General features: G+C 34.8%; 2 long non-coding RNA genes and 2 pseudogenes across 2 annotated transcripts; 2 read left to right on the top strand and 2 right to left on the bottom strand.

Annotated features, from left to right (window-relative positions):
* The first annotated feature begins 30,124 nt into the window (after positions 1 to 30,124).
* On the top strand, positions 30,125 to 102,361 carry LOC140596428 (uncharacterized). The gene is made up of 3 exons (XR_011998408.1): positions 30,125 to 30,237; positions 63,786 to 63,936; positions 102,200 to 102,361. It is a non-coding gene; the product is annotated as an uncharacterized lncRNA (long non-coding RNA).
* On the bottom strand, positions 39,160 to 142,035 carry LOC140596425 (uncharacterized). Its single transcript, XR_011998405.1, has 6 exons — positions 138,836 to 142,035; positions 135,864 to 135,957; positions 132,414 to 132,500; positions 43,694 to 44,066; positions 40,347 to 40,464; positions 39,160 to 39,366 (listed from the first exon to the last, which is right to left on the bottom strand). It is a non-coding gene; the product is annotated as an uncharacterized lncRNA (long non-coding RNA).
* Positions 115,088 to 119,682, top strand: LOC140596414 (GRB2-associated-binding protein 1 pseudogene; annotated as a pseudogene).
* Positions 126,091 to 128,886, bottom strand: LOC140596432 (mothers against decapentaplegic homolog 2 pseudogene; annotated as a pseudogene).
* Positions 142,036 to 144,179: the final 2,144 nt, after the last annotated feature.

The following is a 144,179-nucleotide window of genomic DNA, read 5'->3' as shown; positions in this document are numbered from 1 at the left end:
TAAGAAGATCGCACTGAAAAAGAGGGGGCAATTTAAAGACCAGAGAAATAATAACACAATTAATTTAAAATATTAAATATATATTTTATACTCATAGTGTTAAAAATGCTTTTCAAGAAGCTAAGAAGCCAAAACAAGAAAAAACACCTTTTTCATTATTGAGTATATTGAGTGCATCAATAATTTTTCTAAAAATCAGTAAAAATAAAGAAAAAATATTTTCCTTTCTTTAGAGAATGCACTTGATATTACTAAATAATCTTAAGTGATAAGAAAAATATTTACATATGAATTCTAGTTAATAGAATATATTATTAAAATAGTTATTAGAATAGTTATATATATATATATATATATATATATATATATAAAGGATAGATAGAATTAGAATTCATCACTTTGCAACCACTACTCTAATACTCTAATGATTATATCAAGCAAGAATTATCAATGTATTTAAAAAACATCTTGTGAGAGCTTGATAGGTGTATTTATTCCTAAAGTTATTCCTAAAGTTAAAATCATCACCCCACGTGTTATTTGTTGATTTCAAGATGAAAAAAAAATCATAAATTTGCAAAGGAGAGAACAAATTGTCACTTCCTGAAGCAATTTATCAACCACTAATAATGGCTGACCAGACATTATGTTTGTCTAGATAGGATGCAGTAGACACCCTGACAAAATGCTGAATGTAAATTTAATATACCTTCAGATTCCATTTCTAGTTTTCAGGAGATATAGGAGTTGGAGCAATAAAATTAAGTGACACCACAAAGAAGTAAGGTAGGTAATTTTATAAAATAATTGATCTGGTCTTGTCAAGTCAACACTATAAAAAAAGAGCCTTTTTTAAAAAAATAAAAGATGTTAAAGAAAATAATAACCAAATGTGATACAGATATAAGCAGCCTGATTTGAACATTGAGTGTAAAAGGACACTTTTTAGACAAATGAGAAAATTTGAAATATGGAACTAGTGTTATATATAATACTAAAGACTATTGTGGTTTCAAAACATGTCGTCAAGTTTATTGGAAATTCTTCCCATTGAGAATTAGGGTGTATGTCCCTTCCCCTGATATGGGTAGGCTTAGCGCTGAGTAATCACATGGAGCAAAAGAATCACTTAGCTAAGCACTGCTCAATTTCTTGATCCAGAAATGCATGAACATAATGACTTGGTTGTTGTTTTCTACCAATAATACATCAAAGAAAGGATTTTTTAACAAAGAGTATATGACGGGAATGATTAACAATTGTTAACTTTTTAGGTGGGTAATGGGACTAGGGTTTTGAAAATATACTTTTTATTGGAAAAACCAAAAAATTTACTTAAAGGTAAACTGTTTTTATATTTAGGATATGGATTAATGAAGCATATCTAACTTATTATAAATACTAGATTTGTTTTGTGCATATATGAGAGTTTTTGAATCATACTCTGCATATCTTTTTTTGAAAAGTTTATAGTACTTTTAAAGATCATCTACTGGGTAAAAAGTAAAGATTTCTGTTATAAATTAAAGCAGAGCAGGGGAGGAGAAAATTAAGGCTCCTTTTAATTTTAATACAATCTTAGAAAAAAGTAAAAACATCAGATTTGAAAAGGAGTTAAAAGATAGACTTGAGAAGAACTAAAGTAGAATGAAAAGTAGGAGATCAAAGAGATTCTCAAAAAATACAATAAAATCACTTTGTACTGTAATGATGTGTTTCACGTGGGTGTACCCTTCCACTGGTTTATGAAATCATTTGAATAAGGATATTATCTTCAACTTTGTATTCCCCAGGGTTAGCATATTGCCTGCTATGCTTAGGGCACTCAGTAAATGTCACATAGAAGAAGAAAAAAGTTGTGGAAATTGGAATTTAAAAAAAATCTGTATATATTAGTCCAAAAATTCAACATCGCATTTATGAAGGTGGATGCATAGAAGGTTAAGCGTCTCTATTCAGGGTTCTGTGCCCTGGTCTGTCCATGTTGAAGTGGATATTACAAATATACCAGACATGACCTTCAAACTGTGGAATGTATGATTGGAAATGAGGAATGGAGAGAGAAAAATAAACATTATAAATTAAAGTAACTTTACCTCCCATTTGAAACAAATACAAATATTTTTAAGCCACATTATTATTAACTCACCATGTTAAAAAAAGAACTGATACTCGGAGATAATTTTACCTATCTTAGAAAATAATGTTATAGGGACAGATAAACTTTAAAAAGTGAATTATGATAATAGCAATGGTGATCATTACTAGCAATTATTGAGTATCAGGTACTTTACAATCATTATTGCTAATATATAACCCATTTCTGCAAATGATGCATTATTTTCATTTTCAAGATAAGGAAATTAAAGGTCAGGGGTTTAAGTATCATGCCAAGAATTTCACATGTAAAAATACTTCAGTACAAGTCACAACAGTAAATAAAAACTACACTTAATAAAATCACCATTTCTCCAAGATAAAATTGAGTCATGGAATCATGCAGTTCAAAAGGGGCTAGTGTTTGAGGTTTTTCTGACTCCAAAATACTTGGCAATAAAATCAAAGTGTAAGCCAATCTTCAATATGAGATCAAATGATGCTAACTTACATACACACACTTATAGTTGTATTACCAAAAAGACCCCTTGAAAAATGAGAGGAGCTGATAGATTTTTTTAAATATATATGTATACACACACACACAAGGGAAAATAGAGGTTCTATAATGCAATGTGAAAGATGTTAGTTTTTCTGATCCTACTATGGTAATAGCTGAAATAAACACTTTGGAAAATTATTTGGCATTATCAAAATAAACTCATGACATTATATATGTACAATGACTAGAAATTCTATTCTGCAATATTTATCTGGAAGACCCTCCTGTATACATACTCCAAGAGGCATATATACCTTCGTAGGAGATGAAATGTCTATCAACAGTTGAATACATAAATAAGTCATGTTATTCCATAAAGTGCAATATTATACACCCATATACATAAATGAACTCCAATTACCTGCAATAACATAGAGGGGAAAACCAAAAATTCAAGGGCCTCCAGTTGTGCTAAAAAAGCAAGTTTCAGGTAAATATATGCAATTTAATTATTTCTTAATAAAGTTTAAAAGTATGTGAAATAAACCATAAATTATTTAAAAATTCAAAATGAATGACTTTTTACAAATTAATTAATTTATTTATTTTTGGTATTTTTTTATTGGAGTTCGAATTGCCAACATATAGCATAACATCCAGTGCTCATCCCATCAAGTGCCCCCCTCAGTGCCTGTCACCCAGTCACCCCAACCCCCACACACACCTCCCTTTCCACTGCCCCTTGTTCATTTCCCAGAGTTAAGAGTCTCTCATGTTCGTCATCACCTTCACTGATATTTCCCACTCATTTTCTCCCCTTTCCCCTTTATTCCCTTTCACTATTTTTTATATTCCCCCCCAAAATGAGACCATATGATGTTTGTCCTTCTCTGATTGACTTACTTCACTCAACACAATACCCTCCAGTTCCATCCACGTTGAAGCAAATGGTGGGTATTTGTCGTTTCTAATGGCTGAGGAATATTCCATTGTATACATAAACCACATCTTCTTTATCCATTCATTTTTCGATGGACACCGAGGCTCCTTCCACAGTTTGTCTATTGTGGACATTGCTGCTAGAAACATTGGGGTGCAGGTGTCCTGCCCTTTCACTGCATCTGTATCTTTGGGGTAAATCCCCAGCAGGGCAATTGCTGGGTCATAGGGAAGTTCTATTTTTAACTCTTTGAGGAACCTCCACACAGTTCTCCAGAGTGGCTGCGCTAGTTCACATTCTCACCAAGAGTGCAAGAGGGTTCCCCTTTCTCCAATCCTCTCCAACATTTGTTTCCCATCTTGTTAATTTTCCCCATTCTCACAGGTGTGAGGTGGGATCTCATTGTGCTTTTGATTTGTATTTCCCGGATGGCAAGTGATGCGGAGTATTTTCTTTTTTTTTTTTTTTTTTTTTTTTTGCGGAGTATTTTCTAATGTGCCTTTTGGCCATGTCTATGTATTATATGGTAAAATTTCTGCTCATGTCTTTTGCCCATTTCATGATTGGATTGTTTGTTTCTTGAGTGTTGAGTTTAATAAGTTCTTTATAGATCTTGGATACTAGCCCTTTATCTAATATGTCATTTGCAAATCTCTTCTCCCAATCTGTAGGTTGACTTTTAGTTTTGTTGACTGTTTCTTTTGCTGTGCAGAAGCTTTTGGTCTTGATTAAGTCCCAATAGTTCATTATTGCTTTCGTTTCCCTTGTATTCATAGATATATCTTGCAAGAAGTTGCTGTGGCCAAGTTCACCAGGGTATTGTCTGTTTTCTACTCTAGGATTTTGATGGATTCTTGTATCTTTCTGTATGGTGGAAGAGAATAGTCTAGTTTCATTCTTCTGCACATGGCTGTGCAATTTTCCCAGCACCATTTATTGAAGAGACTGTCTTTTTCCAGTGGATAGTCTTTCCTGCTTTGTCGAATATTAGTTGACCATAGAGTGGAGAGCCCATTTCTGGATTCTCTATTCTGTTCCATTGATCTATGTGTCTGTTTTTGTGCCAGTACCACACTGTCTTGAGGATCACAGGTTTGTAGTACAGCTTGAAATCCGGCATTGTGATGCCCTCAGCTCTGGTTTTCTTTTTCAATATTCCTCCGGATATGTGTGGTCTTTTCTGATTCCACACAAATCTTAAGATGATTTGTTCCAACTCACTGAAGAAAGACCATGGTATTTTGATAGGGATTGCATTAAATGTGTAAAGTGCCCTGGGTAGCATGGATATTTTCACACTATTAATTCTTCCAATCCATGAGCATGGAATATTTTTCCATCTCTTTGTGTCTTCCTCAATTTCTTTCAGAAGTGTTCTGTAGTTTTAGGGTATAAATCCTTTATCTCTTTGGTTAGGTTTATTCTTAGGTATCTTTTGGGTGCAATTGTAAATGGGATTAACTCCTTAATTTCTCTTTCTTAAGTTTCATTGTTAGTGTAGAGAAATGGCATTGATTATGTATTTCTGGGCATTGATTATGTATCCTGCCACACTGCCGAATTGCTGAATGAGTTCTAGAAATCTTGGGGTGGAGTCTTTTGGATTTTCTATGTACAGTATCATGTCATTTGCAAAGAGAGAGTGTTTGACTTCTTCTTTGCCAATTTGAATGCCTTTTATTTCTTTCTGTTGCCTGATTGCTGAGGCGAGGACTTCCAGTACTATGTTGAATAGCAGTGGTGAGAGTGGACATCCCTGTCGTGTTCCTGATCTTAGGGGAAAAGCTCTCAGTGTTTCCCTATTGAGAATGATATTTGCTGTGGGCTTTTCGTAAATGGCTTTTAAGATGCGGAGGAATGTTCCCTCTATCCCTACACTCTGAGGAGTTTTGATCAGGAATGGATGCTGTATTTTTCAAATGCTTTCTCTGCATCTATTGAAAGGATCATATGGTTCTCGTTTTTTCTCTTGTTGATATGATTTATCACATTGATTGTTTTACGAGTGTTGAAACAGCATTGAACCCCAGGCATAAATCCCACTTGGTCATGGTGAATAATCTTCTTAGTGTAGTGTTAGATCCTATTGGCTAGTATCTTGTTGAGAATTTTTGCATCTGTGTTCATCAGGGATATTAGTCTATAGTTCTGCTTTTTGATGGTATTTTCTTGTTTTGGAATTAAGGTGATGCTGGCCTCATAGAACGAGTTTGGAAGTATTCCATCCCTTTCTTTCAGAACAACTTCAGCAGAATAGGTATTGTTTCTTCTCGAAACATTTGATAGAATTCCCCTGGGAAGCCATCTGGCCCTGGACTTTTCTGTCTTGAGAGGTTGTTGATGACTGCTTCAATTTCCTCCCTGGTTATTGGCCTGTGCAGGTTTTCTATTTCTTCCCATTCCAGTTTTGGGAATTTGTGGTTTTCCAGAAATGCTTCCATTTATTCTAGATTGCCTAAAATATTGGTGTATAGCTGCTCATAATATATTTTTTTAAATCGTTTGTATTTCTTTGGTATTGGTTGTGATCTCTCCTTTTTCATCCGTGATTTTATTAATTAGAGTCTTTTCTTTTTAATAAGGCTGGCTAATGGCTTATCTATCTTATTAATTCTTTCAAAGTACCAACTCCTGGTTTTGTTGATCTGTTGTGCAGTTCTTTTGGTCTTTATTTAATTGAGTTCTGCTGGAAAATTTATTAACTCTCTTCTTCTACTTGGTGTAGGTTTTATTTGCTATTCTTTCTCCAGTTCCTTTAGGTGCAAGTTTATCTTGTGTATTTGATTTTTTTTTCTAATTTTTTGAGGGATGCTTGTATTTCCCTCTCAGGACTGCTTTTGCTGTATCCCAAAGATTTTGAATGGTTGTATCTTTATTCTCATTAGTTTCCACAAATCTTTTTGATTCTTTTCTAATTTACTCGTTGATCCATTCATCTTTAGCAGGATGCTCTTTAACCTCCACGTGTTTGAATTTATTCCAGATTTCTTCTTTTGATTGAGTTCAAGTTTTAAAGCATTATGATCTGAAAATATGCAGGGGACAATCCCAGTCTTTGGGTATCTGTTGAGACTTCATTTGTGACCCAGTATTTGGTCTGTTCTGGAGACAGTTCCATGTGCACTTGAGAAGAATGTGTATTCAGTTGCATTGGGATGGAAAGATCTGTAAATATCTGTGAAATAGTATCTTAAAGCTCTTTTTTCTTTGGAGATGTGCTTAGAAAAATCTGTCATTTGCAGAAAGCACTGTGTTGAAGTCTCCCAGTATTAGTGTATTATTATCTAACTATGTCTTTACTTTGGTTATTAATTAATTGATATACTTGGCAGCTCCCACATTAAGGGCATAAATATTAATGATTGTTAGGTCCTCTTGCTGGATGGATCCTTTAAGTATGATATAGTGTCCCTCTTCATCTCTTATACAGTCTTTAGGATACACTCTAATTTATCTGATATAAGGATGGCTATTCCTGCTTTCTTTTGAGGACCATTTGAATGATAAATAATTCTCCAACCTTTCATTTTCAGGCTGTAGGTGTCCTTAGGTCTAAAATGAGTCTCATATAGACAGCAAATATATAGGTCTTGCTTTTTTACCCAGTCTGAAACCCTGCATCTTTTGATGGGATCATTAAGCCCATTCATGTTCAGAGTTACTATTGAAAGATGTGAATTTAGTGTCATCATAATACCTATTCAGTCCCTGTTTTTGTGGATTATTTCTTTGGACTTCCTCTTTCTTTTACAGAGTCCCCCTTCATATTTCTTGCAAAACTGGTTTGGTGGTCACATATTCTTTCAGTTTCTGCATGTCTTGGAAGCTCTTTATCTCCCCTTCTATTCTGAATGAGAGCCTTGATGGATAAAGTATTCTTGGCTGCAATTTCTTCTCATTTAGGACCCTGAATATATATCCTGCCAGCCCTTTCTGGCCTGCCAGGTCTCTGTGGAGAGGTCTGCTGTTAATCTAATATTTCTTCCCATATAAGTTAGTGATCTCTTTTCTCTTGCTGCTTTAAGGATTTTCTCTTTATCTTTGGAATTTGCAAGTTTCACACTTAAATGTTGAGCTGTTGTACAGTTTTTATTGATTTTAGGGGGGGGATCTCTCTATCTCCCGGATCTGAATGCCTCTTTCCCTCCACAGGTTAGGGAAGTTCTCAGCTATGATTTGTTCAAATACACTTTCTGGTCCTCTGTCCCATTTGGCATCTTCTGGAACCCCTGTTAAATGTAGATTTTTCCTTCTGAGGCTGTCATTTATTTCCCTTAATCTTTCCTCATGGTCTTTTAATTGTTTTTCTCTTTTTTCCTCTGCTTCCTTCCTTGCCATCAACTTGTCTTCTATGTCACTCACTCTTTCTTCTACTTCATTAGTCCTCACTGTTAGGACCTCCAGTTTGGATTGCATCTCATTTAATTGATTTTAAATTTTGGCTGGATTAGATCTAAATTATGCAGTCATGAAGTCTCTTGAATCCTTTATGGTTTTTTCTAAAGCCACCAGTAGCTTTATAATTGTGCTTCTGAATTGGCTTTCTGACACTGAATTGTAATCCAAATTCTGTAACTCTGTGGCAGAGGGTACTGTTTCTGACTCTTTCTTTTGTGGTGAGTTCTTCTTTCTAGTCATTTCACTCAACGCAGAGTGGCTAAAAATGAGTTTTACTTGTTAGAAGTGCAAACTCTTCTCTCTATAGCATTGCAGCTGTCCTCTCTTTAAATCTCAGGTTGAATTCATAGGTATTCAGGATGATTTGTAAGTTATCTAGTTAAGTTGGTGGGGACAGGTGACTTGGGGCCCTCTTGCTCTGCCATCTTGCCCCACCCACCACAACTTTCTAAAGGAAATAAAAAATACATGCAAAATTCACTGTAGCGATTCTCCCTGAAATAGAAGGGAAGGGATAGGGAAATCGGATTACAAAGATGATATTAAAGACAATGAGACTGTCTTATCCCTTAAACAAGGTACATTTACAGCCAATTTGATACTTTATGAAGAAATATGACAAACTTTCCTTTGAAACTGGCAATGAGACAAGGGTGCCTACAATTACTGCTTCTATTTATACTATATTTTGAGCAAAACAGCAAGAAAAGCAAGAGTTTAGATAAAATATAACTGCCTCTATTTTCAGATGACATGAGAAAATCCTAGGAAATTCAATTTAATCTAAAGGCTAATTATCAGATTTTAAAAGAAAATTTTACAAAATTGATTGATTCAATGTCTATATAAATATTTAATTAGCTTTCTATATACTAAGGACCACAAAGAATTTTTTTTTAAAAAAATGAAAAGATACAATTCTTCCTTGCAGCAAGATTATCACTTATGACATAATCTAATGAATAACATACATGAATTCTATGTATCAGAAAATATATGTAATATTACTAAAAAACATTAAAGAAGATCTAAATAAATGGAGGGACTTATTATTAGATTTATGGACTGGAAGATTCCATTTTCAAAAGATACTAATATTCTCCATATTTAACTTCTGACCCAGTGCAACTCCTGTTAAAATATGACAGGTTTGTTTTTCCCTTTTCACTCTTTCCCTTCCCTTTCTTTCCTTTTCCTTCCCTTCCCTTCCTTTAATCTTCCCTCACCCCTTTCCTTCCCTTGTGCTTCCCTTTTCCCCTTCCTTTCCTTTCCCTACCTTTCCACTTTCTTTTCCCTTTCCCTCCCTTTCCCTTTCCATTTCCTTTCCTTTCCTTTCTTTTCTTTGTCTTTCTGTTATTTTTTGGGAACTAACGGGCCAGTTCTCAATTTTATGTAGAAAATCAAAGGGAAAGTGTAGCCAAGACAATTTCAAGGAAGAACAACAAAATGGAGGCTTAAAATATAAAACCTTATTATCAAGCGAGTGTTTAAGACCATGTGATACTGGTACATGGAAATACAATTTTAGAAACACATTTATATAGCCCTTTGATTATGAAAATGCTTATTCTTTCGTGTAGAAAAGAAGTGAGGAACTTTTCAAAATGATGTTGGATCAACTAAATAACGCTATTTTTAAAAATGAATTTTTATCTGCCATTATACACAAAAATTGATTACTGATGGATTGTATATCTACAAGTCAAAGGTAAATAGTAAAATTCTAGATGTAAATGTATACATGCCATAAGAGTAGGCAAAGATTCATTTAATCAGGGAGACATCAGGAACAAAGCATAAGGAAAATATTGATAATTTGACTTCATTAAAATTAGAATTCTGTTTATTAAAAGGCACCATATTGAGAGCAAAACTCGAGCCACAGTGGGAAAAGATTTTTGAAATATATTTATCTGAAAAATTATTCCCATATAAAACATATGAAGAATTTTTTTAAATCAGTAAGATAAATGAAAGGCCAAAAGAAAAAAAGCACAAATTACTTGAATAAGCACTTCATAAAAGCGGTAATACTTATTATTAATAAACTTACAATAAAGTGCTCAACTTCATTAGAATCATGAACAAATTAAAATCAAAATTAGATGTCACTGTTCCTCTAGAATGACTGATTATAAAAAATGCAAAAAATATCGAGTATTGGTGAAGATAAAAACAACTGAAACTCACATATTACTATTGTTTTGCATCAGTGAGAGCATAATTTACTTCAATCACTTTGGGAAACTTAGTTTACAAATGTACATACATTACCCTATAAAGATTGTATACATATGTGTACATAAGTACACCAAACAAAAATGTGCACATAGGTGTGTCAATAAAGGATATATTTAGCAACATTATCCTTGGCCAAAAAATTGGAAACAATCCAAGTACTCATCAACTATAGAATGATAGATACTGATATTATCATATGATGAAATATTAAACAATAAGAAAAAAAGAAGTGTTTCTAAATACAACATGGATAAAATTTGCAAAGGTAACGCTGAATAAAAGAAGCCAGACATGCAAAAATCAATCAATCCCACACATATAATGTCGGATTTCAAAAAAGATGATACTAATTTATTAGACAAAATTAATAGAAACCAAGATAGTAGTAGTTAACATTACAAAGTGGTATCCCTGAAAATTCTGGTAAGATTCTAATTTTTTTATTCTGGTGCTGATTATTTAAAAATTCATCAAATTGCAGAAGTTAGGGCCTCTGCACTCTTCTTTGTTAGCTATGTATTAATTTCCTAGTCTGCTGTAACAACCAGAAATTGGGAATCTTAAAACAACAGAAATTTATTCTTTCACAGTTTAGAAATCTACAATTCCAAAATCATGGTGTTGCCAGGATTAGTTCCTTTTGGAAGTTCTATAGGAGAATCTATTTCATACCTGTCTCCTGGCTTTGGGCAGCTATCAGCAATATTTGACCTTTCTTGGTTTGTAGGTCCATTACTCCAATCTTTGGCTCTATCTTCACATTGTCCTCTTCTCTTTTTCTGTGTCCTTCTCTGTCTCTTGTAAGAAAAGTCATTGAACCTAAAGCCCACCTTAATTCAGTACAAACTCATCTTGATCCTTAATTTAAATAGTGAAGACCCTATTTCCAAATAAGGTCACATTCTGATGTTCTGGGTCTATATAGATTTTAGGGAGACAGTATTCAACCCGTTATAGTTGTGCTTCAATAAATCACTTTTTAAGAATATACTGTCGGGACGCCTGGGTGGCTCAGCTTCGTTCAATGATGGTTGAACGTCTGCCTTCGGCTCAGGACGTGATCCTGGAGTCCTGGGATCAAGTTCCCCATCGGGCTCCTGCATGGAGCCTGCTTCTCCCTCTTCCTATGTCTCTGCTTCTCTGTCTTTCATGAATAAATAAATAAAATCTTTTTCAAAAAGAATATACTGTCAAAATAATATTTATTATTTAAGTTAATTAAGTTTTTAATACTCATGGGGGTGCAGTAGTTTTAAGCTAAATCTATTTAATGGGACAATGGAATTGTGTTTTGGGTCCTTTTTTATCATCTATAAGAATCATGTAAATAAGCATATGTATATATTTTTCTAATAAAAATGTTTCTACCATATTTGGAGGATATAAATATTTTCCAACATTTGTACTAGATTTTGCTTATCTTCTTTTGACTATGATACAATAGATTTATAATTTTAAATTTGTCAAAATGGAAAAACAAAACAAAACTGATTTCAGGATATTAACTTTTAGTACTACATTTATAAACTTAACATTAGCGATCATAAGAATGAATGTACTGATATTATACTGTTCATAATGCTATACCTTATTGTTCTACAAAACTGAATGTGATCTTTAAAGTTAAATTTGAAAACCAAAAAGGCTTTATTTCTAATATTGGCACACAATTTTAAAAACTATCTCAAACATACATCAAATTAAAGATACTTATCATATAAATATATAATTATAGCTATCTTACTGATAAAAACTGTTTTTTTTATTTTTTATGTTTTATTTATTTTTTTACCCTATGAGTTTCTTTTTTTTATTATTTATGATAGTCACAGAGAGAGAGATAGAGAGGCAGAGACATAGGCAGAGGGAGAAGCAGGCTCCAGGCACCGGGAGCCTGATGTGGGATTCGATCCCGGGTCTTCAGGATCGCGCCCCGGGCCAAAGGCAGGCACCAAACCGCTGCGCCACCCAGGGATCCCTGTTTGTTTTTTTTTTAATTCTAGAGACAGTTTTAGATTTAGGTCTTACTTTTTCACAAACTAATTCCTTTCTCATTTTACATGCTATATGTTCATCATGATTTTCTATGTGCTATATTAGAATAAAGAATTGTCTTTACTTAATTCATATAGCTTTTAAACTAAATCTCAATTTCCAAATTAAGAAAGGAGTGTCTTAGCATTGATTGTTTATATGCATGCCAAAATGCCTTATCTTGGTTTTATGATGTTGTTTGTAAACTCTGGAGACAATAATGCTAATTTCATCTTTGTTACATCTTGGATAATCTGTTCTGAGGCTTTGTGTATTGCTGACATACAATGTTCAGATTTATTTTTCCTTAGTGAATCCTGTTTAGTCCTGCTATCACTAAAGCTTGTTATTGTTTATCCTATTCACACAGCTGCAAGGTTCAATCTCTGTCCATCATGTTCTTTGATGCCCAATGCTTGTACTTCCTTTTTGTTTTTCTTCATTGACATAAGCTTTTTCCTCTTTGAAAACATCATAGCTGCTCTAATGGTAAGAATAACTTAAAGATATTCTTTCATTTTTAAAATATAGGCTAGTCTTTATATAGAGAAAGAGGGAGGGAGGGAGAAGGTAATGGTATTTTTCAATAATAATACATTTAAAATAGTAATTAATTAGAGATAGCTCCTGGAAAACAAATTTAGTCAGTATAGAGTTATAGCATTAGGCCACCAATATATAAAAAAACGAACATGAAACCCCCCCCATAACACTGGCCTTTCAAATCATCTGGGAAAATAACTATTAAACAACAGAATTGTATTGGAAAAACTATGCCACTGGTTGTATGAAGACTAGTTAATAAAGTTATGAAATAGGATGGTAAACTTTGTCATCCCCAAATGCATGGATTAACAAAAATATTTGATAAAGCATCATACTTCAGATGGGGAAAATTTTTTCTATTCTATACCATTTGTATATAATTGAATTGATAAAAGACAGTTGTAAGGTGTGTGGCAGATGTTACAGGTGTCCCATTCCATATTATCTTGGCACAAAACATGCCAGGCATTCAGAAGTCTTGCTAATGCAAACTTCCGCAACTCTTCGCCTGATGACTTTCCCAAAAGTATTTAGCTCAAAAGCAAACTGAAAAAGCCAGGCAAGATGCCCAAGGAGCAGCCCTCATCCATTGACAGACAATGGTAGGAAAAATTTTTGGCATCTTCTCTGCCATGGGTAGGAAAACATATACATATAACTCTAATCCAGTTATCTTAGGTCTTTATACCATCAGCATCAGCGAGGAGGCTGTTGGAAATTCTAGGGCTCCAACCAAGCACTACTATGTCAGAATCTTTGGGGACAAGCTTCAAAATCTGCTTTAACTGGATTTTTAGGTAGTACTTATATCTGTTAAAATTTAAGAAGAGTTATTTTACACCAGGAATAAGAAAACAGTTTTTCCTGTAAAGGGTCATGTATTAGTTTCTTATGTTACCTCGCCAATTTATCACAAACTAAAGTGGTTTAAAATGATTAAATTTTATTATCTTATGGTTCTAGAGGTCAGAAGCTCAACATCAGTCTCACTGGGCTAAAGTCAAGGTGTTGGTAGGACTAGTTCCTTTTGGAGGCTCTACAAGAGAACCTGTTTCCTTGGCTTTGTTAGTCTTAGAGGCTATACGATTTTTCTTGAAATGTGGTCCCCTTCTCTATTTTCAAATACCATATGATTTCACTCATGTGGAATTTAAGAAACAAAAGAGATGAACATAGGGAAAGGGAAGGAAAAATAAAATAAGATAAAAACAGAGAGGAAGGCAAACTATGAGATGCCTAACTATAGGAAACAAACTGAGAGATACATAAGGAGAGGTATATGGGGAATGGGGTAACTAGGTGATGGGCATTAAGGAGGGCATGTGATGCAATGAGCACAAGATGTTATAAGCAATTGATGAATCACTAAATTTTACTTCTGAAACTAATAATACACCATCTGTTAAATAAATCGAATTTAATTTTTAAAAAGTGCAGTGACATTATATTTCCTTCACTGACAATTTCTTTTGTTACATTGCCATCTTTTATTTGACTTTCCTGCATCTCTCTTATAAGGACCCTTGTAATTACATTGGGTACACAGGATAATCAGGATAATCTCAAGATCCTTAAATTAGTTACATCTATAAGGCCCCTTTTGCCAGGTAAGGTAACATATTCATAATTTCTGGGGATTAGGACATATGCATCTTTGGGGAGGATATTATTCAGCCCATCATAGGCCAGGTGATGATTATTTTTAGCATTTTCTGCCAAGAGGCAAGTTTGAGTATATTATGTAGATACTTATATAACAAGATAGAAAACACTTGTGTTGCCTCATTTTCCTGGGATGAGCCATCCCAGATGGTGGGCCTGTTTTGGCTCAAGTGGAAAAATTCTCCGGAAAAAGAACTGGGCAAGAGGGGTACCTGGTAGTGGGAAATGCTGGCTATCTCCTCATCAGTTTCATTCTCTATCCAAGGAATCCCTGAATTTCCTTCTCTTCTCCTAAAGAGTTTTCCAAACCCAATTTGGGCAGTTGGACAGAGATGAGGTGACATTCAGAGCTCCTGATACTCAGCCTGAGATTCCAAAGCTAGGTGTCCAAAAGTTGTCAACATGGAGAATTGCCAAATGTGAAGGTGGCCACTGGCACAGACCCCATGCAGGACTATGGTGCAGCCATTGGCCAGGGTGACAGGTGCTGGGAGCATAGGGAGGGCATCTAAACTTGGCTTCTGTGGCTCACACTGCCAGACTGCTGGAATGGTGCCCCTGACTGCAGGGGGTACCAAAATAGGTGATGTAGCAGGTTTTACCTGAGGGCTATAATTTCCTAATTTGTGTTGTACACCACATTTCAGAAGTTACTGTTGCAATTGAGCTCCAGTTGCCTATAGCAATGACCTGCTCATATCTGCATGGTCTATTTACTTCCTTCCCTTCCCTATCTCATTTTCTGCCCACCCCCAACCCCTGCAATGCTTCCTGAAATAACTTCCCAAATAAACTACTTGCACTTAAACCTTTCCTTCAGGAGCACTGCTGGGATAACACAACTAGAATATGCTATGACCAGAAATGGTAACGACAATGGTTTTAAAAGTCACTTCTTTTTGTCAAATATATACCAATTATAAACTTAATTTTTCATGTAATATCAGGTTTTTAGTAGCTAGAAAAACATGCGCTTTCCCTCCAAACACCTTTGTTTTACCCACTTTTTCCCAGTGTGTTTGTTTGCTTATTGTCTTTGTACTGTATATAGATGAGAGAATACAGTAATATTAATAATGCAAAAATCTATGGAGGATTGCTAAATGAAGTAAACAATAGAGGGAGAAATTCTCTAGAAATACCAGAAAATTAATGATGACTAAAAGACCACTCTGCATTGCAATTTGTTGATTGACCTCTAATACTTGAAAATAATTCCAGAAGAATGAAGACCTAGTTGTGTTTTGCCCACTTGGCAAGATATTTTCTAAGTTCACTAGTACTGCTCTCCTGAAAGCCTGAATAATGTTTCTCCAGTACAAAGGCAAAATGCAAACTGGAGGTCAGAAAAAATGTTTGTTTCAATCAGATGAAAGGAGGTACTATTTTAAAACCACCTTCTTATTTATAAAGAAGGTATTTTCCTGTCCTAAGGCAAAAAAAAAAAAAAAAAAAAAAAGAGGCCAGGGATGGAATATTCAGGAAAATAATTTATATATTTCAGGTATGATTTAACCTGTTTTGGTGAAAAAAAAATCTAGATTTTTATCCAATGCCAAGGAACACTATATATACTTTTTTTTTTCAAAAATATGTAGCTAAGTGCAAGAATAACATACATTTTACAAGTTTTAACTAGTCAAGCTAACAGTTTTCACAACATATCTTCTAATATCACAATTAGAAGGAAACATTTCATGTAGTGTGATTGTCACTAGGAAGATTCCAATTTAACTATAATAGCATTAGTGAGTAACAGGGCATGGAAATGAGCTGTACAAACTAGCACCATAAGGAAAAGATTTTATATCCACACTCTATTTAGAATGTGATCACTACTATCTTTGTGTCTCTGTGATTCCTAAGTTTCTCAGGTAAAAATAAACATAGTTAAACAATTAACATTTAAAATGAAAAATTCAAATTTATGATGAGTCAGAATTTGAGGCAAAGATACAATTAATGTTTCCTTTACCTGCACTCTCCCCCATAAACACATAACTAAATTCAATTAAGACCTATCGTCTCAATTAATAGTAAATTTCATATGGACTAAAATATGCTCATCCATTTTAAGCTATTCTTTTGTCTCAGATTTCCAGCACACTTGGTTACATACAGGTATAGATATAGATTAAGACTACATAAGGTATCTGCAATATAGGGACTTATGCAAATATGAACAAAGTGATGGAGGTAAATATTAATTGATTAATATTAATATTAATAATTAATTCTAATAACTTTTTGACATATGACAAGGAGGTAATTCCCAAACTGTGAAACATTTTCATTATCTTTCCAACCCATGCATTCTGAACGGTAGTTTCAATAACATATACCACTAATATAATACATTTGACTGTTTATTGATTGATTGATTTTTGTTTTATTTTATTTCTTTTTAAGTAGGCTCCACACCCAGCATGGAGCCCAACACAGGGCTGGAACTCACAATCCTGAGATCAAAACCTAAACTGAGATCAAGTGTAGGTCGCTTAACTGACTGAGCCACCCAGGTGCCCATAAGTTTGACTATAAAAAAAAAATGAAGTATTCTTTCTCTAAATCAAACCATAATAATTGAAGGGTACTACATTTCACTCTGTAGTGAGCTATTAATTAAAGATGAACATATCTGTGTATTTCAACAGAGCAGAAGGTGTTGAATTTCAGGAAATTTTCAGGCCTAGGAGATATTTGCATTTTTAAAAGGAATCACAATAAACACTATTCTATGAATTTTACACCCACGGATCTCCTAAATTTTAAAATGAAACCAATAATGTGTCTTGTTCCAAAAGTATGATTGACTTAATGTGTTGAAGTTTTCTGTTTTTAATATATATAGTTTTTCCATGACCAATTAGTTGATATACAATGGCCTGTGTCTTCTCCTACAGTATGTGATACATTTTTGGTGAACATGCACTATATTTGCTGCTTCCAAAATAAATCTTCAAGTTATCTAACAGAAAGATGTTTATACAATGGGTACAGATGGTACAGACTGACAAATTTTTAGACATTACTTCTTAACACAGTGTCTTTTAACACAGCTTCTCTGGAATTTTGCATATAGGAATTCTAGTTAGAGAAAACATATGTAAACTATGTCTTATATTAAAATCTTTATATTTGTTTATCTTATAATCTTTATATTTGTTGTTTAAAATGGGATTGCTAATGTCTCTGTTTTAGCCTTTATGCTAGTTTTATTTTTTGAGATGTAATTAACTACAATATAGTCTAATTTATAGTTAGAATTTGGTAAGTTGTGACAATATATAAACCTGTGAAACAATTAATACAATCAGGATATTGAACCCATCTCCATAACCTACAAAAATTTGTGTCTTCCCTTGGTAATCACAGTTCCCAACCAAGCTACCCCCAACCTTTCCTAGGCAATAACTGATTTTATTTCTGACATCTTTTATTGGTTTGAATTTTCTAAAATTTTCTTTAGTTAGATCCTATAGTATATGCTTTTTTGTGTCTGTCTTATTTTTTTTATGTTTTTATTTATTCATGAGAGACATACACAGAGAGAGAGAGAGGCAGAGACATGAGCAGAGGGAGAAGCAGATTCCCTGGGGGCACCCTGATGTGGGACTTGATCCCAAGAACCCAGGATCACGACCTCACCCAAAGGCAGATGCTCAACCACTGAGCCACCCAAGTGCCCCTCAGTTTTAAGATATTATGAATAATAATATTATGAATATTATGAATAAAACTACGAACAATTTGCATATAAATCTTTGTATAGGTTTTTTTTTTTTTTTCCTCTCAGGTACATGTCTCAGATAATACAGTAGTGTTATGTTTAACCATTCAAGGTTTAAATCTTACTACTTTTGTTTCCATTTTTCCATGTGTTCTTTGTTGCCTTTTTCTTCTCTTTAATTTATATTAATTGGATATTTTTATGAATTCACATATCACTTTTGTTCACCAATTAACTATAAATACTTATTTTAGTGATTGCAGGTTGATGGTAATATGTTTAACTTTTCAACACTTCAAGGAATATTAAACCATTTCATGTAAAGTGTGAGAACCTTATAATAGTATACTTCCATTTCTATCCTCATGGCCATTTGTTTTGTTGTCATACATTTATTTCCCCATATGTTATAAACTCCACACCACATTGTTATTATTTTTGCTTTAACGGTAAATAAGCATTTTTTCCAGTATTTAAAATTGTCGTAAAATATACATGATATATTAAAATTGACCATCTTGAGGGGATCCCTGAGTGGCTCAGTGGTTTAGTGCCTGCCTTCGGTCCAGGGCAAGATCTCGGAGTCCTGGGATCTAGTCCTGCATCGGGCTCCCTGCATGGAGCCTGCGTCTCCCTCTGCCTGTGTCTCTGCCTCTCTCTCTCTCTCACTCTCTCTCTCTCTGTGTCTGTCATGAATAAATAAAATCTTCAAACACACACACATACACACAAACACACACACACACCTCCCTGTTTATCTACAAGGGCTGTGCAAATTTGCATTCTGATCAACAGTGCACAAGGGTTCCAATTTCCTGGAAAATATCCCATGTACACTTGAAAAGAATGATTGTTATTGGGTAGAGAACTCTATATATATGTTTGTTAGATGTAACTGGTTTAGTTGTGTGGTTGAAGGCCTCTGTTTCCTTCTTCCCTCTCCAAAGAAATCTCTTCTGATTTTTCTAATCATCATTGAGAGTGAAGTATTAAAGCATCAAACTATTATTGCAAAACTATTTCTCTAAGGTTTCTTCCAAGAAGAAAGATTAGATTACCAAGGGAAGACAACCTTGGTTTATATATTTTCATTGTTATTAGGTATATAAATGTTTATAATTTTGTATCATGATGTATGAACATTAATATATAATGTCCCTTAACTTTTATTACATTTGATTTAAAGTTTATTTTTTCTAGTGTTACTATAGCCACCCTCTCCTCTTTTGGTTACTATTTGCAAGGGTTTTTTCCATCTTTTCACTTTCCACACATTCGTGTCTTGGATCTAAAGTGAGTCTCTTATAGACAGCAGATAGTTTAACCATGTTTTAACCCATTCAGCCATTCTCTATGTTTGGATTGGAGAATTTAATCAATTTCTATTTAATGTAATTACTAATAAAGACTTCTGTCATTTTGCTATTTGATTTACATCAAATATGTCTTATAGCTTTTTTGTCCCTCATTTCTTGCATTACCATATTCTTTCATGTTTAGTTGATTCTTTTAGTGAAACATTTAAAGTCCTGTCTAACCCCCTTTTGTGTGTATTCTAAAGCTATTTTATTTGTGAATACTATGAGGATTATATTTAAAATTATACCTGAAACTATAATATGCTAATTTGAATTTGTCAATACTATATGAAAGCTCTGCTCCTTTATAGCTCTATCCCTATTCCTTTCAGGTGCTGATGTCACAAAATTACATCTTTATATGCTGTATATCCAAAACCGTAAGTTGATATTTTTTGGAATTCACCAGATTTTTAAATTATGTAGCAAACAAAATGTGGAATTACAAACCAAACTTCCAATGATACTTTTAGACTAATAATTGTATTTTAAAAAGTTTTCATTTCTTAATCATATAAAAAACAGAAAGTAAAGTTACCAACTATTGTTACAGTAGTAATAGCTTTTGTAATTGCTTATATATTTATGTTTCCTGAAATCCTTGTTTCTTCATACATCTTTCAGTTACCATCTATTATATTTTCCTTTTGACATTCAAGACTCTAGTATTTCTTGCAGAGCATGTGTACTGGTAACAAATTCCCTCAGATTTTTATAAGACAAAAATCCTAATTTATGACATTTTTGAAGTACAATTTTGCTGGATATATTATTCTTGGTTTATACTTTTTCTTCCTTTAGAACTTGGAATATATCAGCTCAGTTTCTTATGGCCTCCAAAATTTCTGGTGAGAAATCTGCTTATAATTTTAGTGAAGATCCCTTATATGTGATAAGTCATTTCTCTTTTGTTACCTACAAGATTCTCTGGTTTTGGCTTTTGGCAGTTTGATTAAAATGGGTCTTGATATGGGTCTTTGAGTTTATCCTGCATAGATTTGGTTGAGCCTCCTATACTGGCTTGAATAGTAATCTCCCAAAATATATATCCACTCAGAACCCATGCAGGTGACTTTATTTGAAAGTGGTGTCTTTGTAGATACAATCAAGTTAAGATGAAAACATAGTGGATTAAGGTGGAGCTTAAATCCAATATGACTGGTGTTCTCATAAGAAGAAAGAGATTTAGAAACAAATCCAAAAGGAGAGCACCATGTAAAGACAAAGGCAGAGAGTGGAGTGATCTATCTACAAGTCAAGTAATTTCAAGAATGGCCAGCAACCACCAGGAAAAAGGAGAGAACCTCCAGTCACCACCAATCTTGTCAACACTTTAATTTGAACTTCCAATCTTCTGAATTATGAGAAAATAAATTTTTGTTGTTTTAAGCTACCCAATTTTTAGTAGTTTGTTACAGTGGCCCTAAGAAACTAATAAAAATCCCCTTAGTCTTTAGATGCATAAGGTTGCAGCTGAATTTGGAACTTCAGTTGCAGACCTGTTGGAATATGTTTCTTTCACAAATTAGAATAGCAAATTAATGGAATCCTTATTTCCTAGTGATGAAGTTTAGGTAATGTGAGATTATATAGTGTCATGGTGTTTGAAAAATGTATGAAGAGTTTTAGGTTTATGTAGATGTAAACTCGGGGTCCTTGCTTTCTGTTGCCCTTTTAAGATGCGTCTAGGGTTACTGTACAAAAAGAAGGACTTTCCAGAGAGTGGAGACAAGGATAAAGAAGAAAAGATCTGAGAGCTATTTCTAAGGAGGAAAAAATGGCCTACCCCAATATTGAGTCCCTCCCTTATGTTTTCCAGAAATATTTCAGGATTTCTATGAGCCATTGTCTGCTATAAGCTTATCACTCTTACTCTTCCTTAAAATACTTACTTATTATGACTATCTGATATAAATTCACCATAATATTTTAGTTTAAGGAAATAAGTTCATTTTTATTGTATTATTGTCACTGTTACTATTTTCAATAACAAGCTGGCAATTTAATCGGGAGTAGGCAGATATGACTTAACCCACCTGAGTAGAAAAGATAACTCTAAGTTTCTACCAGCTATCTTGCTTTGTCTTTTTGCCAATAGAGATGTCCCAAGCAGAGATTGTTCCTTTAATCACAGTCCATATTGGAAAGGCATATAAAGCATATACACATATAGCTCCTGATTAAAAGTAAATGTACTTAAAATTACTAAAAGTAATGTTTTATGCCACTGACGTTTGGGGCTATTTGTTACCAAAGCAAATCTATCTAAAAACAGTCTTTAAAACTAAAAATGTAACAACTTTTACAAGACTAAGTTTAATGGTTGGCAGATGATTAATGGGTAAAATGAAATTTTGTAAATTTCTTCATCTTTCACAGCTTAGATGGAATATATATTGTTGTAATTGAAGTATCACAAAAAAATAAAAACTAGAACTATTACCATTTAATATTTCTTTCTTAATTCTCTCTCTTATTAGTAGCCTTAAGTAACATTTATTAGATTTAGCAAATGTGTATGCATTGTAATAGGACTTTATGGAAACTCGTATCATGGTTTGGAATCACTTTCCATATTTATGATTTGGAATCATTTTCCACATTCATGATTTTTCACATCCTTGTGATGTGCTCTGCGCAATAAAATATAAGGGAAATCACAGTGGATCAGTTATGCATTTAGGCCTCAAGTGTTATTGAATACCTCTGCATATTTTCTGGAACTCCTTCTATGACTATGAGAGAAAGCCAAAGATAGCTTATTGGAAGATGAGAGACAGGGGGGGGGGGATGCTAGAGCCAGCTCTTATTGACTTGGAGGAGCCAATCATGTGTTATCTTTTACAAACTTCACATTCAGCTAAATCACATCGTCGTTGCTAGACCAAAATTACCAAGGCTGAACACTGATCTGCCTTTCTGAGTCAAAATGTTTTCTCAATGTTATCTCTTTGTATTGGGGTCTTAATTCGGTAAATTTTTTCAACATTTGAAATCACTGAGTTTCTGAAATCTCTATTTTATCTTTTATTCCTACCTGCAAACTGGCCACTTTTTTTCAGTTTGCCTCTTTTTTTTTTAAATGCGTTTCTTAAAGAAATCACCCCAAACTGAAACATACTACCAATGCCAATCTTTAGATCTAAACATTTCTTAGTTATCCAGTCTTCCTTGTAAATTACTTCAAAAAAACAATTTTATCAAATATTTCACCAATGCAGTCTTTAACTTCTGATTAAAGTTGTCTTTTACAATCTGGAGAATTTATAAGCCAATGCCACATACTTTATTTTTTAAGGCAGCACTTTACTTTTGATACTATGAACTGGGAGGTTTGGCTCAACATTATACTCCATCAAGAATATAATTTGGTGACGATTCTACTGTCTGCAGTGATGTAGATTGCTGTGGTAGTGAAAGGGGACATTGCAAACTATGTCCTACTTCTTAGAGGTTTCTATTCTAAGAAGCACATGACTTTATATAATGTGAGGAGTGGCGAAGAATAATACTATCATTTTCTCAAAAAGAGGGAAAGCAAAAATCTACAATAACATTAATGATTACTACGGTAGCTATTAAAAGAAGAAATAATAGAATATCACATATACCAGATCTAAAGAATGACATGATTTGAGGAAGAAAGACATGTGGCTATTTGTTTTGGAGTACAATGATATAATCACATGCAGAGTGCAGAGTGCAATATTGGATGTGAAAAGAGAGCCAGCATCTGGATGCTGCACAGAAACAGTATCAATGACCAGTTAGTCTTAACAAGAGCAGCAGGGTGAAGAAAAGAAAACTACAGCAATATTCATATGAGTAACTACATGTCCTATTCCATTTTGGCACGGAAGGGGGCTCAGAATATCAAGATAACAAAAAGTAAAAGATGTATGCCTCAGTTTCATTCTTGGGATAGCTATCTGGCTAGTTTTGTGGGAAAGAAGGAGGCAAGCATTAAAATGAAAATGAAACTGAAGCTTTAAAGTTGGCCAAATTTTTGTTTATAATTGAAATGACCATAAAATTGGAAATGTGCACAAGACAGGTACTACTGTGGAGTTAGAAGGGAGATTTTAAAATATTGCCGAAGGCAGTGTTTGTACACAAACAAAATAGGTACAGCCATTTCTTATTATTGGTGGGTAGTTATATTCTATAAAGTGACCACACATGCCAAAATAGCAAATACAGAACCACTTTTCCTAAGGATAATGCAGGGATATATTCCTGAGAACTGATCACAACATCTTTATCAACTGATCAATATATAACTTTGTTTTATGTTTCTGTTTAAAAATACTTTCTTTAATATTAATATATATTGTTGATTGATTAACTTTGAATTAATGGCAAATAGCACTATCACTCTTGTCTGAATGGAGCTTACCACATGTATTTTCTTTGTAAGACACATTGTACACTTTTGCACATAGAAACACTAGACAGCACTTCAGCATGATATGGGAGACCGAAAGAAGCTTAAATATGTAAAAACAAAACAAAGAATAAAAACCAAAGTATGACACCAAATAGACTAAGGGATATGGCAGGAAGAAGGATTATTAGGTTGAGACTATTTCACTTACACGTGAGAAATGTTGACCGTACCTTGATTCTAAGGTTTTGTAAAAATGCAAAAGTCTAAGACTCTAAGAAGTGTTGTGAGAACAGAGCAAATAAGATATTTCTGTGGTTGGAGTAGTGAGTTCTAGTTTGGAGTTCAAGAAGAACTTTTCAAAGTTCTTTTCAAGAATATTTTTGAATAAATAATAAATGTATACATATATATTTGTATGCAAATGTATTTATAATTGTAAGAAATCATGAAACGTCAGGAATATAAAAAATGAGCTATCTCTCTTACTCAAGTCCTCCTACTATTCAGAACTCCTTATTGGATGACACATAGTGTTACAAAGAGGGAAGGAATCTAGAAGGACATGGCATTTGAACAGGGCTTTAATAGGTCTTCTGGATTTGGAGAGATGAAGGTGCATTAACAGTGCATTTATAGAGACAGTATGAGAAAATCTCGATTGAGGGGATCCCTGGGTGGCTCATTGGTTTAGGACCTGCCTTTGGCCCAGGGCGTGATCCTGGAGTCCCGGGATCGAGTCCCACCTTGGGCTCCCTGCAGGGAGCCTGCTTCTCCCTCTGCCTGTGTCTCTGCCTCTCTCTCTCTCTCTCTGTGTCTCTCATGAATAAATAAATAAAATATTAAAAAAAAGAAAATTGCCAATTATAGATTTAGTGAGAAGTTCCAAGTTACATGATCATATTACAATTCTCTTTTGAATCATGAGTTAAATATGCCAAGGAGTAGAAGTTATATCAGTGGATCTCAGAAGTGTATTCTTAATTTCCCTTCACTGTTAAAATTGTTCCTTAATATCCCATGAAAATCTTTACCTATTAATTTCATCCTAGTGACTTATTTTAGTAAGAAAAGGATTATATAAGACTACAAGAAAGCCAAATCAAACAGTAAAAAGAAATTAATAAAATACAACCTTGTTTGAATTTAACTGTTATTTCTGATAGTTTCAAAAACCTTTGGGGTTTTAAACAAACTCAACTGAAATAGTTCTACAGTCCCATGAAGTAGGTGCAGGCATTATAATCTCTATATTACAGCTGGGAACCTTGAGGCACAAAGCCATTTAAGCGATATGTCCGAGGTCACTGAGCAAGTAAGTCACTGGTGAGGCCAAAAATAGACTCCCAATTCTTCAGCTAGTTCTTTGTTCAGAAGACCATATTGGTTTTTTTTATTACCCCAAGGATAAAATTTAGCTTTATATCAGAGGATATTTCTTCTTACATGCCAACCAAAAAATCAACATTTAAAAAAATCATTAAATGGGGATCCCTGGGTGGCACAGTGGTTTGGTGCCTGCCTTTGGCCCAGGGTGCGATCCTGGAGACCTGGGATCGAATCCCACATCAGGCTCCCGGTGCATGGAGCCTGCTTCTCCCTCTGCCTGTGTCTCTGCCTCTCTCTCTCTCTCTCTCTCTGTGACTATCATAAATAAATAAAAATTTAAAAAAATTAAAAAAAATAAAATAAAAAAATAAAAAAATCATTAAATGGATATTAAATCAAATCATATTTCATGCTTGAGATTTTCAAGCTACTCTCAGAAAAGTGTTTTCTTGTTGTTTAAGAGGAAAATACCCATACATAGTTTTTTGCTGTCATCATCTCAATTCATAAAACTTTTCTCCCTCCCCTAAATATTTAATGACTCTATTTAACTATGAGTATGTTCTGGTTTCTGCACAATGAAATGCAAGCCATAGTAACTGGCTTTGCCTCCAGACAGCTGAGTCAGCAAGAAATCAGAGAGCCTATAGAAACCTTTTTATTTCCTATCAGTTTTTCAGAGTTTTAAGCCACTGAAATATATTGAAAAAATCTGGGAGGGAACTAAACCATGCAAATTAACCTTACATCTGCTTTATACAACTCTTGAACCTCCAGATTTGTAATTCCTTATCTGTGGCTGCTCAAACAATTTTCTGGTTCATAATGCTTTCAGTGCCATGGTAGGAAAGGAAAGTGGATTATAGTCTGAAGCACATGTTTGTCTAAAAGTGCTTCTATTTTTCCAGTCATGAAAAGAATATTTTCCCCCTCTTGTGGGAATCCTCGAGAGCTAGAAATTCTATGTTTTAAGTTTCATATCTACGCATATGGATTTTGTGGAAATGATTTTATAAAGTTCAAAGTTGTTAAATATTTTAAAAGAAATGTATGCTCATACACTCTAAAAAAGGACTATAGATATATTTATCTCTCTTTATACAGTATGCGCCTATCACATATAAACTCATATAGACATACATTTACACAAATGTAACATATGCCATTTTAGAATTACAAGCAATTATAATAATAGATAGCATTTACTAAGAAATCACCTTTTACCAGACACTCTGTGAAAGTTTTTGTATATAATATTTTATTTGTCCTCATTACATTATAGAGTGACTATTATTATTACTTTGACTTACTTAACAAGGAAACTGAGACACTAAGAGCATATGTCAATTGTCCAAAGTTACACAGCTTTTACGTGGGACAACAGTGTTGGAAACACAGGTGGTTTATTTTTCCTACACTGCGTGTGAATAGAAATTATTTGTGGACATGTGAGTAAAATAAAAATGTGTAAAGTCTAGAGCTTTAGTCAAAATTGACTAGATTCATAAACTAAGATCTAGAAAAGAGAAATGTCTTCCATAGGTTGTACAGTCAGTCACCCAGGTCCCAAATCTGGAAAATGGCTCCGATAGCATTGCATTATTGCTCTCACAGTTGTCATAATGAAATGATGTCATAAATTGCAAAACAGGTAGGAACTATCTTTTATATAGATAGCCATTTTTTTTTTACATTTTTTCAGCTGAGATAATTTTTAAAATTAGGTAGATGAAATATTTTCCACTTGTTTAGTTTTCTGTTAATGTTTATAAGACAATTGCAAAGGATATATATATATATATAGGGATTTCCACTTTCCTATGGCTAGTGTTCAACAACTTTTCTCCACAGCCATTTATTATTCAAACTCCTTCTCCATAAATGTCACAGAAATAGCTTAAGACACTCGGATATCTGAAATGCTACCATCAGTGCAACATCTTAGTATTTATCTTAGGGTAATCTTTTTTGGTAGGTTTTACACTCTTTACTCTTCCCTTTCTCCTCTGAGTTTGTCTCCATGTTATTCTGGTCACACCTGCAACTTTTAAATGTGCTTCCTCTCACTTCTGTGTGAACAGTTCTTTAACAAATATTGATGTTCTTAATTTTTATTCTATAGCCTACTATTCTTAGTATAAACCACCCCATGGTGGAGGGTGATCATATTTCCCATAATAAACATATTTGGATAATTCTGTATGTGAATGACATGCACACACATACACAACAGAGGACAGTGACCTTCAAATTCCACTTGTTTACTGTACTTTCTCAACCATCCACAAAGAAGGGTACAAAACACATACCAATGATGGTCAGAGGTAGCCCCACAGGGATAGAACACCTATACAGAGGTCGAAAGCTCCAGAATGATTCAGTTATGTGACTGTATCTGGAATAATTTCTTGAAGTTCTATTTTTTAGTAACTATCTTCATGTGGTACTATGTTGATAAAATTTCCTGCTAAAGGTTAATTAAAACAAAACAAAACAAAACAAAACAAAATGAGAAACCAGTTTCAAAAGCTTCTCTGATCTCCCTTGGTTTCTGGACTTACCTCACTTTCCCATTTAAGGCTGACTTGCTACAATTTAAAAGTTTACTCTCAAACTCAACAGTAACATTTCCTCTCTCACCTTCCCAACTGTGTAGCACAGATTAGTCTTACCTTGAGCTAATGAAAGATGGAGTTAAGCAGAGAAAATTATGGTCTGTCTTTCCCAAACTTCCCTTCCCTCCTTTTGTGTACTGAGGCTTGAGTTAGGAAAGGGAACTCCAATATTTTCTTACTCCCTAGCGTGGGATTGCAGTCTTTTCTTTGCTTGATATAATTATTATATTCCTTGTCTATGAGCTCCAAAAAACCATGACAAAGTATTTGTGTGCAGCTCCCCTAGGCATTTTTACATTTGTGGGTTTGGCCCCATCTCTCAGCTGACCCTTAGCTGATGAATTCCTTTAATGTTTAATGTCCCTTTTGTCCCTTCACTCCTCAAATCTGTAGGTGTCATGGCAAGGCTATATCCCCCAATTGTATTTGCCCTTCAAGGTCCCGAGGGACCCTGCAGAATGCTTCCCCTGCATACTTGGAGAAGGTGTTTCTGCTCCTTCTCGTGTCTGCAGCTTACCCATACGCACACATACACACATTCTCTCCCCCCTCTCTTTCTTTTCTCTTTCCCATTCTCCTTCCTTCTGTTCATTTAGCACAGGAGGATTTCAGCAATCCTTGTTCCAAGCACATGTATAAACAAAGAATGAAAACTGTTTCCTCTTCTTGAAGCCTTTACCAAACTTTCAAAATAAAATTCATAGAGCCCCCTTCCATGTCCCCAAAGTGGGGAGGCTTTCCATGAACAGCAATCTCTGCAACATGTCAACCATAGTATTATTTTCCAATGTTCATTCTATAGTAATTGGTAGGGATGAATGAGCAGGGTTAACGTGTGTCCTTTCTCTAACCGGCACCTCTCAACAATTCCAATTTCTGGTGGGTCTCTGAATTTAGAATGTTAAGTACTTAAAACAAGGTCCCGTCAGCTTACACCATAAGTCCAGAATACAAGAAACCACCCACATTTTGTTACACTGGATCAAAGATGATTCACCAGAGAGAAAGCAGTGGTTGCAAAGGCCCTTAAGTGCCATTGTCTTCTGGCATCTTAACAAACTCTGACTTCATCTTTGACATTTAACTGCTGAAAGTTTTTAAGCCCTGTGTCTTCTGCCCCACAACTGGCTAAGCTGATAAGAAAGGCTGGGTGCTCCCTCCTTTGGCACGAGTAGGAAGTTCCAACCATGCAAGTCCCAGGAACATTCAAGGGAACATTCACTCAAGCAGATCCCTTAATTTCAGGAAAAGCCTAACTGGTCTCTTTTATCTGTTATCTCCAGGCTCTGCTTTTGGACCTGCTCGTGAGATAACAGTTTTTTTTTTTTTTTTTTTTTTTTTTTTTTTTTTTAAGAAGGCTTCATTATGTGAGTAATAAACCTTTCTGTATCCTCTCTCTCTGTTTTGTGGGGTTTTTTTTGTTTGTTTGTAAAAAATCACTTTTTGTTTAGGTATCCATGACATGTAACGTCATGTTGCTTTCAGGTGCACACATAATGATTCAATATTTGTATATATCATGAAATGATCATGATGCAGACTCCTGACCACACTCCTGCCAAGGAAGAGAACCTGCCCCTGAAGCAAGCCCGGGAATCATCCTTATGATGATCCTTTGAGAACGTACCTTGCAGAAACGTAGTAGGCCTGGAGGGAGCTGACTAGTTCCCGATGAAGACGGCCGCCTTGGAGCACTCCCATCCCCAGCTGAGGAAGCTCGACGGGGCGTCAGTTGTGCAACGTGTCGTGGAGGCCAAGCATCTGGGCAGGCAGCCCCAACTGGTCGAGGGTCTGACTAGGGGCCCAGTCACCCCACAGTGCAGCGCATCCCTGGACAATGGAGGGAGCCGGTCCTGTCACGGCAGGGAGGTGCCCCTGGAGATCTGGCTGGAAGCCCTGGAGGAGGCTCCCCACATCCAGGACCCGCCCCGTCATCCTGTGCCATGGAGCCGGCCGGCAGGTGCATGTGCTCTGCCTGCCCAGGCCTCCCCACGCAAGCAGCGCGGCCTCCCTGAGGAGAACGCACACGCCGCGAGGACCCGCCAGATCTGGCGTCTTCGGCCCACGGCCCAGACCCGGGCGCTCTCCCCCGGACCGCCAGGAGCGTCTCGTGTGTGGACGAGACCCAGGACAGGCGGCGGCTCACGTCTAGGACACCGCCGAGGAGGGGCGCTGCGTGCAGCCAGCGTGCGTGACGTGCGTGCGTGACGTGCGCCTGTCGTCCCTGTACGCCGTGCGCGCTGACGTCACGCAGCGCGCCCTCCACGCCGTCACACACGTGGCGCTGCCCCTGTCGGGTGTGGGCCGGGTCCGTGCCAGCCGCTGTGCAGCGCTCAAGCTCGACGTCCTGCCCTGGATCCTGATTCCAGGACGTCAGAGGCCACAAAGGCCTTCACAGCAGGTACTGATTGGGCCCATGGGGGAGGGGACGGCGCACCACACCCTTCTCCTTCGTTTTCTTTTTTCCTTTTCATTTCTTCAGAGGGAAACTCAAACACCTTTTCTTTTCTTTTCTTCTCTTTTCTTTTCTTCTCTTCTCTTTTCTTTTCTTTTCTTTTTTCCACCTTTTCTTTTTTAAATGCACCAAGAGGTTTATCTGTGTGAACAGCTCATATGCATTTCTCATACGGGAAGAGGATGAAGCAGGTGCACATGTTCTTTGAACAGAGGTTAGAAGGTAGGAACTCCTGTGTGGGGTCCCATAAGCACCCCCAGCTACAGTAGTACCATGGGAATAATAAGTTGGATGTGGTGAAGACTGTGAGGAAAATAAAAAAATAAAAAACCACTTGAATTGAATGTGGCATAATCGGGCTTAATATCCTACCCAAAGTTGAGGTGGCACCAGTGTGGGGGTACATCCCACTCCCACGGGGTGAGTGAAACTGGCTCTGCACGGAGGCTGGCGAGGGACCACTACCACAGGCTCTGGCGGCGGCCGGTTCCTTCTTCTAATGCCTTTTTTGGTAACTTGGTTCTGCTGCCTACTGGCAGGCTTTCACGTGAGCTGCTGAAGGACGGTTTGTGCTTTGAACTGTGTCGCATCGTGCTACATTGGCCGAGCACTGCAGCATCTCCCTGACAGATTCAGCTGACGAACACGGGCAGGTTCTGTTAATTGACATTTAAGGACAGGAGTATGCAATTAGGGGCCTCCTTAACGCGGCTGTAGTTCACGTGTGTTGTCTGGGAACTATCCTGGTGTCTCAGGCACGATCCTCTGTCTTAATTCTAACATAAGCCGTAACTGCCTCTAACTCAAAGGAATGACTTTCATCCTGTGACCATGGATTGTGCGTCTCAACCTGGCACTGGTTGCCATTATAGGATGCACTTAAAGGAAAGACTGTAAATGAATGTGGACCCATCAGTGGTTGCTGATGGGGAGCAAGAGTAGTCACTGTGTAGCATACTGAAGACCACACTCCTAAAACAAATAACACACTGTAACTTTTAAAAGTGCCTTTGTCTGTGTTGCAAAAAAAATCCATATAGTCTGGAATATAGGGAATAATACCCATAGTGCCCTCATGACACAGCTAAGGGGCTATTCAAAACCAATCTCAGTCGAGGGTTCTTAAACCCAATAAAGTTAATATTGCCATGGAAAAGCCTCTAACTCTATGACACTGATTTGTTACTCTCTGGATGAAGAAACTTAATGTGAGCAGGTATAGATTCTGGATTCCCTCAAAGTATATCCAGAAACTACAAAACAAAACATAAACCCAAAAACCAAACCAGAGGTCCACAGTTTACTAAATTGGAGATCCAGACTTCACTGGAAATTCAAAATTTACTGAAAGAATTTCTACAACAAACAGATAAAAGAGTGCTAATTAAATTTTATGTCTTTACAACACAGGTACTGAATTAATTTTAACATCTGCTCACATACATCAATTGAAACATTTCATACCCTTTATCTGTACTGAAGCTCAAATTTCAGTTATCCTTGGGGATCCTACTAAATTTCAGTAAGGTATCCCTTTAAGGGAAGTTACAAAATGTAAATTGGGGGGGGGGAGTAGTATGCTTCACTGTAACTGTCAGAGCTATTACTTTGCTTAATTCCCCATTGTCAGAATACCCATTCACCTAAAATATCCCGGAGTGGCGTGGGCTCCAAGCCAAACAGTAATAAATTAAAATTAAGCTAAGTATTTGGCATTCACAATTAGATTTTTAAACTGGGCTCCGCATCAACCTTTCTACTCAATTTCTGACATTTTCTGGTTTGAGAAACAGAGGTTTCTGGTTCATTTGGTTGAGCAATGGCTTCAACAGTGTGCTTCTTTTTAATCCACACTGCCCATTCAGTGCCACTGACAAACTCAGAGTGGCAAGAGAGGAAGCCCCAAAACAGGCCATGAATGGAAGGTCTCACATGGATGAGGTGAAAAAGGATCAGGTCCGTCGTGCCTTTGGTTATTCTCCATCACCTCATTTCAACCATGGAGGATCTTACTCCTTTAGTTATAGCTACTGGTAGTCCAGATTTTGATGCGGCATCGATTTGGTGAGAATATTTGAGGTGGCAAGTAGGATGTGCTGTAGAGTGGAGGAAGAAGGAAGATGAGGATTCCCAGGAATACCATGCAAGTAAAGGATACTCAGTTTGAATTTATCTGTACAGAGAGTAATTCCTGAATCAGGACACTTAGGCTACTTTAAACTTTCTCTACCTAAAGGCAGAGTGTAGCTTTTCGCAAAGGTTGTGTTTGTGTTCAATTCTCCTCTCTGAGTAGCTTTTAGAGAAGGTTGTGTTTTTGTTCAGATGTCTGTGATCAACCTCTCTTTATTCAAAACCACTTGAGACTCAGTTTGATGAATTTAAAGTAAGGAAGATTTATTTAAAAAAAAGAAAATACAGTGCTAAAAAACTAGGTACAAAAGAAATCACTACCAGGTGTAAGATTGAGGTGAGTTGTCGACTTGAAATAAAACAGCACATTTTCATGCAACTGTTTATTGGTTATTTCAAGATTCTAAATTTAAGATAGTAAATGATCCTTCTTGGGTCACTGTTTTTTATTAAATAGGTAATACAGCAAATAAAGATCATTTTTAACAGCATGCTTTTAATTTTACAAATAATGATTCTCAAATAGATAATCTTATTAATTTTATTTTTCTATTCTTAATAGAACATATGGACATGATTTGCTTTTCAGTTACTCAGGAAGTGTTTATTGAGTCTCTACTATATTTCTATACCAGAAAAAAAAATAAAAAAGGTAACACGAGGCAGAAAAATACTGAGGAAAATAATAAAACACAAGCGATGGACTATGATCTATATTAAAATACTTTTAAACTATTTCTGTTTCCCCAGAGATGTTAGATATACACAAATAGTAGCTTGTGAACCTTTCTCAGAGCCATCATATTTAAATAAAATGAGTGACTTTTTATCTGTCATAAGTCTGACAGAGACACATACTATTGATTTCTTCTCTCTGTATCTCTAATGCCAACCTTGTCTGCTAAATGATGGGATCTGTAAAGATTTGATAAACTGGTGTTTAGTTAATGTGAGCCAATAAGGAAATAACTCTTATAAAATGGAAACACATAGAAACATTTCTATGTATTAAAAAAAGTAATTAAAAACAGTATATGTAGCTCTTTATTTTTTTATATTAATTTTTATTGGTGTTCAATTTACCGACATACAGAAAAACACCCAGTGCTCATCCCATCAAGTGTCCGCCTCAGTGCCCGTCACCCATTCCCCTCCACCCACCGCCCTCCTCCCCATCAACCAACCCTAATTCGTTTCCCAGAGTTGGGAGTCTATTTTCTGTCTCCCTTCCTGATATGTCCCAACATTTCTTTTCCCTTATTTTATATTCCCTTTCACTATTTTTTATATTCCCCAAATGAATGAGAACATACAATGTTTGTCCTTCTCCGATTGACTTATTTCACTCAGCATAATACCCTCCAGTTCCATCCACGTTGAAGCAAATGGTGGGTATTTGTCGTTTCTAATGGCTGAGGAATATTCCATTGTATTCATAAACCACATCTTCTTTATCCATCATCTTTCGATGGACAAAGAGGCTCCTTCCACAGTTTGGCTATTGTGGACATTGCTGCTAGAAACATTGGGGTGCAGGTGTCCCGGCGTTTCATTGCATCTGAATCTTTGGGGTAAATCAGTGCAATTGCTGGGTCGTAGGGCAGGTCTATTTTTAACTCTTTGAGGAACCTCCACACAGTTTTCCAGAGTGGCTGCACCAGTTCACATTCCTGCCAACAGTGTAAGAGGGTTCCCTTTTCTCCGCATCCTCTCCAACATTTGTGGTTTCCTGCCTTGTTAATTTTCCCCATTCTCACTGGTGTGAGGTGGTATCTCATTGTGGTTTTGATTTGTATTTCCCTGATGGCCAGTGATGCAGAGCATTTTCTCATGTGCATGTTGGCCATGTCCATGTCTTCCTCTGTGAGATTTCTCTTCATGTCTTTTGCCCATTTCATGATTGGGTTGTTTGTTTCTTTGGTGTTGAGTTTAATAAGTTCTTTATAGATTTTGGAAACTAGCCCTTTATCTGATACGTCATTTGCAAATATATTCTCCCATTCTGTAGGTTGTCTTTTAGTTTTGTTGACTGTATCTTTTGCTGTGCAAAAGCTTCTTATCTTGAAGAAGTCCCAATAGTTCATTTTTGCTTTTGTTTCTTTTGCCTTTGTGGATGTATCTTGCAAGAAGTTACTGTGGCCAAGTTCAAAAAGGGTGTTGCCTGTGTTCTCCTCTAGGATTTTGATGGACTCTTGTCTCACATTTAGATCTCTCATCCATTTTGAGTTTATCTTTGTGTATGGTGAAAGAGAGTGGTCTAGTTTCATTCTTCTGCATGCGGATGTCCAATTTTCCCAACACCGTTTATTGAAGAGACTGTCTTTCTTCCAATGGATATTCTTTCCTCCTTTATCGAATATTAGTTGACCATACATTTCAGGGTCCATTTCTGGGTTCTCTATTCTGTTCCATTGATCTATGTGTCTGTTTTTGTGCCAGTCCCACACTGTCTTGATGACCACAGCTTTGTAGTACAACCTGAAATCTGGCATTGTGATGCCCCCAGCTATGGTTTTCTTTTTTAAAATACCCCTGGCTATTAGGGGTCTTTTCTGATTCCACACAAATCTTAAAATAATTTGTTCTAACTCTCTGAAGAAAGTCCATGGTATTTTGATAGGGATTGCATTAAACGTGTAAATTGCCCTGGGTAACATTGACATTTTCACAATATTCTGCCAATCCATGAGCATGGAATATTTTTCCATCTCTTTGTGTCTTCCTCAATTACTTTCAGAAGTGTTCTATAGTTTTTAGGGTATAGATCCTTTACCTCTTTGGTTAGGTTTATTCCTAGGTATCTTATGCTGTTGGATGCAATTGTAAATGGGATTGACTCCTTAATTTCTCTTTCTTCAGTCTCATTGTTAGTGTATAGAAATGCCATTGATATCTGGGCATTGATTTTGTATTCTGCCACGCTACCAAATTGCTGTATGAGTTCTAGCAATCTTGGGGTGGAGACTTTTGGTTTTTTTATGTAGAGTATCATGTCATCGGCAAAGAGGGAGAGTTTGACTTCTTCTTTGCCAATTTGAATGCCTTTAATGTTTTTTGTTGTCTGATTGCTGAGGCGAGGACTTCCAGGATTATGTTGAATAGCAGTGGTGAGAGTGGGCATCCCTGTTTTGTTCCTGATCTTAGGGGAAAGGCTCCCAGTGCTTCCCCATTGAGAATGATATTTGCTGTGGGCTTTTCGTAGATGGCTTTTAAGATGTCGAGGAATGTTCCCTCTATCCCAACACTCTGAAGGGCGTTGATCAGGAATGGATGCTGTATTTTGTCAAATGCTTTCTCTGCATCTAATGAGAGGATCATATGGTTCTTGGTTTTTCTCTTGCTGATATGATGAATCACATTGATGGTTTTACGAGTGTTGAACCAGCCTTGTGTCCCGGGGATAAATCCTACTTGGTCATGGTGAATAATTTTCTTAATGTGTTGTTGGATCCTATTGGCTAGTATCTTGTTGAGAATTTTTGCATCCATGTTCATCAGGGATATTGGTCTGTAATTCTCCTTTTTGGTGGGGTCTTTGTCTGGTTTTGGAATTAAGGTGATGCTGGCCTCATAGAATGAATTTGGAAGTACTCCATCTCTTTCTATCTTTCCAAACAGCTTTAGTAGAATAGGTATGATTTCTTCTTTAAACATTTGATAGAATTCCCCTGGGAATCCATCTGGCACTGGACTCTTGTGTCTTGGGAGGTTTTTGATGACTGCTTCAATTTCCTCCCTGGTTATTGGCCTGTTCAGGTTTTCTTTTCTTCCTGTTCCAGTTTTGGTAGTTTGTGGCTTTCCAGGAATGCGTTCATTTCTTCTAGATTGCCTAATTTATTGGCGTTTATAAACAACTGTTTATAATATGTTTTCAAAATCGTTTGTATTTCCTTGGTGTTGGTAGTGATCTCTCTGTTCTCATTCATGATTTTATTAATTTGAGTCTTCTCTCTCTTCCTTTTAATAAGGCTGGCTAATGGTTTATCTATCTTATTAATTCTTTCAAAGAACCAACTCCTAGTTCTGTTGATCTGTTCCACAGTTCTTCTGGTCTCCATTTTGTTGAGTTCTGCTCGAATTGTAATTAACTCTCTTCTTCTGCTGGGTGTAGGATCTATTTGCTGCTTTTTCTCTAGCTCCTTCATGTGTAAGGTGAGCTTTTGTATTTGAGTCCTGTCCAGCTTTTGAATGGATGCTTGTATTGCGATGTCTTTCCCCCTCAGGCCTGCTTTTGCTGCATCCCAAAGATTTTGAATGGTTGTATCTTCATTCTCATTAGTTTCCATGAATCTTTTTAATTCTTCCTTAATTTCCTGGCTGACCTTTTCATCTTTTAGCAGGATGGTCCTTAACCTCCACGTGTTTGAGGTCCTTCCAAACTTCTTGTTGTGATTTAGTTCTAATTTCAAGGCATTATGGTCTGAGAATATGCAGGGGACAATCCCAATGTTTTGGTATCAGTTCAGACCCGATTTGTGACCCAGTGTGTGGTCTATTCTGGAGAAAGTTCCATGTGCACTTGAGAAGAATGTGTATTCAGTTGAGTTTGGATGTAAAGTTCTGTAGATATCTGTGAAATCCATCTGGTCCAGTGTATCATTTAAAGCTCCCGTTTTTTTGGAGATGTTGTGCTTAGAAGACCTATGGAGGGTAGAAAGAGCTAGATTGAAGTCACCAAGTATAAGTGTATTATTATCTAAGTATTTCTTCACTTTGGTTATTAATTGGTTTAAATATTTGGCAGCTCCCACATTTGGGGCATATATATTGAGGATTGTTAAGTCCTCTTGTTGGATAGATCCTTTAAGTATGATAGATTGTCACTCTTCATCTCTCACTGTAGTCTTCGGGGTAAATTTTAGTTTATCTGATATGAGGATGGCTACCCCTGCTTTCTTTTCAGGACCATTTGAATGGTAAAAAGTTCTCCAACCTTTTATTTTCAGGTTGCAGGTGTCCTTCTGTCTAAAATGAGTCTCTTGTAGACAGCAAATAGATGGGTCCTGCTTTTTTATCCAGTCTGAAACCTTGCACCTTTTGATGGGGTCATTAAGCTGTTCACGTTCAGAGTTACTATTGACAGATATGAGTTTAGTGTCATCATGATATCTATTCAGCCCTTGTTTTTGTGAATTGTTCCACTGAATTTCTTCTTAAAGGGGTATTTTCAGAGTCCCCCTTAATATCTCTTGCAGAACTGGTTTGGAGGTCACATATTCTTTCAGTTCCTCCCTGTCTTGGAATCTCTTTATCTCTCCTTCCATTTTGAATGAAAGCCTTGCTGGATAAAGTATTCTTGGTTGCATGTTCTTCTCATTTAGGACCCTGAATATATCCTGCCAGCTCTTTCTGGCCTGCCAGGTCTCTGTGGAGAGGTCTGCTTTTACCCTAATACTCCTCCCCATAAAGGCCAGGGATTTCTTGTCTCTTGCTGCTTTTAGGATCTTCTCTTTATCTTTGGAATTTGCAAGCTTCACTTTAAATGTCGAGGTGTTGAACGGTTTTTGTTGATTTTAGGGGGAGATCTCTCTATTTCCTTGATCTGAATGCCTGTTTCCCTTCCCAGATTCGGAAAGTTTTCAGCTAGGGTTTGTTCAAAACATATCCTGGCCCTCTGTCCCTTTCTGCGCCCTCAGGAACCCCAATTAAACGTAGGTTTTTCTTCCTCAGGCTGTCGTTTATTTCCCTTAATCTGTCTTCATGGTCTTTTTATTGCCTGTCTCTTTTTTCCTCAGTTTCCCTCTTTGCCATCAACTTGTCTTCTATGTCACTCACTCGTTCTTCCACCTCGTTAAGCCTCGTCATTAGGACTTCTAGCCTGGATTGCATCTCATTTAATTGATTTTTAATTTCTGCCTGATTGGATCTAAATTCTGCAGTCATGAGGTCTCTTCAGTCCTTTATGCTTTTTTTAGAGCCACCAGTAGCTGTATAATAGTGCTTCTGAATTTGCCTTCTGACATTGAATTGTAATCCAGATTTTGTCACTCTGTGGGAGAGAGGACTGTTTCTGATTCTTTCTTTTGAGGTGAGGTTTTCCTTCTAGTCATTTTGTTTAGTGCAGAGTGGCCAAAAACAAGTTGTATTTGGAAAAGGAGAAAAAGAGAGAGAGAGAAGGAAAGAAAAGAGAAAAAGAAAAAAGAGAAAGAAGAAAAAACAGGAAAAAAGAGAAGAAGAAGAGAAAGAAAAAGAAAGGCAAAAAAAAGGGGGTGGGGGAAGCAATCAGAAATCAAAAAGAAAGAAAAAAAACCACAAAACAAAACAAAACAAAAAAACAAGAACCACGTGGGAGTATCTTCTGATTCTGTATACTTTAAGTCCCTTGACTTCCCCTGGAACTGGTCGGTCTTGCTGGTCTTCTGGGGGAGGGGCCTGTTGTGCTGATTTTCAGGTGTTAGCACTTTGGTGAGCTGCTCTGCCCCTGCCTGGTGCAGGGCTCAGTGGGGGGTGTTCATCCCGTGAGGCCCCAGGAGGAACAACCGCAGTGGCGGGGCCAGCTCTGCAGCCCTAGAGTCAGCTCTTGCAGTAGCTCCGGGGCTCTCTGTCTGCAGGGCCTTGAGGCTCCGGGGCGGGGCCGCTGATCTGCTCAGCTCGGGGCAGGAGCATCCTAGCTGTCCTGGGCCCTCCCAGCCTCTCCCTGTCCCCTGGGCGCAGGTGCCTGTTAGTGTCCCCGGGTGCCTGAGGACATCTCCGCTCTCCTGGGGTCCTGCTCCAGCTCGCTGCAAGACTTTCCCCCCGGGTGCATCTCCTGCTTCTCCGGGACGGGGCTCTCCTGTCCTGGGGACACTCGCCCCGGCCTCAGCCCGGCTCCTTGCGGGGCCCCTCCCCCTTGGAGGCCTTTTGTTTCTTTATTTCTTTTTCCCCGTCTTCCTACCTTGATAGAAGTGTGAACTCTTCTCACTGTAGCATTCCAGCTGGTCTCTCTTTAACTCTCAGGCCGAATTCCTAGATTTTCAGGATGATTTGAAGGTTATCTAGGTAATTTGGTGGGGACAGGTGACCTGGGGACCCTCCTCTCCTGCCAACTTGCCCCTCCTCCCAAGATCCCTTTAACATAACGTAAGAGTCTTCATAGAGTATGCCATATACTCAACAACTGATATTCTCAAATCACTGGTGTTTATAAAAGGACATCATAGAATTCACTTTAGGTAAAATCCACAACAGAAAATTTATGTCTCAAGGAAAAAAATTATCTTGTGGCAATTTCTTTTAAGCAGCCTAGAAATCCTGCTCCAAAGAAATCATGACTACATGTTCTTACTACTAATTTTATTTGAGTTATGGGTATAATATAATAATTGTATTACATATATTGTATGCATTATATATAATATACATACATTTTAATTGTATAATTATTAATTCTAATTATATATAATTATGGGTTATAATTAAGATCAAATTAAATTTTTCATTAGGAAATTATTGTTTAAATGCGTAATTGCATTTTTATTTTTATTTTTATTTTTTTTTCATAATTGCATTTTTAATGTTGATTTATAGAAACTCTGGGTATCTCCTCTCTACATTTAATATTGAAATATTTTACATCGATGGTAGGTTTAGCATTAAATGGAAATGAAGCTAAGCAGCTGTTGCTAAGATTAGCAGTCACCAGTTCCTAATGTTTTTGTAGCTATAGATGCTTCTATGTGTATGCTGATATATATTCATACATATTATGTCATACAATTTCAGAGGTTATTTTGGGGGGGTGCAGAACACATTAGTTAAAATGAATCCAAACACATGGATACTTCTTTTTGATACTTTACTTTTTAATAAAATTGACAATCATTGAAGATATATGACATGTAAACCACAGTATTTTCTATTAAAAATACCAATATGAATAAAATATGGTCCCTGAGCTCTAGGGCATCAAAATTAGGGGAATAATCAATGTATGTAACTAACCATACCTCATAGTTATTAGGCCAGTGACAGTGATGGTGGCAAAAATAATTAGTTCTTTCTTTGACATTTGGAATGGCTATCCACGAAAAGGCAGGTCATGAAAATGAGTATCATTCCACTCACCTGAAATAGAAGAGAAATGTGAAAGACCATGAGTCAAGCAGATACAAATAAATAGGGACTCTGCTTTATTTATGTTTGCATCATTATGGAGTAATACAGTTTGGGGCATAAAGCCAATATTTTAAAAAGTACAACATATTAAGGTTATAGGCTCACTAAGACAGAAATAGAAGAAAAAGTTGGCAGAATGAATGTTGAAATGACATAGGACTTAAGAAATAAATTAGGGAAAGGTTTTTATTGTCAGTAAACTCTATTAAAATATACAGAGTCTTTCCAGTAGGCAATATGAAGTTCTGGAAAGTATTAAACTGTGATTTGCTATGTTTTAATCTATGAAATATTTAGGTAAAGAAAGTGACAACATGACTTGCATATTACAAAACCAAGGACATGATGTGTAAAGGAGGCTGTTAGTACTTCCAGTATGAGATTAGGACAGAATAGATGAGAGGAAGGTGGAGAAAGTAGGGTCAAAACATATTTTGAGAGAAAATCAACAGTAGATTTTTGTCCAAAGCATTGAGTTCATTTATTTAACAAACATTTTATCAATCTTTATAATATGCAGGAAAATGCAATCCACAGTGGATATATGACTCAACCACTATCCTTAAGGAGCTAAAAATTGATTACAAATTTATGAGGCAGAAATATCAAATTATATTCTAAAGTGACTTCAGTCAGCTATATTCTAATCTAGGTGTTTCCATTTTGAGGTCTTTTAGAATGCAGATTTTTCTTTCTATTATATTTCCTTTATGAACCTGATCTTTAAATTGTATCTGTATTCCTTCAAAAATGTGGAAGCATAATAATAAATACTGCCTTATCCTTTTAGCATATAAAGTAACATATAGTAAAATGCCATGCACATCCACAAAGTAATGGAAAATACATAATCAGTCCAATTGTGCAAGGGAAGCAAATCAGGTAATGATTTTTGAGAGTTTTTCTTCTTTATGCACATTTTAGTGAATGCTCTTGTTATTTTTAAACACCATGTAGGAATGTTACCACTTACATGCAAGAGGTTAGAACATTTGAAAAATGTTTGTGAGTATGTATATATATATGTGTGTGTGTATATATATATATATACATGTGGTTCATATATGTATATAATTTCTTGTGTAGAACATGTCCTTTTACACATTCAACCAAAATATAAGATGCTACTTTTCTTTCCTCAGCAACACTTTAGTAAATTCAAGTAAATGTGAATTTACATATATGAAAACTATAGAATTTCTAGTTTTTTTATAATCTATAGTCAGATACTTATGTAAACCACAGCTTTGTATAATGAATAATATACTGGAACTTCTACCATTTGAACAAATGATTATTATTTCTTGGTTCTAGTATAGGCTCCTTATAAATCTTTCTAAGGACCTGTTGCTTGATGGGTGAGGAAAATACATTAAAATCTGATTTTATGGAAATTTGATTTTTATATTTCTGTTGTATTTCAATTATATATATATATATATATATATATATATATATATATATATATATATAAAACATCAAAATAGTGAACTTCTTTATATTCTCTTCTACACAAAACTGTCAGTAATTTTTGTCTTTCTTTCTAAGGTTTTGCATTATAATGATTCTATAAATCTTTCTTAACTCCTGCAAGGATGGCTGATCTTTAGAATGCATTGAAAATGAACTTGTGGGACAGGTAATTCCTATGTGGCAAACCTATTTGCACACTGCCATCAGCATGCAATGACAAGATATAAAAACTGTCAGAGCAATTCATGTGAAGAACATCACACCAAATAACATCATAGAGGACCTGTGTAACCAATAACACATTTTTCCTGATCTCTTTAATGCTACACATATAATAAATTATTCACCTGATTGTATACTATAAAATATATATTTTATTCAATGTGTTTCTGTAAACAACACACACACACACACACACACACACACACACAGACCACAAAGTTTCCAATGCATTAAGTTCTAGTTAGAAGAAATATGAGACACAGGCAGAGCCATAGACTCCCTGATACAGGCAAATCTTTTTAACCCATGGCACCACTGTAGTAGTTGTAGCCAGCAATTCCACAGACACTTAAATCTAAATTAGTTAATGGTCCTTGTCAGCATCCTGCAGTTCTAAGGATGCCACAAAGTATTTTCTTTCTTCCAGTCACAGAGAGCCTTGACTGGAATGAAGGATATTGAGGAAGTAGGGCATGTGTCATCAATGAAATATATTGGATCTCTAATGTACATCTCCTAGAAACCATTATTAATCCCAAGTTCCTCAGCCTGAAAATCTAGTAGCTGCCAAAAGGAAATAGTGGTAGTGGCCATTAGAGTAACCCAGGCTTAAAAGTAAATGTCTTCCAGGCATGGACAATTGATAGCTGTAGCTCAAACTGAAAGGTCTACTTACTATAGGCCTATTTTGAAACAAAACTAAATTTCAAAAAATGCAATGATTTTATTACATTGCAGAGTCTAGTTACATGTGTTGATCTATTGAAAAGGAAATATTTATCTGCTGTCTAATCCTGAGGAAGTTACCAAACATTTTTGGCCCCAGTTTCCTCTTCTCTAAAATGAGGATTTAATGCATTACCTATAAATTGTTATGAGTAAATATTTTATGTATTTTTAAAGCCCATGGTGCCTGGCACATAATGGGTATACAGAAGTGCATGGCAAATGGAGTAAAGATAGAGTTGGAAAAGCTGACCAGAAAATTCAGTCCAAGTATCTGTTTAACTTCTGCCATGAGGCAGATGTAGCCCTCTCATTTAAGGCTCAAGATTCTTAGACAAATTGCTTAATCTTGGTAAACCTCATCTATTAAATGGAAATACTACTTGTCTCATAGTGATAACCCTGAGAATTAAAGGTGCAAGTACCTGTTATGTAGTAGATTGAACAAAATGGATATTCAGCATGGAAGAGGTAATATTATTTTAGCTTCTATTGTTACTAATTAGTGCTGGGCTTATCTCTAGGTTTTTTTTTCCCTTGTCATCCTTGTGACCTATGTTGAACCTGATGCAAGCTTCCATCAACACTTTAATAATAGCAAAAGCCTTCCCAAGCAGTGCTTATGCAGCACAGGCCTTATGGAAAGGAAACTGTTAAAAAGAAAAAACCTCAGGATACATTTCAAGAGGCATGTCTGAAAGTATAACACAGAAAGCTACTTAGAATCAATGACTTTTGAAAAGTGGAGAAGACTTACTCTGGTTGAATTCAACTTAGAAGTTGTTCTTTTTCTATCAAAAGCAGGAGCCAAAGATTTATAGAATGAGTAAGATGCAGGTCCATACAGCACAGAGATATGGTTAATGATGTCTCTACAGTTGAGCTTGAAGAGTAAGCAGTTACAAACCGAGGGAATGAAGTTAGTATCCAAGCACCACCATAAGAAAATGACCATCTTGATTCAGATTAATTTGCTGAGAAGAGGGATCCCTGGGTGGCGCAGCGGTTTGGCGCCTGCCTTTGGCCCAGGGCGCGATCCTGGAGACCCGGGATCGAATCCCACGTCGGGCTCCCGGTGCATGGAGCCTGCTTCTCCCTCTGCCTGTGTGTCTGCGTCTCTCTCTCTCTCTCTGTGATTATCATAAATAAATAAAAAAATTAAAAAAAAATTTAAAATTTGCTGAGAAGAAAGCGATCAGTTGACAACAGAAAACATTGGTGAAAAATAACATATTCTATACAGGATTAGGTAAAAACATTGATCTTAATCACATATAGCCAAAGAGTACCAATTTCTTTATTTAAAGAACTGCATGCGAACACGATAGCTATGCTGAATATTATGTGGCATTATTTGAGTGACAGTGTGTATACCATGTACATATATATCATGTGCATGTGAATTGCGCAAAACTAATATAGAGAATATAGAGGCAAGCAAAGAATATGTTTGAAGGGTTAATGAGGAAAATAAAAAAATTAAAAAATTGAAGGATCATGTCAAGGACATCACGGATAAAGGACAAATGGAAGAAAATATGACAATTACAGGAGAGTTAACTAAATTTCCTGTTGCCCCTTCAGTGGACTACAAGATAGAAGCTTGAAAATAAGCATAATTAAAAATCTACATGAATATAAGTGAGACCACAGATCCACAAACAGCCACGATAGCATTGTTGAGATAATCTTAGGTTACCAATAAATGGAAAGCCGCATAATTTCAAATACCATAGTGTAAAAATCCAAGAATCTTATTGTAGTAAAGAAAAGGGAGAGCTCTAGAATACATTGAAACTGAATTCAAAACAGGACAATCCATTCTAGTTGTTTTATTTTTTTTTTACCTTGAGCATTTTAACCCTATAATCCTTATCAATTTGTTTAAGAAATTATATATTCAATGTGTGTCAAGATACATGATGAAGATGTAAAAGCCACATTTCCTATTTTTAGGGAAATCTAGTGAGGTAAGGGAATAGTGAGCAGATACTTTAGTATACTAAAGTATTATAAATGCTAGAGGGGGCTTTAATCAAGGCATAGGTTTAAGGGATTAAATGTGGTTAGGTATTTAGGTTAAGTAGATGGGGTTAAATGTGGTTAGGTATTTAGGTTAAGTAAAATCTTAGCTAGACTAAGAAAGCTGAAATTAACTAGGTGCCAAATGTCAGAAGATTATTGTTTGAAGATGAAGCCATCTGTTTAAAAGGTATAGAAGTATATGTAGAAGATGGCACTTTAAAAATTCCAAATATGTCCATATGAATAGAATGCAAGGATGGATGAGTTGAAACAGAGCAAAAGCATGTCATGATAGGTAATTTGGAATTAATATCAAATCTGTAGGAAGCCACTGATGGATTATGAACAAGGAGTGAGTTTTAGAAAATCTGTTGGATGATGTAGTAAATGTGTTTGATGCTGTGCCCAGATAGCTTTTTCTAAGCAGTTGAACCTATTCCTTCTCAGAACTGTTGCTGCTGCTGTGTTAGCTGTCCATGGCTCAGAGTTGCTCCTTTTTAAAAAGTGTCCTCAACCATGGTGACCTGACATACACAGAATGTTATGCTCCCCCTGCCCAAAGGAGCTCCATAGGCAAAACGACTAACAAAGAGATATACAAGGTTGTACAATGGGAGCACTAGCCCTGTGGAGTAGTTCATTCTCCAGCACAACTTGAGGATGGAAGGTGGGCTTAAGCAGAGACCACATCTTGGTTTAGCTCTTCTTTCCTGCTTTATTTAGAATCCGTCATTTCTCTTCTCTGGATAGCATCCCCTCAGTGAGCTGTTTGCACATGAATTTCCAAGAAAGAATTAGCTTTTAGAGAAACCAACCCAAATAAGTCATTTTATGTATAAGATGAGCCAGAATAGAAAACAAAACAAAAAATTACAGAAAAGAGTTAATTCTAAAATCCAAGTATGTATGGAGTTCTTATAAAGGTGAGAAATAATGAGGACCAGAATAAAGGAATAGAACTTAAAGTAGAATAGATAGGTATAATTGCCAAGATTGTTGAAGACTGAATTGACAGGACTAAGAGATATGGGCTAAGGAAGAAAAAAATATATAGAATAGGTGTCTGCATTGGGGGCAGGAAATGAGATCAAGGATGAAATAGAAAAAAATAGAAATAGAAAAATATAAAATCAAACAAGAAGTTCCTGTACTAACATAATTATGGGCTATGAAGTATATGATTAACGCTGCTTTCAATTTTCATACCATTGAAGTTGGAAAAAGAGTGTAAGAGATCAAAGCAAATGGAGGAAATTTGATAGAGGAAGAGGTTATACATTAAGTTTTGGATGCATTCAGTAGAATGTTGAAAATTCTAGACTGGACTTGAGAAAACTGACAGCAATATATTCATCTACAATGAGAAGGTACTTACCCACACTTGGTTAACTCAAAAAAAAAAAAATTATTCTACTCTATATGCAAAAACACTAGGCTCTGCCCCTAACACATATACCCAATAAATTTCAATTTCCCCTTTTCATTCCAATGCCCTATTCCTGTGATTGAATCTGACTGTATATTGACAAATAGAAAATTCTGTTACCAGTTTGCACAATTTGCCTTATTCCCTAGTATCAGTGTTCTTGAACTTGCTGTTTGCTACTGCTCAACTTTTCCTTTTGGGTCAGGTATCTACTTCTAAACTAAGGACTCTATTAGCCTCAGGCCTTTGGTTTTACTATTACCTGATCCTTTCAGCCAATTCACTACAGGTTTTCTTTGTATCCTATCAATGATCAATAAACAATTTGCCTTAACTGCCAAATATAATCACTTTGTCAATCAGTGTATCCTATGTTAAGCTTACAATCCTAAATTCTTTGTGTGAGTGGGGTTAGGTGGGAGGAAAACTTGCCATTCTCCATGAAATTCCCTAGGCTGTAGTCACTAGAATTTTATAGTTAGCAGAGATACAAGGTAAAATATAATAGATATTTAAATTGTTTTTAGTCCCTTAATATAAAGAAGAGGAAACCAGGGCCTGATGAATAAATGGTATATATAAAGTACACATGTTAACTCAAAAAAAAGTAGACTTATTATTATATTTGGATTGCTATAGCTTCCTGTTTGGCTATTTGGATGTCATATAAATGAATCATGGCCACAACTTCATATAGGGAAGATCCAATTCCAATAGCAGCATTACAGGCCAAAAAAGCTCGTGGACTGTACAGAAACAGTAAGTTGAAGAAAGATATCAAACACATGAGCCAGAAAGAGACTTCGCAATGAGCACATGGTAGCCAAGTCTAGTTTAAGAGGTCCTGGGAAACCAGAACATGATACCATGATGTTTCTTTTAATCTAGAACAGATGTTATGCATATCTCTCTCAAGTCAGATCATTAAAGGCAGATATGGAAACTAGAACCTGAGTGGACCGAGAAGAGATTGAGATTGTGATGCTGACTCATAGTCTATCCTTCTGCTTATAAGTATGCTTATAAAGCCTTGCACATCCTCCATGTATACACACACACACTACACAGGACTCATCTGGAAGAGATAGCTATCTAACAAAATTTGCTGTGTCCATGTAATTTATATCTTTCACAGTATTTTAAAAGGGTTAAACAAAATTTTTGTATTATTTTTTTGCCTATGACTAATGCTAAGAAATAGATTTATGTCATTACACAACATGAGTGTGCAGACTTTCACATACAAATAAAACTGAAATAAAAATTATATTACTTATCCTATTTCTATTTTATTTTCCATTCTTTCTTTTTTCTCCTTTTTCAATATTCCTCTTCTTTTTCTTCACCTTCTTTCTCCCTTTATTTTCACCATTTGTTCTTTCTTTTATTCTTTTATTAATTTTTTTCTCTTTCAACTGAACAAACTAAATTAATTTCATGAGAAATAAAATTATTTCATGACCCTCATGAAAAAAACACTGTTCTGGGGACCTGACTAGATATAAAGTAGCATTTTTTTACTCAATAAGCAAGTAAATTGAGAAAAATATGGAATTGCTAGGAATAAAAAGGGGATTTATTAAAGTAGTTTTGGGATAAAGACCTAGTTCCCACTTTGTTGGGGGAATATGATAGCTGAAGCTAGAGTAGAGATTTGTACAGACAAGAAGATTTACAATAAAAAGAGAATAATTGAAAACATAAAATTGATATATTTTCATTTCACCCTTAATTAATGCTCCTTTTCACTCTTCCACTATTAAGGCTAAATCATAAATTTTATCACCCCTAGCTGAAGGACATAGGATTGTGATGTCCTTAATAAGATAATAGACTTGAAAAATCTATCTTTAAACCAAGAAAATTGTCTTTTAATTTACTTCATGCTTCATTAGTAAATCTTGAAACAGAGTTGTGGAAATAAGTCATAAACTCTTTACTATAAAGAAGATAATGTGTCTGAGATTCAGGATTAGCCATGGACCTTGAGTGGTAAGGAAGAAAGATGTCAGATAACACCTAATTTTCTTATATGTATGATTTATGGTCTAAGAAAAATGTCCAGATCTTTCCTTTATGTGTCTTGGTACTCAGAAAGGAGGTTTCTATTGTTAGTGGTTCTACACACCATGCAGTGAAATTAAGAAAGTATAGTTAACATAGCAGAGATAAGAAGGTGATGAAGTTTTTATAAGAAAGCATTAAGGATGGAGTAGCATAATCCTTAAATTGTATGTATTTTAGGTAATTCAGAACTAAGTTTAGGTCCAGAAAGCCTACTATTTAAATTTTTATGAGCGTGGATATCCAGAACCAACAGCATGGATGAAGAACATTATAATGTTCCTATTAGAATTGAAGAAAGTCTGTGTCTTCAAAGGAGCAGCCAATAAACTCTACCAAGCTCAGGGAGATCAATTAACAGCAGTCCCACAAACCAACTGTGAATGCCAAATAATGTCCTGAGAAGACCACTCACCTCTCAAAGACAATCAAACCTATAACCAAGAACCAGGATAAAGCTTTAGAGTTCCCCTGTCTCTTACATTTAAAGATCATAAAAATCCTTTCTACATTCCCTTAGAGAAGAGCAGAAATAATTAAATTCTGAAGATTAAAGATTATGCAAGCTACAATTTCAGTTTATTAGAGGTGACAAAATTATATATTGGTCAGGACTAAATTCTTCCTGAACCCAAACATAAGGTTCATAAATTTCTGGTCAATTTAATCAAGACAAAAGACCAGCAATTTCTCTATACATACAAGTTGTAGTATAATTCATTTTGAGACTTCACACATATCGGAGAGTTAACTTTTGTGATCATGTATAATACTCAAGCCCATATACTGAAATAAAGTTAATATTCCAGAGAAAGCATTTAAATCTATTGTCATTTTCAATTAATCCTTTTGTTAATAAAGCATAATACCACAGATGTATACATTCTCCATTTAGTATGTTTTTCTCCCAAATAAAAGGGATTACCTTCAAGACTGCTCAAATGGCTAATCCACTTATGCTGGGTTTTGCTGCTAATCTCTTGCTTAATTTTTTGCATGTTCTATAAAGAATGCTACTACGTAGAATTATACTGATGGGAAAGGATTCTTAGGTCATAGAGTGATTTCCTTTGCCTTCAGTCAAAACTGAAAACATATTCTAAAACATAGTTATTTGTCAATACTAATATGTATCTCAAGATTTACAATATTAATTATGCCACTGACTAAGCTGAATTTAAATGTAAGAATATTTGGAAAATGAGACCACCTCTTTATCAATAGTCCCTTTATACCTTTCCACATTTTTTACCAATTCATTGAAATAAGAAATTTTTAATTTATTATTAAACTTTTAGTATTTTTCTGTTTTTTTAACATGACATTTTAGCCAAAATATGAACTACAAGTACACATTTTATTCTTCATATTGAGTCATATGGGATAAATTCATGACTTGTAACACTGATCTAGAATAAAAAGCTTGTATGTCCACATGTGCAGACACACCCCTGAGAATCCAGAGACAGATTTCAAAAGTTCACATCTAAATGAGTTGTGAGATCAGGATTGTATTATTAGATCATGTGGCAAAGAGAGGTAGTACTGAGGAGGTCACCATTTGAGTAGTGAATAGATGTTCACGAAGGAACAAACAGCAGATATTTGTGGCATTCTAGGCCAGAGAAAAATCAAATGGCAAAGTTCTGAAATGGGAGTGTAACTTTTGTGTTTGAAGACTGGCAGAGATGTTATGTTGTTGGTTTGGAATGATGATTAGATGAGTGAGAGCAGAAGTAACTAACTAATAACCATATTGTACCATCCTTGGCTTTTACTCTGAGTGAGATGAAAACACTGGAGGATTTTGAACAAAGTAACTTATATTTTATCATGATCAATGTGACTATTTTATTAAGAAAAGATGGAAGTTCAGAAGGCAGGATACCAGTGGATGCCATTGCAGTTCCCAAATCATTGAAGAGTCTTGGAAAGTTAGAGTGTTCATTCTATATTTTCCTGATTTTCCTTTTTAAATTGTTTTAAACTTATGATGTATTTATTTATTAAATTACATTTTTAAATGATCATATGTATTTCGTCATGCACATACTTCTGAGTTGAATGAACATGGTCACTGACCTCAGTGATGTTGGAGATTAGAAGAAATACTTTAACAAATATATTCATATTACATAATAATTGAGAAATTATATGTCCAGAAGATCCTCTTTGCTCAAATAACTTGAATTAAAATGAGCAGGGGGCTGTCAAGATAATGATAGAGGCAAAAAAAGATAAAGAATGTCAAAAGACTGTGAAGACACAGAGAGGGAAAAAGATCATGGTATATTCCAGAAATTTAATGAAATCAAAGTGATTGTGAGCACAGGGTATAACGACTAGAAGGCTAGAGATGAAGACAGGTATCAGACAGTAAAGGACCTTTAGATTATTGTGTTAATTTTTTATTTTATCAGAAAAGAAATGAGACTTATTGAAAGAGTTTGGTAAAGAAGTTATTTCATTTATTTTTAAAATTAATTACTCTCAGAGCTCTCTGTGGAATTGAATGGGGATACAGAAACAGGATTTGACAAAAGGAAATGAATAAAAGAATCATTGCAGAGATCTGACAGTACTTGATTTCAAGATCTATTATAAAGCTATAGTAATCAGGACAGTGTGCTATTGATGAAGAGTAGACAAATGGATCACTGGAATAGAATAGAGCCAAAAAATAGACCATATTAAAAAAAAAAGGCAACTGATCTTTGACAAAGGAGCAATGTCAAAACAATGGATAAGAAGAAAAAATTATTTCACTCCTGAAAAGACTACCTTATTGTATGATTCCAACTATATGACATTTGGAACAGGCAAAGCTATGGATACATTAAACTTTGAATCAGTAAAACACGAAAAAAACCAAAACAGTTGTTCATCTATTTTCTTTCTTAAATTCCACATATGAGTGAAATCATATGATACTTGTCTTTCTCTGACTACTTTTGCTTAGCATAATACACTCTAGCTCCATCCATGCCTCTGCAAATGGCAAGATTTCATTCCTTTTGATGGCTGAGTAATATTCCATTATATATTTATATATGAATTAATAAGAGGGCGTGTGTGTGTGTGTGTGTATCAGTCAATGGATATTGGGCTCTTTCCATATTTTAGCTATGGTTGATAGTGCTGCTATAGACATCAGGGTGCATATGCCCTTTTGTTTTGTTTGGTTTTAAGATTTATTTATTTATGATAGACAGAGAGACAGAGGAGGCAGAGACACAGGCAGAGGGAGAAGCAGGCTCCATGCACCGGGAGCCCAACGTGGGATTCGATCCCGGGGCTCCAGGATCACGCCCTGGGCCAAAAGCAGGCGCTAAACCGCTGAGCCACCCAGGGATCCCCGCATATGCCCTTCTGAATCAGTATATTTGTATCCTTGAGTAAATATCTAGTGATGCAATAGCTGAGTCAAAGGGTAGCTCTATTTTTAACTTTGTAGGCAACTTCCGTAGTATTTTCCAGATTGGCTCCTCCAGTTTACTCCTACCAACAGTGTAAGACGTTCCTTTCTTCACATTCTTACCAAAATATAGATTTAGTCCATATCCACTCTAAAACCCATCTAGTTTTTGTTTGTTTGTCTCAGAGAAACATACTGCATTGACATACTGTATTTAAAAGTTGCAGAAAGCAAATTCCAAGAATAGCAAGGGGCTCCTGAAGAAGATGTGAGAGAATGTACCTAAGCAAAAATAGGTAAGGATTATGAAAATATAGTTACTAAGATAATATGTTACTCATATAAGAATAGGCAAATAGTACCATAAAATAGAGGTCTCTCTGTGCCTCTCATGAATAAATAAATAAAATCTTAAAAAAAACAAAGATGGAATATTGATGACAAGTATTTGAAATATGTTTAATTTTATTAGTCACCTAGAACACATAAATTAAACTGTAATTTTATACCTATTTATGAACACATACCAGTTCACAAAATCTAAAAGTATGATAATACCACAAGTGGTTAAGGAACTGGAAGAACAATGCATTTATACAAGTCTGGTGATGGGAATTTTTAAAACTATTCTTCTATTTTCTAATAACATTGAGAACAAACATACCCTAAAATCTAGAAATCCTACTACTCCATATATACTCTAGTAGGTGTTTGGCAGAAATGCACCTGGCAACCAAAAATATTGTTCATTGTAGCATTATTTGTGACAGTAAAATATTACAAATAGCTCAAATATCCATGAGCATTTGAATGCATTAATTTGTTTTGTGTATTTTTGCAATATAATATTATAAAACAATGAACATGGATGAGTTGTATATATAGTTAAAAAATAAATACTTCAGTGAAAAACATGAGTCACAGATGAATCTATTTTAGCCTGAATCTATAAGTTCATAAAGTTTGAGACAAAAATAAATAAATATATTTTTTCGGCATGCAAAATTTTGTGGTAAAACTATAAAAAGTAAACAATGACAGATGGAACTCTATTTTAATAGTAATTTTTGAAATGTAATTTACATATCATACACTTCCTTAATTTAGTGTATAGTTTATGAGTTTATTAAATTTATACAATTGTGCAATCATTACCACAAACCAGTTTTAAAACTTTTACCTCAATCCACTGTTACCTTTGTGACCTCCAAAGTTAAACAATATTCCAACCACAGTTCCAGGAAATAAAAGATCTTTTTTCTATCTCTATAGTTTTGCCTTTTCTATAAATTAGATATAAATTAAGTCATATAATATGATAGATTTTGTGTTTGGCTTCTCTCATTTAGAATGATATTTTTGTGATCTATCTAAGTTACTGTGTTTATCAGTGTCCCTTTCTTTTTACTGCTGTGTTGAATTCCATTTTAATGGAGGTTGCATTGATTCTATAAATCAATTTTAAGATAATTTCCAGATAATAGTAATAACAAGTACTTTTATATCATAAGTATGATATATCTGTCCATTTTTAGGTCTTTTTTTCTGTCAGTAACATTTTATATACTTTATTGATATTGTATGTCATTTGTTCCTATATATATTTTTGTCATGCTATTGTTGACTTAATTACTTTTCATTTCATTTTTTTTATTGCTAGTAATACACTTAAATACAGTTGGTTTTCATATACTTATTATGTATCTTATGATGTTGCTTAATTCACATACTGGTTATATTTTTTGTAGGATCTTAGGACTTTCCACATTCAAGGTGATGTCATTTAAAAATAATAAAAGTTTTATTTCTTCATTTCTAATCTTCATATTTTTCTTTTCTTATTGCCTTTTTCCAGCCAGGTAATTTAGTACAATGCTGAATAGAATTGATGAGAAGAGAAACTAGCTTCTCAATCTTAGGGGGAGAGTTTTTAGTCTTTCGTATTTATTGTGATGTTAGCTTCAATTTCTTTGTAGCTGCCCCTTATGAGATTGTGGAAATTCCCTTCTGTTTCAAGCCTTCTGACGGTTTTATCTGAATGAATGTTATATTTTGTCAAATGTTGCTTTATCTCCTTTATGCTTTCAAAATGACTCATTAAATGAATTTTTATTATCCTTTATCTTGCATTCCTCTTGGTTAGAATATATTATTATTATTATTATTATTATTATTATTATTATTATTATTATTATTAGATATTGCTAGCTTTTTCCGTGAATATTCTGTTAAGAGTTTGTGTATTGTTGTTCATGAAGGATATTATTTGGATTGTAGATCAAGTACCAGGAAAATTGTTTATGCATCATATTTTTTTGTTATTTTTAGTTTTTAAAATAAACCATTATAAAAAATGATCAGTGGTGAGAAAAGATACTTGCAAATATACAGGTATATCAAATAAGCCTTGACTTATTTTAAAAATGGGATGACAATTTTGAATAGGCTATTATAAAAGCAAATGAACACTGGTTGTTAATACAATATGTTGGCAAATTGAATTTAAATAATTAAAAAAAGCAAAGGGATTAATCTGTGAGAAAATAACACAGACCATTAAATGGGGAGACTTCATGTTAAAACACTCTAAGTTCCTTGAATTGTTTAAGAGAATGGCTTTGCTTTCCGGTTACAAGCCTTTCCTTAAAAGGCACTTGTAGTGCAGAGTGATTTCTGCTCTTGCATGAATGGCTTCTACTGTCTCCTGCATGGGCAGCAGTATTCCATGGCCATCACCGACCCCCGTCACCCTAATTTGGGTGTTTCCTATTAGTTTCCCAGCATCTCTGTAAAAAAGTACCACAAATTGGAATGGCATAAAACAACAGAAATTTCACAGATCTGGAGGCTAGGAGTTGAAACAAAATGCCAACATGGCCATATTCCCTCTGGCATCTATTGAAGTAATTCCTTCTTCTTGGAGGACACAATTCAACCCATGCCAGATGGTATACTCAGTGAAACCCTTCCCATAAATATCTTTCTCTGCTTTGAGGACAGATTTCTGACAAGTTACAAAAGGATGGTTTAGAGCAAATTTCAGCAATGTGGTGCCACACCAACGTCTCTGCCTTCCACTGAGGATTGTGCATCAGTAAAAGTAGAGTGGAACCTCATCCTTGAACACCTCATCTCAGCCTTAAGCTTAGTGGTATATCATAATGTATGCGTGTAGCAATATATTAGAATGTATTGTGTATGATGTGACATGATTATCTGGTATTCCTATATTCTTTAAGAGTTTTATTTACTTTCTACTAGCCAATCTTTCTAATTTGAGACTCCTGCTATGATTACTTACATTAAAATTTTTCTATTAAATTATATTGTTTTCTCTCTTCAGATTGTAACCAAACTTATATAATACTAAAGAGATATAAAGTAGTATAGAACATCTAAGTAATAAAAGGGAACATGGAATGTAGAAATATTATCTTTAGCACATTTTGTGAAGGCAGTAAAGCACAAGAAAAGAAAACAAGTTTTATATATTAGGGTGTTTAAGATAAAATCAAGGAAGTCTGTAGTGGCAGTATATATATATATATATATATATATATATATATATATATATTAAAATCAGCTAAAAAAGAAAAAAAATATTCTAGTTGAGTTGAAAAAAAAAAAGCAAAGCCATACCAACAGGGTACTTGCTTTCTATAGGGAATACTTTAAAAATATTTTTTAAATAATAGAATAAAATAAGAATGTAAGAATGTATCTCAGGAAAAAGTAAAGAAACAATGTTGTAGTAAATCTAATCCTTTTATTACCAAGATAAAATAACATTTACATTGCGTATATGAAATGCAAAGTAACCTTAAATGTATATAAATTAATATACTGTAATCAAAGGGAGAAATTGGCAAGTTCATAAACAGAGTAGGAGCACAACACTACCCTCATCAACTAACATGTCAATTGGCAAGATAGAATATGTTAATGATATAGTTCATAAAGTATAAAATGCACCAGAAAACTTTAATTTTCACAAGGAAGCAGCTTAATAAATTTTCATACAAATCAAATTCACTTTTGCAAACATTACCTGAATCAAGGGGTTGAATATCTGCATCTGAAGAGGACTCCTTATATCACAACCTCCCCTCCAGTAGTGACCAGTATCTTGATTTTTATGAGTATAGGTAAGTTTTGCTTGTTTTTTTTTTTTTTCTGTATATAAATAGCATCATAAGTATGTGTTTTTATTTATCTTTTGTCTCTGGCTTCTTTGGCTCAAAATTATACTTGTAAGATCCATCAATATTTTTGCAAGTACTGGCGGCTCATTTGTTTTTATTGCTTTTACAACATTACATTGCTTAAATAGATTATAATTATTTATCCATTCCAAACTTGATGAATATTTGTGTAGTTCCCAGAGTTGTTTTCTCACAAGGACCATGTATATTGAAAATGTTATTGTGTGTCCATATCTTTGCCAACATTAGCATTTTGCTTTATGGTTTAATTTTGTCATCAAATTCAATCTTCATTCCTATGATCACTAAGGAATTAGAGCACCTTTACACATATAAATAGGGCATTGCCCATTTGGATGTCCCATTTTGTGACGTGTCTGTTCAAATTTTTTCCTCTTTTTCTACTAATAAATGTATTTTTTTTCCTTAACTTCTATGGGTTCTTCAGAAATTCTTCATACAAGATCTTTCCCTCTAAATTATGTACTTAAAAGTGTCTTTTGATGAATAGAACTTAATTTGAATATAGTTCACTTTATTTTTCCTTTAAGCTTAACCCTTTTGTTTCCTATTTGAAAAAACTTATTCAAAACTGATTATTATAACATGTAAAAGCCTTATTATTTATTATTTTGCCTTTTCACAATTAGATCTACAGTCCATTTAGAATCTATTTTCTTTCTACGTTGTGATTCAGAGGTCAAAATGTGTGTGTTTGTGAATGCGTGTGTATATTTTTGCATGACTAACCAAATGGCACAGTTCCATTTATTGAAAATACTATTCACAACCTTTTTAAATGGTATTGTTATTTTCATAATACAGGCTCTCTTAGATCAATTTCTGTAGTCTAATTCCATTGGTAGGATTATATTCCCTTATATCAATGCTATCCCATCCTGTTTTTATTCCCATACCTCTATTGTCAGTCTTGATGTCTGGTACTATTGTATATAGAAGATTTGACCAAAATATTCAACATATTTGATCAAGTGGGCATTTAGTCATTCCCACTTCCAGGTGTTAAAGAAGTTTTAGTTAATTTAAGTACATGAGGGGAATTATTTTTTAAGTCACCAAGTAATAGTCTAAAGAAAAATAATTTACCAGGAATTACAACAGACTGTATCATACAAAATATTTCTCTGAACGCAATTCAATAAACTTTTAAAATAATAACAAAAAAGAAAACCAGATTTTATTTTGGAGACTTCCAACCACAAGATAAATAATTTATGACATAAAACATCTTAACGGGAATAGTAAAATGTGTAGAACTGAATAATAAAGAAAATAATAAATGCCTAAATGTGTAGCATGCCTCTAATGCAGTAGTGGTACTTAGAGATAAATATAAATATTACATAAATAAAATATAAAAAGATGAATTTAAATAAGCTAGGCACTCATAAGAAAGACAAAAAAAAAGAAAGAAAAACAAAAACAAAAAACAGTAAACCCACCATAAAAGGAAAAACAAAATAAAGCCAAAAGCAGCTACAACTCTGTGAAAAACCAAGAATCATTAGGCATGATAAAAGCAAGTAGAAAGATTTTTTATTCAAGCAATCTTCACAAATTCCTAAGCAATGTGTATTATTATCCCTACTTCATAGAAAAAAAAAAAAGCTGGGCCTTGGAAAGTGTGTTAAAACCAGTTAATTCAAATAGTAGGTGTAGGAAATGGAGTAAAAACTCAGTTCTAGATCAAAAGTTGCAATATGTACTTGTTTGAGGAGAATATTTAGGGATGCCTGAATCACTCAGTGGTTGAGTGTCTCCCTTTGGCTCAGGGCATGATCCTGGGGTCCTGGGGTTCCTGGGATCCAATCCAGCATTGGGCTCCACCTAGGAAGTCTGCTTCTCCTCTTGCCTATATCTTTGCTTCTCTCCCTGTGTCTCTCATGAATAAATAACAATAAAATCTTCAAAATAAAAGAGAATATTTAACTGGACATCCTCATGTTTATCATTATTTTCAAACAAGCAGACATCACCAATATTTAACAAGCCTAGTTTTGGGAAGGTAAGAATTAGAAAAGACAATACCACAATTCTTAAGAGTAAAAGTTATCAGTAATGACGATTTTCTTTTGGGAAAATTCATCCTCCAGCAAAACAGCAGTTGGATAAATCAGAACAGTGCATATAGAAGCAGACATGCTTCTGGGTGAATATATATGAAATTATCTTCCTGATTAGAGTTTTATGGACATAAATCTTCTGATATGAGTGATGATATTTAGCCTATTGTATAAGCATTAATCATTAATTTCAAATAGAACACTATTACTTAAAAAAATACTCAAAGTATTGTGTAAATGCCCTTTTGCAAAGACAGAGCAAACTTGCAAACGTTTTACTAAAATGTTACACTGAAATTGAATGCCTACCACTTATATATCTGCAGTAGTCAAGACATGAATATTAGCAGGTATGAACAAACAGAAGAAATCAGTTATTTGTGTATTTGGAGGGACTGAAACAGAAATTCAAACAAAACAGTACTTTGTAGGTTGATTAGGTTATGCCCAGATTTTTTTTTTTTTTTTTTTTTGGTAGAAGTTGGATGGTGTGCTGGTCTGAATTTAAGCATAAATCACTGAAATGTAAACACCCTAAGTAATACTAGGGAAAAATAAGTTTGTTTCTTCTTCTCTCTCATGCACACACAGTCACACTTTGGAAACTTAAATATTTCAAAGAACTTAATGAGCCCATTTAAGTATTCTCTAAAATGTAATCAGATAAAAGTAAGCCATATATTAACAGACATGAATTTAAATTCTAGATCTATTTTCCAAAATGAAATAAAGTTTCATTCATTCTGCCTTAAAGATTTGTCCTTAAACTAAATGAAGAATTGTCACATTAGAAGAGAATTCTAAATTTTTTTGTTCAAATATCATGTCTAGAAATTCAAAGTATTTAGAAGGTCTCAATAAAAAATATGAACTAAGGATAGAGCTAGAGAATTATTTACAGCTTCTCTTAAAATTCTCCTCATAGAGATTCTTCTTTATATTCACTTTTATTTTGATTTTGGTTTTCTAGCCTAGGCTATTAAAGTATATTTGTCAGAGACTTGTCTAAATGTTTCCTTCAAAATTTTATGATGAGGAATTCAAATTAGAAATGTAAAATTATAATTCTAATATATATTAGGTTTTGGCAGAGCATAATATCATTGAAAATTCTGGTCACTAAGAAGCTACAAAAATAGGACTACCCACCATCCCTGTTCTGGTACAAATTTCTAACAAATTCTTAGATGATATTACTATTGCTGGTCCAAGGAACATATGCTTAAAAGCACCAGTTTAATAAGATGTTAGTGGAAAGGCTGAAATTTTAAGAGCCAGTGACTGGTTTGCAAATCTCTCTCCCCCTCTCCTCTCTCTTTCCCATCCACCATGGAAAACTGCAACTTCCACATACTGGCCTCTGTGTTAGTAAGCCTGGATCTCAGATGGAGGAGACATGGAAGGAGAGCCTGGGTGATAAAATACACATAGCATATATTTAATAAGAATGAGAATTCAATTTTGTTGCTTCAAGTAATTAAGATTTACAAGTTGGTTTTCTTAGCATGCATAACCTAACCCAAACTCACTGAAAATTATGCTTTGCAATTTTTTTAAACATCAACATTTAAAAAAATATAACTGACTATAGGCAGGAGAAAATAATTTCTATATCTCTTTCTTTTTCTTAATTGTCTCAGAATTAAATTTGAACTCATTTCCTTAAATTAACTAAATTAAACTACTTTCTACCTTAATTTCAAAGTATATATGAAACAACTAAGTAGGCAATTATGTATATTAAAATGAACTACAAAAAAAAATAAAATAAAATGAACTACACATTTTTACATATAAAATTTGATAAAAATTGACTTTAGTATTATTTGGTAAAAATATGATTTGGGGGGATCCCTGGGTGGCTCAGTGGGTTTAGCACCTGCCTTCAGCCCAGGGTGTGATCCTGAAGACCTGGGATCGAGTCTTGCATCGGGCTCCCTGCATGGAGCCTGCTTCTCCCACTGCCTGTGTCTCTGCCTCTCTCTCTTTCTGTGTCTCTCATGAATAAATAAATAAAATCTTTAAAAAATATATATGTTTGGGATTTGAAGAAATTTGTTGACCGGTTATTTGAATGAGCTAGGATAATAATTGCCTAACAGGAAAAATAATGCAGAAGAAAACTATAGTATATCGAATACAAGACTTGGAGAATCTAGGAAATAAATGATTAATATTGTATTTTCAAATAAGGAATTTCAATTGATGAGTAAATATAATATTGTGGTTACAGAAAGTTTTTCATTTTTTTCCTCAAGTCATCATCTACAAGGTAAGGAGAATATTCTAATAAATAAAATATATACCAAAAAAGGTAGCATTTTTTTTTAATTAACTTTTATTGGTGTTCAATTTACCAACATACAGAAAAACACCCAGTGCTCATCCCGTCAAGTGTCCACCTCAGTGCCCGTCACCCATTCCCCTCCAACACCCGCCCTCCTCCCCTTCCACCACCCCTAGTTCGTTTCCCCGAGTTAGGAGTCTTTATGTTCCGTCTCCCTTCCTGATATTTCCCAACATTTCTTTTCCCTTCCTTTATATTCCCTTGGGGAATATGAATAATAGGGAATAAAAAGGTAGCATTTTAAAATGACTCCAGAGTGCTGATTTTTTTTTTTTTTTGCTCAAGCCACAGGCCTTTTTACTTTAGAAATACAAAATTGAAGAATCCATCATATCTCATATTTTGTGTTTTGGCATTCAGATAGTAGTACTGGAAACATTTGAGCTACCATGGAGAAAACACCCTTTTCATTTGACGTACCTTGAAAAATCAAATTATACATATTGAATCAGATTAATGAGTCTTAAATATCTTCCAATTTCTTTTAGGATTATATCAGCACTATGAGACCATTCAATTCTGAAAGATTAAAGTACAAATACCTATAAATTTAAAGGACAATTTTTCATTGTTAGATTTATCTGATTAGACTACAACAAAAAACTGCATATCAAATGGCTGTTGAAGAAAAGAATACTTTTGCTTTTCCTCTCAGCATTGCTTTATGTTATTAGATCACTGCTTGTAATTTCTGTACTTAAAATTTTTATTTAGCAATCAAAAAATTTGGTATTGAAATATTATTTTTTGCCTTAATGGTATGTTTGTTCATATTATAATATATAGTGCACACTACATGATGTATATCTCTTATCTAATAATTCAATTAGAATAAAGTTCCTCTATCATAAAATAACTTCCTTGAAATAAGGTGGAATCTTCAAATTATTAAGGAGAATTCAAGTAACTTCTAAGGACTCTTGGTCATGCCATTTAATTTTAGAGAAAGGGAAAATGTCCAATCTGACCAATTTTTCAACATTAGGGACTTTTTTTTTTTTTTTTACAATGTAGAGGTTGAGAAAACACTCATAAAATTTCATGTCATTTTCTACCATGGACTTTCTGTAAATCTCTTAATTATTTTGTATAAGGTACTATTCTAAAATAAAAATTTATTTTTCAAAATGTTAAGCATTGTTTATGTTCTATACACAATTCCCACACAGAATTATGTAAGAATATAATTCTTTTGTATTTACATATACATGTACCTTATGTGTATGAATGTATACATATGTAAATTATATATGCAAAAATAGACATGTGATTTTATTGGGCCTTTATTCGGCGTTTGAAATAAATAAATTCTAGGAGTGCCTTGGTGGTTCTCTCGGTTAGGCATATGACTTTGATTTCAGATCAGGTAATAATCTCAGGATCAAGCACTGTGTTGGGCTCCTCACTAAGCAGGAATCTGCTGGTGAGTCTCCCTCTTCCCCTCTTCTTTTGCTGTCCCCCTGTTCTCTTTCTCTCTCTAAATAAGTCTTTTTAAAAAAAGAAATACATATATTCTGTCTATTTTCATTTGGATATATATTTTGTGAATTTTTGTTTGTTTCTTTATTTTCAGCACTAATTTATGTTCATCCATCCATTAATTATTTTTCTAATTAAGTTGAACTCATTACTAATATTCCACACAGCAACTTGCCTAATATAGCTTGTCTAACAAAATTATAAATGTGTGATATGAATGTAGGTAAAATTTACACATCCTCTATTTTATATTCCCTTTTCAATTTGTATCTATTTTAGACATTTTATAATGTTTGGTGATTCTTCTCTCAGTTATGTGCTTAACAGTTTCACTTCATCCTTGATTTTAATACATTCGTGATCCCACCCTTACTTAGTAAAATATAATAGAGAAATTCTCATATTTTTTAAAAAGATTTATTTAGTTGAGAGAGAAAGCATGAGCAGGGGTAGGGGCAGGGGGAGAAGCAGGGTGCCCACTGAGCAGAGAGACTGATGCAGGACTCAATCCCAGGACCCTGAGATCATGATCTGAGCTGAAGGCCCATACCGGAGTCACCCAGGTGCCCCAGTTCTTATCTTTTTATATAGCTAGACCATTCAGTAGATTAAAAGGATAAAATATAGAATTGCCCCAGTAATGCCCCATAAAGAAATTTCCAAAGTAATGCCTTCATGACCTCATTAATGGTTGTAAGTATAATACGAAGAAAGTTTAAAAATATAGATTTCTTTTACTGTAGTGATTTTTAAACTACAGTGATAAAGATTGCACCTATTACTGACCAAAATCGAGAGTAAAAAGCCCTAGTACAGATTCCTGTTGACTTTATGAATGTAAACAAAATTGCCCGTCATTTTTTTTTAATATCCATGTGGTTTTAACATAAGACATAGGTAGATTTTTTAAATGTGTACTTACTTTTCTTCCTTCAATTTTAAGATTTAATTTATTTATTCATGAGAGACACAGAGAGAGAGGTAGAGACACAGGCAGAGGGAGAAGCAAGCTTCCTGCAGGAATCCTGATATGGGACTCCATCCCAGGACTCCAGGACCATGCCCTAGGCCAAAGGCAGGCGCCTAACCACTGAGCAACCCAGGCATCCTTCTCGCTTACTTTCTTAAACTACTACTGATATCATATATATGTGCTGTGTTATTATATAATAAACATATTACATATGTGTGTAAATTGAGATTGCATGAATTTAGGAAACTAATCATTTTGATGATGTTGAAATAAGATGTATTTTTTTTTTTGTATAAAATAGTAGGAGTATTGAATAACAAGAATTTATTCTGCAACATGTTGAATTATACCCAGAAATGTTATCATCTATACTGTTATGATTTTATTGGAAGAAATAATATAATATTCTTTAATATGGGTCAGCTAATAAAGTCCATATGTAAAAGGGAATGAAATGGAAATAAAAGAGAGTTTTCCAATGAAAGGGAAAAACAAATATTTAACAATAAACTAAATTTTCCTTGTAAATCATTCATTTTATTATGTTTTCCCTGAGATTTATCAGAGTTCATTGCTACTAATTCTGCCAAAATACTCAATAATCGAGATTTAATCCTAAGAAGTATCAAGCAATTAAGATACCTATCACCTATTTATCAATCTATCATTTAAATATTACTAAATGCATGCAATTAACAATACTAAATCCAACTTGATTATTTAAGATTAACAAGTTTTTTTTCCACATATCAATATTCCACACTCAATTATTTATAAAACTATTTTTAAACCATGCATTTTATTTCCTTGAAGATTTCTCTCTTTTTTTTTAAGATTTTTATTTATGTATTCATGAGAGACACAGGCAGAGGGAGAAGTAGGCTCCATGCAGGGAGCCCAATGTGTGACTCCATTCCGGACCCCAGGATCAGGCCCTGAGCTGAAGGCAGAAGCTCCACCACTGAGCCACCCAGGCATCCGGAAGGTAAGATTTCTTACAAACTATGCCTACTATGGTTTTCAAGGTTTGGATTCTTATCAATTTCTTACAGGTTTTGAGGAAATGATTTATGTATGAATCAGGTTAAAATACTTCTGACCTCGATTGTTTTGATATCTAATAGTATTTTTAATTAAAGAGTAAGCTTTATTTTTAAACAAATTACAGTTTATACACTTGATGATACCAAAGACCAGTATTTTTTAATTATATTAATTTGAAAAATAAATTGAAAACAAAAGACTTTGTTCCAAATCAGAGTCAAAATTATGAATATACTTAAACTTTTTTTGTATATCAACCAGATCGTTAAAAATGAAAAGACTAATTACATTTTGCGTGACTTGACACTATCTTAATGATTTCAGATATTTTCTGTGATTTACAACAAGTAAAAAAAAAAATCAGACAAGCATGTGAATAAATGTATGGCAAAGACACTTTTAAGAATTGGTCCTGGGGATCCCTGGGTGGTGCAGCGGTTTGGCGCCTGCCTTTGGCCCAGGGTGCGATCCTGGAGACCCGGGATCGAATCCCACATCGGGCTCGCGGTGCATGGAGCCTGCTTCTCCCTCTGCCTGTGTCTCTGCCTCTCTCTCTCTCTCTTTGACTATCATAAATAAATAAAAATTAAAAAAAAAGAATTGGTCCTAATTTTATTACTGAATTTTTACATAAAATTAAAATCTATCATGCTTCTGAAATAACTGAAAATGAAAGGCAGTAGAAGCTGAGAGTTTTTAAGGATTTTTTCTGGCAGTCATAATTTCTGTTAAAACCCTCATAGATCTAGAGATAATTGAAGAGTTATTTACGTTGATCCAATTTTTAGCACTTTTTAATATTTCAAATATTTAGTTTGCAATTGGAAAATAAAAACTCATATGTTACCTTCTATTAAATGAGGAATTTCTGTTTGGGTTCCCCACCTGGAATTAAAAGCTTCATTGTTTTTTTTTTTTTAATCCTTATAAATGTAAACATTGAACTACAATGCTCTCAATCATTCCAATATAAATGGGTTTTTCCAATAAACATATGGATTACCTTTAGCCACATTTTATAGTTAAAATTGTGTAAAATATACCCCTAAATTATGTATTCCCTCATAATATATTTATTTATTTACTATTGTATATATTCCGTGTATTATGCACTTACCACGTGACAAACAGTATGTTAAATACTTTTTATTTTATTTATTTATTTTTTAATTTTTTTTAATTTTTTAATTTATTTATGATAGTCACAGAGAGATAGAGGCAGAGACACAGGCAGATGGAGAAGCAGGCTCCATGCACCGGGAGCCCGATGTGGGATTCGATCCCGGGTCTCCAGGATCGTGCCCTGGGCCAAAGGCAGGCGCCAAACTGCTGCGCCACCCAGGGATCCCTAAATACTTTTTAAAAATGATTTCCTGTAATACTTAGAATAACCCCTGAGGTAGAGATCCTCACCCTCAACTGACATCTGAGGATTCTGAAAGTCAAGAATTGTGTGACTTACTCCAAATTGCTCAGCTATTGTCAGAATCAAGATTCAAACCCTGGTGTCTTAATGCTAAAGCTCATCTTTTTCATCATTATAGAATACACTTGTCAAGATTCTTGAGAGAGTTGCCGACATTTACTTTCTGCTTCCTCTCTCCTCAGTTATTTGAATTTGGTGTCTATTTTCACCAATCCATGGCTAATGTTCCCTGTACTGCTACACAGAACATCTGCTTTGACAAATGACCTCTCCAGTGCCATATCCATTAAATCTTATCAGTTTCTTTTTTTACTTAGCTGGCTGCTCTCAAAAATACATTTTTTTTAAGATTTAGCTTTCTTTTTGTTTTTCTAATTCTTTTAATATATTGATTGCTAATAGGGAAATATGACAAAAATTTTAAGGTGTCCAAGAGTAATTAAAGGAAATGCTGTCAACTTTTGTAATGTGATTAGTTTTATTCCCTATAAAGTGTTCCTTAACGTAATTGATGCAAGAGTGGACTAGAATCTTTCAGTCTTAGAGTCTAATTTGGATACATCAAGAGTGAATGGTTCAATAAAGAAGTGAATAACTTTTCATCTTGAACATTAGTTTTCCCCCAGAAAAATGATATAGAAGGAAGCTTCTGACTCTATACCATGTAATAAAGTGGTTACGTACAATGTAAGCTGAAATATGGTGATGTCTGGTGATTCATGATAGTCATAAATTTCAGAAATCAGACAGCATATGCAAATATATAATTTTAGGTGCCTCTAATCATCCATATATTTTCATCACTTTAGATATGGTAATAAAAGATGTAGTATAGTTAAAATAAATACATTTGCCTTTAAACCACTGTCTATTGATTTGATTTTATATTTTCAGTTAATAGCTACTTAGCCTATTTTTACAACCCTCACCTATAAAATAGAAATGCCTTTAGATTTATGACCCCAATAAAGTAATTTGAAACAGCAAACACTCTTTCATATTTTTCATTTATTTCTAGCATTTTTACATAAATTTAAATATAAAGTGTCATTTTAATATATATAAATGTAAATATTTAAAAATAAAATTATTACCCTTTTAATATAACTTGATACTTGGCAATAAATATTTTTAAACTATATCAAAAAGCTCATCCTTAACTGTGGAGATTTTACTTTACCAAAAAATACATGTATACTTTTATACAAGTGTAATGAAAATTTTTTATCATAGTATAATGCTATACTTTGTAGTTTATTTTTTAAGATTTATTTATTTGTTAAATAAATAATAAATTATAAATTATTTGCTCAGATAGTCCTTTAATACGATGTATATTTTATTTTAAAGGTATAAAAAGACAGGCGCCAAACCACTGAGCCACCCAGGGATCCCCTGTAGTCTATTTTTTTTATTTTTCTTCTTTTTTAATTTTAATTTTTATTACTATTATTTTTAAAGATTTTATTTATTAATTCATGAGAGATAGAGAGAGAGAGAGAGAGAGAGAGAGGCAGAGACACAGGCAGAGGGAGAAGCAGGCTCCATGCAGGGAGCTGGACGTGGGACTCGATCCTGGGTCTCCAGGATCAGGCCCTGGGCTGCAGGCGGCGCTAAACTGCTGAGCCACCTGGGCTGCCCCTATACCTTGTGTTGTTATGTTAATTTCCTTATACCTTTCTATGAAACTATGGATTAAAAATTGAAAAAATTTTAAGAACTTTTCTGCCTATAAGGTTCTTAGTGTTAATTTTTTTAGTTACAAATGAATCATTAAAATTGTTAGTAAAGGGGATCCCTGGTGGCTCAGCAGTTTAGCCCCTGCCTTCCACCCAGGGCTTGATCCTGAAGTCCTGGGATCGAGTCCCGGGTGGGGCTTCTGGCATGGAGCCTGCTTCTCCCTCCTCCTGTGTCTCTGCCTCTCTCTGTCTATCATAAATAAATAAAAATAAATAAATATTAAAATTGTTAGTAAGTAATTCATCAAGCACATAATATGAATTAAACTTTTACTGGAAGTGCATTTCTGCTGGGCAAATATTTTTATTAATTATTTTAATTAGTTATTATCTGTAAATAGATGTTATTCAATGCTAAATGGGATAGTGTTCTTTCTGTAATCATATTTTTCACTTTATTTTTCACTCACTTTTCATGGTACAGTGTTAATAAGTGGGAAACCTTTTGTCACTCCTATAAGTGTTCAGGAATTAGATTTTCATAACATTGTCATTCAGTTATTTGAATTACTTCTTTAAAAAAAGCAAAAACTAACGTAGGATTCATCATAAAAAATAATTTATTCTTTTAATTTTGCCTAAGGCAAAGAATGAATATTATCTGATTTTTATAGATTTTACTACTCAATAAATAGTTAAGCACTTTCCTAAATTCTTTCTTCCCCCTTGCTACTGGAAACACCCATTAATATCTGCCCCAGATAATCTAAGGCTTTGAGAACTTGAGATATCTGCAGTCTGGCAAAATCTAGAGAGGTAAGAAGGAAAAGACGAGGACTATGTCTATAGACCGAATTTTTCTTCCACATTCACAGTTATGAAAGATTTTACCTAATAAAAGGATGTATAATGGTATGGAGAGAATCCAGAACTGCTACACTATAGAAGTAACATTAGAATAGGGAGTGACTTAACGTTTTCTCAATATTAACAACATCTATTAATATTTTCATAACCTTGTCAACACAAAAATTATCTGTGCATAGTTGAGCCTCTTATGTTTACAGAAATATACATATTTATCCATATATCTTTTTATACCTTTAAAATAAAATATACATCGTATTAAAGGACTATCTGAGGCAAATTATTATTTTTTGCTTAACACTATATCATGAAAAGTTTCTATATCAATATAAATGCTCTTTCTATACAATCTTTTTCATTTCCTGTTATACTTTTCTGTTTTAAAGATCTAGAATTGAGAACATTTGAATTTGAAGCAATATTCAGAATTCACTTACATCAATTTTTTTTTTTTAATTTCTGTAACATAATTATTTCCCAAGGCATCTTCCTTCCATTTCTTTTCTGGAATTCTCCAAATCATTTCTCATCTCATTTTTATTTTATTATTTTTTAAAGATTTTATTTATTCATGAGAAGCAGGCTCCATGAAAGGAGCCAGATAGGGTACTCAATCCTGGAACTCCAGGATCATGCCCTGAGCTGAAGGCAGGCGCTCAACCACTGAGCCAATCATGTGTCCCTCATCTCACTTTTGTATGTCTTATCAACTGTATTTGTCATGATTTTTCAGAGAAATAAAACCAAGAAAAAATATATAAATATATGTGAGGAGTTTATTATGGGAATCAGCTTATGTGATTATGGAGGTTGCAAAGTTGTCTGATCTGCCATCTGCAAGTTGGGGAACCAGGAAGTGGTATAATTCAGTCTGAGTCTAAGGCCAAAGAATGTGGAGGCCACTGGTGAGTCCTGGTCCTCGCTAAGTCCAAAGGCCAGAGAAAATGGATGTCCTAGTTTAAGTCAAAAGACAAATCTACTCTTCCTTTGCCTTTTTGTTGTTTCTGCCCCCAGCAGATTGGATGGTATCTACCCACACTGGGTCTGTTCATGTTGTTTACCAATTTAAATGCTAATCTCTTCCAGAAACACCTCACAGACACATCTAGAAATTATGTTTTAGAGGATTTCTGGACATCCCTTAGCTCAGTCAAGTTGACACATAAAATTGACCATCTAATCATCCATTGTTATCTTGCAACGCTTCTTGGAATAATTTTTCATGGCCTTTTTTCTCTGTTATATTTCTTTAACATTAGTTATGCATTAGTGCATAACTTTTTTTTTCCAGAAGATTTATTCAGCTTCCTAGAGCAAATTGTTTTTTAATATTCATTCTTTATGTGACTCATGTTTTAGATTCTTTTCCCTATTATTCTCTTCATGCACAGTAAAGTACCAAAGTAATTTTCAGTTACTTTTGTCTCATTTATTTCCTTCAGTATGAACTACAAATCCACATAAGCATTACCAAAATATAGTTAATACCCTCGTTGTGTCTTCTCTCTCTTCAACATTTCCTTTGAAGAAAATAAGAAAATTTGTCTGTATTATACTTAACTAAGAGACAAATAATATCTTTTTAACAATAAATACTTATTGGACATTTGAGATATCATTAAATCATCAAGATCATAAGATAGTAATATACACAGTGTATTTCAAATATATTATTAGAAGTTTGGGGTAATTTCAAGATTTTGTTATATGATACTTTTATGAAGTTTTACAATATTCCTATGAATGAACTAAACAGGTAATGTTGTTCTTCCTTAGTTGCCCATTATTCAGTTTATTTATTGAAATTTAAAGCCTTTTATTCATTAATTTGTCTCATCTATGTTTTGTATTTACTCAGTGAAATTAATTTCTTTCTTTTTTTTAATTTATGATAGTCACAGAGAGAGAGAGAGAGAGAGAGAGCGAGGCAGAGACACAGGCAGAGGGAGAAGCAGGCTCCCTGCAGGGGAGCTCAACCTCTGAGCCACTCAGAAGTCCCTGTCACATAAAATCTTCATCACACTTGGGATATCTCTGACTTCTTTTGCTTCCAGCCCTAGAAAGTTCTATGCTTTAAGGGCTCAAGATTACACTGTGCTGATTAGCATGAACTCCTTATTTTAAAAGTCTTAATCATAATTGTATCTGGAAAATCTAGTTTGCCATGTAACAATATACTCATAGATTCTAGGGGTTAGAGTGTGAAACTCCTTAGGGGGACTTTTTTTTTTTTTTCCTACCACACAAAGGTGGCCATGAACAAAATCTATCAGTGCTTTTGCCCAGAAGACATGCAAAGACATGAGAAATTCATGGAAAATTATCTCTAGCTCTGCATAGAGGTGAAAAAAATTCACCAAAGGAAGCATTCCAAAATGATAAAATTTAAAAAAAAAAGAATAAGGAAAGGATAGTGCTACTGGAAAAAAAATACATGTAACAGTGTCAAGTATTATATTCAGGTAAAGTTAGATACTAGATATTTGTTCCTTTGATTTAGTATTATAAAAAGTCATTAGTGACTATTTAGAATCAATTTTGGTGGTATTTTGGGAGGTATGCTAAATTGCACTGGGAGTTGGAGTAGATACTTAGTGAAGAAGAGATACCAATAAGTGCATACTACCTTTGGCAAAGCTTATTAGTGAAGTAAAGGACATCAAAAAGTTTGAAGCTAGGACTAGAATCAGTGGTGGATTTTTTTGTAGGGATGTGTGTAGGTGGGGGGACAATTGGGCTACCATAACAAAATACCACAGATTGGGGGACTTAAACAACAGAAATTACTTTTTCAGTTTTGGAGGCTGAAAGAAAAAGATCAACAAGCCAGCAAGGTTGATTTTTAGGCATTTTTACAGTTTTGTTTTTCTGTTCTTGGATATAACCCACTAGAAATCTGTCATCAAATTTCTAGATTATAAAGTTAATATGACTTTTCTTTATGATTTAGCTGCACAAGTTTATTTTTTATAAAGATTTTATTTATTTATTCATGAAAAACACAGAGAGAGAAAGGCAGAGACACAGGCAAAGAGAGAAGCAGGTTCCTTGCAGGGATCCTGATGTGGGACTCGATCCCAGGACCCCAGGATCACGGCCCGGCCGAAGGCAGGGGCTCAACGGCTGAGCCACCCAGGCATCCCAGTTTATTTTGTAATTTGCTTTAGAGATAGAAATTTCATTTTGAACTTAATTTTATTTTGTTGTAATGTGAAACAATTGTGTGTTTCCAAAGTCAAATCCATGAAAGGTTTCCTGTGAAATCTTCTCCAGTGTCAATTGTTGCGGTCAGATGGACCTATCAAACATTTTTATGCAGAGCAAGAACATGTATTTTGAGAGTAAATTCTTGGTGCCATTTATCTGTGTTCTCCATTCTGAAGGCCATCAGAATTCCCCATAGTTCACCTTTTTCTTCCCACATGGGTAGTGATACCACCAGAGTGTAGTTATTATTGGTGATTTGACACCCTTCACTCATAAACTGATCCCCTCCACTTTATAATCAAAGGTTTTGTGAGGCAGATAGTATTTTTCAAAGGTGATTGTACATATTATACACACACACACATATATGTACTGTGGTGGTAAATGTTTAACCAACTGACAATATATGGGCGGGAGGAGGCTATAGCATTTGTTGCATTTTGTCAGTTTTCGTGGTGTAAATACTACCACCATGCCTGATCTCAAACTATCAATGTGATGCTGCTGAAGATAGAGTTCGGAAGTAATGCTAACCATCAACCCACATGACTTAACTCCAACAAAAGCTGATCCTAGGACATATGTTCTACTTTCTTTTTTCTTTAATATTTTATTTATTTATTCATGAGACACACACACAGAGAGGCAGAGACACAGGCAGAAGGAGAAGCAGGGAGCCGGATATGGGACTCGATCCCGGGTCTCTAGGATCACACCCTGGGCCACCGGGCTGCCCTATGTTCTACTTTCTATGTGATATCTTATTCCTCCATTGAGTTGGTAGAGATTAAATTATTCTCTTTGAACCTAGGCAGACTTTTGTAATGACCTCAACCAGTAGGTTATAGCAGAAGTCTACATGACTTCTGAATCTAGATCACAATAAGCAATATAGCTTCCTCCTGATTTTCTTTCTCTTCGAATATGCACCTTGGGAGCCCCAATATATGTAATCTAGCTACTCTGAAGCTGCCATGCTGGAGACAGTATATAGAGTACCCAAATAGAGATGGAGAGACATTTCCTCAGCCTTTTGTTTTTTCAAAGAAGGAAATAACTGAGCTTCCAGATGATTTCAGTCCCAGCCAACATTCTCAAGCAAGAACTACTTAGTGAAGCACAGTCTACTTTTAGACCTGTGAAAGGTACTAATACATTGTTGTTGTTATTGTTGCTTTAACTTAATTTAGAAGCAATTTTAGATTTACAAAAAATTCGAAAATACAGTATGAAGTATATCATTCAGCCAACTTCCTAAAATTTTTTTAAAGATTATTTATTTATTTATTTATTTATTTATTTATTTATTTATTTATTTATTTATGATAGACACAGAGAGAGAAAGAGAGGCAGAGACACAGGCAGACAGAGATGCAGGCTCCATGCTGGGAGGCCGTCGCAGGACTCCATCCTGGGACTCCAGGATCCTGCCCTGGGCCAAAGGCAGGCACCAAACCACTGAGCCACTCAGGGATCCCCAACTTCCTCAAATTATTACTACTGTCCTTATTGGGTCCAAGATCCAACCTCGAAACCCATATTATATGGCTTTGGATTGAGGGTGGTTTGTTATAGTACCTGGATCATTATTCCTAACTTTTGGCTAATGAGAGTCCATTTATGTTATTGCTGTGATGGATACCTTCTGTTTTAGCCCCTAGATCCATTCTCTGTACTTTTCTCTAAACTTTCCCCTCTGTGATATGGATCCTTTTGGTTGAGAGCCTTATGTATTGAAGATGCAACTTTTCTATCTGACATAAGTGAAACCAATACTTAATGGAAGAGGAACAAGATCATTATAAAAGCATTCACATTTAGGAAAGGGAACAAATTTGCGTAGTCATTTCTTTAAGCTCGAAGCTCTGTGGCTTCATCCAAAGTGATCATTGCCGAAATTAACTCTATTTCCATTTCTACTTTGTTTCAGGTAATAGGGATTTGGAGAAGCCCTAAGGTCATTTAAACTCCTGAATATTCACTTCCTATTTTGAGTCCAGGCCCATGATCTTTTATAATGCAGATCTCTTACAAACTTGGTAGTTTTCTTTTCTTTTTCTTTTTAATGTTAATTATCTAACAGTTATTTTCTATATATAATTCTGTGATTTGCAATAAGACATTTTGTGTGTGTGTGTGTTCTTGTCTACATGCCTCGTTTTATTCTCAACTAGATTGGACCTCACAAGCTTTGGCGAGAGAGTCTCATGTTTAGTGAGCTATTTATGTTAAAATAATCAGATATATTGGTGTCATATTCACTACTTCAATTCACCAATTTTTAAATTTATAATCCTTTCTATTTGATCTTTTTTGCACAACTGAGTTTTAGTTAGATTTAGTTTACATAACTATTTCCCAACTTTAATTTTCACCATTTGAGGTTAAAGGACAGTTGCCCCTTCCACATTTATTGATTCCTTATTTCTGGATTATTACTGAGAATTTGTGCCCCTTCTTGCATACTGGCCAATTCTGAACTTATTTTTTGTAATATTTTTAAAAGGTAAATGACCAAATATACTATTGTAATTCTAAAGACTCTTCCCTAAGAACCATGAATTATCTGCCATCAATATTATTATAGGATAATTTACCAAATATGCCCACATAATAAAACATATATTGCCATCCTTCCAGCCTCTGATATAAGTGTGTTTACTGCCTCACCTCTAAGCCAAAGCCACATATTTCAAGTTCTGGCTGTGGAAATACTCCAGTAATAGGTACCTGTGTTGAGGTACCCCCAAAACATCCCCAGACACAAGGTTTTGCTGGAATTCCATTACTCATTGTTATCTTCATGGTTATAGTTTATTAGGGGAGAAAAGATACAGACACAATCAAAGAGAAAAAAATTCATGGAGGAAAATTCAAAACAATACAGGCAAGAACTTCCAGGCACCCATCCCAGTGAAGTCACAAAATACATGCTTAACTTCTCTGAAGTGATGTGTGACAGCATGTGCAAAGTGTTGCCAACTAGGGAAGCACATTTGAGCTTGATTGTTCAGTTTTCCTGGGAGTCAGTTGTAGGAATACAGGGCCTGAGTACTGACCTCTGTTATTCTAGCTCCAAACCCCTGGAGAGAAAGTAGATTTTCACAATAAATTACGTGTTAGTATATACCATCTGGACAAACTGGTACACTGTGGGTCCAGGCTTTAGGCAGGCTAACATGCCCTTACTAGAACATTCAAGAAGCTTAGTTCTCAGGAGCTGACCAATGGCCAGTCCTGAAAATAAGCCTTTCTTTAGAAAATGTACATGTTTGAGCAACCCAGATCTGCTGTTTTTCCTTTCCTGAATAGTACCCTTTTCTGTATCTGTCAGAATAGGCTGGGAGTAAAATTTGAAAGGACAGAAGTAAAATTTCAGTGCTTTAGTGCATTAAAATCTAATTCTTATTACTGCAACAAATCCTTGTAGAGTTAGTTGGGAACTCTATTCTATTTCATTCTCATTTAGAAGGTTGGGGAATAAAAAAAAAATCTACTTTTAAAGTTTTAGCCTAGAAATGACACACATTTCAGTAATAAAAGTAAGTCACATAGTAATAGCTAATTTTTTTCAAATAGCTTAGAAGTAAAATTTTACCCTGTATACAGAGAGCAGAAAGCTATAAGGATTGGTGGATGCTACTAATGACTTGTATGTTATTATATTTATAATTAAAATGTGATTATTTTACCTATACAGTGTATATAAAATATGTAATCATATATATTTTATGTTTGTACTAGTGTATTATTATATTTGTTTATTGATTTTACAGAGGTCTCAGAGATAATTCTCACAGTTTAATATCACTTCTGAAGTTAGCTATTGAATGTACAGTACCTTTCTTTTTTTTTAAGATTTTATTTATTTATTCATGAGAGAGGCAGAGAGAGAGAGAGAGAGAGAGGCAGAGATACAGGCAGAGGGAGAAGAAGGCTCCATGCAGGGAGCCCAACGTGGGACTCGATCCCAGATCCTGGGATCAGGCTCTGGGCCAAAGGCAGGTGCTCAACTACTGAGCCACTAAGGCATCCCTGTTTTTATTTTTATTTTTTAAGGATTTTATTTATTTATTTATTCATGAGAGACACAGGGATAGAGGCAGAGACATAGGCAGAGAGAAGCTGGTTCCCTGCTGGGAGCCTGATGCAGGGCCCTGGGATCATGACCTGAGCAGAAGGCAGAAGCTCAACCACTGAGCCACCCAGGTGCCCCTGTACTTTTCATTTGAATGACTATATGAAAAATATTCCTTTTACTTACAAATCTGTAGGTTTTCCATTCAGGACCAAACATTCCATTTCTTACAGAAGCTGAAGTTTGCTTTTAACAAGTTGCTTTTGACCTTCTTAGGGGGCTAAAGTGTTAAATATTAAAGATCACAATCTGCCAGAAACAGATTCCTGTATCCACTTAGGCTTTGTGTTGAGATTCCAAAGGCCTAAATTTTAGGAGGGAGGGTAAATACAAAGTAGATAAACTTCCATAGAATTGTGGCCCAAACATGAATTCTTTGAATCTCTGAATGAAATAGATTTGGTATTTCTAGTACTTTTAGCCTAGCCAATTACAAAAGTAAATTTTATCTGAGGAAGATAACATTATCTGTAGGTATATGACATAGCTCTACAATTTTTCATATATAAGGTATCAAATTTAATAAATAAAAAAGCTGGGATGCCTGGGTGGCTCAGCGGTTTGGCGCATGCTTTCAGTCCAGGGCATGATCCTGGAGTCTCGGAATCAATTCCCACATCAGGCTCCCTGCATGGAGCCTGCTTCTCCCTCTGCCTGTGTCTCTGCCTCTCTCTCTCTCTCTGTCTGTCTCTCATGAATAAATAAATAAAATTTTTTTAAAAAATTAAAAAGCTAAATGAGACATCACACTAGTAAAATAAAACAAAAATAATGAGAATAACACCAAAGGTTAAATAACAGAGTCTAATTTTAGGCTTACCACCAAAATAATATTACAAAATACATAACTAAATTTAATACAGATAAAATGGTTACAGAAGTTCAAAATTGTCTTGTAGTTATTTAAGATATTAAATCTACCTATAAAAACACACAAAGAAAACTGAAGGCCTAGATGGTCCCATCCTTGAATTATACCAATTATGAAATAATGCCAATATTATAAATTTTTTTTCAGAGAATGGTTAATGAAGGAATATTTTTGATTGTATTTTATAAAGCTGGTATAATATTCATATTGAAACTTATCAAGAATTATAAGAAAGGAAATGTGCAGGAAAATTTAATGATTATGTAAATATAACAGGTTCTCGTAAACTGAATCTAATGTAGGCACTGTACAAATAAGCAGGTATTACCACATATATTTTATTTGGTTAATGATTGAAAGAAAAAGATATTTTTGATTTTTAAAATATTTTTCTGACACATATTATGGAAGTTCGTCCTGGAATATATCTAACAGTCTACTTCTCTTTGAAGAGAATAGCAGAAAGATTAAGATATCTATACATAGACATTTCAGTCACCTTTTTGTAGGTTGTGCTACTACTTTCACTTTTCTCAGTCTTGACAAATTGTCTTTGCTTAATAAAAGACAAGTATGTTTCTGACAGATGTCATCCTTATAATGCCAAGATAAGTGGACAAAAGTCCATGTATAAAGAATGGAGAAATATGTCATCTGATTAGTTTTCTCAACTTACCTGTTTGTTCCATTTGTTCGTTTATTTCAGTGTACCTGTTTTTTTCTATGGCATTTTTACCTTTTCCAAAATAAAAGCAAACTGAACTGAAAATGTCAAGAGTATCTGAGAAAATGAAAAACGACAAAGCTATACAACATGGCATACTTTTATGGCTAGTTCTCTAATTTGAAGGTGCAGAGACTGCAAAGTAAGAATAGGATTTACTTAAGAGGATAAATCAAAATGGAATAATTTACAAATGCATTTTCCTGTAACACACTCATTTGGAACCTATAATTTAGCCAGAGCAAGTCCATTTATATTCAATTACAAGACATCTGTAGGGAAATTGGTATGAAATCAAATTCAATATATGTGGGAAAGCTCTTAGAAATCATTTGCTTCCAGTGTCACCAAGGAGTTTCCTGGGACTTCTTGGAACACCAGGATGGAGAGGAATTTCACAGGATATTACTGTTTCCTCAGAAATTATTTAAGGAGAACACATTGTCATGGGAACTTTAAGTGGTAGATTCATTATGCAGCATAAGTGGATTTCAAATATAATGCAAAATTTAATATCCTAACTAGATTTTTCAGTGGGACTTTTGTATTTGTGTTGTATTTTAGAGTTGGGATAGAAAAACTGACATATAATTCCATGTTATAGGTTAGGCTCTTGGGAGTTATATAACAAATGAAAATATATGGCATCTGCCCTTGACAGATGGTACTTAATTCTGGAACTAAAAAAGTAATAATAATTAAGAATTTAAGGGGAGCCACTCTACATATTTTGTCAGAGAACTTACTTCAAACCATTTCTATATTTATTGAGCTCTGCACCTTACAACTGCAATTTTGTTAGACAAACTAATTCCCCATTTTTTGGAGAACATTGACACAACATGATAGGAACTCACTTGCCATTCTCTTTCTCACAAATTTTATGGTATCTTTCCCTTTCTTTCTTTTCCTTGATTTCTGTAGAATATTTATCATTTCTTCTCTCCAAGGCAAATCACTCTTCTATCTTAGGACTGTCTCCTTTCTCAAGAGTTTTGTTTTTTATATCACTTCCTTCTTGGCATTTTATACTCTACATCTCCACTTAATAGTTATTTCCACTTGCTTTTCTAACTTTATTTAAGTCTCTCCTATCCTGATCAAATCTTTCAGTCCACAACCATTCATTCTTTTAATCATTAAACTTCTTGAAAGATCAGCCTATATAATCTGTTTCTATTTCATCACCATATACTCATCTTTTAATCTTCTATAATAACACTTCACTATTCAATCCTATATTTGTAACTGCTCTTAATGGGACAGCAATATAAAGTACTAGAGAATTTTTTTACTCTCTATCCTTAAAAGCCATTTGTAGCCGTTTGCCATTCTTTCTTCTGCCATAGCTGTTATTTTCTTGTTTCATTTATCTTCGGTTTATTGTTACATCTAACATCCTAGTTTAAATCTTCATTCCTTACAGCTGAATGGTCAACACTGATTTCTAACTATTGGGGTATCCTTAATCTCTATGTCTTCTAATTCAGTATGCACAGTTACTAAATGAATCTTTCTGAAGCATTTATCTGATAAGTAGTATAATGTAGAACACATCTGCTGAATTCCCATTGTTTACAGAATAAAGACTAAAAGGCATTAACTTGTTTTTCAGGCACTCTAGTCTGATTCCAAATCATTTTACTGATTTTACTTTTTACTACTTCTTTTCATGAACCTTAATATCTTGCCCATATGTTTGCTTGTTTATGCATTTGCTCCCGTTTTTCTGTAAAGCATCTATCCTTTATAGCACATTCACAATTCCTTCTGATTCATCAATCCTTCCCTGATGTTTTAAGCAGAAGAATATATGCTTTCTCTTTTTAATTTCCTTTAAAAAATTATTGTTTATAAAATATAGCAAGGCAATAGTGATATATGAGAAACAACATAGACATAAAAATTATAAAAAATATTTTGTGCCATATTTTAAATGTAATAAGTTATAATATCTTATTAATATAGTATCCTATTTGACTTTAAGATTTTTCTGGCTTTCCTCTCTACAAACTAGTTTATTAGACTATCCAACTATATAACTAGTCAACTTTATTTTCAGTTAATTAAGTGAAAATAATATTGGTTCTCTTGGCAAATACAAGATTACAAATAATTTTTGGTAATTTTTAATGTTGAGAAGGATATTCCTGCTGATATGATGGATGATTTTTTTTTAAACTGTTGAGTTTAGGGAATTTTCTATATATGTAGATTTTAAGTTCTTTATCATATATGTAGTTTTTAAATATTTTCTTCCATTATGTACTTTTTATTTTCATCCTCTTAGCAGAATCTCTCATAGAGAAAAGCAAAAATTGGGGGATCCCTGGGTGGCTCAGGGGTTTAACGCCTGCCTTTGGCCCAGGGCACGATCCTGTAGTTCTGGATCGAGTCCTACGTCGGGCTCCCAGCATGGAGCCTGTTTCTCCCTCCTCCTGTGTCTCTGCCTCTCTCTCTCTATGTCTACCATAAATAAATAAATAAGTAAAATCTAAAAAAAAAAAAATAAAAGAAAAGCAAAAATTTTTAGTGATATCCTGTTTATCATGTTTTTCCTTTATGGATTGTATTTTTTTGTGTTATGTTAGGAACTCTTCACCAAACCCAGGTGATCAAGATTTTCTCCTATATTTTCCATTACAGTTTTATATTCTTATGCTTTATATTTAAATCTACAATTTATTTTGAGTTAATTTTTGCAAAGTTGTAAGATTTAAAGTTTTTTCTTTCCGGGCATCCTGGGTGGCTCAGCGGTTTAGCGCTGCATTTAGCCCAGGGCCTGATCCTGGAGTCCCAGGATCGAATCCCATGTCGGGCTCCCTACATGGAGCCTGCTTCTCCCTCTGCCTGTGTCTCTGCCTCTCTCTCTATGTGTGTCTCTCGTGAATAAATAAATAAAATCTTTTAAAAAAATTTCTTTCCTCTCTTCTCTCCTTTCTTCTTCCTTTCTCTGCTTTCTTCCCCACTCCTCCCTCTTTTATTCTCTCCGCCTTTCTCATTCTCCTTTCCTTTCCTTTCCTTTCCTTTCCTTTCCTTTCCTTTCCTTTCCTTTCCTTTCCTTTTCCTTTTCCTTTTTTCCTTTTCCTTTCCTTTTCCTTTCCTTTCCTGTCTTGAATAAAGATATCCTATTGTTGTAGCACTTAGTTGTTAAAAAAAAATCCTTCTTTTGAATTGCTTTTGCATTATCATATAAAATCAGTTAGCTATCCTTGTGTGTAACTATTTCTGGGTTCTTTTTTTAAGATTTTATTTATTTATTCATGAGAGACACACAGAGAGAGAGAGAAAGAGGCAGAGAGGCAGAGACACAGGCAGAGGGAGAAGCAGGCTCCATGCTGGGAGCCGGACATGGAACTCAATCCCAGGTCTCCAGGATCAGGCCCTGGGCTGAAGGCAGCACCAAACCACTGAGCCACCAGGGTTGCCCTATTTCTGAGTTCTTTATTCTGTTTCATTGATCTGTGTGTCTCTTCATTCCTCAATATCATGCGCTCTTGGTTACTGTAGCTATGTAATAAATCTAAGAGTAGTTAGAGTGAGTCCTCCCACTTTATTTTGCTTTTCTAAAATTATTATAGTGATTTTAGTTTTTTTTCCATATTAATTTTAGAATAATCTCACCAGTGTTTACGTAGTATTGCTAGAATTTTGATGGGGGGACGATTGACATCTTCAGTGTGTAGAGACTTTAACAGACACAGCATATCTTTCCATTTATCTAAGTCATTTTTTTTATTTCCTTCAATAGTATTCTGTAATTTTCAGCATGTACATGTTCTGTTAGCTCTGTGTTTAAGTATTTCCTTACTTTTGAATTATGTAAATAGTTTTATATATCTAATTTTTCTGCTTCAGTGCAGAATATATAACTACAGTTGATTTTCTATGTTGATATTATACCTACATTTTGAAGAACTCACTTATTAGTTTTAAGAGTTATTTGTAGGTTCTTTGGAATTTTCTATATAATCATATCATTTGCAAATATTTTACTTATATGTCAATAGTTACATATTTCTACTTTGTATTAAATATGAGAGTTGTAGTGTATACCTTCACTAATTTTATTTGCTTTTTGTTTTTTTTAAAGTAAGAAAATATTTAAATTCAATTAGCCAATATAAAGCATATACTTATTTTCAGATGTAGTGTGCAATGATTTATCAGTTGTGTATAACACCTGGTGCTCATCAGATCACATGCCCTCATGAATGCCTATCAGCAAATTACCCCATTCCCGCATTCCCTACCCCTCCATCAACTCTCAATTCGTTTCCTATAGTTAAGTCTCATGGATTGTCTTCTTGTCTGATGACTTCCCATTCAGTTTTCTGTCCCTTACTCTATGATCCTCTGCACTCTTTTTTATATTCCACATATAAGTGAAACCATATGATAATTGTTTTTCTGATTGACTTAATTTCACTCAGCATAATGCCCTCCAGTTATACCCACACTGATATAAATAGTAAGTGTTCTTCTTTTCTGATGGCTGGGTAATATTTCAATGTATATATACACCATATCTTCTTTTTCCATTCATCTGTTGATGGACATTTCAGCTCTTTCCACAGTTTAGCTATTGTAGACATTGCTGCTATGAAATTGAGGTGCAGCGCCCCTTTGCTCACTACATTTGTATCTTTAGGGTAAATATCTTGTAGTGGAATTGCTGGGTCATAGTTCTAGTTTTAACTTCTTGAGGAACTTCCATATTATTTTCCAGAATGCCTGTACCAGTTTGCATTCCCTCCAATAGTGCAATAGTCTTCCCCTTTCTCCACATCCTTGCCAACAGTTGTTGTTTCCTGTCTTCTTAATTTTAGCCATTCTGACTGGTGTAAAGTGGTGTGGTTTTGATTTAATTTTAAAAACGTGTAAGGACTGAACTTTAGTATTTCACATTAATAGTCCTCAATAAATAATTTTGGATGAATTGGATAAAATTTTCTAATTATCTAATTCATATCTATATAAAACATAATATAGTAGAGTGAATTGTGAATTATTCTTTTGTTATATTGCATGTAAACCCCCAATATTTGGGAATTTTCCCAGCAATGTGTGGAATTATATCTGCAATGGAGTCTGTGGATTCTAATATTGTATAACAACCCCAATTTATTATGAATGGGTTGTACTTGTCAGATTCCCGATTCTGTCATTTGTCTGTTATCCTGGTGCTAACTGTACTAAGTGAATTGCCAAAGGACTTCAACAACTTTTAAAATGGGAAGTCCATGCTGTCATTTCAGATCTATTGAATTAAAATCTCTTGGTCCTGAGGCTCTGGAATATTATTTTTAAAAATCTCTTTAATTTTTAAAATTATGTATATTGCATGATTCCATTTGTATAACATCTATGAAATAACATAATTACAGATATGGAGGATAGTTTAGTAATTGCTAAGGTTTGGAAGTAGACATGGGAGCAAGGGAATGTGGTTGTAAAGGAGTAGCATGAATGAATTTCATCATGGTGCATTTAAGTATCTTGATTATGGCAAAGGTTACATGAAGCTGCACATATGATAAAGTTGCATGAAATGCACATGCATGTACACATACACACACACAACACACACACGCTAAGGCAATTATAACTGGTGAAATCATATTAAGCTCTGGATTATAGTAATGTCAATTTCCTGGTTTTGATATACTGTATTCATGCAAGATGCTAATATTGGGGAAGGCCGGGTAAAGGGTTCATAAGACTTCACTGTATTTTTCTCTGAAACTTCTTGCAATTCTGCAATTACTTTTAAAAATAGAGTTTAAAAACAAAAAATCAAAACAAAATCTTCTCAGATAACTTTCATGCAGCCTCTTGACCCTGTCTTGGCTGGCATTTGGGAGCCCCTTCATAGGAACCTATTGAGGTAATTCATGAGGAAGTTGCATAAACATTTATCTCTTTGATGGTAAAAATATTATAAAACTGTCATTAAAAATATGTGACTTTTAGTTTGAGTATCACAGAATCACTGTCAGGCATATGTTAGAAACATACTGCTTAATTTAAAATTAATCCACCCATCTCTTTCTGTTCCACAATGGGCTGCCCAGACCTTTCATTATAGTGATAGAAGATAAAATGAATCTCAGACTCCCCACATTGGTAGATAATATATCCTGGGTAAGCTATAATTGGTAGTCATTTCAGTATTGAGGAAGGTCACTGGATTTGCATGATTATTCTTTTATTGTGAATGTTTAATTCACATTTGATCCTATGAAGTGACATCTTTGGTTCTCTGGTTCATAATCCCAATGGGAGTTATTCATTAGCAGTGGGTAACAAGATGAACTAACAAGATGAACATGAGTGCACAATGTCATTTCTTACTTATAAAAACAGTGCAATACTGGGATTCATGGTGAGAAGAAGAATGTGTTGATACTGTGAGATAAATCTCTCATTATACTCAGCATCCCAGCATGGTTAAAACCTTTCATGGGTACTACATTAAGTTTTGGCTCTGCAACTTAAAAGGAACTTACAGAGGATTAAAAGAGAGTTCCATAAATGATTAAAGTATTAAATATATGACCTCCAAAAGAAGGTTAAAGGGACTGTAATTTTTTAGCCTAAAGACTAAGAAGCCAAGAGATAAGTTAGAATTATCTGTTAAGAATATTACAGGCACTGTATGTTGGTAAATTGAACACCAATAAAAATTAATTAAAAAATTAAAAAAAAAAGAATATTACAGGCAATTATATGGAGAATACTATATTGTATTCTCTAATTCTTCTCAACATGCCTGGAAGAGCTGAACATAAATTGTAGCATAAGGAACTTAGATTATATTTTAAATGGAATTTCAAGAAAATTAGGTCTTTTAGATATTTAAAATTATTGTCTATGGGTATTGTAGCAATTCTATCATGAAAGTAAATAAAAAGAATATTCAATCAAATTATATCTAATTGAATTGACCTACTTGAAGGAGTCCTGGGGATGAAGTGACTTTTCTGTCAGAGAAACCCCTCAGGTAAGAGTTGCTGTAAATAATGTCACTCATATTGAACAGCAACAACAATTAAGGCACTTACATAAATTATATAAAGCATATATGTCTCTTTTTGCAATGGTGGAAAAAAATGTTTTCTGATCAAATGAAATGCTTTCGGACTCCCTTTATGGGAGTCAATCATAAGCAAAATTATACTCTTTATCTGCGGAGTCTTTTCTTGAGCTCCCATATAGTATATTTATCTACTTTCTACTTTAGGAGTGTCGTGTTTTCCTTTTCTCCCTGTCTCTTCTCCTGTCCTTGTGGAATCATTTGTTTATGTATTCTACAAATACTTACTGAATATCTAATATGCTACAGGCACCCTGTTGGCTCTGAGGATACAGTGAAAAAGAGTAAAACAAGGCAGGAATGACTAGAGTCATCATGGAGCTGACAGCCAAGAAAGCATACAGAGAAGTAAACAATAAAATAAAAGATGCAAGGGGACCATGTAGGAGAGATAACTGACTTGTTAAGTAAGGATCACTTGATTGTACTTATGTGGTTCTATTTCTGGGCTCTACGTGCTTTTCCATTGGTTTATCTATTATTTTGCTAATATACAGTGTCTTGATTATAACTTTATATAAGTAATATATAAAGTAACATATATATAATTACATATAGAGTATATACATGTATATATATACATAATAATATTTCTCCTTTTAGTTCTATCAGTATTCATGTTTAGTAGCCCTATTATTTTGTGTGTGTGTACACACACACACACATGCACACAAACTATATGTATATATGTATATTATTCTTGCTATTATATCCCTTTGATGTGTCACCCCTTTTTATCATTGTTTTGGAGACTACCTTTTCCTGATATTAACATAGACAGTCCAGCTTTCTTATTTACTGTTGTATATTGTATCCTTTTCCATCCTTTTACTTTCATCCTCTTTATGTCTTTGTAATTAAGTGTGCTCCCTATGGATAACCATAGTAGATTCTTGCTTTTGTATACCACCTGATTATTTGTGCCTTTTGACTGGAGTGCTAGTCCACTTATATTTCATGTGAGTACATTAGTCAGCTTGAGCTGCCATAAAAAGAATACCATAGACGAGGTGGCTTAAACGACGTGTATTTATTTAATTTTCTCACAGTTCTAGAAGCTAGAAGTCCAAGATCAAGATTCTGGCCAATATGATTTCTGGAGGGAACTCTCTTCCTGGCTTGTGATGGCTGCCTTCTTTCTTGCTGTATGCTCCCTTGGTCTTTCCTCAATGAGTGTACAAGTGGAAAAACAATGGAGGGTGGGAAGGAGGGAGGAAAACAGGGAGAAAGGGAGGTCTCTGGTATCTTTTTTTATATTTACAATAATCTTGTGGGATCAGAACCTTAGAGTCCCCATCTTCAAATACAGCCACACTGGGGATTAAGGCTTCAACATATGAATTTTGGGAGGACCCAAACATTCATTACAAAACAGTGAGCATTGTTTTTGTTTGTTTTGTTTTGTTTTTACTTAGGTCTGCTCTTTTGCTATTTATTTTCTGTTTGCCTTATTAGTTTATTCTTTCTATCTCTGGACTTTGTGATACTTTTTTTTTTTTTTTTAGTGTTCTACATCTAATCAATTCAGTGAATTGCTTTAAGTAAAATGGTTAATTCTTAAAATAGCTAATTCCCTTCCTTCATATCATTTAATTATTTTTTTAAAGATTTTATTTATTTATTCATGAGAGACACACACAGAGAGAGGCAGAGACATAGGCAGAGGGAGAAGCAGGCTCCATGCAGGCAGACATGGGACTCAATCCCAGGTCTCCAGGCTCAGGCCCTGGGTTGAAGGTGGTGCTAAACTGAGCGAGCCACCTGGGCTGCCCTTTCTTCCCCCTTTTTTATTGTTACTTTCATCATTCATCTTTTCCTTGAACTACTTTTAAGATTGCATTTTCTACCACTGTGTTAGTTAATATAGAAATTAATGCACATATACCTAATATTTCAGAGTTTAAATTTGATGAATATATTTATACACCAAAACACAAGAGCTTAACAAAATGTAAATTCTGACTTTCTGTTGTATATTACTGTTGTTATTTGGCATAATTAATCTTGCTGTTGTCATTTTAAGTTCATAAGACATTATCACTGATTTATACTCTCTAAATATGTTTAGATTTACCCATATTTTTTCCACTTTCATTGATCTGTATTTCCTCTTACATCTCAGATAGTCTGCAGCTATATTCCTTCTGCTTGAAGTAGATTCTTTAAACATTCCACAAAACCTCAAGCTCTCTCCATTTATTTTATTTTTAAAAAAGAATTCCTGGAAGTATCTTTTTAAACCTTTGTGAATGCATTTTTTTTTTTGCATTTGAATATAGCATTCTAGGTTGTGGCAAACATTAATTCTCATCAATTTTATATTTTTTTCTCGTTCAGGCACATAGAAGACCTTACCTACATTTGGGTAGGGGCATATTAATATGGGTCTGCATACGGAGATATGAGAATAAGAGATTGGTATCACTGTATTGTAAGAAAAACTCAAAGACATTTGGGCAATGGACAGTAAAGGAACTTGTGGCAAAGCTAGGAAAGATCATAATTCATTTTTTGCAGTGGCAGAAACCTTAGTGGAACTGTGGTCTGCCCAAGGAGGAAGCTTAGAATGTGAATAATGTTAGGAAATGAGTTTGGACAACAATATGAGTAGAGTGTGTACATTTTATTTGCTGTCTTTAGCAATGTAGTACAAGAAAGAGAATAGCTTGGGAAAAAGTAAGTAATTTTGTATGTAGAAAGGAACGGTAATATTGAGGCTCCATAAATTTGGAGCCTTTCCAGGTATAGAAGAACCAACTGCTACATAAGGTAGTTGAAAATTCTTTTGAAGGAAAGTCTTCCAGTGAATCCCTTAATTTGTTTAAATTGCCTATGGGTAAGAATGAATTTTAATTTCAATACACTCTCTTTGCTTCCACAGCCATCCATTTCTTTTAAACAATGGTTTAGCTGTGATTTATCTTGTTTTTGTAGCTGTTAGACTTCCTGCGACCTACTTCCTCTTTATCAGTTGTATGAATTTTCTCCTCAAAACTTTTTTTTTAATACACAGTTGTAGTGTTAAACATTTCTTGAGTCTGGAATTAAAAATCTTGTGACCACTTAAGTCTTCAAATAACCCTTGACTCACATACTCTTATAAGCAGAGAGTGGACTGAGAAGGCCAGGTAGCTTCCAAGGAAGAAAGAATATTATCCAACAACCACTTTAGCTAAAGCAAAAGAGAGTGTTACTCTCTTAGAGCAGGTGTCAGCAAAATTTTTTGTAAAGAACATAGCAATATTTTAGCCTTTGTAGGACTTATGGTCTCTGTTACTACTACTTAGTTCTGCCATAAAAGTAGCCACAAACAATATTTAAATCAATGTTTGCAGCGGTGTTCCACTAAAACTCTATTTAAAAATAAATTTGGCCAAGGGCTAGTTTTCACCCTAAGGCTGCAGTTTGCTGACTGCTGCTCTAGAGATTGAGCCAGGCATCATGGGACAGATCTGTATAGAGTTACTTTCTAAACAATGGAAACAGGACCTAATAATAATTCCTGTTAGGAGGATCATGACTGCCCTAGCATAGTATGTCTCTGTGCCTTTGCATGTCTTCCATTCTTCCCTTCTCTGAATGGGTGTAATTATCATCCCTCTTAAGCCATTTGATATTACATGTAAGTGCAGGTAACTTGTTTATTTAAATTACAACAGTATGACCTAGTCTATCATGGCTAAATAGAGTGACAGATTATAGTCTTTCTTCCTATTGACAGTGTCATTTTACTGTAATTTTACATATTTTACATTGCTTATTGTGCCTGAGAACTCTTTTTTATGAATCTAAAGGCTTTACCTTGGAAGGTAATCTCTCTCTCATTTTAGGATTCTGCTGAAACTCACATTTTCCCCCATACAGATATCTGCTGATTTCTGTTTTACTTAAGCTGATTGTGATTTGTTGCTTTTCTTGAATCTTTAGCTGTTTGTCTTTTGTTCATTTACAGAATTCTCACAGCTATCTATCTTTTTCTCAGGGCCATTCTCTTTCTCCTCTCCTACAGCAACCATGAAGGGACTGTAGAATCATCTTGTAGTATCCTATTTGTCTTCTACCCTATCTTTCAGATCTAATATCTCTTGCCTTACTAGGCTGTGTTCTGGAAATTTTCTTTTAATCTTTTTTAACCTTTAAAGCTACCCATCCCATTTTTAATTTTACTTACTATATCATTCAGTTATTATGATGTCAGTTACTATTTCTAGAATATTTATGATTATTTTTGAAATCTTCTTAATCATTTTTCTTACTTATATTTCCTACAAATGTATTCAAGTTTTTCTTTTTTCTTTTGAACTTATTAGGCACAGTTAATAAATTGTATGACTGATTTTAAAATTTACTTACCAAGTGACTTGTTTATGCGTGTGAGTTTTGCCTTGAATTGCTTGTTTCTCTATGCAACCTAATCTGTGACCATTTTTAGGTATTCCTTGACTTGAGTTTCTCCAGACAGATTTGCATTTGCTATGGTCTCCTGCCTAGGGCCACTAACAACCAGGATCACTTTAAATTTTAATTCTGCCTTTGATATTTGATGTTTTTGAGAGAACCTACAGGTAGCATGTTGGGATGAAAAGTCAGTGCTAGAGCTATTTCAGGATTTTGAATTTTCAAAAAGGATTTTTGTTTATTCTGTCAAAGTTCAGGTAATTGAGCTTCCCTTCTGCAGCTACCTCAGCGCAGCTTATTTCTCGCTGAATCTTACCCCAAAGGTGTACCCTTTGGAATGCTAAATTCTACCACAGATATCTTCAGGTTTTCTACCTCCTCCCTGCCTTCCTGTGTTCAAAAGTCAATTCAGAAGCCTTTGGTCCCAGAGGAGAGTGAATAACCCAAGGGTAAAAGCCACCTTCACCTCTCACTTTTTTCCCCTTAAACAGGATTCTGTTCTCACTTCACTTGTGGGTTTCTTTCAGTGCCCTTCTGCAGTGTTTAGAGACCTACCTGGGTGTGTTTATTTCCATCTGTCATTTTGTTCCATCTGGAAAACCATCAGAGTATATAAGATGCCATCCTGCAGGAGACAGAAATTCATTCCCACCACTTCTCCAATTTATAAAGTGCTTTAACTGTTTGCCTTGTGTTTGCCTTCTGCATGATTTATGAAAAGAAATGGTGTCTCTCTTGTTCACCAGTACGTCCAGCACTCAGCAAAGAGCCTGGCCCAGGGCAGCTAGTGGGTAATTGTTTGCAGAATGGATTACTTGAGTAATGAGACTTTCTTCATGTCACCAGATTGTTTTAGACCCTAAAGGCTGCTGTTCCTTTTGTCCAGCACAGGTGTCTCTGCCCATCTCTTCACTTTTCTCTCTGGTTCTCCCTTGAATCTCATGAATAGCTTTTTTAAATTAAGTTATGAAAGAGCTAACACGAGCGCTGCAAGTGTCACCATGCATGGCACATCGTTGAAATTCAATACACGGCAGTCATGACCTGCTTTCTCCTAAGTCCTGTCTCACCCATGTCCCAGTTCTGTTTCAGAGTCTGAGATACACATTGATCTCTCCTATGGTTTATGATTTAATTTTGGTTTGATTTTAATGATTCTCCTGTATTATAAATCATAGAAATAACACCTACACATCAGGCAGTAAAATTGTATTAAGCAGCTACATTGTTTTCACCTGTGGTTATAAAATTTCTGCTGAAAGATATATGTAATGAAATCTGTCTCTTCATTAACAAACATATTATTATGACCTATCAATATCTTTTCCAGATCTTTGGCTCTGTTATATATGAGGCACTCAATAACATGATGAATATTCAAATAATATATTATATTCAGGCAATATTGACTTTTTGATAAAAAAAAATAAGTATCTCAAAGATCTCAAGTATCTTTCTGTTTCAATAAACACTAATGTGTATTGTCCTTTGTGTTGTTCAAACATATTTACTCTGTTTTGGAAAGTGTAACGATAATAGAAATTTGAAAACTTTTCTCTATTTAGAAATTCTCATTTGGTAAGCAATATAGTAGTAATGTTGACCTTTAATTCTGCTTGTTTTCATTTTAAATATTCTATATAATTTCCCTTATCTGGGAACTTTTCCTTTGGTTTCACTAAGTCCATAGCATTTACCCTTTTGGGGATACTTTTCCCATTTATTATAGACATATCTACATGAAGTATAATTGTTAATTTGCTTGACAGGATTAATCTACTGAAAAACCAAATGGCATTTTACAAAATAAAGTTTTAGATGCACTGATGTTACACTAAACAAATAAATGCAATTTTGGATTTCACTTGTTTCTATGATACTGTTTCCTTGATTTCAAAGAATATCAGAGGGGATCCCTGGGTGGCTCAGTGGTTTGGCGCCTGCCTTTGGCCCAGGGCGTGATCCTGGAGTCCCGGGATCGAGTCCCGCGTCAGGCTCCTGGCATGGAGCCTCCTTCTCCCTCCTCCTGTGTCTCTGCCTCTCTCTCTCTCTCGCTCGCTATGTCTATCATAAATAATAAATATTTAAAAAAGAATATCAGAAAATATGAAATATATCAGAAAAAATTATAGAAAGAAGTTGAAGCACTTCTTAAAACAATTTATCAGGAAAAGCATGATCTTAGACAAGTGTATTATGGGGCAAAATTTCAAAGCAAGATGTAGAGTTTTAATTTAGCCTACCTAGAACTTGTTATGTGTAATGGAAGAAGTAAGCTTTGTTGGGAAAGACCAATAGAATCTTTACCAAAATGAATTATCAGTGAGGCTTTTAAGGAATCTATGCCAAAGAGAAAGGCCAAAATAATTTATATACTGTCTTGTGAATGTGTTATCTGAGAAGATAATAATCTGGTGTTCAGGAATCCAGGTTCTGTACTGGTGGCATTTTTCAAATTCAATAACTCTTTAACATCAGGAATCTGAATTATTGTCTATTAGCAGTGAGACCCTGACCACATAGAGCAAAAATGAGATTCTCTATAAAGAAGATGGGTGGGGAATGCGGTCTCAAATAACTAAATAAGGTTATAAACTGGTCACTACAGTGCTCAAAGGGAACATAGACACAAGCCTAGCCACAAAAATTTAGCTCAGTGAGGAAATTTTGTTATTTGTAAATTTTGGATATTGATTGTTTTGTATTTGTCTTATTGACAATGTTCTAATTCCATATCCTATCCTTGGTGACTCAAATATTCTCACTTTGGTTTTCATCCTATCCCACTGGCTGCTACTCCTCATACAACACCTCTGCGTGTTATACTTTCTCAGCTGAAGCTTTTAATGTTAGCACTTTTCAGGTTTCAAGTACAATATATTTCCAGTGTGGGCAGCTAGGGTGGCTCAGTGATTTAGCACTGCCTTCAGCGGAGACCCAGGATTGAGTCCCATGTCAGGCTCCCTGCATGGAGCCTGCTTTTTGTTCTGCCTGTGTCTCTGCCTCTCTCTCTCTCTCTCTGTGTCTATAACGGATAAGTAAATACAATCTTTAAAAAAGTATGTATAGGGGATCCCTGGGTGGCACAGTGGTTTGGCGCCTGCCTTTGGCCCAGGGCGCGATCCTGGAGACCCGGGATCGAATCCCACGTCGGGCTCCCGGTGCATGGAGCCTGCTTCTCTCCCTCTGCCTGTGTCTCTGCCTCTCTCTCTCTCTCTGTGACTGTAATAAAATAAATAAAAAAAATTTAAAAAAAATAAAATAAAATAAAAAAGTATGTATATATTTCCATTTTAAGACCTAGGGATTCTATGCTTTTCCATGTCATAAATATATACTGATATTTCCCAAGTGGGTTTTAGATGCTTATATTCAGTAGCTTATTTGTCATATTCAGTTGGGACTTTCAAACACATCTCAAACTTGGCAGTTATAAAAGAGAACTCTTCACTTCTGCCCAGAGACATATTATCTCCCTAACATTCACAGAATTATTTATTGATACTAGCAATCTGACTAAATGTTAAATACATACCTGACATTAACGTTCAAAATCTGACCCTAGACTACCATTCTTTTTATTGTGTATTTCCTTACCCAGCCTATATTTAACTCCAAAATATTTGCTTTTAATGCATATGGACCTTGATCATTTTCTAGTTACTCTATTTTTCCAGTTGTCTTCTTGCCTCTGACCTGTTCCATTTATCTTGGATAAGCCAAAATTAATGTTTAAAATAGCCAAAATCAGTTTATTCATTTGGTTTTATTTGTATTCACATACGGGATTTGTTTTTCTCAATCTGACTTATTTCACTTAGCATAGGACTCTCTCAGTCAATTCAAGTTGTCCCAGATGGCACAATCTCCTCCATTTTATGGATGCATAATAGTTCATAAACCTATATGTATATATACCACGTCTTTCTTATCGATTTGTCGATGGACACTTCTGTTGCTTCCATACCTTGGCTGTTGTATATATTGCTGTAATAAACATAGGTGTGCAGATATCTTTTCAAATGAATGTTTTCATAATCTTTGGGTAAATACTCAGCAGTGAAATCATTACATCATATGGTATTTCTCTATTTAATTTTTTTGAGGAACCTCCATACTGTTTTCCACAGGACTGTACCAATTTAAATTTCTACCAACAATGCACAAAGATTTCTCTTACTCCACATCTTCACCAACACTTGTTATTTCTTGTCATTTGATAATAGCTATTCTGACAAGTATAAGGTGGTAGCTGACTGATTTTGATTTTAATTTCCCTGACCAGTGATGTTGAACATCTTTTTGCATGTCTGTTGTCCATATTCCATTCTTTGGAATTATGTCTTTTCAGGTGCTTTTCCCGTTTTAAAAAATTTTTATTTATTTATGATAGCCACAGAGAGAGAGAGAGAGAGAGAGGCAGAGACACAGGCAGAGGGAGAAGCAGGCTCCATGCAGGGAGCCTGACGTGCGACTCCATCCTAGGTCTCCAGGATCATGCCCTGGGCTGAAGGCAGCGCTAAACCGCCAAGCCACCCGGGCTGCCCCCCTGTCTTATTCCTAACCATCGAAGAAAAGCTCTCAGTTTTGCACTATTGAAGATGATATTAGCTGTGGGTTCTTCATATATGGCCTTTATGATGTTGACGTATGTTGAGGATTTTCATCGTGAATGGATACTGTATTTTGTCAAGTGTTTTTTTCTGCATCTACTGACAAGTTCACATGGTTCTTATCCTTTTATTAATGTGGTGTATCACAATGATTGATTTATGAATATTGAATCATCCTTGCATTCCAGGAATGCACCACTAGATTGTGGTGATTTTGTAATGTATTATTGGATTCATTTTGCTAGTATTTTATTGAGAACTTTTGCATCCATGTTCATCAAGGATATTGGTGTGTAGTTCTCTTTTCTGGTAGACTCTTTATATGGTTTGGTATGAGCAAAATGCTGGCCTTATAGAATGAAATTGTAAACTTTCCTTCCTTTTCTATTTTTTGGAATAGTTTGAGAAGAATAGGTATTAAAACTTGTTTAAATGTTGGGTAGAGTTTGCCTGTAAAGCCATCTGGCTGGGGCTTTTTTGTTGATTGGGAGTTTTTTGATTACTGATTCAATTTCTTTACTTGTTATCAGTCTCTTCAAGTTTTATATATTTTTGTGTTTCAGTTTGAGTAGTTTATATGTTTCTAGGAATTTGTCCATTTTTTCCCATTTTATCCAATTTATTGTCATATAGTTTTTCATAATAGCTCTTATAATTATATTTCTGTGGCATTATTTGTTTGTTTTTCTTCTCTTATTTGTGATTTTATTTATTTGGGTCTTCTCTCTTTTCTTTTTGATAACTATGGCTAGAGGTTTATCAATTTTAATAATTTCTTCAAAGAGCTAGGTTCTGGTTTCATTGATCTGTTCTACTGTTTTGTTTTGTTTTTTTCCGGTTTGGTTTTTTGTTTGTTTGTTTGTTTGTTTTTTAGTTTCTATATCATTTATTTCTGCTTTAATTTTTATTATTTCTTTCTCTCCATTGGCCTTAGGTTTCATTTGTTGCTCTTTTCTAGTTCCTTTAGGTGTAAGGTTAGGTTGCTTATTTGAGATTTTTCTTGCTTCCTGAAGTAGGCCTGTATTGTTATATAGTTACAATCCCATTGACAATTATGTAAAAAACAATAAGATCTAAGAATAGGGCAGCCCCAGTGGTTGAGCGGTTTAGCACCGCCTGCAGCCCAGGGCGTGATCCTGGAGACCCCGGGATCGAGTCCCACGTCAGGCTCCTGCATGGAGCCTGCTTCTCCCTCTGCCTGTGTCTCTGCCTCTCTCTATATATATATATATCTGTCTCTCATGAATAAATAAATAAATAATCTTTTAAAAAAAGGTCTAAGAATAAAGTTAAGGTAGCAAAATATCTGTATTCTGAAAACAGAACATTGATTAAACAAATTAAAGAGGACACAAATAAATAGAAAAACATCCCATGTTCATGGTCAGAAGAAAAAATATTGTTAAAATGCCTATATTACCCAAAGCAATCTGCACATTTAATGCAATCTCTGTCAATATACCAATAGCATTTTTCACAGAGATAGAGCAAACTATCCTAAAATGTGTATGAAACCACAAAAGACTCCAAATAGCCAAAGCAACCTCAAAAAAGAAAAATGAAGCTGGAGGCATCAAAATTCCAGACTTCAAGTTATATTACAAAGCTGTGGTGATCAAACAGTATGGTACTGGCACAAAAATAGACACATAGACCAATGCAACAAAATAAAACCCAGAAGTAAACCCCCAATTATATAGATAATTAATCTTCAACAAAGCAGGAAAAAATATCCATTAGGAAAAGACAATCTCTTCAACAAATGATGTTGAGAAAACTGGACAGCAATATGGAAAAGAATGAAACTGGACTACTTTCTTACATCATACACAAAAATAAATTCAAAATAAATTAAACACCAAAATGTGAGACCTGAAACCACAAACAATATTAGAGGAAACACAGGTACTAAATTCTTCAACATTAATTGTAGAAACTTCCTTCTGGATGTCTCCTGAAGCAAGGGAAACAAAAAGCAAAAATAAACTATTAGTACTCCATTAAAATAAAAAGCTTCTTCACAGTGAAGGAAACAATCAATAAAACTATAAGGTAACCTACATAATAGGGGAGATATTTGCAAATAACATCTGATAAAGGCTAGTATAAAAATATATAAAGAACTTACAAACCTCAACACCCAAAAAAACAAATAATCCAATTAAAAATGAGCAGAAGACATGAATAGACATTTTTCCAAAGACACACAAATGGCCAATAGACACACGAAAAGATTCTCATATACTTATCACCAGGGAAATGCAAATCAAAACTACAATGAGATATCACCTGTCAAAATGGTGAAAATTAACAACACAGGAAACAACAGATGTTGGTGAGGATATGGAGAAAGGGGAACCCTGTTGCACTGTTTGTGGAAGTGCAAACTGATACAGCCACTCTAGAAAACAATATGGAGGTTCCTTATATTTTTAGTATATGTGCTGCTGAAGCGAGCACTGGAAGTTCCTTATAAAGTCAAAAATAGAATTACTCTATGATCCAGCACTTGCACTACTAGGTATTTACCCAAATAATACAAAATTACTAGTTCAAAGGGATACATGCCCCCAATATTTATAGTAGCATTTTCTACAATATCCAAAGTATGGAAACAGTCCAAGCATCCACCAACTGATAAATGATAAAGATGTGACATACATATACAATGGGTTAATACTCAGCGATGAAAAAATAAAATCTTGCCATATGCTATGACATGGATGGAGTTAGAGAGTATTATACTGAGCAAAATAAGTCAGAGAAAGACAAATATGTAATTTCATTCTCATGGGGAATTTAAGAAACAAAACAAATGAGCAAAGGGGGAGAAAAGACAAAAAGTAAGGCAAGGTGAACCAAGAAACAGACTCTCTCTCTTTTTTTTTTTTTTAGAAACAGATTCTTAAATATAAAGAACAGATGAACAGATGGTTACCACTGGGGGTGGGGGGGGAATGGGCAGATGGGTCAAACAGATGATGAGGATCAGGGAGCACAATTTTTGTGATGAGCACTGGTTGTTGTATGGAAGTGTTGAATCACTATATTGTACATCTGAAACTAGTATAACATTGTATGTAATATTTCACTGGAGTTTATTTTTATTTTTTAAAGATTTATTTATTTATTTGAGAAAGAGAGAGAGAGAGAGTGAAAGAGGATGCACCTGCAAGTGGAGAGAGGGGCAGAGGTAGAGTCTTCAAGCAGACTTTCTGCTGAGTAAGGAGCCCAGTCCTGGGTTGGATCCCAGGACCCTGAGATCATGACCTGAGTGGAAACCAAAAGTCGGATGCTTACTGGACTGAACACCCAGACACCACCCAGAGTTAAATAAGAAGTTTAAAAAAAAAAAAAAGAAAAAAGAAAAAGAAAGAAATACTGAGACTAAACAAGAGACCCATATTTATCTTCTAATTCCATGGTTTCTAATAATTAGTAATCTGAGTCTACAGCCCAGACATAACACAATCCTCTTCGTATGCATTCCTGCTTTGCTTTGAGCCTATCAACACAACTTCATTTATATTTTACCTAAACTGCCCTTCCTCCTATATCTAAAAACCCTGCCTCTTCCTTTGGTGAGAGGCTACACTTTGTGTTTTTCCCTTGCCCATGCAAGAATTAAATCCATTTTTGTTTTTAAGAATGGGATTGATTCATAATTTGGCAATTTGGAGAGCCTTTATAGATATTAATTTGAAAAATTTTGCCCAATAGAACCTTGAAATTTCCTATATAAGCAGTATAAATTCTAGTACCGCTCCTCCTTTTTGAGCCTTTTATTCATGGTGCAAGTTCCTTTGGTCTTTTCATGTTAAGTAATTAATTTAAAGGTAATCTGAATACTAATCAATATTTACATCTCCATATAATAAATTTAGCAGAATTAGTTTTATTAAGAATTAATAAACACTATGGAGATTATTCCTCTGACTTTGACTCTTTAAAAGAGTTCAACAGATGAACCTTTATTTTTACTAAGTAATACTTCTTATCTTCCTTTATGTTCATTTTATATTATCAAGTATTGTTTTGTGGTTCTGTGGTTTCTTTGTCCTGAGTGTCATAATTTTATAGGATTTAGTTGATAACATTCTTCACCACCATTTCTGCAGTCTTGAGGAAAACAGCAGGTATATGTGTCTTGCGAGGCTGGTATGCATTTTCTGAAGCAACCACTTTGCCCTGAGTCCATGTGAAGAATTCTCTATCTTAACTGTATAAAGGAGTTTTTAATATTATGTATTCATGTTTTCTCTTTTTATTGGAAATCTCACCAATTTTATTAGTGTTTTGAAAGTGCCAGCTTTTGGCTTTTTGATTGTATTTTAATTTCCATACTCTTTAATGTCATTAATGAGAGGGTATTTATTACTTTACTATTATATTTCTTCTATTTTCCTTTTATTCATTCTTTAGATTAAATTTCCTTTTATTGCTACTTTCTGGGGAGAATAATTAGTTCAATTATTTTCATCCTTTCAACTATTTTTTTAAGGATTTATTTATTTATTTGAGAGAGAGACAGAGAGGACAAGCATACCCTTGCAGTAGAGGAAGGAGGGACAGAGGAAAAGGGAGGAAGAAAATCTTAAGCAGACTCTGTGCTGAGGGCAGAGCCAGTAGTGGAGTCTGATGCCAGGGCCCTCAAACCATGATCTGAGCTGAAACCAAGAGTCAAACACTTAACCAACTGCACCACCCATGGGTCCCTCAACTTTTTTTCTAATATAGACATTCAAGGATATCACTTTTTCTCCAAGATTAGCTTTAGAAGGTACCCTAAGGCTTTAAGAAAATATATAACTACCATTAGATCCAGATATTTTCTAATTCTGATTATTATTTCTTCACTGTTCAGGAATTTAGTGTTTTATATCTTTCATATTTTTTTGAAAACTCTCAACTATAATCTCTTTGAATATTTTTATCTTCTCTTTTTTCTCTGACTCCATGTACACATGTTTATTCATATATTTTCCATTTGTTGTATTTCCATTTGTAGTTTTCATCTTTTTGTTTTTCTGGATCTTATTATGATTATTTTTATTATTGCCATTTTCCAGCTTGCTAATATTCTCTTCATCCAACTGTACTTGACTGCTGAATCCCTTCATTGCATTCTCATTTTTTAGTTTTAGAATTTTTTTACCCTTTTATAAAGGCTTCTAGTCCTTCATCAACTTTCTCAGTGTTTCATATCATTGATTATATTAATATTATATACTTAAGGACTTTGTTTCATGAATCAATTACCTGTCTTTCCTATGAATCTCTTTTATCTGAAATTTCACTCTATTCTTCATGATCAAGTTTGATTCCTTATCATATATGATGTTAAAATTATGGACAAAAACTGAAGTTTGGATGATACCTTCCTTTTGAGAATTTATATTTTTATCTTGCAAGCTGCTTAAGTCCTGGTACTCAAGTACACCTGAAAGCAATTTCAGAATTGCAATTAATTGAAACTAGTTATCAGTCTTTTCATGAACTTCTCTACCTTTGCTTTGCCCTTGTTACTAAGTTTTGGCTACTTAATTTTCCTAAAGGACAGACATAGTTTCATAATTTTCTCACATTTGTAGTTACTGGACTCCCAATTAGTTATATTATTCCTATTCCTACAAGACTCTTGAAAGTTTCAATTAGCTTCTTAATCTAATCACTTTATTTCAGAATTGTTAGATTCCCATACAAGAAATACAGACTCAATGATACTTTCACCTTTTTGAGTGTATCTATTCTTCCCAAATCTTGTCATCACATTTTTCACTACTTCATAACTCTGTGATTCCTTTGGTTAGATTATCTATCTATCTATCTATCTATCTATCTATCTATCTATCTATTTTAAAAAAAGGAAGAACAAGATTAGAACATTTGTATTTCAATACACAGGCTGGGAGCTACATATGCCACTTCTACATGCATTTCTTTAGATGTATTACCTAGACTGCAAAAGAATGGGAAAATTATCTAAAATATGGATGTTTCAAGGATTCATCTACCTACTAATAGTATGTTAATTAATTTGAATCAAAGCTCCCACTTAAAACTGAAAATGCTGATCAAGAGTTTTAAAATATCTAACCAGGAGGCCTGGGTGGCTCAGCGGCTTAAGATTTTATTTTATTTACTTATTAATGAGAGACACAGAGACAGAGGCAGAGAGAAGCAAGCTCCATGCAGGGAGCCGAATGTGGGACTCGATCTGGGGTCTCCAGGTTCACGCCCTGGGCAGAAGGCAGGCGCCAAACCACTGAGCCACCCAGTTTTATAGAAAATTCCCTCTCCTTCAAAGAAGGAAGCCTCCTGTCTGTCTTTGGACTCAAGCTGCAAAATCAACTCTTCCTTAGGTCTCCAGTCTGTCAATTTATCCTGCAGACTTGCGGTTTACCAGTGTCCATAATCACATAAGCCAATTCATAAAAAAAAAAAATCTTTTTATGTACATACACACATTATACTGATTCTGTTTCTCTAAAACTCTTGACTAATATACAAATACTTTTGCATGTTATGCCCAATAAACTCATCTGGTAAAGCCACCTCAAAATTTTAAAATAGGAAAATAATAATCATATGACTAAATAAGCATTTCAAATGATACATTGAAAACTCTTCTTATGATTATTCTTCATATCATTTATTTCTTAAATATTTTTAAATGTTTTTCTACATCAAATTGTTATATATTGCTTACTTTGTTTTATGTAACAGAACATCCATATATTTCATTACATAAAATGCATATAAAACATTGAATATTCAGTCATAGGAATTCAGCAAAAAATAAAGCTGTTTGCTTCCCAGTTTTCTTTTGAATTAGAAAAATCAACATATACATTCACAAATTCAGAACTAATTAATAACTCTACAAAGTTTTCCATCTTTATACTTCAAACAATATAAAATCATGGTTATCTATGATAATCTGTAAAAACTGTAAGGCAATATTAACTATCAATGAATGGAATTATATTTATATTTAATAAATATGAAAACTTTAAAAATACTTTGCTTAGTCTCAATTACAACTTGATGGAGAGATGCATCTCTCTACTATTTAAGACATTAAAAATATTGCTATTAAGAATAAAAATAAAAAATAATTTTTAAAACATATTTCTTTGCACTACTATGGAAATGTAATGAGTCACAATATACATAACCAAATATGTTGAGAAAAATTTATTCTTTCAGAACACATTCTTCAAAGAGCCTAATGATTGTACTTAACTCAGGGTGCTATTAGCATTAACGGAGATTAAAATAATAAAAATCATACTGTTTTTTAACAATACATCTGCCATTTTTGAGAAGCAATCATTTATTTTTTTTATTTTTTTTTAAATTTTTTTAAATTTTATTTATTTATGATAGGCACACAGTGAGAGAGAGAGAAGCAGAGACACAGGCAGAGGGAGAAGCAGGCTCCATGCACCGGGAGCCCGACGTGGGATTCGATCCCGGGTCTCCAGGATCGCGCCCCGGGCCAAAGGCAGGCGCCAAACCGCTGCGCCACCCAGGGATCCCAAGAAGCAATCATTTATAAAAGAAATTTGAATGTGTATTCTTCCAGGACCAGTAGAGCGAGAGAGCAATAACTCACATATGGAATTTCTTCTCGAATTTCCATATATCTTATAAATTTTCCTTTTACGGGACGCCTGGGTGGCTCAGTGTTGAGCATCTGCCTTCGGCCCAGGGTGTGATCCTAGAGTCCCGAGATCGAGTCCCACATCGGGCTCCCTGCCTGGAGCCTGCTTCTCCCTCTACCTGTGTCTCTGCCTCTCTCTCTCATTTTCTCTCTGTGTGTCTCTCATAAATAAATAAACAAACAAACAAACAAACAAACAAACACATTTTGATCATTACCATTTCCTTAGAACTCTTGAATGACATCTCTCTGCCTTCAGAACATGGTCCAACGTTTTTAACAAGGTTTAGAAGGTTCTTCAGTGCCTTGGCCCAGCAAATTTATCCACAAGGATTTGAGAAAACACAAGTTTGAGAGGTTGTACTGCATCAGTACTGACCTAGCCAACACTCTGATATAGAAAACTGGAATTTCCTTATTTTATGAAAAGGGTGAAGCAAATATATTCTTAGGCTTCTCTTTCTAAACAGACTGTTGCTCCTAAACCCTTCAAGGGGTCCTCTATTGCAAATGAGGGTACACTCGTGTGTGTGTGTGTGTGTGTGTGTACGTGGCACACACACTATCACCCCATCCTCCTCCAACTGTTTAAATTATTTTATTTCTCCTAAGGTGACATCTTTCTTTTGCTTCAGAGAATTAGCTTATGATTTGCAATGGATTAGAGTACTTCGCTGCAGTTGTCCTTGTTGCACTGTCTTATGCCTTCTGCGAACTCTAGATATTCTTACTCATCATTCATAGCTCAGTTTAGAAGTCACTCCCTTCTAACTGTGGAATAACAGGTCTCTTTCCTCTATTAATTTGGAAGCTCCCTGAGAGCCCAGGACATTTATGCCTTTGTATTTTCAGTATCTAGAGCAGCATTTGACCTGTAGGAAGGGTGCTTAATAAAGTTAGCTTCATATTAGTAAGAACCTAGAATATTTTAAAGTGAAATTATTTTCACCTTTTTTCCCAACCTATGGTTATTAATAGATTTCATGGAGGGATGTACAATAATTACACTTTTAATTTCTTGACTTACCTGTTCAATGTAACATCAAAATAGAGGATAATTGATGGATCTAAGTATTGTTCTGCCCTCACACTCATCAATCATCATTAACCCCTGATATTTTCTGAGTTAATGATAATCAGGTATCATGGCTCTTTTATTTTGGCTCACATCAGTTTCCTTTCCTTTTGAAACATAAATACATAAACCTCTAACATAAAAAAAGAAAAACGGAAATTTGAAAGACAAATGTCAGAAAATTTCCCTACAAAAGTGTTGTCACTGGGGAGGTACCCCTCCCCCCTAAAAAAAGTGTTGTTACTAAAATTTAGGAGATATTTTTATTTTTTGGTCACTGCAGAAATTATAAAAAATATGAAGCATTTAAAAAGATGCCTTTTATGACCTTACTTTATCTGTTTTTTAAAAAATATTTTTTTAAGATTTATTTATTTATTTATCTATCTATCTATTTATTTATTTATTTATTTATTTATTTATTTATTTATTTATTCTTGATAGAGTGGCAGAGACACAGGCAGAAGGAGAAGCAGGCTCCATGCCGAGAACCCGACGTGGGACTTGATCCCGGGACTCCAGGATCGCGCCCTGGGCCAAAGGCAGGCGCTAAACCACTGAGCCACACAGGGATCCCCTAAAAAATATTTTTGATAGAAAAATTAATCTGTATTCCACAAAAGTAATCAAGTTATCTTCTTGACAAAAGTAGAGAACAACAGTATAATATTTAAATCTTTGCTTTACGTTCCAAAAAGTGTGTTAAAATTCTAGTGTGACAGTAATTTTCAAAAACAATGTAAGCTGTTAAAAGATTATAGGAATCCCTCCCCCAAGAAACAACCAAGTTTTGTGCTGAACAATAAAAATACATTCTTTACTATTTTAAGTAAGTAAATAAACTTAAATAGAAATGAAGATAATATAGTCATTGGTTACAAGGAAATTTAGTATACTTTATATGTGGAGCAAAGGTCTTCAAGCAAAATTGTAGTATGTACATCCTTTAATATTTATTTCACTTTATGTATATATATGTGTGTGTGTGTGTGTGTGAAATACTGAAATGTATCTACTGATTTATATACCTACATATGTATGTGTGTGTATTCAAAAAGGCCCTTTTTAAGTCAAGTTCTACACTACCTGGTTTTCGAATATCTCATCCTAATGTATCATGTACATATTCTTGTCTATCTTGGAAGTGACAAAAGAGTTTAAAAAATTCTCTAAAGTTTGAGTGATGAATTCTTCTAGGTTTGTATTATAATTTCCTTACTATTTCTTGGTTAAAGTATTTACACCCATAAATTTTCCTAGTGATTTCCTTGGAGTTTCACATTATATTTGTTTTAATATGGATCATCAATCATTTAATGCATACCAAAGACTAGCAATTCCTTCTGAAGTTTGAAAACTTGTAAAAGTTTAAAAAGGAGCAGTTAATATCTATATCCTTTGATAATGTTACCATAATTATCTCCTGTTTCGAATCAGACAACAAACTGCTTGGCCTTCTCATGCAGTTTCTTTTGTAAAATGATGTGTTGGAGTAGATGATATTTACAAAGGTTTATGTTTCCAACATTCTATCATATAAAATTTACAACACCTTTCCCTTTTTTTATTTTGATTTATTTATGATAGTCACACACACAGAGAGAGAGAGAGAGAGAGGCAGAGACACAGGCAGAGGGAGAAGCAGGCTTCATGCACCGGGAGCCCGATGTGGGATTCGATCCCGGGTCTCCAGGATCGCGCCCTGGGCCAAAGGCAGGCGCTAAACAGCTGCGCCACCCAGGGATCCCACAACACCTTTCCCTTAACATTCCATACTTGTATTTAAATAATTTAGGGAGGTTCATTTATTGATTGATTTTTACTTTAGTTTTGGTTTCCTCTTGTGCATATCTTCAGACATGGAATCCTCTCTGCTACTGGGTTTTCCTAGTCCTGCTGTTGAATGAACAATTCAGTAAGAACCTTATTAAAAGCTAAAGGAATTGGATGTGCAACAATGTGGAATCTCAATATCCCAGGAAAAAAAAAAAGACAAGTTCTTAGCGGGAGAATCAATAGGGAACAAAAAAGTGTAAAAAATTGTGAATACAGTCCCAGGGAGAGGAATCAGTGGCTCACGCAAAGACACAGTGCTGACCACATTAATCAACTGGAAAAGGTTCAGAGAAAAGACTTCAGAATTCCCATAATAATGGTAGAAGTTCAGAAAAGGCTTTAAGAAAATACTCTGAGGTTGATTCATCTCCCAGAGGGCATAAGACAGCTAAATGAGGAAGTGCTCATAAAACAAAGAGATAAAAGAAAACACAGTCTGAAGGATCTCTCTACTGCACACTGACCCAACTTACCACCTCAGAAGTTTTGTTAGACCATTGATGTTAAATAGCTAAATAGAGGGAAAGGGACATCATATTAAGCTAAGTCTCCCAGAGAAAACATGACTCCTGAGGCTGAGGAAAGCTCTTACAGCTATACCAAGTTTTATTTTATACCAAAGCTGTAGGGTAATACCTTATAGAATTTTAAAATGTGCACCATGCTCGGGAAATTCCAGAATACTAAGAAGCTCTTTGTAAACTGGTAAATATCTCGCTCCTTTCTCAAGCCTAACAATGCTTTGAAATTCAAGAAACCTAAAAAAAAAAAAAAAAGGAAAACAAAAATAAAAACAAAAAGCCTGATTTAGGAATGCTAAAGGAACAAAAGACAAAACAAGATTGAAATATCTAAATTGTATGATCCATTTATTTTAAAAATCCAGAATGGGAACCACCAGGGAATGTATGAACACAGACCTATTTTAATGTAGATGGACAAAGACAGACATGCAGAGATAAGAAAAGATTTGGTAAAACTCAAGGGAATGTTATTTCTGTCTTGACTTTAAAAAAAAAAACAAAATGTCCCTTTTCTAAATTTACAGAGTTTCCAATTGTTTAGAGTTGAAGAAAATGGGATCCCTGGGTGGCGCTGCGGTTTGGTGCCTGCCTTTGGCCCAGGGCGCGATCCTGGAGACCTGGGATCGAATCCCACATCGGGCTCCCGGTGCATGAAGCCTGCTTCTCCCTCTGCCTGTGTCTCTGCCTCTCTCTCTGTGTGACTATCATTAAAAAAAAAATTACATTTGGTGTCAAAATCTTTTTTTTAATTTTTATTTATTTATTCATGATAGACATAGAGAGAGGCAGAGACAGAAGCAGGTTCCATGCGGGGAGCCCGACGTGGGACTCGATCCTGGGACTCGATCCTGGCACTCCAGGGTCGCGCCCTGGGCCAAAAGCAGGCACCAGCCCGCTGAGCCACCCAGGGCTCCCCACTTGGGGTCAAAATTGAATGTCCTATAATCTCATGAAAGAGGACGAGAGAGAAAGGGAGAAGGAGGAGGGGAGGGAGGGTCACTGGAGAGAGAAGGAGAGAGAGAAAGAGAGAAAGAGAGAGAAAGGGGGGATTATCTGAGATGAATATAGATATCCTGTGATAAGCAGAAAACAATGTGGCAGATCTCCGATAAATGAAAATCTATATTCAGAGACAATATTTACAGTTTAAAATTTAAAAGTGTTCTTATATTCTCCCAGTCATCCTACAGGCATATTTTAATGTTTTAAGAGAGGTCAATTGAAGTCTCCAGTTTATCCATTCATAAATAGCGTTCATGAATATTCAGTAAAACTTAAGGCAGTATATATATTTCAGTAAGAGTTAATATTTCTTTTGCAATGGAACCTTCAGTTTAGAGTGCTAACTTCTGTAAACCTTAAGAAAACACTTCAAAAAAAAAAAAAGAAAAAGAAAACACTTCAATTTTCCATAATAAAATAAATAATACAAAGATAAATGTTAAATAGCATAAATTCACCTTTTATACTCCAAATGTTAGACAAAGTAAAATGGACTCAATCTTGATACATGACCCTAATTATAAACAGTTTGACACTCTAGATTTGAAAGAGGTTAAAATTATAGACATTTATTTACATTGTATAGTGGATGAATAACAGAATTAACTCATTGAACTACAATTGAGTTGTCTTCAGAGAAAATGGCACTAAGAATTATAAAGGAATAATAAATTGACCTATGACTTGTCCTCCACATGAATAGTTAGCTATGAGATGTCATGAAGATGTCAAGAAATGCTCAAAATCCAATTCATTTTAATTGAAACAAATAATACATGATTAGGTCTTTTTAGAAGGCCGTAAAAGGACAGTGTATCTAAACAAAGAAAGGATATCACAGTGTCTGATATTGAAAAAAATTGGCAAACAATGTTTTAATTGAATTTATACTTATTGTTTTAATTTGTTAAATAAGATCATGTGACTCTCCAGTTATATACTTCGTGGATTCCTTTTTTTTTTTAACTTGAAACACATACTAAGTAGCTTAAGAGCAAAAATAGGAGTAAGGAAAGGATTTATTCTCTTTTTTTTTTTTCATTCATGAGAGACACAGAGAGACAGAGGAATAGACAGGAGAAGCAGGCTCCATGCAAGGAGCCTGATGTGGGACACGCCCTGAGCCAAGGCAGATGCTCAACCACTGAGGCACCCAGGAGTCCTGAAAGGATTTATTCTTAAACCTTGTACCTTTTTTTGAATCATATCACAATTCCTAAAAAGTTATTTTTTTTAATTTTATTTATTTGAGAGAGAATGTGTGAGAGGTGGTAAAGGGCAGAGGCACAGGGAGAAACAGACTCCCTACTGAGCAGGGAACCCAATGTGGGGCTTGATCCCAGGCCCCAAGATCCTGGGATTGTGACCTGAATCGAAGGCAGATGCTTAACTGACTGAGCCACCCATGCACCCCAAAAAGAGTAATTTTTAATACACCAAAATAAGGCAAACCACTTTTGCTGTTGTTTGTTAAATAATTTTCAGTTTTCAGTTATTAAATTCCAATTTCTTTTACATAAATCCTTCACAAATAATTAAATGAAAACCAAAGCTGAATTTCCTGCCAGACTTATTATTTAGCTGTACATTTTGACCAAATTATATCTTGCCTAAATCATTTTTCTTAAGGAACTACTGTTTGAATTATAATCTTATAAGGTAATGTAATACATATAATAAACCAAATATAGAATTAAATAATAATAATTCTGATATCTTTTTACATAGCAATGAAGTTAGGTTAGCTCATTTAATGGTTCCAGAGAATCCCCTAAATTTATGTTCTCAATAAATTAATTGCCTAGTCGTTATTGGTTTTAAATACATTTTAAATAGGTAACACCATGCCACCATTCCTCATTATTCAGTTATCAATATTCCAAACGGAACAGTTTAAATTTCTCTGTTAAATTGTGTGCTATTCATCTGTGCAGTTGAAAACTTCAATAAAGATTATTCATTTGCCTCTCAAATACTGATTTTAATCTTACACATAGTTATTTGATTATTTATAAGGCAACTGTGATCATTTAATCCAGATACTAATGCAAGAACAATTTTACTAAGTAAGTGATGGAAGTTTTTGCAATTTCTCCTTGGAATTATCTTCACAGAAATACTGGAAAGGAAGGGACTGAGGGGAATTAAATCACTTAATAAAATAGGAAAATAACTTGTGATGACTAGTAAGTTCATAGAATGGTGTCCACACATTTACATGCACATATCTGCACAAGTTCTCTCCCTTTCCCACATTCTCTCCTTTCCGCCACCTCATGTCACCTTCTCTTTTTCATCCGTTCATCCATCACCACAGTTATGAATGTATGTATGTATGTATTTTCTATCCATCCATCATTTAACTATCCATATATATCTATATATATATATGAAAATCATTACTAGAGAAAAACAATCCAAAATTTTGGTTAATAAAATTAAGTTGGAAATTTGCTTCAATATAAGGCTCTGGAGGCCATCAATATTATGCATCAATTGGTATTTATCTATATAGATCATTACATTTTTAAGACAGAAACTCTTTAATTAAACTATACAAATGCCCCAAACCACTGTTACACCTAAATAAGTTTACAATTATTCTAATAACAAATATCCTGTCAGTGTCTTCAATGGTCGTGTGTCTTAAAATTGTTTTTACAATATGTTTTAATCAGGAACAATCACAACAACAACAAAAAGTCAATAAAATGCCATTCACATTTCTCTTGAATTTCTTATAATTTATAATTGTCCCTAACTCTATACTGATTACTTCAAAACTCTTTTTGTTTTGTTTTGTTTTGTTTTGTTTTAACTAAGCCATTTATCCTATTGAGTTGTGATTTTGCCAAGTTTCTCCATGAAGTTTCTTCAATATATTGGTATGTGTCCGTTATTTTCTTAAAATGGTTGTTAATTCTAGAGTCTTGATCTGATTTTGATTTTTTGGTCTGTTTTTTTTTTTTGTTTGTTTTTTTTTTTTTTATCCAAGGTTATGTCATGGGTGACATAGTCTTCCATCAGGAAGCACATACATGGAAATCATTATTTTTCCTATTCCATAACAAAATAATAAATTTAGCTACCTATATCCATTACTTCATTATGGATTGCAAAGTGTTGAAATTCTAATTTTATCATTCCAACTTCATGTTTAGCTGGACACTGCAAAAAGCAATTTTACCTTAAAAATCCTTTGCCTACTCTGAGGCAGAGTTCGTACCAGGAAGGCAAATTAAAAGCTTATTTCTTTTCATTTCCCAAAATTCAGAATATGGAGTTGCTTTCTAGAATCATTCAAAGTGGCATCTGTGTTATTACTATACATATTTAAGTAGCACAGTATCTTGGATTCAGATGTATTTAGTATGTATGTTTAGTATAATTATTCCGTGTCTTGATGCTCAAAATTGTGCCATCTTTGGCCACTGAAAGCAAATGCATGACAGCATTTATGCCTTCTTGACATGACCTCTGTGGCAGTTTCCTCATTTTCTGATATGACAAAGCATTTGTATATTACTTGTCACAAAACTGGAATCAGTTATTTCTCCAAAGAACCCTCATTCATATTAGGGGGAATGATATTAAGAGTCTAGAATCTGCCAATAGTGATATTCATTGCTACTAAATTGGTCAGTCACTGTTTCCATTCTTTTTCAGGGAATAGAGCTAAAAAATACACATACATATGCACATTGATCATAAGTTCATCCTGATATTCCTAGATAATGTATGTGACTTTGGATTTTTACTTAACATTTTTATGTCATACTTACGTGTTTTTATACTTAAAAACAGGGCTCATAATCAAATTCTCATTATTACTAATTTGCTTTACATGCATTTTTTACATGTATGCCACTTTCAGAATAAAAATACCAATATTGCTATCAATAATATGATTAATGAGAACAGTTTATTTATTTATTGCAGTTTTTTTTTCTCTTTAAGACATACCTCATCAGACTACTATATTTTAAAATTACTTGATATATTTAATTCATACGAGCTATGCGACCAGCTTGGTATAGTTAAATTCATTTGTTTTATTTTACTTTAACTGTTTATTTTTAATTTTTTTTATTTAAATTCAATTTAATTAACATACAATTATTATTAGTTACAGAAGTATAACTTAGTGATTCATTAGTTGTGTAAAACACCCAGTCCTCCACATATCAAGTGCCCTACTTAATGCCTATCACCCAGTTATCCCATCCCCCCACTCACCACCCCTCCAGCAACCCTCAGTTTGTTTCCCATAGTTAAGAGTCTCTTACGGTTTGTCTCCTCCTTTGTTTTCATCTTTTAAAACTTTTCCTTCCCCTGCCCTACTTTCAGCTATTTTGTTTCTTAATTTCTACATATGAGTGAAACCATATGATATTTGTCTTTCTCTGACTGACTTATTTCACTTAGCTTAATACCCTTTAGTGCCATCCACATCGCTTAAATGACAAGATTTCATTCTTTTTGATAGCTAAGTAATACTCCATTGCATATGTATACTATATTTTATCTATTCATTTTTCTTTTTATTTTCAAGATTTTATTTATTTATTCATGATAGACACAGAGAGGTGGAGACGCAGGCTCCATGCAGGGAGCCCAACACGGGACTTCATCTCATGACTTGGGGATCATGCCCTGAGCCAAAGGCAGATGCTCAACCACTGAATCACCCAGGCATCTCTCTATTCATCTTTCAATGGAAATCTGGTCTCTCTCCATATTTCAGCTATTGTGGATATTGCTGTTATAAGCATTGGGGTGCATGTGTGCCTTGGAATCACTATGCTTGTATCCTTTGGATAAATACCTATAGAGCAAATAACAGGTTGTAGGATAATTCTATTTTTGACTTTTTGAGGAAACTCCATTACTGTTTTCCAGAGCAGCTGCACCAGTTTTCATTCCCACCAACAGTGGAAGAGGGTTCCCCTTTCCCTACATTCTTGCCAACATATGTTGTTTCCTGAGTTTATTAATTTTAGCTATTCTGACTGATGTAAATGATATCTCATTTTGCTTTTGATTTGGATTTCCCGGATGCCGAGTGATGTTGAGCATTTTTTCATATGTCTGCTGACCATTTTTGTATGTCTCATTTGGAGAAATGTTGTTCATTTCTTCCACCCATTTCTTCACTGGATTTTTTTGGTTTTTTGGGTGTTGAGCTGGATAGGTTCTTTATAGATTTTGGATACTATCCCTTTATTTCATAAGATATTTGCAGATACCTCTCCCATTCCTTAGGTTGGCTTATAGTTTTGTTGACTGTTTCCTTTGCTGTGCAAAAGTTTTGTTTTTGTTTTGTTTTGTTTTTTGTTTTTTGTTTTTTGTTTTTTCTTTGTTTTTTATCTTGATGAAGGCCCAATAGTTCTTTTTTGCTTTTGTTTCCCTTGCTTCTGGCAACATGTCTAGTAAGAAGTTGCTGTGGCCGTGGTCAAAGAGGTTGCTGCCTCTGTTCTCCTCTACAATTTTGATGGGTTTCTGTCTCACATTTAGGTGTTTCATCCATTTTGAGTTTATTTTTGTATATGCTGTAAGAAAGTGGTCCTGGATACCTGAGTGGCTCAGCAGTTGAGCGTCTGCCTTTAGCTCAGGTCATGATTCCAGGATCCGGAATTGAGTCCCACATAGGTCTCCTGCAAAGAGCCTGCTTCTTCCACTGCCTGTCTCTGCCTCTCTCTCTCTCATTAATTAATAAATAAATCTTAAAAAAAATAAAAGAAAGAAAGAGGTCCAGTTTTATTCTTCTGCACGTGGCTCTCCAGTTTTCCCAGTACCATTTGTTGAAGAGATTGCCTTTTTTCCATTGGATATTCTTTTCTGCTCTGTCAAAGATTAGTTGACCATATAGTTGTGTCCATTTCTGGGTTCTCTATTGTGGTCCATTGATCTACGTGTCTGTTTCTGTGCCACTACCACACTGTGGTACTGTCTTGATGATTATAGCTTTGTAATACACCTTGAAGTCCAGAATTGTGATGCATCGTGCTTTAGTTTTCTTTTTCAACATTCCTTTGGCTTTTTGGAGTCTTTTCTCTTTCCATACAAATTTTAAGATTATTTGTTCCAGCTCTGTGAAAAATGTTGAGGTTATTTGATAGGGACCACATTGTGTGTGTAGATTGCTTTGGGTAGCACAGACATTTTAACAATATTTGTTCTACCAATTCTTGAGCACAAAATGTTTTTCCATTTCCTTGTGTCTTTCTCAATTTCTTTCATGAGTGTTCTATAATTCTCAGAGTACAGCTCCTTTACCTCTCTGGTTAGATATTCCTAGGTATCTTAAGGATTTTGGTGCCATTGTAAATGGAATTAAGTCCTTGATTTCTCTTTCTTCTGCCTCATTGCTAGTGTCTATAAATGTAACTGACTTCTGTGCATTGATTTTATATCCTGTGACTTTGCTGAATTCCTGTAATAATTCTAGCAATTTTTGGATGGAGTCTTTTGAAACTTTAACATACAGTATCATGTCATCCAGGAAGAGTGAGAATTTGACTTCTTTGTCAATTTGGAGGCCTTTTATTTCTTTTGTTGAGGCTAGAACTTGCAGTACTGTGTTGAACAACAGTGGTGAGAGTGGACATCCCTGTTATGTTCCTGATATTTAACTCTTTCGGATTTGCTTTTTTATATGATTTGGTTTTAAAATTGTGGAAAATCTGTATAAAAACAGAAATGCAACTTTTCTTTTTCTTTTTTTAACTTTTCTTTTTTTTTACTTTTGAGATCTGTGTTCATTTATTTTTTCTTTTTCTTTTTTTTTATTGAGTTCAATTTAGAAATGTGAGTTTTCTTTATGTGCTCTTTACTCTGTTCTCTGTCTCTACTTACACATGTGTACCCTTTTTATTTTAATTTATTGGCTTATGTTTGTGTAATTGTTTTTAATACACACATGCATACTTGTGTCATCCATCCTTTCTTAGATAAAACGGAAGCATACTTTCACACATTGTCCACCTTATTTATTTAAAAATATATCAATATCAATGCTTATAGCTTATTTTCATTCCTTGTTAGGCTTCATAGCCTTACATTGGGTACATAGAATTTATTCAATTAATCTCTATTGAAGGAAATCTGAATTGGATATATTCATTTACTATTGGTTTAAATTCTTTTCCTAGCTTTATTCATTACATATTTAATTTCATTTTTTCTTTTTATCTTTTTAATATAAATCTATTTACTATAATTTTTCTCATAACTTGGTTATCCTATAACTTCCAGTTGCTTTTCTTTGACTATTTCCAAAATGTTCTGAAATTTTAGTATTTTCCTTTAGGCCCAACAGTTGATTAATAACAAGGTTTTAATTTCAATTTGATTTTTGTTATGGATTTCTAATTTTATTGTATTGTGATCAGAGAATGCTCTGTCTAATATTGATTTTTTTATTATGAATCTTCCTTGATTGTTTGAGGTATAGTCAATCTTCATAAATATACCATTTGCAATTGAAATCCCAAACAAGAGAGAGAACACCATCACGGCTACAGAAATTGCCTTCATGCCCCTTCGCTTTCAATTCCTGTATCCATTTACCCAGAGAAAACAATAATACTGATTGTTTTCTGGCACATGCTCACCTGGCTTCCTCTACCAACTCCCCTAAATGGATCATACAATGAGTAGTCTAGTGTGTAACACTATACACTTCCTTCCAAATATTCCTAACATAAATTTTAGAACTATAAATTTACTCAACTATTTTAATATCTGTATCATATAGATTTTGATATGTTATGCCTTCTAGATCAAAATATATTCATCTTGTGTATCTTTCTGTAGATGTGCATACAGGTGAGAGAGGGATCTTTGATTTCTGAATTATTTATGTGTATAGTTAAACTTAACAAAATTTGTAGTTTTAAGAGACATGTTATTGATTACTGTAATCGCACTTTATTTCTACAACTAACTCTGTAAAATATTTAGCTTTTTAAATTACTTAACATTTGCTTTAACTTTCATCAAGTAATGCATCTTGCTGAATGTACCATGTCTAATTGAAATGATTGCATATCATGAAGTTGTTAGGTTCAATATTCTGTAGATCACAATCAATTCCAAGTGATTGACAGAGTTTTTCTCAGAGTTTCTATGTTTCCCTTGTTTTTTCACCCCTGGTTGTGTTTATCAATTTCTGAAAGGCAAATTCAATATCGCACGATCTGCTTATGATATATTGTAGATCTCCGTATCTATCAATTCTTGTTTCACAAACTTAGAAGCTCTATTATTTGAACATATATATTTTTAATTGTTTGATATTTCCAAATATTTCACCTTTCACCATTATGAAATACTGCTCTTTATCTCTTGCAATTTATAGTTGTCATGAAATCTACTTTTTTCCCATATTATTCTAGTATACACAGTCTACTTAAGCTTCTTATACTTTGGGTTGGTATGTATTTTTCTATCCAATTACTTTCAACATCTCCATACCATTTTATTTAAAATGCATCATTTGAAAAAATAAAAAAAAATGCATCATTTGCAGAATTATACTTCTCCATTCTGTCATCATTACATTTAATTGGTATGTTTAGTTCATTACTACTTAGTTCAATTAAATTTTTTTTTATTTTTTTTATTTACGATAGTCACAGAGAGGGAGAGAGAGAGAGAGAGGCAGAGACAGAGGCAGAGGGAGAAGCAGGCTCCATGCACCGGGAGCCCGAAGTGGGATTCGATCCCGGGTCTCCAGGATCGCGCCCTGAGCCAAAGGCAGGCGCCAAACCGCTGCGCCACCCAGGGATCCCTACTTAGTTCAATTATTGATGAGATTAGATTTAATTTTAGAATCTTATTTTATTTTATTGCTTGTCATTATCTTTTTTGTCTCATTTTCTTGACTTCTTCTGAACTACTGGGAATACTTTTAGACTTTCATTTTAGTTAACCTGAGAACATTTTAGATAAAAATATTTGCACAAATTTTTGGTGCCTACCCTATGGACTAAAATATGCTTCCATAGGTTTTTGTAGTCCACAAGAAATAACATATTTACATTGAACAGAAAATGTGGAAACTTTGTGACTATATATAACAATTTACCTACCTCAAGTCCATTATACTCTACTTGTTATATATACATGTGTTATGACTACATACGTTCTAAACCTCACAAGACAGTAATATAATTTTACCTCAAAACAGTTATATATCATTAAAAATCTTAAGAGCAGGGGATCCCTGGATGGCTCATTGGCTTAGCGTCTGCCTTCAGCCCAGGGACATGATCCTGGAGTCCCGAGATAGAGTCCCATGGTTGGGCTCCCTGCATGGAGCCTGCTTCTCCCTCTGCCTGTATCTCTACCTCTGTGTGTGTGTGTGTGTGTGTGTGTGTCATGAATAAATAAATAAATAAATAAATAAATAAATAAATAAATAAATAAATAAATAAATAAAATATTTAAAACATATTGAGAGGAAAATATATTTTATTCACAATTTTTTGTTATTATTTCTTCTAGATTCAAGTTTTCATTTCATATCAGTATTCTTCATCTTATCCTTATTTTTTTATTTTATTATCTTTTTATCCTTCATTAAAAAAAATTCTTTTAGCATTTCTTAAAGTACAGGTTTTCTGGAAAAAAAATTATCTTTGTTTCTTCTACTTGAAAACATCTTTATATCAATTTCATTTTTAAAAGACATTCTCGGCCTCCCGACGCCGGGCGCAGCCGAGCCGGGGGCCGAGCCGGGGGGCGCCGCTGGGGCCGGGCCGCGGGCGCGGGGGAGCGCGGGCGGCGGCGTCCTGGGCCGGCGCCCGGGGAGGCCCGTTCCGGGGGCGGAGCGCGCGCGGCCGAGCCCGGGTCCGCGGGCAGGAGCGCCCTGGGCGCCGGCGGGACGGGCGCGCTGACGAGGCCCCGCAACCCCGGCCCCGCGGCCCCGGCCCCCACCCCCGCCCCGCACGCGCCCCGCCCGCCCCGCCGCCTCGGGCCGCCGAGGTCCTGCGGGCGGCGCGCACCATGAGCGGCGGCGAGGTGGTCTGCTCGGGCTGGCTCCGCAAGTCCCCGCCGGAGAAGAAGCTGAAGCGCTACGCATGGAAGAGGAGATGGTTTGTGTTACGCAGTGGTCGCTTAACTGGAGATCCAGATGTCTTGGAATACTACAAAAATGATCATGCCAAGAAGCCTATCCGTATTATTGATTTAAATTTATGTCAACAAGTTGATGCTGGATTGACGTTTAACAAAAAAGAGTTTGAAAACAGCTACATTTTTGATATCAACACCATTGACCGAATTTTCTACTTGGTAGCAGACAGTGAGGAAGAGATGAATAAGTGGGTTCGTTGTATTTGTGACATCTGTGGGTTTAATCCTACAGAAGAAGATCCTGTGAAGCCACCTGGCAGCTCCATACAAGCTCCAGCTGATTTACCTTTAGCTGTAAATACAGCGCCACCATCCACCCAGGTGGATTCATCCTCCAGTGTTCCACCTCCTCCGTATCAGCTAATTAACCTACCACCACACCTAGAAACTCTTGGCATCCAGGAGGATCCTCAAGACTACCTCTTGCTAATCAACCGTCAAAGCAAGAAGCCTGAACCCACCAGCCAAGGGTCATCTTTTGTTTCTGAAGAAGGAGAGGAATACCTACTACTAGAAGATTTTGAAAGCAAAACGATTCCATTGCAAACACATGCTGATTCTGCAAAATCCACCTCTTCTGAAACAGACTGCAATGATAACGTCCCTTCTCATAAAAATCCTGCTTCCTCCCAGAGCAAACATGGAGTGAATGGCTTTTTTCAGCAGCAAATGATGTATGACTCTCCACCGTCTCGTGCTGCCTCTGTTTCTGTAGACTCCAGCCTTTATAACCTGCCCAGGAGCTACTCCCACGATGTTTTACCAAAGGTGTCTCCATCCAGTACCGAGGCAGATGGAGAACTCTATGTTTTTAATACCCCATCTGGGACATCAAGTGTAGAGACTCAAATGAGGCATGTATCTATTAGTTATGACATTCCTCCAACACCTGGTAATACTTACCAGATTCCACGAACATTTCCAGAAGGAACTTTGGGACAGACGTCAAAGCTAGACACTATTCCAGATCTTCCTCCTCCTCTGCCACCGAAACCACATCCAGCTCATGACCGATCTCCTGTGGAAACGTGCAGTATCACACGCACGGCCTCAGATACTGACAGTAGTTACTGTATCCCTACAGCAGGGATGCCACCATCACGTAGTAATACCATTTCCACTGTGGATTTGAACAAATTGCGAAAAGATGGTAGTTCTCAAGACTGCTATGATATCCCACGAACATTTCCAAGTGACAGGTCTAGTTCACTTGAAGGCTTCCATAACCACTTTAAAATCAAAAATATATTGACAGTGGGAAGTGTATCAAGTGAAGAACTGGATGAAAATTACGTCCCAATGAATCCCAATTCTCCTCCACGACAACATTCCAGCAGTTTTACGGAACCAATTCAGGAAGCAAATTATGTGCCAATGACTCCAGGAACATTTGATTTTTCTTCATTCGGAATGCAAGTTCCTCCTCCTGCTCACATGGGCTTCCGGTCCAGCCCAAAGACCCCTCCCCGAAGGCCAGTTCCTGTTGCAGACTGTGAACCACCTCCCGTGGATAGGAACCTCAAGCCTGACAGGAAAGGTCAAAGTCCTAAAATTTTAAGACCCAAACCCCATGGTTTAGAGCGAACTGATTCACAAACCATAGGTGACTTTGCTACAAGAAGAAAGGCCAAGCCAGCGCCTTTAGAAATAAAACCTTTGCCAGAATGGGAAGAACTACAAGCCCCAGTTAGATCTCCCATCACTAGGAGTTTTGCTCGAGACTCCTCTAGGTTTCCCTTGTCTCCCCGACCGGATTCAGTGCACAGCACAACGTCCAGCAGCGACTCCCACGACAGTGAAGAGAATTACGTGCCCATGAACCCAAACCTGTCCGGCGAAGACTCGAATCTTTTTGGCAGTAACAGTCTTGATGGAAGAAGCAGTCCTATGGTCAAGCCCAAAGGAGACAAACAAGTGGAATACCTAGACCTGGATTTAGATTCTGGGAAATCCACACCACCGCGTAAGCAAAAGAGCAGTGGCTCAGGCAACAGTGTAGCTGATGAGAGAGTAGATTATGTTGTGGTTGATCAACAGAAGACCCTGGCTCTGAAGAGCACCCGGGAAGCCTGGACGGATGGAAGACAGTCCACAGAATCTGAAACACCAGCCAAGATCGTGAAATGAAAATAATTGCTTTGCTGTTTCTGAAAAGAGAACTGAATTGTAAAGATAAATCCTGTTTTACTGAAGATGACTTGACACTTCTAGGTAGATCCTCAACTGCGTAGCATTGAAGTCAAAAGACCTTTCAGACATAATCAAGCAATTTAGACTGTAAATGGTGCTTTGTGGTATCTGAACAATTCATAATGTGTAAATAATGTGGGAAAATAGTATTGTTTAGCTCCCAAAGAAATCTTTGTTCCATAGTTAACACACTTGTAGTATTACTGTATTTATGCACTTTTCATTTAAAACGTTGGTTTGGGTATTCCCAAATGTTCCTTAACATAATTCCTTTGGGAGTTCTTGTTTTTCTTCACACTACTCAATATAACAATACTATATACAATAAGTACAACAATACAATATAACAGTAAGTTAACTAAGCTCCTCTTAGATTTGGAAATTGCTCTTTAAACTGCACTCTAACATTACAATGAGAAGTGGATCCACAATTTACCTTTCTACCTGGGTCTTCAGGTGATAGCCATTAGCTTAAACTACAGAGCGTAGTTGGACTCATCATTCACTCCCTTCCAAAATGCTGAGGACAATATATGTACTGATGTCAGGAACTAATTCTCTGGTTCATGTACACTTAGTTTTCAACGGTAGAACTTTGTTATGTTTTGTTAACTACAGTGTTTTTGGTTCACTGAATGAAGATTCAGCCGGGTGGGATCTTGCACCTTGTAAAGACTGAATAATTACACTCAGATAAGCCTGCAGATCACTTAACGGCATGCGGTGATGATGTGCTCTCACACCTGTTAACATGTAGTAAACTACACATTACTTCAAAACGTAGGTTATATAACTAATCAGGTACGTACCAGGCACTGATGTGCTAATACACTGATCAGGATTAGACAACAAGCTTTAGTTGTGTTCTTCTAAGTCCTAATACTGGTTTCCAGTTTGGACTTAAAGAAACATTCACTGTTAGTTATAGCAACATACTGTGATTTTTTTAAATTAGACAGTAATTCAGATTTATTACTCTATAGAATGAAATTCTATCTTTTGACACCATAGTGCCCTTTCTATAATTTTTTAACTTTACTTTGTATTCTTCTTGGCCTTATATTTAAATCCCTATGCAATTAATATTTTATATCTACATTTTTTAAAAGAAAATAGATGTTCTATAAGTGATTCTCATATGTAGCACCTATTGCTTTTCCGGTAAAAGAATTAAGGATTTTGTACTGTGATTTCTGTTCACCGCCCTAATTTGAGAAATACTGAAACATTGCTATAATGTGAAATCTTATAGTTACAGATCTCTTCCAACCAGATTTCTGAAATGATCAGAGAAATTATATAATTCTGTCTCACGTATAATATGGTCCTGTGACATGGATATCAAAACCACAAATTTTGTATGGTGAGACTACAATTATATTTATCTGTTTGGGCTTTGCCGTGTAATTTAGAAAACCGGTGTAGTTGTTTGTTTGCTTGTTTTTTTTTTTTTTTTTTAACTAAGTTACATACAATCTCTTACTGATTTGAGACTTACTAACAGCTTCTGGAGGGGGCAGAGATAGGAGTGCCCACGGTTGAGGCACGACTCCCTCCATTCAGACCTCTGTTACCTGAACACACAGCTGTGCCCTGATTTCTGGTCTTTGGCCAGAGTTCTGTGCCTAATCAATGTAATGGGTTTATTTCCCCATGAACTAAAAATGTTCATAACAAGATGAATTGTAGAGTAGTAACATGTGATGCTTTTAAATGTTTGCTTCTTTTTAAAGAAAAACTAAAACCCAGAAATGAATTTTCAGATGGAATTCTAAATAAAAAGATTGTTTGAATTTGGTTTGTGCAAGCTGTTTTGTAATGAAATCACAAATTAAAATCCAGAATTATTGAAATGTGCCTAAGCTATTAAAACAACACAGTTGATGTGTGAAGATGTTAAATTGTGTTATGTGGAAGATAAAACATCTTTTCAGATTTATAACAATAAGTATATTCATGAAGTACATTACTAATTCAAGAATGGAAATCTTGTTTAAAGCTGCCTATCAGAAGAGTCTAAAGCAAATAGACTGATGTTTTTAGTGTAGTTTTTCAATTTTTTACAAGTTATCTTTTTGGAAGATCTCCAGTACTCTAATTTGTAGAAGTTTTCCCACTGTGCAGAGTAATTTAAGAATTGAAATGTATCAAGCAATTTGTTTTAGAAAATGAAATTATGTTAAACATTGTATTAACAAATTAAAAGACCTTTTCTTATGGAGCATTATTTTCCAAACATTTTTAGCAATGGAATCTTTCTTCAATAAAATTTTGTGTAACTCCAAACAAAAAAAAATAAAAAAAAAAATAAAAAAATAAAAGACATTCTCAGTGGATGCAGAAATCAATTTCGGTGGCACTTAAAAAATACATTATTCCATTGTCTTCAAGCCTATGTTGTATCTGATAAGAAGTCAATGATAGTTCAAATCATAACCCCTTGTGCAAGACATGCTATTTTTTTCTGGCTACTCTGAGGATTCATCTTGATTTTTCTCTTTAACTTTGATTTTAGTGACTTGACAAGATGCCTAGGTCGTTTTCTTTGTTTTTATTCTACTTGTGTTTTGCTCAGCTTCTTAAATCTCTAAATTTGTATCTAGCAATACTTTTGCAAAAATTTCAGACACTTTTTTCAATTATGCCCCTGTGTCTCTCTGAGAAACTGATTACAGATATGAGATATGTTAGAGTTTTTAATATTGTTCCACATGTCCCTAAAACACTGTTCACTTACTTTTCAATCTTTCCTTACTCTGAATTTGCACAGCAAAAATCAAAACAAACAAAACCTGAAATATTTTATTAGTCTAGTTTACATAATTGATATTAAAAAATCAAATGTTTTTGATGGCATAACATTTTAGCAATAAAAATGGTGAAGTTTATTAGTGTTCTCACATTCAGATAACTTTAATCTGTCTACTAATTTGTACATGTATATATTATTAATCTACAACAGACACTGGTAAACTATGGCCCATGCACTGGCCATCTGTTGCTTCTAAATAAAGTTTTATTAGGTTACAGTCACATCCTTTTATTTTCAAATTTTCCATGGTTGCTTTTGCACTACAATGCCAGAGCTGAGTAGCTGCAACAGAGACCATAAGAAACAGACACCTATGGGGTACCTGGGTGGCTCAGTCCATTAAGTGTCTGGCTCTTGTTTTTGGCTCAGGTCATGATCTCAGGGTCTTGGGATTGTGGCCCAGGTTGGGCTCCATGCTCAGTGGGGAGTACGCTTAGTTTCCTCCCTCTCCCTTTGCCCCTCTCCCTGCACATATTCTCTCTCTCATAAATAAATAAATAAATAAATAAATAAATAAATAAATAATTACTATCTGGTTATCTTCAAAGGAAAAATTTGACAACTCCTGATCTAGAATAAAGATAATTGAAAATATACCACATCTTTATATAAATGAGCTTAAGGCATTCAGATGTATTGTTAAAAACAAACTATAGATTATTTTTTTGGAATAATTTGCTAATAATTCATTAAACACATTCCAAATTAATAAATATATTCCTCCTAAGAAAACATTTCACCCATTATGCTTTAGAATATAAAAGACATTAGAAACATTAGCTTTTCAAATATAAAAAGAAAATGATCCTATATATATATATATATATATATATATATATATATATACTTTTTTAAAAAGATTTTATTCATTTACTCATGAGAGACACAGAGAGAAAGAGAGGCAGAGACAGGCAGAAGGAGAAGGCTGCCCAATCACCAATATTAAATAAAATAGTAATAATTGAAACTTAATCTACTGATATCCATATGGGCTAATTGTTGTTTAAGGAAGAAAAATGTATTTTAAAATAACTTAGCAAGAAATCAGGAAATGTAGTAATTTTTGTCACGTGTCTCATCTGGATTAATTCACTTTAAAAATGGAAAATTAAAATTTTGGTGATATGGTAAATATACATTAAGATTTATAAAACCAATGAAGATGTTTTCCTAAAGAAAAAACTAGGGCAGCCCGGGTGGCTCAGCAGTTTAGTGTGCTGCCTTCAGCCCAGGGCGTGATCCTGGAGACCCAGGATCGAGTCCCACATCAAGCTCCCTGCATGGAGCCTGTTTCTCCCTCTGCCTGTGTCTCTGCCTCTCTCTCTTTCTCTCTCTCTCTCTCTCTCTCTCTCTCTCTGTGTGTCTCTCATGAATAAATAAGTAAAATATTTAAATAAAAAGAAAAAGAAAAGGCTAATAAGCATTATCATTAAAAGACAAATTTATGCAAATGTTTTTTTCAAAATAAATCAAAGTAAACCATACATAAGACATTCTTATAAATAAGATTTCAGGAGGCATCATTAGATTTCTAAGTACTGAATTTATTCATCATGTAAAGATTATCAAGCATTTTAAGGATATTAATAGGTGGGAGTGAAGATTCAGTGCACCTATCATGCACAAATAGATTACAGATTAAATCATTATATCATTTTATATGAATAAAAAATGAGTTTCTGAGAATGTTCAGAAGTTGAACAGAAAATAACTCTCCTAGTTGAAGATACTAATGTTTGGCTCATTACCATAGGAAAAGATCCAGAAAAATAGATTTCCTCAGATCTGTGGCTGGCAGGTTCTAGAATAGAAACTTGATCACATCAACAGGAAAGGAGATTCTAGAACGTACTACCATGAATTGAAAATGCAATCACTTCATTTAGAGTAAATGGAGGAGACTGATGCGTACAGGCTCTATGGCAGTTGGCCAAAGTCAATCAAAAGTCACTTAAGATTTTAACAGTGACTGACTGTGTATACATTTCTGTAACTAGTACTGGCTATATTAAAGTCCTACTTAAAGGATTTTATTTATGTCAAAGAATTAAGACAAGAGCTAATATTTATGCAGTGCTTAATCTTCTTTAAGAACTGTTCTAAGTGCCTTATTTTTTTTAAGATTTTATTTATTTTTCCATGAGAGACACAGAGAGAGAGAGAGGCATAGACATAGACAGAGAAACAGGCTCCATGCAGGGAGTCTGATGTGGGGCCAAAGGCAGATGCTCAACCTCTGAGCCACCCAGGCATCCTTCTTCTCGGTGCTTTAAAACATTAAATTATGTAATCTTCACAAGATTTTGTCAGCTTCTCTATTAGCCCAGACCCACACCAACTGCCTTAGAAACTTGTTCTTAACTACTACTCCACTCCAAAACCAAATTTTAAAGAGATAAATATTTAATTATACAAAGTTTCAGAGTCACCAAAGCCATCTTCACTTCTCACACGAACTACAAGTCTGGGGGTACCCAAAACCACCTTCCAGTTTGATAATTTACTCAAGATTCACAGAACTCACTAAAAGCTATTATATTCACAGGAACTAATAGAGTGAAAAGATGCAAATTATAATCAGCCATAGGAAGAGGTTCATGAGATAGAGTCTAGGACATTTCCAAGTTTAAAACTTCTAATAGTTCTCTTCCAGTGGAGCTGTGAACAATGGTAACAGTTCCCAGGATTCAGGTTTAACAATATACATGGAATATGTCAACAAGGAAAGTTACCCAAGTCCTGGTATCCAGAGTTGTTTTGTTTTGGTTTGGTTTTAGATTTTGATTTATTTGAAAGAGATAGAGTATGAGAGGAGGAGCTGAGGGGCAGAGAGGGAGAAGCAGACTCTGGTCTAGCAGGGAGCTTGATGCAGGGCTTGATTCCAGACAGGACCCTGAGATCATGACCTGGGCTGAAGGCTGACACATAACCAATTGCACCACCCAGGTGCCCCATGGTATCCAGAATTTAATTGGATTTTGGTCATATAGACATGCCCATATGGCTGACCTAAGTCTAGCCTCTCCAGAGGTCCAAAGCTCCCACAATAAATATCAGTATACACTATCAGACATGTCCCCAGGCCCCCAGGCCGATAAAGGCATTTTATCAGGCAAGATATCCCAAGTAGTTAGAGATCACCCTCTAGAAAATGAGGACAAAAGTTCATCTCTCTTTGGGTAAGGTTAATTTTTAACACTCGTCCACTGCTACAGTTCATCTTGGTTGAGCTCTTCATGATCATACAAGATACAGAAGGATAATATATTTTCAGAGTTTAAAGGAAATAATAGAACTAAATGATAGAAACACAAGTATTATATCTAGTTGCACATTCCATCTTAGCCAAATCCACTACTTCTTTAAACTGCAAAATTAAAATCCTTTTCAAATTATTGCTGTATGATTTTGGAAATATGCTGCATATTTTCCTGTGCTTGAAAATGGAAAATATCTTTGGAAAGGAAATACATACTCAAAATGATTGTTATAATTTGTCCCCCTTCTGTCATATATGCAAGAGACTTCTAAGAAAGATACAACCTAAAATATAGTAACAAATAAGCATACTGCAATTTCACGTCTTAGGAGATTATCATTTTCCTAAATTTTGAATAACATTCTTATTGACAAAACATTCAGGGAAGTTGCAGAGGACAAGTATACACCCTTGCTTTGTAGTCAACATAAGGTACAAGGTACAAGAATGACAGAGTAGAAAAAGCACAGTACAGATTAGCTAGATTGTGAAGGCACTATTGGTGATACATTACAGAAATATGTTCCCTAGCTTTATAAGTGGAAATTAAAAAGTAAATCCTTTAAATAAACTTACTGTTCCAAACTAACCACGGTAAACTCCATGTATCAGTGGAGAAATAGGCTTATTTGGATTACGTTATAAATGTGCATAAATCATATATTTTGCTTGTTCTGGATACTGTACAGAATGTGGTAATGTGGAATTTCCTTTCAATATTTGGAGTACAGCTATTAGGATATAGTAGCTACTAGCCTTCTGATGTCTTGCACTGAAAATCAAATGCATCATTTCGGACATTCATTTTCAACTTCATCTGCAAGGAGAATGGTATCATGTACAAGATCTGACCAATAGAGTGGTCACACAGATCAGATTATACTCTTACTACCACTAAAATTTCAAACCATCAACAGAATCATAATATACCATTCAAATGTTTCCAATTTTTTACATTTTCTAAGGCACACAGGAGAATTTCTTTTAGCAAGCTAATGCAACTAATTGGATATTTTATTTAATTCTAGTTTCATTAAGGTCATGTTTATAATGTTATTAATCAACTTCCTCAATTTTTATTAACAGATTAATGGTAAATAACACATTTTAGATTGTTTTGTGCATTGAACCTCTATTAAAAATATATTCAATCATAAATAAATAAAAATTAAAAAAAAAAAAAAGGGATCCCTGGGTGGCGCAGTGGTTTGGCGCTTGCCTTTGGCCCAGGGCGCGATCCTGGAGACCCGGGATCGAATCCCACATCAGGCTCCCGGTGCATGGAGCCTGCTTCTCCCTCTGCCTATGTCTCTGCCTCTCTCTCTCTCTCTGTGACTATCATAAATAAATAAAAATTAAAAAAATATATATTCATATAAAAAAATAAAAATAAATAAAAATAAAAATATATTCATATTTCGGAGGTGTCTCATATAAAGTCTCAGAGGGGCAATTATTACCTCGATTTCTTAATATATTCCAATTCTTTGGCTAAACTTTAAAACTATAATTTCTGATTACTAAGCCAAAATCATATATTTTTAAAGGTATTGTATTGAAAATTTATCTCTTAAACCACATGGTGGTACTGAGGATGGGAGTGAGAAAACCACTCTTTTTCAAAGATATTTTTAGCTCCTGATTAAAATAAATGGTCATACAAAAGGTGGTGAATGAATAGATTTTGAATAAAATTAATTTAGATATATGTTATAAGACTTCAATAAAAGATATCTATGAGCTGCCTCAGGCTTGGGCAAACTGTTAAACATTTCTCATGATAACTAATCTAATAAACACCCAATAACAGAATGAAAAATTTAATAACAATCTATTAGTTCCCCTACTTTCACAACATTGATTCTGCTCACAGCTATCAAAGGGCAACTATCAGATATGTGTATCATTCAACACTTTCTTAAGATAACAGGAAATAGGAACTATAGGCCAAAAATAAAATGTAGGCTACAGTTGATGCTTCTAAATGTGTCTCACTTTAAATACCAAACTGGTACATAATTCTAAAACTATGAGAAGAAATTTGATTTAAGAGAAAATAATATATTTGTCATCTTACAGATTTTTATTTTTGTTTTTTAGATGGAAAGATTGCAAATGTATAAATTTGTATAAACTCTCTACAGGCAAAGTCAGGCAGACTTCAATAGCAGGGAAAATTCTTATTGGCAGTAAGTAATCAGTAAGACAGCCAGATGAAATGCCTTATTTTCTAATTTCTAATTTGAATTTTTTTTGTTTTCTAAAATATCAATATATTTGCATTATTATTTTTTACAAGTGTGACCACTTAACACAGTAAATAGATTACTATAATAGATTAATAGATTAGTGGTTTTGTTTTGCTTGAAGACTGATAGAATTCTCTTGTTGGAAGATGTTATTATTTTATTTTGTTTTGTTTTGTTTTATTTTATTTTATTTTATTTTATTTTATTTTGTTTTGTTTTATTATTTTATTTTTATCTGCCCCCTCCAAAAAAAAAATTATTTTTGGTAAAAGGTGTTGTGCCCAAGATTGCAAATCCGAGAAACCACCGAGGAGCCCACACCGATGCAAGTACACGAGCGTTTATTTACAAGCTCAAGCTTGGGTCCAAGTACACCCAACACAACGGAGCAGGGACTTGGACCCCAAGGTGGTTTCCAGCTTAGTTTTATCGGCTGGTCTAGGGGACCTCCAGAAGGGGTGGAGGAATTTCTCAAGTCTGTTTACATTCTGATATGGGGCTTTCAAGGGCATTAAGCACGGGGTGGGGGGGGGGGGCTGAGATGTCTGTACTTGTGCTAATGCTGAACTTGAGGTGAAATGGCCTTAATTTTCTCAGCCTCCACAATGCCCAAGAAGACATCAGCGTGTCTTTAAAATCTCCTCTTCCTCCTGTACAAGAAAGTATTTCCAGAAGTGAATTTTCCCATTTAATATTCAAACGCAGAAAACCTATTCTACAAGGTACTTCAATTGGTGGGACTTTAAGTGTTTTTTCCTCTTTTAAGTTTTTAGACAGTAAACAGCCCATGGGGCTATGACAAACACTATGACAAAAGAGTTGTTACATTTAGCCTTTTGATGGGACTTGATTGGCAACAAAGCTTGATGACATGCTTAAGCAACACACCTGAAGGTGAGTTAGGGACAGATGAGGCTAGGCAGGGCTAGGTAGGCAGCCATGGAAGCAGGCTCACAAAAATCCCCAAAATGCTGAGGTGTCTGGAAACCAGAGATAAGAGAACAAGCCAGACCACACTGCCCTAAGGTGTGGGTGAGGAGGGTGTCTTGTTCTAACACCTACTGTAACCAAAAAAATCATCAGACTCTAAAAAGGAAGAAGCCATTAAGGATGTTATCACTAGTCCTTACTCAATGGTGATATCAAGGGATATTTTAAAAGGATTTAGGTTCCCTGATCAGGCTTTCAGTAAAAGACCAACCCTACAAGCCCTCAGTGGCAACATTGTGGGGACCCCTCTCACTAATAAGAGCTTTCTCTGTATCTTTACTTAATAAGCTTCTATACTTTACTCACACTCCTGTGTCCTCAAGATTCGTTCTTTGACTCTGTGAGACAAGAACCAAGTTCTCTGTAACAAAGGGATCATATGTGAGCTAATACTTTGTCCAACCACTGTAGAGGTCCATTCAGATGAAGTTCAATCCCGTTGGTGCTGCTTGGCTATGAATGAATGAACACACAGTGGGGGTCCCAAAGCCTCTAGGGCTAAGGGCAAGCTCTTGCCCTTGCAGGCTGCATTTATTCAGTTCTCAGGCAAAAGCAGACAAAGCACGCCCTCTGTTTTTCATCCCAATCTACTTTAGAGGTTGTTTACATATTATCTGAGGCTAGGCCGCCCTTTCTCAAGGGATAAAAGGAGGAATCCATACTGTTTAAGGCCTGACCTTGCATAAGATAAAGTCTCCCTCTGAACCATCACATTCATGGCATCTTTGTAGAGGACAGTTCCTTCTGGAAACCTTCTTATGCAGTCATTCCCAAACACAATCTGGTGAGTGTTCGTTACCATGTGCCTTCTGTATTCTGCTTCCTAGTATTTCACAAAGCTCATTCTTAGGATGCACATCCTAGTTGATGCACAGCTTCACAACTCTGATTAGCACACTGCGGGAAGAGCAGCAAATTCCTGGTTAGTGAAGATCTTCAGACTGCAGCCTGGTGGAATTTTACGCTGTTGCAGGGTGCTAGCTCTATCTCTGAGGATACTTGGGGCTCTGCAAACGACTACAGCATCACTTTAGGCACTCGGTGAAAAATTCCCCACCTATCTAATATAAGCACACTCCTCTTCCTATATGTCTTCTTGTCATTTCTACAGTCACATTTTGGTTGATATTAGAGAATAACCCTATGCAGAACCTTTCTGGGTTTGATGGATCTGTGAAGCCATCTACACTGAGTGAGAGCAGTGATGCCTGAAAATTCTCTCCAACCCTCCGGTTTAATTCATAATATGCTACTGAACACCTAAATGAGTAACTGGCTGCAAATTCAAACTATGGTTAACACAGAGAAAGTAGTAGGAGATAGTTCTGCTGGAGATCCTATATCCGTTCATCTGTTGATCATGTTTTTTCCAATTTCCATGATACATCCAGGAGATGGAGTTTCTGGGGTGTAATTACTCTGTGGCTCGGTTCTCACTGGGAAATTAGTATTTCCAGGAATGGAGCAGGTATAATCATCTAGAGGTGACAGTTCTATTAGGATTTCAATACTGGAAGCAAAACTTGTGTCTCAAATCTCTGGTAATAGTAAAGTGTAAACATACTTCAGATCTTTTTAAAGATTAAAAGCACATTCACAGTTTACAATTGCTTTGGTTTCATGATGCCTGTGAAGATCAGGCCAGTACCACGGTCAGCGACACATAAATGCGGCTGTCCTTTTCAATGGGATACTTGAAGACAACCATCAGGAGACCTGGTTTGCTCAAAGAAGCTGTGAAGGCCTGTCTTATCCCACTGATCTCTCACAATGGGTGTCCTCAGTTTCTGAATTTCAGAGCAAGTGCTTGGTATGGTAAGACATTTAGTATTACAATTTTGAGTGGTGATGGCTTTCTCAAGCTTATCTAATTGTCCTGTTTTCTTTAGTTTCTCTGCCAGACATTTAACTGCTTTCTCAAACCACTTTGTTTTTCCATTCTGTTCTCCTACCTGCTCATCCACATGATTTCTTCTATCCCAGCAGTCTCTTCACAACTGGTGGAGTGAATGGCAAATGGACATGTTTTTACTAAAGGCAGCAATCCACACTAAGGAAATATCCTTCTTTATCTAACCTAAAGTGCTGCTGAGCATCTGTCCTTCAATGCCTTGGCCCAAGGTCCCTTCCATGGTCTCTTGTCTGCACTATAGATAGAGGCCTGTTGAGGGCTGCTGCCCTGGTCCACCTTTTGTAGTCAAGCCAGGAGTGGACACTTGCTCACCTGTTGAGGAGATTTGGGGGCAGCCCCATGGAGTGCCCTGAGGACCAGACAAACCCAAACCCTGAGCAAAAGAAAGTTTCACAGAGGCTCTAATGCAAAATTTATTTTTTAAAATGTCAGACATTAGACAATCATTTTTAAATATTATAAAACAAACTTTCTTTGAAGTACACAATCAATAAATCACCATTTTGTCACATAAATCTAAGAACTTTTGTAAAAATCAACTCTATACTACTCTGATTTGAATTCAGATTTTTTAAAAATTCTAATTCCATTAAAAATCTAATTATAGTATAATAATCACAGCAGAATCCAACTTGTCCCTATGCCATCACATATACAAAATCTCCTACATTATAACTCAAATCAGTATGTCCATATCTGAAGTCATTTATCCTCCAGCCCAAATTTGCCAGTGCTGTTGCTTTCTCCTTTCACTTTGTCTAAATGAATGATTATCAACAGCAACTACCCTAACACCTAGCCCAGAAGCCTATGTATAATTATTCAGTGCCCCATTTCCTACCTCGTGCCAATATCTTACAAACTACATGTGCATTCTAGTTTCCAAACGCTCCCTAATTTTTCTTTTTTCTTTTTTTTTTTTTTTTGCTCCCTAATTTTTCTGTTGCTACTTGCCACTAATTTCATCTTGCTATCATTAATTCTCTGAATTTCTGCAAGTTATCACTATTGCCTGACAAGTCATTCTCCACACTTCATTCAAATTATAATTCCCCTTCCTTGAAAATATTCAGCAATGCCATGCTTACTAAATTACCACGTGTCTCTTATTTGTTCCATGTCATGTAATTGACCACAGAACACTGAAAAACATTGTGATTACATATTTGTTTTCTCTGTGTTTAGGTATTTTTAAAATATTTTTTATTTTATTCATTTTAGAGAGAAAGAGCGAGAGCATAGCAGAGGGGAGGGTCAGAGGGAGAGGGGGAAGCAGGCATTCCCAGTGAGCAGGGAGCCTGATGTAGGACTGGAGCCCAGGACCCCAGGATCATGACCTGAGCTGAAGGTACACCAGATACTAAAGTGACTGAGCCAACTAGGCACCCCTGTGTTTTGGTATTTAAGAACACCATCCCTCCAGATAGACTACCTTCTCAAGGTAGATGACTTTAAAAGCATCCTGAATATTTTCCTATGCCTAAACACTGGAAAATATCTTTGGTAAAAATAGATAAATTACATAATACTCTCTACATTTACTAGCTGTGTAGTCGTGACCAAGTTACTTAAATAGTGTACCTCAGTTTTCTCATTTATTAAATGGAGATAGTAATATCACATAGGATTGCTATAAAGATTTCATACATTTATATGTTAAAGAACATAGAGCAGTGCCAGGAGCATGTTAAGCACTATATAAATATTAGCTCTTATTTTATAAATAGTGTAAGAAAATAAGAAATATTTCTTACCATTATCTAGGAAAGTAGTTATTAAAGTTGATGCTAAAATACTGTATATTAACAGATATACACACAATAAGTGAATTCATAAAGAAACTAAAAATGATTATTAAATGAATCAAAGATATTACCCATCCTCCCAAACCTGGAAGATATGGTAAAATTCTACATGCAGAGGCATTATAAAAAAAATTAAATACTCAATGTCAGTAATATTACATGTTATAAATATATTAAACTAAATAAATCTTTATCAGTTCTGTCATCTTGTTCAGAAAATAAACACAAGCAGTTTCGTTTCTACCATTTTTGTAATTGATTATATTCTTATTCAAGATAACCAAAATATCATGCCCTTCTATAACTAAAGGCATTAGGTTTCAAGACATAGATTTTTATCAATGACCATTAAGATAGTAGTGTTGAATTCTCTCTCATTCTTTATTTTACAAGGCATCACCCTATATTACTTTAGGATTATAATGGCCTTTGTACATAACTGAGCTACATATATTAATGCTACAGTTTTTTTTAGTGGTGCTAATGGAAGTCCTTTTATAAGTACAAAAACTCCACTGTGAAATTATCATTCAGATACAGACTAAAGTGTGTGAAAGACAAGATTAGACTATTAGCCCTCAAATATTTTTGTGAATTTCTTTTACCAGTCTCTTCTCAAAACATTATCCTAAAGCATCTTCTCTGGAAGAATGCAAGTTTTTATGATAGTAATTTGGAGTAAATATTTTGGAATGTGAGGCTCTCTCTGTAAAAGGCTGACCCAACAGTTTCTAGGCAGCCAGAGAGCAACAGAAGATGTCAATATACAATAACACTTAAGAATTCTCATTTAGAGTTTTTTTGTGTGTGTGTTTTTACACTAAATGAGCCATACTTCTTGCAACCCCAATACTCTGCTGTCCAATATCTTTTCATCTAAAGACGTCACCTTGTGGAAGCCTGTTCTGGAATCTCTTTCCTACTGCTAAAACAACCCCAGGAGTTGCCATTCCCATTGCTTACTTGGGGAAAATAGACCTGCATTTCCTGACGGAATTTTGAATATACTTTCCATAGAAACTAGGTTATGAGTTGTGGTTACTAACAATAGAAATGTTGCAGTCAATATATTTCTCTATGACATTATGGTAAATAGTATTTGTGAACTTGCTTCAACAATTAATCACTTGTAAGGTATTGTTTATAAGAGGAATTTTAAAAATCTGCATTTCAAAGTGCTAAACTTCTTTGCAGGCAGCTTTTGGAACATAACAAAAATGTTAGTGGGGGAATATGCTAAATTTATATCCATCAATGAGAATATTCTACCATAATGTTGACCACAATATAATAAACTATTTGTTAGCTTTAACTGCACTGAATTCAGTGACTGAGAAAATTGAGTCTGAGTGTTTACAGCTACTTTTAATTTCTCATTAGTGCTTGTTTTAAAAACACAGGAACAGTGAAATACAGTGAAATACATCAAATACACTTGGCTAAAATCTTGAAGGGGGAAATTGAAACATCAAAATAATTCAACTGAAAAAAAATTAATTATAGATAGATTTAATTTACTGAAAATATTACTAATGACTAACAGACCGCTAAAAGTTAACTATTGGGTGGTAGTAGAGAGGGGAATGAGTCAATACGTAAACTATTAAAAGATGAATAAATTTAGAATTTTTCTTATCAGCAAGCGCATATATATATATTAAAAACACTATTTTAAAAATCTGGCAAGAAAAAACACTTATTAAAGGATATTCACTCAAGTTCTTTCCATCATCCAAGAACCATGCTACAATTACTTTATTACAACATCTCAGGTTTTGAAATTTTATTAAGAATGAAAGAAATATATTGGAATTATAGGCCAGAACTTGGCAACAGTTATTTCTATGTCACCAACTCCTCCTCATCAATCAAGAAATTGTCAGTTTCCCCATGGAGTATATGAAGTTCAGATTGCCTAATTGTCAGTTTAAAAAAGACTTACTCTCTTTGAGATGATGAGGATGTACTTTCACTCTTGCTCATCATTTTCAACCATTTGACCAGATTTTGGTCTTTTCCTTCTGGAAATCTGTGCACACATGAAGTAACAATAAATGACAAAAAATGCCATAACTTTCTTTATATTCCAGAGATATGAGATCCCCCAAATGCTGCAAGCAGTAAGCATCTTAAAATAAACTCCAACATTCATTCATTGAAATAATTCAAATAATTTTCTTGAATTGTCCTGATAGTTTCCACGCAAATAATTCAACCTTTCAAGAACATTACTATAGACAAAAGATGGCTGCTTGCATTAATATGTAGTATATTCCTTACTTTGCAAGTTTTCCTAAATAACAAGCCTAAGAGTATCATTATCACTTAGCCAATATGTTACGTATCTGATACTATTGTCCCGATTCTAGAATAATAAAAACTATTTTTATATTTTGTCATTAGGTTTCCTTGGACTCACTGATTTTTTTTTAAATAAAAGTGCTAGCATTTTAATATAATGTGTATTCTGCATTTGTTCTTTGAAAATTCATGGATCATTAACATTTTATTTTTTATATCACAGGAAACTTTACAGTGTACAATAATTTTGAGGAAGATTTATTTGACTAATTACTTAACTATCATAAAACCCACTATAAAATTTCATACAAGCATGTGAAATTCCACACTGATCATTTTATTAAAAATATAAACCTATACATGAAAGTATAAATGTATGCATACCTATACTTGTATATACTTAAAATGTGGGACTTAATTTATTATATTGTATAGGTAGGGAGTCCATATTTAATACATTTGTATGCATATGGAAAGTAGGAGAAGGTGTTTTCTTCAAGATATTTCCTACAAGAGCACAATGTGTTGTGTTTGTTTATCACCTGCTGTGCTGCCACATGCCAATTCAGACTCTCCTCCCTTTTCACTTGTACAAACATCAAACAGAAGGACATTGAGTAGGATTATTTTATTTGAAATATAGTTCCTTATTACTGAGTACCACTGTAAGTCATTATGAAAACCTATTCATCTTTGAAGTTTTAGTTCATCTCCCACTTTATTTTTTTGGGGGGGTGGGGTGGAAGTGTTTTCATTAGAGCTTTGGTCAGACAGGGCGCAGCTGGGTCGGGCTCGGGCTTTAGCAGGTGCTTGGACGCTATCCAGCCCCAACCCACCCCTCTCCCAGGAAGCGCCACCCTGGAGCCAGAGGGCAGAGCCTCTGAGCATGGGCAGGGTCCTCACTGAGACCTGTCCCCAGTCTGGGGCGGGCTGGCGAGCAGCATCTCCCACTTTCTTAATGGAGCACTCTCAGATACTGAAAAGCCTTACTGAGGCTACTTTTCTCAGAAATGCACTGCTTTTAAGAATCAATAAGCCTGTCAAATGTCTCAATCCTTAAGTATCTTTTTTGATTGTTTAATTCCAATAAACCAACTGCTTGGTGGTGCTGTATCCCCATATGTATTCTTTTTACTTGGTATTTTGAAGAACTTATCTGAAGTATTTCTTGAATAGTTCATATATAATTTTCCCCCACTTCATTTGAGCTATAATTGACATATATCTTTTTTTAATTGACATATTTGATAAGTGATGTACAACTTGTTAATTTGATACACTTATATAATTGCAGAATGATTATTATCTTACCTTTACCTCCATCTCATCACAAAATTACCATTTCTTTTTTGTGGTAAGAACATTTAAGGTCTACTCTCTCAGCAACTTTCAAGTATGTAACCTAATAATATTAATTATAGTCACAGTCAATTCAATACTGTGAATTACATCCCCAGAACTTATTCTTTTATAACTGGGAGTCTGTACCCTTTGACCAACATCTCCCCACTTCTTCAATCATGCTCCTCCAGCCCCTGATAACCACCATTCTATTCTATTTCCATGAGTTCAACTCTTAAGATCACACAAAAGTAATATCATACAATAGTTCTTTTTCTTGCCTAATTTATTTCATTTTGCATAATGTTCTCAAGTACCATCCATGTTCTTGCAAATGGTAGAATTTCCTTCTTTCTCATGGCTGAATAATAGTTCATTGTGTGCGTCTTTATTCATTCATCTATTGATGAACACTGAAGTTATTTCCTTATGTGGGAGATAATGAATAATGGTAAACTATTTGACAAGAAAGCCAAGAATATTAAATAGGGAAAGGACAGTCTCACCAAATGGTGTTTGGAAAACTGGATATCCACTTATAGAAAAGTGATATTGGACTCTTATTTAATATCACTCAGAAAATTAATCCAAAATGGGTTAAACACTTAAACATAAAACCTGAAAACATATAATTCCTAGAGGGGAAAAAATAAAAAAATCTCCTTTACATTGGTCTTTGCAATATTTTTTTTTTCACATGACACCAAAAGTACAAACAACAAGAGCAAAAATCAATATGCAGGACACATCAAACTAAAATACTTCTACATAGCAAAAGAAACAACAAAATAAAAAGAAAACTATGAAATAGAAATATTTGGAAATCAAATATCTAATAAAGGATTAATATCCAAAATATATAATGAATTCATACAAGTCAATAAAAAAAAAAGTCTTGTTTAAAAATGGGCAGAGGAATTGAATAGATGCTCAGTATGACTAATGACCAGGGAAATGCAAATCAAAACCACAATGAGACATTACCTCAAACCTATTGAGATTATTGTCATCAAAAGGCAAGAGATAACAAACATTGGTAAAGATATGGAGAGAAGGGAACCCTTTATATATATTTTGGAAGGGACAGTGACTAAGTGGAATACTCTCAGAAAGGGTGACCTAATTGCAGGAAATCATGCTGGGTTAAGAAAATTTGAAGAAACAGGTCATATTTAGTCTGAAAAGAAGACCTAGAGGGCAATTTGATCACTGCATTGGTATCACTTAAGATGTTCTACATGAATAGAAGTCCAGGTTTATTTTGTGTTATTCCAGAAAGTAATAGATGAACTATTAATATCAATATACAATTGTATTTTAGAGGAAGGAGAAAATAGCCTATTGTCTAAGATTTAATTAGGTCACTGGACATCCTAGAAATTGAACAGTGAACCAAATGAGAAAATGTATCATGAAGGGATAAGGCTAAAGACCTAAGGAAAGATAATCATTAGTCAATAAATTTGAGTAAATTCATCAATATTCCGGAAATATCAAGCACCAATAGTGCAAAAATATAAGATTTTTCTATTTTTGCCCTCTAATTTACCACTGCCTCCCTCAGGCATACTTAATCCCTCTCCACAGTCCTTCAGAATAATGAGACTTAAGAGCTTAGTGGGGAACAACAGGAAACCAAGTAAGTCTGCTATCAACAAGGCACATGGCCCATCAGTTGCTTATCCTTTTCAAGTGGCTCAGAAGCACAGTTCAGATATGAAGCCACGTTTTATGAATTCCTGAGACTTACCTCATCTCCACAGGGCATGCAGTTGTCAGTGTTCCTGAAAAGATCTGTTTTAAGGTGAAATTTGAAAAGTGGCTGGGGTGAAATCAATGTTGGCCTATGGAAAAATAAATACCATAATTAACATTAACATTAAAATCTTGTACAAAAAAATTATAAGAACTTAAGTTCTTAAGTTACAACCACTTAGAGTTTATTTCAGTTGTAGAAAGTCTAATATTTTAGGAATAAATGAATTTAGGTTCTTAGGGAAGTAGTTAATAAATAAAAAGATGAACAAGAAACTACCTGGAAATGAAATGGAAAACAAAACAAAACAAAACAACAGTGTCAGCAGAGTCTCATTATAGCAAGGTTTCACAGGTGAACTATTCCAGATAGAAGATAAAACATAATAGATTAGTCATGCAAATGACTATTATTAATGTGACTTATTAATAAAACACATTTTAGCATATACATATACACAAATATCAAGGTAAATTATATTAAGGTAACTTAGGCAGCCTCCCTTTAGCACTTCAACAAAGTAATAAATCTATTATATATCCAATATTTCTCTCTGTTTTTTTCCCCATCATTTTCTGTTTCTCTAAGTAATACAATTGACTGCTTTGGTTGAGAACTTTTAATATTTCTGTATTTAATATCTATCTTATTTTGGTAAATAATTTCTTCTAATTAAATCAACATGCTTGTGTACTGCTATCTTCTTGTTAAACATTACTTGCGGTTTTAAGATATATGGATTGCAATCAAACATACAAAAAAAAAAAAACGCTCAGTGCAATTAATTATTACCATTCATTTGAGTGGCAAAAATTAAAAAGATGGACCATACCAAGTGTTGGAGGAAATGCAGAAGAACAAAATTTTTGGTACTTTGAAAAGTTTTTAAAAATTAAATGACTTGATAGAGACTCAACAATAAACAAAGAGAGTAAAAAGAAAATAGGAAATAAAGAGGGGATAGATATTATCATAGACCTTAAAGACATTTAAAGAATAAAGCAAGCTCTTCCCTTTTGCAGCCATTGCTGAAAAACCAGTGGCCAAAATGATGTTTAATCCCTTTGTCACTTCTGACAGCACGAACTGTAAAAGATATTTAAGTCTTCCCAATATCACAGGAAGATTGTCTTCCTCTCTTTCTGAAGAGCTGAGATAGAAGTACAATGTTGGATCTATGCCCATCCAAAAGGAAGATGAAGTATAGGTTGTATGAGGACACTACAAATCAGCAAACTGGTAGAGTACCCCGGGTTTATAGGAAAAAATACATCTTCTACATTGAACAAGCACAGGAGAGACGGCAGTTGGCACAACTGCCCGCGTGAGCGTTCACCCTGGCAAGGTGGTTATCACTAGACTAAAACTGGACAAAAACCACAAAATGTTCCTTGAACATAAAGCCAAATCTTGCAAAGTAAGAAAGGAAAAGGGCAAATATAAGGAAGAAACAATTGAGAAGATGCAGGAATAAAGTAATCTTATATATGACTTTAAATACAAAACGTAAAAAATGAAAAAAAAAAGGATAAAGTGAAAAATATTATAAACACCTTTTTGCAAATAAGTTCAATAACCTGAATAGGATAGATAATTCCCAGTAAACACCCAAAATTAAAGAAATAGAACGTCTGAAGAGACAGATTTTTTTTAAAGTCATAAATTATTCCCACAAAGAAAATATCAGGCCCAGATGGTTAAAACTATATCAGATTTTTAAGAAATGGAATAGATTTTCCGAAAATAGATGAGGGAGGGACAAAGTTTATTATAAGGAATATATTTGTGTCCTTTTTATGTACAGAGAATTAAGAATAAACATCTGAAGTGATGAAAATGTTTCTCCTTAATTTTTTTTTCATGGTTTCAGAAGTATGTGTTTTTCTAATATTCTAAGACACATTTTGAAGCATCAACTGTGACCTACATTTTACTTTGGCATGTATTTTGTGCTTACCATTAGGTTAAGGAAGTGTTGAGAGATGTACATCTGATAGTTGCCCTTTGATAAGTATGGGCAGAATGTATGCTGTGAAAAGGAAAAGGAACTAATAATTGGCTATAATGAAATCTTTCATTCTATTATTGGTGGTTGTTAGACTAGTTATCATGAGAGGTTTAACATTTTCTAGAAGGCTGAAGCAGCCCATAGGTATCTCTTCAATGAAGTCTTATAGCAAATAACTAAATTAACTTCATTCAAAGTATATTCATTCAACAACTTTTGTATGACCAATTCTTATTGGGAACTGAAGATATCAAAAAAAAGAAAAAAACGTAGATTCATCTCCTACTCCCAGTATCACATATGTTGTTTAAAAGAGGACTTAAATAAATAAATAAATAAATAAATAAATAAATAAATAAATAAAAGAGGGCTAAGAGATGCTTTAAAAATTTCAATAAATACTATAGCATGCAACTACATGGAAAAAGCAAGCCACCTCATCTGGAAAAAATCAAGTCAATATTCAAGTCATGAGCTAATCCTGATGAAAACACAATTGATTAATGATTTTGACTTTTAATAATTGTTCTAAAATATTTTTGACAGTTGAAAAAATATTGAGTACCTCTCATAAACATCTTGCATAACTTTACTTAGAAAGCATTGTTAATTTCTCATGATATTAATGATCTCTGTTATCAATGTTTTTAATGACAGAATAGTAACAAAAATGAGGAGTAACTTAGTTCTTTCTTTTTAGCTTAATATTCTGATTGTTTTCAATTTTCCACTATTAGAAATGATACTATAATGTATAGGTTATGTATAAATTCTTCTGTACTTCCCATTTCCTTGTGATTATATTCCAGAATAGGATTAGAAATATTACCAAAATTTAAAATTAGCAGTATAAAGGGTATAACACATTTGGAGGTTCTATGAATTTTGTTAAAATGATTTTTTTTCCTAGTAACTTAACCAATTTATAATCCCATCATCGAGTTAGTTGCATTCTTACCAACATTAAGAATTTTTACTTAAAGGATGCCCGGGTGGTTCAGCAGTTAAGCGTCTGCCTTTCAGCTCAGGGTGTGATCCTGGAGTCCTGGGATCAAGTCCCACATTGGGCTGCCTGCATGGAGCCTGCTTGTCCCTCTGCCTGTGTCTCTGCCTCTCTCTCGCTGTCTCTCATGAATAAAAAAATAAAAATATTTTAAAAAAGAGAATTTTCACTTAAAATAATATCATATAGTTTATAGAATCTAAAAATACATACAATAAAGGCAAAATAGAATATTAATAATAAGGTAAAATTTTATTACATTAATGTGTTAACCTATCAGCAACGGAGACATTACTTTAAATTTAGACCATGGAAGCTTCTGTGGAAAAGTTGAAACTTGGTAAGACTTAACAATCTCATAGGATTTTCACTGTAAAACATTAAAGAGTGAGAATATATGATTTAAAAAAGCAGTAATTTTTAACATACTGATTAATATATAGCAAATTTTTAGAGGTATTTGAATGTAAAGGTTAATGGCACAGATTCTGGACAGAAATGCTTTCTTCAAATCCAACAGTCAGTTGAGTATCTCTTGATTTGGGCTCAGGTCATGGTCTCAGAGTTGGGTGGATCAAGCCCCGAGTTGGGCTCTACACTCAGCGTGGAGTCTGCTTGTATTTTCTTTCCCTCTCCCTCTGCTCCCCTCCTTCACCCACACAGTGCTCTCTCTCTCTCTCTCTCTCTCTATCCTTCCCTAAAACAATAAACTTTAAAATGTTAAAGTTTGGGGTGCCTGGGTGGCTCAGTCAGCTAAGCATCCAACTCTTGACTTCAGGTCAGGTCATGATCTCAAGGTCATGATATCAGGATGGTAAGACTGGGCCTTGAGTCCCACTCTTCACTTAGTGGGGAGTTTGCTGGAAATTCTCTTACTCCCTTTGTCCATTACTCCTCCCATGCCCACATGTGAGCTCTCTCTCTCGCTCTCTCTCTCTCTCAAATAAATAAATAAATCCTTAGAACTAGAATAAAATGTAAAAGTGTAGGGGGTGCCTGGCTGGTCAGGTGGTAGAGCATTTGCCTCTTGATCACAGGGTTGTGAATTCAAGCCCCATGTTTGGCAGAGAGATTACTTAAAGAGGAAAAAAAAAAACTTTAAAATGTCAAAGCTCAAACACCTTAATGAATGCTATTGATTCTGAGATGTTATTGCTGAAAACTTCTCCAAATTCTATACCTATCTGTAAAAAAGCACTTAACAATCACTTTGATGTTCTTCAGGCATGCTCTTTTTTTTTTCTCTCTTAAAACAGATCTTTTGGGCAGCCCGTGTGGTTCAGCAGTTTAGTGCAACCTTCAGCCCAGGGCATGATCCTGGAGACCCAGGATCGAGTCCCAGGTCAGGCTCTCTGCATGAAGCCTGCTTCTACCTCTGCCTGTGTCTCTGCCTCTCTCTCTCTCTCTGTCTCTCATGGATAAATAAATAAAATATATATTAAAAAAAGCTAAAAGGTCTTTCATAAAGGAGAAAAACTAAAATTACATCCCCACAAGAGTATAATGAGATAACTGAACATTCCTGAACACTCCCACCAGGGTGGTATCAGAGAAAGCACAGAGTCTAGTCTTTGACCATCACTTAGAGATTACAAGTACAACCCTAGTGTGGTATCACTAGAGAATACACACGAAGCCAGAAAGCCAATTCCTGCCAAATGGCAATGAAAAGATCTATTGCCTTAAGTATAGCAGTGAATCTAGACATCTATGTCTACCTGGAAATATCAAAATAATTTCAGCTTCCTCCAGGTAAACTTGTGTCAAATAGCTAGCTAATACAAAAAGTTTAGAGAAGACCCGGTCTTCTGATACCCAAAATGTGCTGGTTTCAGTGAGAAATAACCTGTTATATCAAGAAACAAGATCTCAAAATGAATGCAAAAGATAATCAATAGATGCCATCATCAAGATGACAATAATGGCAGAATTATGTGACCATTATTTTAAACCAGTCACAACGAAAGTGCTTCAATGAGTAATTATGAACATCTTTGAAACAAATATAAAAATAGAAAACTTCAGCAAAAAATAAAAGGAAGTAATCAATAAGCAGGAATACAGAAAAATAGAAATTAACCAATGTGAGCAAAAGAGAAAAATGAATTTTAAAAAACAGACTAGAATCCCATGCAATTACAGCAACAACAAAAAATAACATTCATCCCATTAGAGAAAAAGATGGTGGGGATAAAAATAAATGAATGTATTTGAGGAAATAATGGTTAAGAACTTCCCATTTTGACAAAAGACATAAAGCTATAGATTCAAGAAGCTATACAGGTTGATTACATTGGACTGCTTCCATCACAGAAGGGGCAGCATTTTGTTCTAACTGAACATTTTTTCCCTGCATACAATGCTTCTACAAAACCTACTATCTGTGGATTTGCAGAATTCCTTATCCATTATTATGGTATTCCACTCAACATTGCTTCTGATCAGGAAACTGTTCAGAGAAAATGAACTGCAGCAAGGGGCCAATGCTCATGAAACTGGTTGGTCTTATGATGTTCCCCACCATCCTGAAGCAGCTGACTCCATAGAAGTGTGGAATGGCCTCTTCGGGGTTCAATATAGTACCAGATAGATGGCAACATCTTGCAAGGCTGGGGCAAGGTTCTCCAGGAGCTGGTAAATGTTCCGAATAAGCTTCTGATATACAGCGCTGTTTCTCCAATATTCAAGATTCATAGGAGAAAAGGAGTAGAAATGGGAGTGGCATTACTTGTCTTATGCTAGGAAGGCCCTAGGAAAAATCTTTCTTTCTGTTTTCATGTCTTATACTCTGCTAGCCTAGACACCTCAGTTTCAAATGGAAGCCTATTTATAGTAGGAGACATAGTGATTCTATTGAACTGGAAGGTACGACTGCTACCTGGTCACTTTGGGTTCCTTATAACTCTGAATCAACAAGCAAAGGAGACAGTTACTAATGCTGGCTGGGGTGTGCGACATTGACTAACACTGGAAAAATGAACTGCAACCCCACAGTGGAGGTAACAAAGGACATGCAGAGGTACAGGAGATCCCTTAGGCTCCCCATTAGTATCACTATGTCCTGTGATGAAAGTTAATGGAAAAATAGAGTAATCCAATTTAGGCAGAACTACTTATGTCCCATACCCTTTAAGAATGAAGGTTTAGGTCATGTCACGAGGTAAAGAACCACTACTCTATAGTATATAAATATTTAGTATATATATATATTGTTAAATTTATTGTTAAGTATTCAATTTTACTTAGCATCATGACATTAAATGATGTTAATTTTACTTCACAGTTAAATATTGCAAAATTTACTTTAAATACTGTTAAATAGGGATCCCTGGGTGGCGCAGCGGTTTGGCGCCTGCCTTTGGCCCAGGGCGTGATCCTGGAGACCCGGGATCGAATCCCACATCAGGCTCCCGGTGCATGGAGCCTGCTTCTCCCTCCGCCTGTGTCTCTGCCTCTCTCTCTCTCTCTCTCTCTCTCTCTCTCTCTGTGACTATCATAAATAAATAAAAATTAAAAAATAAAAAATAAAAAAAAATAAATACTGTTAAATATCATTAATTTTACTTCATAACATTTATTAATCCTGTAATCTTACAGGACATCAAGGGAGAGTGAAAAATCACCCAAGGACTTCTCATTCATTTCTGTTGAAAGGCTTAGTGTGTTTTGCTTATACACAGGATTGTTGTATCATGTTAGGTGAAAGTATGACCTTGTTATTGTATTTATTTGGAGATTAGGTATTCTTTAAAGAAATGTATATGGGTGCCAAATTGATAAGAGATAAACTTGGAATAATTAATTTTGTGTGTCAACACGGTTACAACGTAGTACTAAGATATTTAGTCAAACAACAGTCTAAATGTTTGTATGAAGGAAGGTATTTTTAAAATGAGATTAACAAAAAAAAAATAACAAAAAAAATAACAAAAAAAATGAGATTAACATTTAAATAATTAGACTTTGAGTTAAGCAGATTACTCTTCATAATATGAGTGGTTCTCATCCAATCTGGAAAGCCTTAGGAGAAAAAAGCCTGAGGTGCCCCAAGGGAGGGGGAATTCTGCCTTTTGACTGCTTTGGGATTTGAGCTGTAATATCAATTCTTCTCTGGCTCTCCAGCCTACTGGATATGCCATTGTTTTGTTTCTCTGGAAAACCCTGACTAATACATCATACAAGTAGAATCATACAGAATTTATTCATTTATGATTGTCTTATTTCTCTTAGCGTAACTTTTTTAAGGTTTATCCAGTTGTACCATGTACCAAAAATTCTTTCTTTTTAAGGCTGAGTGATATCCCATTGCATGTGTATAACATATTGTATATCTATCCCAACCATCAGTGAATGAAAGCAACTTGGGGTGCTTCCAATTTTTTGGTTAATGTGAATAATGCTGCTCTAAAGATGGGTACATAAATACCTGTCTGAATCTCTAATTTCAATTCCTTTGGGTATACTCAGATATAGAATTGCTGAATCACATGGTATAACTTCAGTTTTAACGTTTTGAGGAATTAATTGCTATATTTTTTTCCCTAGTAATTGCACTACTTTACCTTCCTATCAACAATACACAAAAGTTGCTATTTCTCCACATTCTAGTCAACGCTTACTTTCTGTTTTTTGTTTTGTTTTGTGTTTTAATAATAACCATCCTAATGCATGGTAAGTGGTATCTTTTTGTGCTTTTGATTTGTATTTCCCTAATGATGAGTTATTTTGAGCATCATTTCATATGCTTTTGGCCATTTGTAGTTTTTCTTTTATTTCTTTCTTTCTTTAAAGATTTTATTTATTTACTCATGAGAGACACAGAGACAGAGAGAGAGGCAGGCTTCATGCAGGGAACCCGATGTGGGACTTGATCCCGGGACTCCAGGATCACACCCTGGGCCAAAGGCAGGCGCTAAACCGCTGAGCCACCCAGGGATCCCCTAGTTTTTCTTTTAGAAACATCTATTTAGATGCTTAGCTCATTTTAAAATGGGGATTTGGGTTTGTTTTCTTTTTGTTTTCTTTTTGTTTTCTTTTTTCTTTGTCATCATAAGAGTTCTTTATATTCTAGGCATTAATCTTTATCATATATATTATTCGCAAATTTTTTCTCTTCCATGGGTTGCCTTTTCACTCTGTTGATAATGTACAATTATGCACAAAAGTTTTTACTTTTGACATAGCCCAATTTTTTATTTTTGCTGACTGTGCTTTTGGTGTCATAGCCAAGAAATCATCACCATGTCTAATGTCTTGATGGTATCCTGCATATTTTCTTCTAAGAGTTTTATGGTATTAG

The sequence above is a fragment of the Vulpes vulpes genome, unplaced genomic scaffold (genome assembly GCF_048418805.1).
Source record: "Vulpes vulpes isolate BD-2025 unplaced genomic scaffold, VulVul3 Bu000000642, whole genome shotgun sequence".
NCBI classification, from domain to species: Eukaryota; Metazoa; Chordata; class Mammalia; order Carnivora; family Canidae; genus Vulpes; species Vulpes vulpes.
Note: the sequence above shows the minus strand (reverse complement) of the source record. Positions and strands in the feature narration are given on the sequence as shown.